At 44.0% G+C, this 106377-nt stretch overlaps 1 protein-coding gene across 4 annotated transcripts; it reads right to left on the reverse strand.

Annotated features, from left to right (window-relative positions):
- Window positions 1-371: 371 nt before the first annotated feature.
- On the reverse strand, window positions 372-103309 carry UBR3 (ubiquitin protein ligase E3 component n-recognin 3). 4 transcript variants are annotated; one of them, XM_075284173.1, is made up of 40 exons: window positions 102837-103309; window positions 92634-92773; window positions 88216-88368; window positions 84955-85092; window positions 83743-83792; window positions 83305-83371; window positions 81706-81836; window positions 78124-78352; window positions 76123-76302; window positions 75895-76028; window positions 75438-75524; window positions 74260-74325; window positions 73409-73498; window positions 72165-72293; window positions 72023-72075; window positions 71500-71633; window positions 69837-69924; window positions 67097-67236; window positions 62538-62634; window positions 60264-60405; window positions 59377-59481; window positions 58223-58393; window positions 57657-57686; window positions 53337-53800; window positions 46226-46314; window positions 36670-36819; window positions 36027-36163; window positions 31511-31621; window positions 28460-28666; window positions 26044-26180; window positions 22305-22390; window positions 16007-16112; window positions 12734-12834; window positions 6574-6698; window positions 5037-5144; window positions 4240-4365; window positions 3464-3643; window positions 2971-3180; window positions 1856-1995; window positions 372-1664 (listed from the first exon to the last, which is right to left on the reverse strand). In XM_075284173.1, the coding sequence occupies exons 1-40, from the start codon at window positions 103265-103267 to the stop codon at window positions 1547-1549; spliced, it is 5580 nt and encodes a 1859-aa protein (XP_075140274.1). In that variant the 5' UTR covers window positions 103268-103309; the 3' UTR covers window positions 372-1546. The 4 variants fall into 4 exon arrangements, with proteins under 4 accessions (XP_075140274.1, XP_075140273.1, XP_075140276.1 ...); XM_075284172.1 differs by having other exon boundaries at window positions 28448-28666; XM_075284175.1 differs by lacking the exon at window positions 57657-57686.
- Window positions 103310-106377: the final 3068 nt, after the last annotated feature.

The raw sequence follows: 106377 nt of genomic DNA on the forward strand, positions 1-106377 counted from the left end.
GAGATTTGGCCCGATTTCCATTCTGCAAGCATAACCTGAATGAAATCCATGTCTATGTGAGAAGGAGGACTGATAGATTTGTCTATGCACCTCATAGGCAGTAAGAGTTTGCTTTCCAATGAAATCCAATCAACTACATGAGAGGTATATAGCAGGTAACATACATGGTGACCTCCAATGGAAGAAGAGGGGAGGAAAGAAGAAAATAATAAATTCGCTTTTTAATTCTGACGGACCATAGTGGTCAGCCATTTATGGAAGCGTCTGGATTGGGCTATGGCCTGTGACAGGAGCCTGAGTCGGTATTTCGGCCTCCACAGCCCCCCCTCTTGTCCTGATCTCTACTCTACAATCACCCACAGCCAAGAACATTCAGGTTTCAGATTAGATGATCTGTTTTATTGTTTTCTACATTTGTACAAGACCTCGATGACCACGTCTTGCTCGGATGTCATTTATGCCTAGTTCACTGCATACAACAAAAGTACTTACCCCTTGCAGAAAGAAATGGTGAGGGTAAAAAGAAAGAATACAGCAATCCAACATCACATCTCATTAATTCCTTATCTAGCGAGAGTCTTAAAATTCCTGAGAATGGATTCAGTTGTAGACAAAGCCTTAAAAAAAAAAAAAAAAAAAAAAAAAAAAGCTTGCGCAGACCCTCCGGACAAATAACGCACTTATTTATATGTCCCTGAATGCATGTATTTTTTTTTTTCCTATACACACACACAGTAATATTTATATATGATTACATTAAAATTGTCATTAATAACATCTGTATACCATCTGGAACTATACAATATTTCACAGGAAACAAAAGGGGGGGTGTTTTACAATGGATTCCTAATTACATATGGACACGAAAAAGGGCACATTAATAAGATTAGTTTACAGTGAGCTTATCAAACATTGAAAAGTGCAGTCCGACTTAGCAAACAGAACTCCCGCACCCAGCCACACTAAACTATCGCTTCAGTATGGTCGAGTTAGGCTGTAAGGTAAGGCTCCGAAGCCAAAAAAGAAACTTAAATACCACAATTCAACACAGCACATTATATTCACAACAATCTCCCCCCTCCCCTCCCCCCCTCTGGCAGCTTGCACTGGAGATGGATGACCAGACGGGTGGTATACAAAGCAGCGCTGACCAACCCTAAAGTCGGCCTGTTGTACTGAGCCGTGCATTGTGTCTCCAGTGTCTGTACACTCCGACACGTACACATATAGCCAGAAGCAAGAAAGAAAAAAAAATAATTAAAAAAAAAAAAATGTACAGAAACTAGAGAAATAATCTACATAGAACAAGCGGAAACGCGCCTTGAACATTCAATATTCATTGTGCTTTCGGGACAACGCCGGCCGCAGGGTTTCGTTCTTTCGGCTGTTGGTACGCCGAGCTTTTCCAGTGCTTGCAGGGATGTGTTAGTACGATAGCACCTAATCACTAAATAGCTTTATGGCGGCAGGGATCGCCCCTGCCTCTTCTCTCTGGAGGAAGCCCTTTGCTTCTTGCTAGCCATTTCACTTGCGATTGCGTTGCTCTTCACAGGCCATTGTAATGCGGGCCCCATCTCTTATTGATGTGATCAAACGTGTGCGTCACCCATTGCTGTTCCAGCACGTTGTAACGCTCCTTGCAGATGTAAAGTGGTTTCCCGCGTCTGTGAAGAGACGGGAAAGGATGTGATGACGCATTGTGAGAAGACATAACAGATTGACATTATGCACCAGCGGTGAAGGTCTGATAAGTAAATGCAAGGGATGAACCCATCTGTACAATGGAAACGACTGTTCCCTCCGATTCCATCATAAGGTTATAAACAGGTAATATCCTGCTCATTATTATTATTACCTGAGTTCTCGATCTTCCTCGCCGTGTGCATCAAGATACACCGAACCCCAGAGGCAGAACCGGTGTCCCCGGATTATGATGATTACCGAGGCATTAATAAGCAGGAAGATCCCGGTGCCGGCACCGCAGTTCTGGGAGTGCTGGAGGGGGGAGAAATAAGCAACAAAGAATGAGAATAAAGCCCCCGGCATCATGCATTAAATCAATATCATTAACCCTTTCTTTACCCTTATGGTCCCGCTTAGGATTTTGTTTTTCATTCTGTTCCATGAATATACCAAAAAAGCTATATAGACGTTTATGCGCCCGATATATGCCAAAGGTGTGCCCTTTTTGTAACTACTCTATCGAAAATCTTAGTCTGTGTACTTTCTACTTCCAGAACAGCAGTGACACTTGTCGCTTATATAATACACTGCAATGCTCCTGTATTGTTGGGTTTTTACACTTAGAAAGCTGTCAATGATATACTGACAATAGACTGTCTCAGAACCTAATAGGCTTCTGGAGTCGTGTCAAGCCTATGTCAACCACTGGTAGCCCACAATTGCATCACAGGGGTCCGAGGGCATGATGAAGGGGCTCCCTACCTCTGTAAACCACTTAGATGTTGGGTTTTTGCACAACAATTTGCAACTTTTTTCACCGACTTCACCACTTCCCTTTAAGTTCACTAGAATAAATGATGTATGAAATCTATGTTGAGGGGATATCGTCACTCCATAGGGAGAGACCACCATTTAGGTGTGTGGAGTCTTATTAAGTCATGAGCGCTCCACTGTGCAAAGGAACATGGGAAAAATATGCAAATCTGACTTCCATGATGTAATTAGGATGCCAGTGCCTCAAGTATGCACACCAATAGAGGGCACTGACTGAGAATGTGCAGGTCTATCTTCCTTGATGTAATTAGGAAGACAGAGTCTCAGTCAAACAAACCTTTAGAGGGCACTCCCTTTAACATCATGCCGACCTTCTCAGAGGCCTTTGTTTGCAATGATGTTGGGATTTTACCAGATATGAAAGCAAGCATAGCCTGCAAGGTAGCAGCTGGCACCGGTGAAGCTACGCAATTATTACATCTCAAGTCAAGAAAGAAAATCCCAGTGTCTTACCAAAACACATTCACAGAAATTCTGCTGCTTGCAACACAGACCCTTCAAGCAAACAAATGCGCCACAAACAAGGCAAAGTGCTGGGTCCTTGGGAACTTTAGAGCACACGCTGCAGGCCTTCCTATGATAATACTGGAAAATGGTGTTGTAGATTTCTGGCAATTGAAGAAGCCTTGGTAAGTCCCACTTAGTCTCCTGAATAAGAAGAGCCTGAGAAAAAAAAAAAGAGGTGCAGCGTTACCAGATGTAACATGGAGGGGTGTATGCTATATACATTCTGTAATAAACTAAATATTCCAAAAGCAGTGAACCAATAAGCCTACAGCCCATGTATTGTAGATAGAGGAGCTCAGTGTAAGTGAAATGCAAAAGAAAAAGTGACTTGCACTCTATTTATAAAAAGGTATGGTGCATTGGGTTTGTTTCTATCATTCTTTAACATTGTTGTTTTTTTTTTTTACATAAAATAAAAAATAAAAAAAATATTACATACACTAACTTGGTCGGGTTGTTTTTCTACATAAAGAATCAATTCTGAACACCACTGAGACATCAGGTCAAATGCAGACACCGGCCAGTCTAGGCAAGCCGCGCTGGTGAAGTCTCGAGATGTTTGGAGGATTGATGGCAAGATTCCTAAACAGCCGCAAAGGACGACAAATTCATCTTCTTCCTGCAAAAACAAATGTCAGTGTCGATACTTCTGGTAGCTAACGGAAAGCACAGAAATGTAAAATAATAATAATATTTAATCTCTCTCCGTTATCATCTCCCTTAATCCTAATTTAGCTCATATTACTGTTAAAACCAAGAAATATACAAAATCAATCTCCTCTGTCTCAGGAGATCCTCCTCTGTGTCCTATGTCTGACTGTGAGATAACTGGCTAGAGCAACATCCTCCCTGCTGTGCCCGGTCTGCAGTAGGACAAAGGGGATCATTAACCCTTTTCATCTGTCCCCTACTAAAGATGGAGTAGATCAGCTGAGATGAACCTCTTTGTTAGGAAAATACTGCAGACGAACAGTGAGGACAGTTTTGTTCCCCGTTTTCTCATGGGATCGCCAGCCATCTTCAGAATGGTCTTGGTCATTTGTTTAACTCACAGACCTGAATATAGAAAGCAATGCACATGCACAGCATCACTTCTATTCATTCTCCACCTGAAAGTCAGGTGACACTCGGCAATGGAGAAAACAGCACAACACCAATAAATAATACATTGGAGCAAGCGGTCATGTACACCATCACTTCTTTCGGGCCGTATACCTGGCAGCTCGGGATATCTGCCCCAAATAAATGGTGCTGGAGAAGGGTTGTGATCCTCAGGAAGGGCAGACAAAATTGCTGCAAATGATGTTCAATAGACTGTGAAGTCCAAGCAATAGGGTTGACCTGAAAAGAAGAAAAAGAAAAATTTAAAATTATGAACAAAAAAAAAGGGAATACAATAAATCACATTCACGGAGCCCAAGAACCTGTTGCCTAAATTTATGGGTACTGCAAGAACTAAAGCGAAGGCTATACGGCGACATGTGTACTGCATCAGTACGTCATACAACCAAACACATCTGTGCGACTTGCAAGACATTTTAGAGCTGTGCGAGACTTGTCTGTAAACCCCTCCCCCCCACACACCAAATCTTAGATATGTCCTTGTGTAGTGTTGTAGTTTGAGTACAAAGTGGCGTGCAACTAGCAACCAAAAATCAGGGTAGGATTTTTTGCTATGAATGCATCGTAATCACGTAAGGTCACAATGCAATGTCATTTACAATAACGACTAGAGATGAGCAAACACTGTTCGGATCAGCCGTTCCGAAAAGCACGCTCCCATAGAAATGAATGGAAGCACCTGGCACGTACACTTTGCCGGTGGCCGGTTGCCGTGCCAGGTGCTTCCATTCATTTCTATGGGAGCGTGCTTTTCGGAACGGCTGATCCGAACAGTGTTCGCTTATCTCTAATAATGACATGTAATGTCGCAATGCAGCACTGTATTCTTCATGTGATGCAACAAGTTGCTGTGTGGCACTGGCCTAAAATGACAATATAAGCAGTTATACCTTTGTAACGTCCTCCTTCTCCTCTTCTTGGTAGAACTTCCCTGCTGATAATTCACTTATCAATGAACTAAGTAAGGCTTCCCATGACTTCCCAGGAGAATAGGAGCTCTGTCACAAAGAAGAAAAACAGCTTTAAAAACACTAAAAACGGAACTAAAAAGACAAAAGAGGTGACAACATAAGTTACAGAACAATGTTAGAAAATCTTACAAAATAAATTTCTTTTGTCACGTCCTAAAAAGCGAAAGGAACCAATCAGAAGGTAGGAAACATGATTGGAAAATAGACGTACGGACATAAGCTATGGGTTAAAGGCTCTCGTGTGTACTGTCAAAGTAAGTGGTAATGGTTTCGTTTTGTCAATTAACAAAATGAAGCGAATGAGGTAAAGAAAAATCTGAATTCCATCAATATTTGTTGTGTCCATCAACGTCATCATCCAGTCTGTCTGGAATGAAATGAGGAGACAGAAGGATTGGAGCATGTCTACATCCACTGAAGATCTGGGCTTAGTTCTCCAAGATGGCGGCGGGAACAACTTCCCTGCCGAGTTCTGCCAAAAACGGTCTGGAAGTACTGAGAAGAACTGATGGAAGGGCAAAGGTCACACCAAAACGGTTAGTTGGCAAAAATAAACTATTAACACGCTTTCTTACTTTGAAGCAATTTTTTGCACGCCCACCTAAAACTTTTGCACAGTCACAATGAGGACTTTCCACTTACTTTAAGCAGCCCTTCATTCCTTTGGGACTTACTGACCTGAGCACCGCAGCGGGAAACCATTGGGATGCCGCTTATGACTATACGTTACCCATCTGAGTCTTACCCCTTACTGCCTGGGTATCAATTTTTGGGAAACCTGGGCAGCTATGCCTATAGTCACCCTAGATTTCAGTTAGTCTACTTATGCATCAATGGCCAAGTCATGGCTGTATAAACAAATACGTGCAAAAGCAATTCAGGAGCAGTGACGTAAACCCTGCGGCAGCTGAACTCGTGGCGTCCATTGTGGTTAACTTGCTAAAAAAAAACCCTAATGTTTAATGATTATTTTGGGGCGAAATGCCATTTTAAAGCAGGAGTTTGTGTCCGCAATGTCGCCAGAGGGCACGCGGAACATTTTAGTTAGGGTAAAGAGAAATGTTGCTAAAATGTTTGTTTTTCGGATAGACAGAGGTCAAGCTGCCGCGATGGAGCTGAAACGCCTTTGTTTTGTGCCAGTGAAGTATTGTGAGGCGTCAGCGTGTCAGGATATCAATTATACAATGAATGATTCTGCCACCTCGGCACCTTTTGCGGCTGAAACTTTTCACGGGGGCTGATGGCTGAAAAATGTCACCTCTCTCTAATAGCTTATTCCCTAGCAGAACATCACATAAAGACTCTCACAAATACAGCAGCCATTGATTTTCCGCATGTAATCGTTATTTAAGCCAAAAAATAAAGAGCACATTGAAAATAAAAATGGCAATGACAGCGGGAACATGGGCGGATATTACTCACATCTAAACTTCAATAGACTGCCCTTTCTACTTACTTTCTTCTGGGCTCCAGACTCTCTCCAGGTTACTCGGTTCTCAGCACCAAGTCTGACAGTGACTGCGACGAGGGCTTGGGCGTACAGCAGGGAGTAAAGGACCTTCACAATGCAGGTAAAGTGTTCTGCAAAGAGAACAAACAGTACATGAGTACAAACAAGCAAAGGAAGAAAACTACATAGAAGTACAAGATGTACAAAGCACTGGGTATAAAGAGCCTTGGCATGAAGTGGCATTATATGGACAACCTGCAAAAGAAGTGCCATGTCCAGTATAGACCACAGTACAGAGCCGTGATCATAATGCTTTATCTGAGAGCAGGATATAATTGTAGGAGCGAAGCTGAGCTCTGTGATATATAGGGTTATATGATAGAGGAGAGAAGCTGAGCTCTGTGATATATAGGGTTATATGATAGAGGGAGAGAAGCTGAGCTCTGTGATATATAGGGTTATATGATAGAGGAGAGAAGCTGAGCTCTGTGATATATAGGGTTATATGATAGAGGAGAGAAGCTGAGCTCTGTGATATATAGGGTTATATGATAGAGGGAGAGAAGCTGAGCTCTGTGATATATAGGGTTATATGATAGAGGAGAGAAGCTGAGCTCTGTGATATATAGGGTTATATAATAGAGGAGAGAAGCTGAGCTCTGTGATATATAGGGTTATATAATAGAGGGCAGAAGCTGAGTTCTGTGATATATAGGGTTATATGATAGAGGAGAGAAGCTGAGTTCTGTGATATACAGGGTTATATGATAGAAGAGAGAAGCTGAGCTCTGTGATATATAGGGTTATATGATAGAGGAGAGAAGCTGAGCTCTGTGATATATAGGATTATACCATAGAAGAGAGAAGCTAAGCTGTAATATATAGGGTTATATGATGGAGCAGGGGTAGGCAACCTTTGGCACTCCAGCTGTTGTAAAACCAACTCCCATCAGCTGGAGTGCCATAGGTTGCTGACCCCTGTGATAGAGAGAGGGAAGCTGAACTGTGTGACCTTTTACACATCACTGTACCTTCAGCATATATAGAGAGTGCACAGAGCAGAATATAACCGCACAAGGTTTTTAGCTACATCCTAGGGAGCTCCAGTATAACCTAAGGCAACATTGCTACCAGTCACTAAATCGTGCACGTGTCCACAGGAATTGAGCAGAAGGCCAGTTTCGGTGGGACGTTCATTGAGAAAGTCTAACTCCTTACTAAGAACAATTGCAATGGCTGGCTTTCCTTCAGCCGTTATTTGGCGGCCTGAACAGAGCAGTTTTATTATTGCCTTCAGCCGGCCGATCAATCAGAAGACTTCTACAACCGCTCTACAGTAGACTTTATTGAATACTGCAGTTCTGGCAAGTGGACCTGGCGTTTTATTTACTGGAAAAAGACGAGAACAAGCAGGAATGGCCGACGCTAAAGGCCGCAAATGATGAAATTATTCTTCAGGCGGATTGACAGTAAGAGACGGAAAATATAAGAAGGGCCGATCTGTATTTATCCGACTATCTGGGAGAGATGTGAATGCTAATGCGGTATTATACAAACATGCATGCCTGACAGTGACGGAAATGTGGCGAATGTATCAGACCTGAGGATCTGAGGCCGCTCATCTGTCCGCAGGACGCACCATCAATCACCCATAAAGCAAATGTCTTTTACTTTGACAATCAATTTTACATTACGCGTTATCGCCGACGTGAAGTATATCTGTACGCACGCCGCATTTATGGGATGAGAGCCAAACAACATAGCTCAAATACTACGCTGTCACCGGGCAAGCCCACCACTATTATATGGAGGAGACTTTATTCTCCAACTGCTGGCATAAACAGCAGTGCTAACATTGTAAGAAATCCCTATTGTGTGACATTCTTAAAGGGATTGTCCAGGTGTTTGTTACAAGGGGCTCCACACACTTGACCGTTGCTGAAGCATCCAGCTTTGACTTGCAAAAGAATTCTGTAGCAAGTGTTTAATTTCCCTGCAGCACCACCACAGGTGAAGTGAAGCATTACACAGTCCCTATTGAAATCAATGGACTGTGCCTAAGGCATGGACACGTTGAGTCCTCCAGAGTGAGAGATACTTTAGCTGCTCTCTCATAGATAAAGGTTTTCCATTACAGGACAGCTTTATAAATCTTACGCTAGGTTAACAACTGTGTTCGGGTTTCCGTTCGTGGGGATTCCCTGAGCAGAAACCTAATCCGCTTAAAGAAAGCGGTTACCCATGGAAACCTGTGGACCCCAAAGACTATAATGGGGTCTGCCAATGCGTGCGGTCTCCGCATTTATTAAACAGATTCAGGGATGGAAACCCTTAATGGAGTTTAAGCACTGGTGTGAACCCAGCATTAAAATGCCCAAAAACTAGATATAAAATGGGCTTCCTAATACAGAGAACCCCTTTAACTAACATACCAAATATGTTCCATCCTGGCTTTCAATGTTCTAGGCCTCAGGCAGAGCTGACTGCGCATTGCCCAGGCCACAAGAAAATGGCCGCTTACACAGTAAGCTGGTTTAAGCAGCCATTTTCTTTTGGCCCGTGCATGCACAGTCGGCTCTGCCTGAGGCCTAGAAGATTGAAACCCAAGACGGAAGAAGACACAGGGAGAGGCCGTTCCAGAAGAAGATGGAGGCATCGCTGGAGAGTTGTTTCACAGCATTGGGGCCCACCCCAGTGCTGTTACCGAGGGCTGGGGACCGCCCCCAGTGCTGTTACCGAGGGCTGGGGACCACCCCCAGTGCTGTTACCGAGGGCTGGGGACCACCCTCAGTGCTGTGAGAGAAATCATTTGAATACCGAAGAAAACCTGTATTTCTACCGAATGGCGGCGCAGAGAAGACATCTAAAGATAGGAGAAGAAGAGCCTTTCTTAAGTATATTCCGACATGTAACATAAAAACGCAATTTAAACAAAAATCTCCTAACTATACGTTCCCTTTAATTGAGTAGAATAACGTCTCAGTATCAAGGTGGACGAGGCCTTGTAACATCTGCGTTACCAGAATCTGATCAGATGTGTTGCAGAGCTTTTTTTGCTCTTTGGGGCAGCCATAACTTTCGACAGGCGTCCATTGCCCTCCATTAGCTGGGCACAAGCTAGCAGTAAATGTAGGAGAATTTAAGATCACAGTGACCTGTCTACTAACAGGTTCGCTTTAACATTTTAGTTCATGATGAAACTTAATGGCAAGTGAGAAGCGGCAAAACTGTCAGCCTGGATTTCTGCTGATGTCTAATGTTCCGGCTTTATAAAGGGCTAATTTGCTCTTGCGTGTGATAAATGTTAACAGTACAGGACAGGAGCCAAAAGGCTGACTTTATAGAGCCAAACGCAGAGTCCAAGCACGCTCCCGCTGCAACTGTGCTGAATGATAACAAAGGCAGTAATTGGAGCTGCTAGCAAAGCCAAGACAACTGTAAACCATGCTATTAAAGAAGCGAGAGGCGTCTGAGTCATGTGCGCGGGGGACCCTGTCAGCAGTTTGGACCCATCAAAACTATGGATTGTGCTGGACAGGCAACATGTAAAGCACTTAAATCTTACCTATGGGGGTGGCCACACTACAATACCTGCATGACCGAGAAAAAGAAGCTTTGATCCAAAGCGCGCCGTAGGTCAAAATGTCCATAGGGTGTCCCGAAGTGAGAAATCTCCAGGACTCTCTATGTCTAACCCACTGAACATGATGTGAACGTAAGCCAATCTGGACACTTATATCCGAACCCTACATATAACCTAAGATCCCTACAAAGGGTCTCTTACCTCTTAGAGTAGAAGACCTTCTTGGCTTGGTAGGAGGCCCTTTGTAGGGATCTAAAGGAACAGTTTCTCCTTAGTGAGAGCACCATGATAAGGAATCTTATAGGCCATGTAAAGGACATCTGGGAAACGGGATGCAAATTAGCCCTCTTCCTTGTGCCTCTAGGATGGTAGCAATACACTATAAGGCAACGTCTTACCCTTCATCTAGTCCTTGGAATAGGACTTGAATGGCAGGCCCACTTATATCCTAGTCATGTTCAAGGACCTGCTAAAGGGTCAGATATTGACTTTTAAGATTGAGACCAAGTGGCACAGCTTTCTGGAAAGAGCTAAATTATTTGCATACTTCCTATGATGTAATAAAAAATAAAAATTATTTTTTTTTTTTCTTTAAAACAGACCAAAATAAATTAATCGGGTTTATTCTCCCTCTGTCTTCGTATCCATTATGTTTCTATTCCGTGCTAATGTTGTCGTGCTCCCCGTAGATGGCATGACGCCTATAAACACTCTGACCTCTATCATATAAAGCTCTACCATAATAAAAGACTTAATTTGTGGTGCTCTTTCATGGTGAAGGGTTCAGATCAATTTTCCCTTGGATTGAACAGCGTGAGTAGTATAATGACATTTACTTTAGCTTAATCAATGGAGGACTGAAAGAGATACCAAGTATATCCAACAGCTAATAAGGCACTTAATACTATTCCCCGAACAGCATTTCAAGGGCACGAGCCAACGCTGGGGTTTGGTTCGGAAACCACAATGATTTCTCAAGACTTCACCTTTAGTTTTACTTTTTGTACAAATTTTGCTCCTGTAAACCAATGTAGACGTCTCTGTAATAGTAGATCCGCTTAGTTTTTTATATAAATTTATTTACATTTAATAAACTATGTAATAGATCTTTTTAGAGGATTTTTTGGGGACTATGATATAGGATAACAGCCAGCACCTCTACCGATCAGCTCTGATAAGTGCCCTCTTCTCAGAGTTGTGACGGCACGTTCATGGGTCACATGGCCTTGTTACAACCTAGTTGTACTCGGTATTGCGGCTCCATCCTATTAGAATGGTACACTATACGGTGCGGGGCTGTGTTTAGTATGAGGTCAAGAGGCCGCAGTGTTTGTCCGGTCAGACAAAGCAGGGTAGGTTATCAATATCAAATCTCTTAAGGGCTGTATTCCTTTTTATAAGACATCTTCCCAGCCCCCATATCTATTACATGATCTATTACTCAGAAGCTCTGCACTCATAGGAAAAAAAATAGCAACTGAATAGCAAGTCATAAAAGACATTCGAGCTTCTGATTGATGGATTTTATGACAAAAGGGGTCACAGAAAAAGTTGAAGGGTATCAGGGATGGTGTGGACTTCATGTTTAAAGACACGGGTAAATATAGAGACTGCGTTCCCTGCGGCACCATATTGTACACTGGGCAGGATTCAGGGCTCCTGAGTGTCGGAGATGATATGTGTGCATTGACTAAACTGTGGCCGATTCGTCCTCAAAGCTGGAAGATGGGTGTACACTATGTCCCCTTTCAAGTCAAATTTAACATTAAATGGACACCCCAATGGGCTTATTGCCCAATTCTAGTCTCAGCAATACTCACTGGACAAGAATCCTAGATAAAAGTGAAGGAATATCGCAGGAAAAAGACCTAAAATTCTGATCTATCTATGGTTCAAAATGGGAAAAAGTCTTCAAAAACTTCCCCACCATGAAAGAGAATATACCTGAAATTACATATTGCCCTGCCAGGAGATGACAAGTCACATATAGGATCAGATTTATTTGTCAATTTTCCCTTTTTGTAAACGTCCGCCCATGCAGAAAAAAAAAAAAATCCAAAGAGCGGTACTAGAAATACATCACATAGTCCGGCTGAGAGTACAAAGAAAAGATTGTCTGTCCGAACAGGTTAGCGAAAGCCTTTCCTGACGTGACTCCTCTCGTAGTAACGTAATTACCTTTAGAAGTCACCTCCAGTTTCATGCGATTCCACCTGTCTAATCCTCGAATTGCAAAATCATTTGGTAGCTTTCACCTTTAAGCAGTCGTAAGACTGTGAAAAATTAATCCACACTTGCCCATTGAAACATAGAAAGGTCAAACAAAGGACTTGATTTCTCCGCTCGGAGATTTGGGCGGTTTATTCTCTCCCTTCGCTCGGTAAGACCTTGTGCCTTCACTCTATTGAATGACTGATAAAAGACTATGACAGGGGACACAGATAAGCCAGTCAAACCGCAAGCGAATTCCCAGCCCAATGTCACTTTATGCTGATAAGGAAGAATCGCGGCTTCTGGAGACTGATCGGACACAGCGGATCCTGCCGTGATTACCCCCAAATACAATGCTATGAGGGTACGTACCTCTGCGCAGCGGCTGGGGCATTGTTAGGACCTGAATGAGCAATATCGAGGTGACATCTCTGAAGAGTAAAGGAACCTCAGCTCTCTCATCCTCGTCGGCCCTGAGGAAGCACAAATAGGAAAGCATTTAGGAAAGACCCTGCGCCTAAATATAGGATATGTGATACTACCGTATACTGGATTTAGATGCCGCAATGTTCTCCCTACATGGCATAGGGTATTAGAATCGTGGTAAACATAACTGAAAGTTCCCTTTATCTGGTGCCTTAGTGGTTAGCACTGCGGCCTTGCAGCGCTGGAGTCCTGGATTCGAATCCCACCAGGAACAACATCTGCAAGGAGTTTGTATGTTCTCCCCATGTTAGCATGGATTTCCTCACATTCTACAAAGACATACTGATAGGGGGAAAAAATGTACATTGTGATCCCTATATGGGGCTCACAATCTACATTTAAGAAATAAAAAGTTCCCTTTATGTGAGGCAGCCGCAGGGCTGTTTCCTGATCTCCTTGGCGTACCCCATTTTCACTCCCAGTACTCTGGTGCCTGTGTCATGCGGTTTTCCGGGCCTACCATTAGGATGCATCATAAATGGAACGTCCCTGTGGTTCTGACAACTGGGAAACCTGTAGATCAGCTGGCTGAAGTGGTTTCCCCTGAGCTCCACCTCTAATGTACAGGTCAAGTGAAGTTATATTCATCAGTCACATGGCCTGATTGCAGCTCAGTCTCATTCAAGTGAATGAGCTGTAATACCAAGCACAACCACAGCATAAATCCATGGCGCTATGCTTGGCAAGTACCGAAGAGGCTGCAACGTTCATCCAAAATGCTGTAACGTACAGCAGCCCTATTCCTACATGTCAGTAAGTAACCCCTGCAATGTACTACAGAAGCAGAGCTGAAGGGAGACCTGTACAACCAAATCTCATCCACATGCTGCACAAAAACTACAGAGTGTTTACCAGGCGTTGCAAAGCAAAGGGCAAAAGCTGCAGAAATTACTTCTCGAGTTTCCAATTTGGGTTGTTTATGCCATGGTAAAATACTTGAAAATCCAGCAGAAGACACAGCCTTAACATTTTAGGAATCATTGGTCTATCCTCAATATTGGATTGGTAGGACACCAGAGACCCCCCACAGATCAGTTGCTGAAATCGGCAGCAATGACCAGGTGGGGGCCACTACACGAGTCAGTAATTCCACCTTCATTCTTGTAGGTCAGTCTCATTCAAGCGAATATATCGGAGATGCAATATATCAATCGCTGTGTGCGGTATTTAGGGGAGAGGCAGCACCTGAACACTGTGGTCTCTTTATATAGCGGATCCAAGATGTCAGAGCCCCCAGTGATCGGATTCTGATGACCAGTCATTAACATTACAAATCTGAAACACCCCTTAAAATACACATGATGTGCAGGGAGATAAAACCCATTATTCCCTTTAAGCAGCTGTGCTACATTGAGTGTAGGGTGACTACATGGCTTCTATGCTTGGATAACGCATGGGAAACCCAGAAAAATTGCAACCCTCATGATACCCAATTCTGAGATCCTAACAAATGGTTAAATCGTAGAAGCGCAGAATGACCATCTGTGGGCATAACAATCCTCTAGTGGGATTTTGGGACCATTTCCATACAAGAACACCTATGTATTACAGCCTTTTTTCGGAAACAAAAGGGCATTGTACTTAAATTAAGATGCAAATAAGAAATTGGCAAATAAGCTAAAGTAACAAAGAGTGTTAATTGAAACATCAAGCCCACGGTACTCCGGAGAGCACGATTCCTGGCACCGCCAACTGGGTCACAAATTGCTATCACAGTAGTAAGCGCAATGCTTTTAGACAAGAACAGCCCCTTGGAGAGTTACAAATTCATGAGCAAGCATTTAAAGACTTCTCAGACGGCATCTTCTGGTAACCGCACAGTCCACACTCAATAAAGGCCTTTAAACCAGGGAGAGGGGGGAGAAAAAAAAAAGTACATAGGGAGGCAATAAATACACCCACCTATACTAGTGATATAATACAATAGGTTATCGGCAGAGCAATATACCTAGACTAAATGTACTCTACACCATAGTCCGATGGCAGGGTCACTTCTCAATGTTGAGTAGCTATATTCAGCCCTGATCCCTTTAATGGTAGTGACTAAAGCAGCGTATAGATGGATTTCATAGCATTGCTGGATTTTCCTGACGCCAATTTTGGTGCCCTTCTCTAGTTGTGCCTCCGTCCTCTTAGTATTCTGACTGTGGAGATGTTGCTGGTGGTCGCACATGTTCCTGAGCATGTGCGACCACCAGCACTCAGCTCATAGGTTGGACACAGACAGTGCTATGTACTTTTTTCCCATATAGGGATCACAATGTACATTTTTTTTCCCCACAGTATGTCTGTTGTAGAATGGGAGGAAATCCACGCAAACATGGGAAGAGCATACAAACTCCTTGCAGATGTTCCTGGCAGGATTTGAACCCAGGACTCCAGCGCTGCAAGGCTGCAGTGCTAACCACTGAGCCTCCGTGTTGCCCCTTTGTGCTATGTACTTTTAATACCAGTTGCACCAGCGCCATATTATATAAATAAATATCAGACGTTTTTACCTGATAATTTTTACCATGAAAATAGTAAAAAATTTTAAAAATTATTTTTATATACTTGTGGTGCGATCCCTTTAAAATAACAAAATTTGCCTTGTGATCCCAAGTGATAAATAAGCATTCCGTATAAATATATCCGCCAGCATAAACAAAAACAACCCAGCCTGCGTGCCATGTAAAGGTATTGAAAGACTTACTGACAAGCTTTATTGTGAAGTTATGTGCTCTCCTTTAAAGCGATAGCTTCTTCTCTGATGCACAGGAGATCAATCGCTCAATGCCAGATTATTATTACCTCGATTTAAGTCACAGAGACCTACGCGGTGGGACTGACCTCTGCTTTATACAGCAAACATTGCGCAGAGCAGAGAAGGGATCAGTACTCCAGAGGGGAGCACGTAACTTCACAGTAAAGCTGTGAAGTCAGTAACATAAGACTACACTCTGGCTCATATTCAAATAGAGAGTGGGAAAAAAAAAAAAAAAACATGACTGGACTCTAAACTTTTTGGTTTGCAAATTAGCGATTGCTTTCACAAAGACCTACTGCCGTATCCAGTGTATATAGAAGTGTCAGCCATGGCTGCATGCTACACATCAAAAGTTTGGATCTTCTCAAAATCCTTAAGGTAGTTTTTTCAAAAAAAAAAACCACAACACTTACTGTGGATCTTTCTTTGGCAAAAGTTGTGTTAACTTTTTCCATGGATTATACTCGGCGTCAATGCTGTACAGCCTCATGTGCATGGCTAAAACGTGGAAGAGCTGGTCTGCAAAAGAAAGTGAAAGACTGTGTTAAGCATTGCCAGGGCAGCACGCCAAGGTAAATTCAGCTGGTTATAAACATACAGTAAGTTTTGTCTGAGGATCCCGCTCATTTTCAGAAGAGCTGGCAAAAAACAACATCTATGCGGACCTGCGCCATCAATTCTACTGCAGCTAAAGTAGATAGTGGACGGTATCTCCCCCTTCAAAAATACACATTTATCCGAGACAAAGACGCGTGTTATTGGCAGGGTCTGTCTTGTTATAAATGTTAAAGAAAAAAAAAAAAAAAAAAAAAAAAAGTAATAAAAAGAACAGAAAATGTGCAAAGAATCCCAGCACTTTCACCAAAAAACCTGGCTGCAGCAGGAGCCTCTCCCCCTCTGTGCAGTAAACATTAAAAAGGGGTAACCCAGGAAATATATTTTAAAAAAATATATAAATAAATTCATAGCTATCTGTGGTACAGTCCCGGTCCCATTTACCTCCCATGCCAGAAGCAGAATAGCTCACAAGACTACAGAGATTAATTTATGGCCTCAGCAACAAGCAAATCCTGGCAGAGCACCAGGGCTGTACAACAGAGCATTGGCCATAGGTGTATATGACTTTCCTTTACACCCACTCCAGATTGAGTTTGCCCCTTTTTTGATACCATCTAACCAACAAATAGACACAGACTGGAGCAGCTCAACAGGAGATTCAAGGAGTTGTCCAGGATTTAGGTTTTTATGTCTTATAGACCATAAATATCTGATTGGTTAACATATAGGCAACCTACAGTCTCCTTCATGGTTTGTTACTCTGTAGTACTTTCTGCATGATCCCACTGACGACATCAATCTTGTACAACTCCTGCAGACATCACAAGGGTTAAAGGGGTTATCCAGGATTTAGTTTCTACGGCCTAGCCTTAGGCAGATTGTACCCAAATGATCAGCAGTATGGGGATGCTTCTGACGCTTGTACCATACAAAACACTGGCTAAGAAGTAAATTGTTCTGGACCCGGTATGGTACCCTGGTGCTCGGCTCCCACTGACATCAATGAGAGCTGAGCCGCAGTACCTGCACCTGGCCACTATATCGGGCACATATACTGCCTCTGGCCCTGTATTGTGTAAAGTGTAGCCCTGTACAGCTGATCAGTGCAAGGGTCAAATGCCTAAGGATAGGTCATGAAAACCTAAACCCTGGACATCCCCCTTTAACCCCTTGTGTTCTCTGCAGGACTGGTTGTTTCAGCAGAATCGTGTAGAAAGTGCTGCAGAGTAACAAACAGTGAAGGAGATTATAGATCTTACTGTACTCTATTATGCTGAATCTAATACTGGAGGATCCCTGAAATATACGATTGCAGTCGGAATATTGGCCAGAGGGGTTTACGTATACGTCAAACCAGTATGAAATCCAGAAGGACAGGGCTCTTCATGTGCAGCCCTGATGACGACAACCATCAGTCTGACACGTGAAGACTCTGACAACCTATTTAATCTGCATTCATGTAAAGATGAAGCGCGCATCAGCCGCCAAATTCCTCTCATGTTTATACATGCAATTATACTGGGGCACAGAAACTAAAGCCCTTATTATTATGGCCAATGTGACCTTTCAAGCAAAAAAATGTCTAAAGTTCAAGTCTGTCTCCCGTTCTGCATGCAGACATTCATGCCACAAGCGGTCTATAAATATTCCCGTCCTCCGAGGCTCCATCAGTCCTTTTATTTGTGGATCTGTGGCTGAGCGGAGGGTGAACACTGCCATCTAGTGTGGAGCGTCAGCACTAAACCGCAAACAGTCTGGGGTCGACTGAACGTATAAAATGCGGCCAGTGCACACAATATTGCAATGAGTGAGAAGTAACTACACAAACTAGTATTATCACTACTGGATAGGATATCACTAATGTTAATGCTGCCTGACACCAAGGCTTGGGTTACGTGTTGTGGACCACAGGGGCGGTGGATCTTCTGCAAGTATCGTGACAGAATTTGGGCTTATTTTGCACAAAAATTAGCCTATATGCGGTTTTAAACCTGCATTAGAGAAACTGCTTGCGTTTTCATGCTACACTTGGTGCATTTTCTTAAATTTTAGTGATAAAACATGTTACATAAATGTGTTTTACACATACAATTAAGAAACTGGCATTAAAACTGCAAAAGGTAGGTACACATCTGCATTGGAGTCTGATGAATATTGGCAGAGAGAAAACTCCTATACTGAAACCGGGGGAAAACCCAACAGACCCAATTATAGTCTCTCGTGGGGTGTGCAGGTAACTTCTGATTTAGTGGAAGGGCTCAGTGGACCCGAACAACGAAGAGCTTGGTGCAAGTGTGAACCTAACCTATACTGTACCACAGGAGTGTACCCTTGTAGGTTGTAGAGGAAGGTGGTCACCGCCATACAGTTACAGAGCACGTTACAGTAATAAACATGACATCTCTGGTATGTATGTCACTTTGAAGATTTGGAGAAGACGTCTTTGACGTCTTATGCAAATGAGGCAGTTGGTGCACTGGGGGCGGGATTTTAGGAGCGACTCCGACCGTTACCATCTTTATTAATTCTCCTCCTACTTGTGCTCCAGGGAGCTGAGACCGCACCACTCCATTGCAATGACCATCAGAAATCGGTGGACAGAGGACTTTTACCTCTGCTGGTTTAAGTTTTAAAGCGATGGACCCCATTATAATGAATGGGGTCTGCTGCGCTCTGTATGCATCTGCTATTTCAGGGGCTCACTTGTCTTATGCACCATCAGGGTAAAGCAGCAGTAGGTTTTTGTGAAAACTGTCTCCACCAATATCTTAATAAAAGACCTTAAGAGTACACGCACATGGACAGACTTAGCGGGGACTAGCTTGGGACACTCTCTAAAATCAGGCTGGTGGTTCAGGGTCTTCAAACCTGCTGACAGTTTCCTTATAAGATTGTCAATTTGGAGAACGCAATCTTCAACAACGGTTGACATTTTATAGAAAATACATGTACCACGAAGACATCTGCACATCAATATGATGCTCACAGCAGCAGACATCTTAAGCCCAAGGTGACCTTCACAAACATATCTGTTGAGTCTTATATGAGTCATATATGAGTCTTAGATTTTTGTTTTTAGAGTATTTTAAGATCTTAATGTCATAATAAATGGGAATAATACAGATTCGGCACGATATAAGTTATTGTTGGTATTATGAAAATTTGTACAATTTTCGGTATATTTCCTTTACTTATCCCTCACTGGTTTCAAGATTTTTGGTTGTGGTCTTACAATAGGAATCATCTTCTTAGTTTACTTCCAGCAGATGAGAACACTGAGGTACTCGGACATACCGGACAAACACAATGTCAAATTTCCCGCTGCAAGGGGACCCCTGAAATCAGATGGTTTTTAATTTGGCCTACCTGCAGAGGGTTCATGTATTACATAGGTCACTTTGTGCTGTGGGTTTTAGTCTGGGCATGCGGATGAGAAAATGTCATCCACGGCGCTGCTACTGCAGAAGGCATATGGTTAACCGGTGACAATTTCATGGCGGCTTATCCACAGTGATCAGGGATTGTGTGGCTCCGGCCATAAGCCTGCTCGTCGCAGCAGAGATCATCCCTCCCCGTTCAGTTTGCGCTAACCTTTACACCTACAGTGTGGTCATATCGTGATTCTTTGGTTTCCATAGGCCTTAAGAAATATCTACTCAAACTGCATGCAGTCTTGTTTCCGTTGGCAGGTAGGATGCACACGTTTTCCAATGCAGTTTCTGCACCATACAAGTGTACCTTTAGGGGGCATTCATGCTACTGTTAGCGTCCATTGGTAGCATCCATCAAAAGACTGTTTAACAGATCCGTCAAAAATCCCATTGATGTCAAAGGGATTTGATTTGTGGTCTATTATCAGTTTTCACCGAATTCATCACGTCCGTTATTTTGGTGGAGAATGCAGGGCGCATTCATGGTTCTAATTCTTCCGAACAGTCACCAAGTTTCAATCCCAGTTTTCATTTAAGAAGTTAGAAAACCTCCACAATTCTGCGCAAATAGTGGCGGACATCACTCCTGAGAACAGGAGCCGTTAAATGCAGTGGGCAGAACCATTGTTCACCTTGTCACATTGCTTCTGGAGCTGACATAGGCAGCTCTATCAATCATTCCTCATTTACATTTCCCGAGTGGAGCCGTCCTCATAGCTCAATCTACTAAAACAGTACTTGACCTATTTGTTCCCAGCGTTTTCCCTGATGCTTCTTGCTGTAAAAGCTCACCTGGGACACTGCATTCCGTTTAATGCAATATCTAATCGACAAAGTTAACACTTCTTACAAGACTATTATGGAGTGCTGTGCTTAATCACAGTAAAGACACCTCATTACCGCTGCCGCCAAACCTACGGAGGAGGAGGGTCTTGTTCTAAGGCTTTTAATTGACTGAAAATAGACTCTCGAGCAACACCGAGACGTGGAGGTCACCGGAGTGTTTTATTTCAAGGGCGTCACTGGCAGCAATGCTAGAACAATTTTACCTAACAGCGAAAGGGAATCTAGAAAATAAACTAGAAATATGAGAACGGGAAGAGGATGACCAGCGTTTATTCTCAAGTATAAAAGATGGACAGATCTTGTAAATGTGAAACTGCTTGAATGAGTAGTGGAGGTGTTACAAATTCCCCCATCCACAGTGGGGGTCTGTTATTTGCCATCTCTGTGTTCTGCTCCTGCTCTTATTATTAGTTTGCACCTGCTCACTTCCTCCCATCTACCCCTGTGTCTGAGACTATACAAGTTTGTGTCTTTTATACAAGTCTGTGTCTTTTATACAAGTCTGTGTCTTTTAGACCCACTGACTGAGCAGTGTGTTGTGATCTTTGCATGTATCCAGTTTCATTCTGGTATCCGTATGTCTTGTTTGGTAGTTCTGTTTGCATGCATGGTGCTCTGTTATTTTATTGCTGGAGACTTTGCTTGTTTTTATGTTTGTCCTGTTGTGCCTGCTTTAGCCCTCTGTGGTCCTGGGCTTTCTGCAATATATCACCGATACCCGTTTGGTCCTGGGCTTTCTGTAATATATCTTCAATACTGGTTTTGCTCTTTGCTTTCTGCAATATAGCGCCAATAATTGTTTGACCCTGGGATTTCTGCAATATATTGCTAATGCTTCTTTTGCCCTGGGCTTTCTGCAATATATTGCTAATGCTTCTTTTGCCCTGGGCTTTCTGCGATATATTACTAATGCTTGTTTGGCCCTGGGCTTTCTGCAATATTTTCGGTTACCTGCTCGGCCCTAGGCTTTATGCAGTTAATTCCTGACACATGTAGCCTCCAGACTTCCTGCTGTTACCAAACTAGGACCGCCTGAGGAGAAAGCAGCCTGGTGCACCCCCATAGGAAAGACCAAATTCCTGTGTGGGTGAAGACCAAGCAGTTTCCTAGAAAAACACTCCTAGCCAAATTATTGTGGTAGCCCAGCGAATCCACAATTTGGTCCCTACCCATGTGACAGGGTCCAACCACAGGATCAGGAATGTACCTGTGTGTTCAGATCACGCATTGCTGCTCAATTCAGTTCTATAGAGGGCTGGACTTGGCTATTCCCAGCAGTCCCATAAAAAGATCCATTTTCCTCCCAGGAACTAAGACACCAGTGGTATCTTACAGGAGCTTAGTTCCTTCTCCTAACTAAGGCTGGGTGCACGTGCGTCGGAGTCGGTGGACAGAGGACAAAACCAGTATGAAACTGGATGGATCCCATTATAGTCTGAGGTCCATGGGAGTCTGCAGGGAACCGCTGTTTTACCCAAATGATAGAGGCACTAGGGTGAAGGAGGCCAAAAAAGGGATGAGGGTTAAAGCTGTATGCCAAACAATCCAGCTCCTACATACTGCAAACTTGTGGGTGCACCCCCATTACTAGTCATAGATTTATCACTGGCTACCACTACATGAGCATGCACCTTAGGCTAGGCATACATACATTGAAAATATGGCACCTGGATATAAAGGGGGGATATAAAGACTGCTTAAAGATTTCCAACACTAGTTTTAATGGGCGTCTACCACCAGCAAAATGACTTGTGAGCTACTTGTATATGCTGTTGTAGGGCTAGCAAATTAACAGAGCATTATCATAATACGACAAACCAATTTTACATCATCTATAGGAATAAAACCGGATTTTTATTGCATTTAGCATACATACTTAAGCAGGATCTTTTTCCAGCAGCGCTCGCCCCTCCTGAGCACAGGTTGTCTCCACGATGGACAAGTTCCAGTTCCAGATTCGTTCTGTAATTAGAGGAAAAAAAATTGTGGGTTTTATGAGTGTTGACTCCAATTTACATTATTGTAGGTATAACAGGCACTGCAGAAATTCTAGCTAATGTTAATGTATGGAGCACTGGCTGACATATTATGACCAAGAATACATAGAAAGTAAGGTTTAGAGGGTGTCGACAATAAGAAAACAGGAGGTCTCTCCAAAGATATTTATGCCATAACCAAGTCATCCCAGGGGTAGAAACTGCACCTATTGGAGGAAGGGATTCTCCTCGGAGTACCATTTATTAGTGGAGGTGGCCAACAGCTACAGCATACCTCCCAATCGTCCCAGATTCCAGGTCCTGTCCCGCTGTCCCCGTCAGCGGGAGTTGTGTGCCGGAGGATGCAGGACTTCAATACAACGGTGAACCAGGAGCCATCCGTTCCCTGCTTCACCATTCTGCCCATGTAACTCCAGGAGTTGTAGGCGCGATGTGATGACATCACAGTGAGTACCAGTGTTTTTGGGGCAGAGCTCTATACACTATGCCTGCAGCCATTCACTTGAATAGGAGCAGGGCCGCTTCCGGACATATACTTTGTATATGGCTTCTATAGGATGCATCAGGTGATTGGTTTGGGGTTCAGGTGTCAGACCCCGACCAATCTGATACTGATGACCTAATCTGTGGACAGGTCATCAGTTATCAAAAAAAAAATCTTCAGATCCTGGACAACCCTTTAAGGAGAAGCTGCTCCATAACTTTCTCGGTTTCATTCAGAAACAGCCCCAGGATCATGCAGGACATATATAGAGAAGTACTTAACTGTACTGATGTGATGGAAATATACCTTGGTCCCTCCTTTATAGAGGGGAGTAATCTGAGTCACATGACCTACAGTCCATCTCAAGACAGATGGAGGGTGGACTTCTCAGTGAAGGGGGAACAGAGAAAACTGCCTGGTATGGTTCCTATGTTCACAAGTATGGTCCCTAACTATCCTTCCAGCAGCCTATAAAGGGTTTAGAGAGTATTTTAATGATGGTAAAATGTTATATGCAGAAAAATTCTAATATTGCGTAACCCTAGACAATCCAATGACCTAAAAAAATATTTAAAAAACAAAACAAAAAAACAATGACGTTTTGGCACTGTCATGCTGACGTTACTAGAATATACAATGACAACGTCCTGATCATACGAATGTAACGCGAATCATCAGGAGACCCCCATGACCTCATTTAACGTTTAAGCTTCTTAAAAAGCTTAGAAACCGAACTAATGCAGACGCTGGGTCTGAAAACCTGTGTCAGCAACAAAATTTACTCAAGCGATCATATATATAATTTTTTTTCCTCCATGTCTATCAAGGAAGATGGCGTCCGTGTATTAACATCACAAGTTTTTGCTGCTAATGCCACCTATTTTCCAAGGAATGTTTTAATCCTCTCTACTCTTCTGGAAGGAAAAAAAAAAAAAAAAGCAATTTAAAATTGATAATACTCCGGCTCAGAGCTGCATCTGGTTTCTGCTGATAAGGGCATCTGTCTGCTAGGAATTTTCCGCTCCTCAGGCGGTTCGCGCTGCTCACGAAAAAAAAACATCTACTGCTGGAGGAATGAGGGCTGTTTTTTTTTTCTTTTTGCACATGGGCAGAATACTGTATTTTCTGGTATTTAGCAACAAACTAAATACATTCAGGAAAATTAGAATTGGTATATATATATTTACAAGTGAGAAGTCAGATTTTAAAGCTTTTTATAAGAATTTTTTTTCCTATGTTCGGCATTATAAACCCAGGATAGCACATAAATCAGAGATGTAGCACTGAAAGGAAAGGAAAATTCTAATTCTGTTCAGTCTTATGGCAAAGTAAAAAAAATTCATAAAAAACGGTAAAAGATGACGCTATCCTATTCAGGGACTAATTTACTGATCGCGTGCTATTTTCTAAGGGCGCAGAGGTAAGGAAGCTTCATAGTAGAAATCTGTATTTATCACTGCAATATGGAATCTAGTTTAAAAGGGGATCCTATTATTGGATACCCTTTTTGCTCCCCAATACGTAGGAATAGCTTTAAGAAAGGCTATTCTTCTCCTACCTTTAGATGTCTTCTCCGCATCGCCATTCGGCAGAAATCCTGGTTCTCTTCAGAAAGCAAATGAGTTCTCTTGCAGCACTGGCGGCGGTCCCCAGCACTCAAACTGCACTGGGGGCGTTCCCAATGCTGAGAGAGAAATCTACAGCGACGCCTCTATCTTCTTCCGGAACGCCTCTCTCCACGTCTTCTTCTGTCCTGGGTTTCAATCTTCTAGGCCTCGGGTAAAGCTGACAGCGCATGCCCGGGCCACAAGAAAATGGCCGCTTACACCAGCTTACTGCAGCCCTGCCCGAGGCCTAGAAGATTGAAACATAGGACGGAAGAAGACACAGGATGAGGCCGTTCCAGAAGAAAAAAAAAGGCGTCGCTGGAGAGTTCTCTCGTAGCATTGGGGACGCCCCCAGTGCTGTTTGAGCGCTGAGGACCGCCCCCAGTGCTGCAAGAGAACTCATTTGCATACAGAAGAAAACCCGGATTTCTACCGAACGGTGGCGCGGAGAAGACATCTAAAGGTAGGAGAAGAATAGCCTTTCTTAAGGCTATTCCTAAGTGTTATCGAGAAAAAAAAAAGGGTAACCAATGATAGGATCCCTTTAAAAAGGAACAAAACACCTAAAATAGTCCCACTAGGTAATTGAGCAATTGGACGCCACAGTATAGGGATGTCTGCTTGGGACCGCACTCCATAGGCCACATCACAGATTGAGCCTCTCTGGAAGATATAGTGTTATCATACATTGCATAGATAGTCCAATAGGCACTGTATAAGCTCTGGCTACTTTATTGCAAGTTACTGATGGAAACTGTTCCCGAACTGCATCAACTACTGGGACCAGTGCAGAGGCCTGACTGCAGGACCATGGGTCACACAGAGCGATGGGATTCAGAGAGTATGTATACACACACAAGAGGAAGAGGAAGCAAAGTATACTCACAGAGGAGGAAGTGTTGGCATTGTACATGCACACAGAAGGAAGGGTTATTGTATACATAGGGAGAAGGACAAGGGGGCACCGTATATACATAAAGGAGTACGAGTTAGCACTGAATAACCACATATGAGAAGGAGTTAGCACTGGATATACACAAAGGATGAAGAGGGGGGCAGTGTATATAGACAGAGGAGGTGAAGGGGAATCATCACATAAGCATCACCACAACAATATATGATGTGGGAAAAGATGGCATTTTGGAGCCAAAGTCCTTGGTTGTGAAGAGGTTAGAGGTATAAAAAAAAAAAAACCCAATAAGGTGTAATGACTCTTGAAAACCTTACATTTTGTCCTAAAAACTTCAACCTAAAAATCTAGTTCACAACTATGTTACCGAATACGCTTGGAATGCACCCAGAGGTCTTGGCCTGGATCCGGCCACCAAGTAGCATGGCTGGAACGAGAACTCCAACCCCTGGGTTATTCCACAGCTCACATCGACAGAAAGCGATAAATCATTTCAAGGCGATTTACATTTTGACCCTTCCATGTAAGAACACTCGATACTATTCTAAAGCGCAGGGCGAAGTGCCAAGTAATAGCAATACCAGGCTTTTTAAGAGCAAAGTGAATAGGAGACTCACCGAGCGACTGAGTACATAAAAAGAAAGTCATTGTCGGGGGAGCCAAGCGTCTTGCTGTAGTCTGTATACTTCTTTTGTGTAGCGCTCTTGATGTCTTTCATCACCGCCTCCATTTCTTTGCTTAAATTGGTTTCCGACTAAAAGCAAAGAACACGGTGTAAGGTACAAGTCCTGAATGTGGCAAACACTGGATCAGAGGAGAGCAATAAAGAAGCAACTAAAATTAATAATGGAAATACACCAGTCACCGTGAAATGACAGGCTCTATCCAAGTGGTGGAATGACACCCGGCCATCCTTGTATAGATATAGGTATCCTTGATGATACCTTTATGAATTGGTACGTGGTTTCCTGGGGTGTAAAGACCAGGACAGGAACTTAAAGGGGCTGGCCAGAATTAGAAAAACATGGCCGATTTCTTCAAGGTTATGTTGATACTGAAGTGGAACCAAATTCATTTCAATAGAGCCTAAGTAGGACACAACCCATAGACAATAGGCCGCTGTTTTGTAGGATTAAACTAAAAAAGCCAACCAGCCATGTTTTTCTTTAAAAGGGGAATTCTTAAAAGGGAGTCTGTCAGCAGGAGACTGGTCTCAAACTAATGGTCATACCTCGTAGGGTGGATTCTACACTTTCCAAAGATGCCTTTCTGATTCTGCATTGCAGCTCCATTTTCATGAAAATCAGGATTTTATTCTTGCGCAAATTATCTGCAAAAGGACTTTAGGGGCCTTTCTCCTCTTGCTGGGACTTCACTTTCGGTTCTAGATAATCGTCCCTAACTACTACCCGGCTACTGCCTTCCACTGCTTGAGTGACATCTTCCATTTTGTCACACTTTGTCTGCCATTAGGGGTGGTTATCTGGAGTAGAGCTAGTTTACACGTGAATAGGGTGTGGCGGAATTTGGTCTGGAAAAAAAAAACGCTTCAGGAATTAGGAAGCGGTTTTTGACACTGAGGCGGTTTTTGGTGAAAAACTGTCTCACAGCGAATGGACCTTAAAAAGCCGCAAAATGGTTTTCCGCCTCCCATTCACTTGTATTGGTTTCCTGAGGCGGAATCCACCTCAAGAAAGGGCAGCTCGATTCTTTTTTTCCGTTAACGGGAACAAACCACTAGCGGAGAAAAGACCGAACATAGACCTCTATTGTGAGGGGGCAGATTTAGAGGAGGATTCCGTGCCAAACCCACCCCCTCTTGCCCCGTGTCAACGGGGCCTAAGGGTAAAACACTTGAGACCAATTGTTTGGAAGCGACGTTGCTGCTTCACATCACAGGCCATGACCCAGTAATCGGTGACACAGCCTGTTGGCAACTCCGTCCTATGCAAGTGAATGGGGACGAGCTGTGTTACAAGAACACAGCCCCTATACAAATATACAGAAGTGTTGGTAAGTAGTAATGAGACTGCACCGCTTCCCCAAAAACTACAGCCTCTTCAGACAGGCCATAATGATTGATGATCTATCTTAAGGATAAGTCATCAGTTAAACATCCGTGTGGGTCTGACCGCTGGGACCCCTGCTGATCTTCAATTGACCACCTAGCGTAAAGATAAGTCATCAATTATCGTTTATTATGCCTGCAGTAGCCCTCTAATTCCTCAAGTGTTTCACACATCAACATATACAAAACGAAGGGCATGTTCAACAAGTCCGGGATCTGATGCGGATCTTGGGCCTACATCCTCATTAATCCACTCACATTCCCATATTTATAAAACCAAATTCAATTGATAAAATCTAGGTCTTATCTGCACAGAAATATTGAGCATTTATATTATTTTTGCAGATCCTGCACGGAAAGGTCATGGATTAGCTCCAGTGAATGACAATGAGGCTAATTCTTATGCACATACCCAGGGCTTTAATGGCATTTCCGCAACATAAAGTCTGGTTTATAGAGTCTAGGGTGACTCACCTTGGTCATTTAAAGAGTTAAAACAATTGCAGCATTATTTGCATTTTACTGCTTTATTAGGAGTCCTTTGGTGGCAACAGTCTAAAGTGCTGCGAGCACATCAGAGGTGAACATGGAGGTAAATAAGCAACGTGCTGCAATTGAACATGTCAATTCAATTCTTACCAGGCACATTTCTGTACATTTTGTAGTGGTTGTGCTGGATATAGTAGGTTCTGTCCCATTCATTTGAATGGCACAGAGCTGTGAAAATTGCAGTACTGGGCATGGCCACTATCAAATGTATGGAGCTGTGACTGGTAAAAAAAAAAAAAAAATGAGGATGAGCCCCTTCCATTGGTGGGAGTGCCAAGAATCGGACTGCAATCCTGTATATAGACTACAAATGGGTACTAGAAACACCAACGCTGATATCAATGATGGCGAGTGAAGGATGGGGTGATGGGTGAGTGGAAGTAACAAGGATATCTCGGCCTTACACTGATGCTTACTGGGAAAGTTCCCAGCTGCTCTTGAAGCTCCTCCACCTCTTTGATGAGCTCCCTCATGTTCTTGTTTCCATGAGCGTGACTCTGCCACAGGCTCCTCTCTATACTGTTTCCAGGAAAGCAAGGAAGGACACTGTTTGCAAACTGCCTGCAGAGAGGACATGTAAATTCTCCTTTGTCAACAGAAAATCCCTGCAGGACTTGGTCGTTCTGGGAAAACAGACATAAAATACACTGGTTATTGCAATAGAAGGAAAAAATAATCTGAACATGATACACAGTTCACTGATATACCCTGTATTTTCTATTTGTAATGTATAAAGCAGGTATTTCAGTATATCTCCTCCCTGGGGGTTCAACACCCAGCACCCCTACTGATCAGCCGTCCTGACTTACCGCAGCTCATCTTCTCAATCACTTGAATACGAGATGAGTTGGCTCCACCCACTTAGTTAATGCAGTGTAGGATGTAAATATCCGATTGGTGGGGGCTGAGTGTCGGACGCCCACCAGTCATATCGATGACCTATCCTGAGGACAGTCCATCAACATCAAAAAAACTGGACAATCCCATTTACATACAATTATAGTGGACAGAGCTCCATGTTCTGATATAAAGCTACAAATTCCCTATACAGACTGCTAACATTCTGGCTGCCTATAGAGGATGATTACTGTAAGGGCTCGTTCACATCCGCGTCCCAGTCTCCGTTTTGCAGGTTTCCGTTTCCTGCCCGAAAGTTTCCAAACCCATTCCAATGAATGGGAAGTGTCCGGCCGTGAGCGCCAGTGAGCGTTTTGTGCTCGCGGCGGTGAAACTTTTTTTTTTTTTAAGTGGTCACAAAGTCGGACGTGCAGGACTTTGTGTCCGGTTAAAAAAAAAAAAAAAAAAAAAAAAAGCGGTTTCGCCGCACAGAGCACAAAACACTCACCGGCGATCACGGCCGGACACGGTCTGACAGGTTTCCGTCTTCTGTCAGCATAAGACGGAAACCCGGAAACGGAGATCGGGCACTGGTGTGAACCCAGCATAAACTGGTTTCTTACCAATTAAAGATTACGGACATTTATATTAATTGCACATTTTCTTAGCAAAAAATAATTCAGGTTAATAGCTGGTTATGGAAAGAATTGGAGAACATTGGAATTCTGCGTCTGGTATTTATATACCCCACATAGCAAATTGTACAATGCTATCCAATGGTATCTCTGTCATCCTGACCGTGTGACGGCTCCTCCAGCCCCTCTCGCCCTTCCCCTGAATGATCAATTATGGCAAAATGAACAAAGCCCCTTCTCAGAAGCAGAAATGTGTCTAGTAAAAGCAGGGGCTCTGTGTGTCTTTGACATTGTTTCAGACTGCAATATTTCTACCCCCTGAGAGCGCAGACCTTGGAAATGGTCCGAATATATATATATACTAGCTGGTACCCGCGACTTCATCTGCGGTGATTGTAGAAGTGGGTATATAGAGGCGTGGGTAAGGTTTTCGTACTGTGTATAAGGTATGGGATATGAAATGTAACTTTGTATCTTGTTTTTGCTATAATTCAGAGAATACGTGAGACTTTTGTGTTGCAGTTACTTTGTATTAGAGCTGCTATACGGTGTTGTGAGAAACGTTACATAGTGACTTTGGGACAGAAGTATTTGAAGTTAACCCCTTCCCGTCGATGGCATTTTTTGATTTTGGTTTTTCATTTTTGACTCCCCTCCTTCTAAACCCCATAACTTTTTTATTTCTCCGCTCCCAGAGTCATATGAGGTCTTAATTTTTCTTGGGACAAATTTTTCTTCATGATGCCACCATTATTTATTCTATATAATGTACTGGGAAGCAGAGAAAAAATTCTGAATGGGGTGGATTTGACAAAAAAATGCATTTCTGCGACTTTCTTAGGGGCTTTGGTTTTACGGCGTTCACTGTGCAACCAAAATGACATGTCCCCTGTATTCGTTATGATTCCGGGGATACCAAATTTATATAGTTTTATTTACATTTTGACCCCTTAAAAAAATCCAAAACTGTTAAAACATTTTTTTTTTGAAAAGTCGTCATATTCCGACAGCCGTAACTTTTTTATACGTGAGTGTACGGGGATGTATAGGGCGTCTTTTTTTGCGGGGTCGGGTGTACTTTGTAGTTCTACCATTTTCGGGAAATGTTATTGCTTTGATCACTTTTTATTCAAATTTTTATCAGAATCAAAAGAGTGAAAAAACGGCGGTTTGGCACTTTTGACCATTTTTCCCGCTACGGCGTTTACCGAACAGGAAAAATATTTGTATAGCTTTGTAGAGCGGACGATTTCGGACGCGGGGATACCTAACATGTATGTGTTTCACAGTTTTTAACTACTTTTATATGTGTTCTAGGGAAAGGGGGGTGATTTGAATTTTTAATCCTTTTTGTTTTTATATTTTTTTTACTTTTTTTAAAACTTTTTTTTTGCATTTATTAGACTTCCTAGGGGTATTGACATGGGTGGGCGGTGTCGCGGATTGTTAGAGCGGTGGGGGTCGGCAAACATGGCTGCTCCGGAGCGTTAAAGAGAACCTCCTGGAGTATCGTTAAGGTGAGGGGCAAAGTGGTAAAGTATATGTATATGTGATTGTGTGGGGTTAGGGGCGAGGCTGTAGAGGGCAATATGAATTTTGTGGCTTGCTATGGTCCAAAGTGTGTGAGATTGCGGAGATGGTGGTGTGAGTTTGGGTTTTGTGGGGGTCCTGGCACAAACGTATGTGCGCTGTTGTGACGAAAAGTAGCCTATTGCGCAATCGAGTGTAGTGACTATGTTTGTGGAAAATTTCAGCCAAATCAGTCGAGCAGGTTTTGCGTGATTGAGGAACAAACATCCAAACACACAAACCCACAAACATCCAAACTCACAAACTTTCACATTTATAATATTAATAGGATAGATAGATATATATATATATATATATATATATATATATATATATATACACACACACACACACACACACACACACACACACACACACACACACACACACACACACACACGCCTAATGGAAAGTTCTAGATCTTACCCGTAAAGACTCCATATAGGATTTATGGCAGTCTATATGGAGTGTGTGGCCACACGTTTGGACGTATACTCCTCCTTCCCAGCCTATGGATACAGACTGCAGACAGGAACTCTAAATAGAAACAAAGCAGCAAAGACTAAAGTGTTAGGGTCAATTCCAGTACGATTGAATTCACATAAAAACATCACTTAGAGGGATCGATATAAAAAAAAAAAAAAAAAAAAAAAAAAAAAAACACATGATGAAAAAAACCCTATTGAGTGCTTGTGAATTTGTTAATTCATGAAGAATCCCCATTAGTCGCACTGGAGAGTAGATGCAAACACTTATGACAAGGTCAGCCCACTGATTTAAAAGTGAACTAGCAATGCACCATTACTCCTGCGGAGGCGCTGCAGGAAAATGGAAGGTTTTTTTTGTTGTTGTTTTTTAAAACTAAAATGAAGTAACTGTATACCAAGAATTCATTATATAGTAAAGTGGGCACACGACTAAGACTTGTTATTCGTTATTCCAAGAATAAAATGAATAAGTGTGTCCTAGACTTTGAAGCCTGTGACATGAACTCATATCACAGTGTATCACAATACGGCCATTTTGACACCCAGCCATAATTTTGTTAGTTTTAGTGTCTGTGGCCCTTTAAACCAAATGCCTGCCAGGGGCCAAGGGAGGCCAAGAAAAGTGAAATTACAAAAGAATGGAACAATAAAAGCAATAAATTACATCAGATTTTCTTTCCCTTAAGTTTAGGGGAGAAAAGGAGTGACAGATACACTTAAGAAATGGAAATGGTTCTGACACTCCCAAACAATTTAGAAACCAGCGAGAACAAATCAACCAGGAACAGCATGGGAGCAACTTCTGCTGTCTGCACATCAGCCAAGCGGTGGGAGGGCTGCCCGTTTCCGCTTCCATTTCCGAATATGCCGTTGCTACTGGCTTGTTGTTTTGTTTTTTTTTGTCTTAAGGTTATCCAATCAGTGTTTCAATATCAAACCAAATAACCTAAACTGAGGAGGAGGATTTAGTCATTAGTCAAAGTGCATGGACTATACAATGTATACGTGTTCATCTCCAACAATCCTAGGATGGCGCCTATTTTCTGAGTTACGGTCCCAGTTATGAAGAAGAATATTAGAATTTTCCCATTGTTGTGCGCAGTAAAAGTTCTTTGAAGCGCCACAAAAAAAGAAGATTGATCAAGATTGAGAAGAAGAAGAAGAGATCAAAAATGGGAGAAAAAACATGTAGAAAACATATAAAACCCTTGCAGAGGTTGTCCTTGGCAGGATTCGAACCCAGGACTCCAGTGCTGCAGTGCTAACCACGGAGAATATGGATTTTTAATTTCTTTAAATGAGGACTATATGAAAAGTTGTTTTATTTGGCTGCCATGATGAGCTATGTCAGTGAGCTGATATCATCAGACCTTACACTTTCTTGGCATCGGATTCCAAATACAAGGAGTGATGTATAAATTGTCAATAAGGAGGCTGCGCATTTTAAGGCTAATACCAGCCATGGTGTCCAGTCATTTGAACGTAAGAATAAAATACAGAATTTTCCTTTAGACTTTAGTAGCTTTGTGGGTTGCACAAGCAATGAAGATGCCATTTACTTATACCGTCAGGTGACTGGATGCAGAGAGTATGAGGCTGCGCCAAACATGCGTTACGTTAATCTGAACTATCTAAACAAAATTGGACGCTCACTCGCTAAACATTAGTAAAATCCACTGGCCATAGACGCTCCACAGAAGAAAGGTTGCTGTTCTTAATATACAGAAATATGAATTTCCATAAAAATCTGTGAATCTGTGAAAGTTCTTCTACTATAGTCAACTGTTGTCTTTGGTAAATGGTCTGTTAAAAAGCTATTAAAATTCAGAGATGAGAGCAACCAAATATGAAGAAACAACAAGGCGACAAACTCCAATACTAACACACAAGGTAAATAAATCAGAGAAAAAAATATATATATATTGTTGTAGTAGTATTGTAATTTATATCATATCTGTGCAGGATCTGCAGTGTCCCAATGAATCATCTACAGCTCTATTCACACCTTGTTTTTTTTTTTTAAATGTAGATTGTGCATCCCATATAGGGCTCACAATGTACATTTTTACCTATCAGTATGTCTTTGGAATATGGGATGGAAATCCACGCAAACACGGGGAGAACATACAAACTCCATGCAGATGGTTTTTCACCCTTAACAGGATTCGAACCCAGGACTCCAGCGCTGCAAGGCTGTAGTGCTAACCACTGAGCCACCGTGTGGTCCCTTATTCACACCTTGTTTTTGTCCACTTCTTACACATAGTATATTGGAGCTTTCCTCAATGTATGGCTGTGTATAATGTGGCTATTCTGGGTATATGTTGGGTGCATGGGAGCATTTGGAAATCCGGAAATATGTGAAGAATATTCCCTGATGTATAAAGTCATGTAGCTGAAAGCACACGCACACGACTTATAAAATGACTTTTCTAAAGACAACCAATTGGTCCCAGTCATCTCCCCATTGGATGGTCTGTAGGACTGGACCACATGAACATAAATCTACCTTCGTCTAGCGCTGGTCACACAAAAATACAGAACAAAAGAACCCAGAAACACTAAAATAAAGCCAAATACGTTAACCCTGTGGGACACTGAAGTCAGCCATGAAAAATCCATAAAAGCGTGACCTGTGGCCAGTCATGTTCTTGCTCATTTCTAGCGATCGATACACGGCCGGACCCGACCACGGCAGATTTTGGCCACGTTAATCACACCTTGGCGATTCCATTTGTCACATACAGAAGAATACATCTGAAGCAGGAACAATCCATATTCCTCTGACAGGGAAGGATAAACTGAACTATTAAAAGCCTCCTTAAGCTACTGGAGGGCAGACAGCCACAAAGCAAGCCCAGCCACCGGAAGCGTGCGAAGCAGAGAGTGCGACAATTCACAGGAAACACACAACACAGGGATATTAAAAGCAGTATAGACAGATATGCTACACAGATGCAAAAACATGATGTGAATGGAGCCTTAGACCGTTCAGTCAACATCCATTTCCATTTTTTTTTTACAGCAAAATTGTGCTTTGATTTAAGAAAAAAAAAAAAGAAAAAAAAAAAAAAAAGATATGTTCACTATAGAAGATTTTTGGGCAAAATTATTCTTTACTAATCTGGCATTTAATGCATAACTACATTTTCAGACAACTTTTGCAATTTTTGGGTCACTAATAAAAACAGGTATTTCCTTTCTGTGAGATCCTGCATCTTTCACCCCTCTCTTGCTTCTCTATTGAGCGGTTCCTGACTCTCACTATGTAGGATGCAGTTCTATCTGTAGGATTTCCAGAGATATCAATGGTTGAAAACACAGTTGGGATATTTATATGCAGCCGCCACAGTACAAATATCATATCCCTGACAGTTTTTCAATCTTCTAGGTCTTGAGCACTGGTCAGAGCTGACTGCGCATGCCCAGGCCACAAGAAAATGCACGCTTACACAGTAAGCTGGTGTAAGTGGCCATTTTCTTGTGGCCCGGGCATGCACAGTCGGCTCCGCCAGAGGCTTAGCAGATTGAAACCCAGGACGGAAGACGACACAGGGAGAGAGTATTCACTTTAGAGACAAAGTTTGAGACTTTTGTGCGGGCCGCAGATATGCCTCTAAAGGGCATGTTTGACATGCCTGATGTATATGGCTTCAGCAAATGGTGGCATGACATACCCTATGGGACAAGCCTCGTGTCCTAGCAGATTTAGGGTTTATCCAGGATGGATTTAGAGCATCATAGATCATCCAGCTAATTTGGGTCCTGGGTCAAAACCGCAATTGTAATAAATTCCATATAACATCAATGTGTTATAACTAGAGATGAGCGAACACTATTCGAAACAGCCGTTTCGAATAGCACGCTCCCATAGAAATGAATAGAAGCGGCCGGCACGCTGACTTTGTCGGCGGCCAGCCGCTTCGCCCCCCCACATGCCGGCTACGTCCATTCATTTCTATGGGAGCGTGCTATTTGAAATGACTGTTTCGAATAGTGTTCGCTCATCTCTAGTTATAACTGTATGAGTCTAGCCTTAGGCCCCAGAGTGTTCTTGCAATGTGGGGCCCAGTTTGCAGTAGACTGTACTTGGTTGACGCTCCGTGTTATCTCAGTGCATTCTGCAAAGCATTCACGTCTATGGCTGCTTTGAATACATTCCTTTCCGATGACACAGGGCGGGAGAGGACCTGCTCTAAAATCAGCCATGTCATCGGAACAGAATGGATAAGAAGCCCTGAGATGTCAATGCATCGGGATGACACTCGGATGCAAACTCAGCCCAACATGGGATGTGCACTCAGTCACGTGCATGGGGTCGTCAATGAATGTCAGCTGAAGCCGATGATTTCAGTGGGACTGGTAGACTACCTGATGTCTATGGTCGTGTTACATGTTTATCTATAGACTATCTGGCCGTTTACAGACTTTTACGACTTGGCAGCCGCACTCACATCTTTAAAATGGCGCTGTAATATAGTGAGCCTGACATCATGCACCGCAGCGCACGTTCCATCCAGATAGATCTGCTCCTCCTCTTCACTGGTAGGCAACTTCTTCGACTCAGAGATTTTACGACGGTGTCCCAAAACTAAAGTTCAGACATAAAAAAAAAAAAGAAAGAAAATCAGAAAATATTTTATGCTCTTCCGTCAAACGAAAAGTCCTGACTGATCTATGCAATGATTTGTGTAAGGTACCTTACCTAAAATAAAATCTAACCATGCTACTATGTAGCATGTGCGTGTCTACATCTGTAATATATTACTGTGTATTATCCTGTATCTGTATTACTATGCTGCTGTAATATATTACTGTGTATTATCCTGTATCTGTATTACTATGCTGCTGTAATATATTACTGTGTATTATCCTGTATCTGTATTACTATGCTGCTGTAATATATTACTGTGTATTATCCTGTATCTGTATTACTATGCTGCTGTAACATACTGAAATTTCCCCAATGTGGGACTATTAAAGGATTATCTTATCTTATCTTAGCCACTTGTTGGATTTCCTTTCTGTTCCCAACAGGAACTGATAAATTGACTGGGACAGAATTGTAGGGAAAACCTATGAACAGACACAACTTACCAGATGTTGCTTGTAATAGGACTACTAAACCAATGGGTCGGTCCTCTGTAGATGGGCCGCTCTGTCCACATATCACACAGTCGTAGGTCGGCTCAGACACTTGCTGTTCGGTTGAGGCAATTTCCATGGCGATGTCAGATTCGGGGGATTCTATAAAAAAAAAAATTAGAAAAAAAAATTCTAATAAATAAGGATTTGGTCAAAGTTTGCAGTTTTATACAGTAGCCAGATAAATGGCCGGTAACGTAAGACATACAGACAAGCTTGGCTATACTAGAATCTGGTTCCCATGATGACAAATATGAGCAAATAACGGCATCAGCACAGGGGTCGTCTCCATGAGACGGATTAGGGATTAAAGGGGGACGGAGCAGAGGCGTAACATGAACATGAAGTTTGTAATGGTCCCCCTCCTATATTGTGCCATTTATAATAGCGCTATATTTCATACGGTAGCGGGACCTTTGACACCACCTGAGTTCTTGGCCCTGTTGTATCCCCTATAGCTAGATATGCCCCTGCACAGGGGCAATACATACATACATGCATGCAGTAGGTACCATGTGAGTTTTCGAAAGGTGAAACTGTAAAATATACGCAAAAATGCAGCCGTGTTACAAGAATAAGTGATCGTACAGGTGAGGCTGGGTTCACACTAGCGCCCGGAGTCCGTTCTGAGCTTTCAGTCTTCTGCATGCAGCTGTCAGAACGGGTCCGGCCGTGAGCGCAGTGAGCGTTTTATGCTCTCCGCCACGAAACCGTTTTTTTAAAACCGGGCACAGAATACTGCATGTCCGACTGTGTCCGATTTAAAAATAAAAAACGGTTTTGCGGCGTTGAGCATAAAACGCTCACCGCGCTCACGGCCGGACATCTTTCAAACCCATTCAAATGAATGGGTATGAAAGAGTCCTGCAGGTTTCCATCTCCTGCTCAGTTTTGTGCAGGAAACGGAAACCCTGCAAAACAGAGACCGAGTGTAGATGTGAATGAGACCTTACAGAAATGTACATGGCAAAAGCCGCTGTGTATCAGTCAATACAACCCATTTATTTGGGGTTAAACATGTCATTTTGCAGCAGTTTCAATTTTTCTTTTTTTAAATAAACAGAAAAATTTAGTTTTTACAAAAAATAAAATAAATACCGTACTGGCCAGGGAACACAAGCACTCTACTATAGGAAAAAGAAAAAAACAACAAAAACATCCATATGCTGTCCATTTGTTTTTTGCAGATCTACGACTAGAAAACAAGTGAAACATCTGTTTTATCCGTGAATACACAGCAGCCAGTCCATTCTTACATCTGTATTCATCTAGGTCTACAATCTAAGCTCGAAACACATTGCTTCATTATTAGAAAGAGCGGCCTCCGACACAAAGCAAACCACATTCTGCAAGAGACAATAGAAAGGGAAATACGTGGCTGCTCTTAGCATAGCTGTACAATGGCAATGTAACCTGCAATCTGTCATCAGACGCTCCTATCTAAGAGCATTCACATGGTCAGGTTGGGTGCACTTAAAACTTCATTTATCTGCATGGAGTATTGATGTGGTTTTTGGTGCAGGACTCGAGCGCCACGTCAGTCTCACAGGCCCCCACGTCAGACACACAGGCCCCCACGTCAGACACACAGGCCCCCACGTCAGACACACAGGCCCCCACGTCAGACACACAGGCCCCCACGTCAGACTCACAGGCCCCCACGTCAGTCTCACAGGCCCCCACGTCAGTCTCACAGGCCCCCACGTCAGTCTCACAGGCCCCCACGTCAGTCTCACAGGCCCCCACGTCAGTCTCACAGGCCCCCACGTCAGTCTCACAGGCCCCCACGTCAGTCTCACAGGCCCCCACGTCAGTCTCACAGGCCCCCACGTCAGTCTCACAGGCCCCCACGTCAGTCTCACAGGCCCCCACGTCAGTCTCACAGGCCCCCACGTCAGTCTCACAGGCCCCCACGTCAGTCTCACAGGCCCCCACGTCAGTCTCACAGGCCCCCACGTCAGTCTCACAGGCCCCCACGTCAGTCTCACAGGCCCCCACGTCAGTCTCACAGGCCCCCACGTCAGTCTCACAGGCCCCCACGTCAGTCTCACAGGCCCCCACGTCAGTCTCACAGGCCCCCACGTCAGTCTCACAGGCCCCCACGTCAGTCTCACAGGCCCCCACGTCAGTCTCACAGGCCCCCACGTCAGTCTCACAGGCCCCCACGTCAGTCTCACAGGCCCCCACGTCAGTCTCACAGGCCCCCACGTCAGTCTCACAGGCCCCCACGTCAGTCTCACAGGCCCCCACGTCAGTCTCACAGGCCCCCACGTCAGTCTCACAGGCCCCCACGTCAGTCTCACAGGCCCCCACGTCAGTCTCACAGGCCCCCACGTCAGTCTCACAGGCCCCCACGTCAGTCTCACAGGCCCCCACGTCAGTCTCACAGGCCCCCACGTCAGTCTCACAGGCCCCCACGTCAGTCTCACAGGCCCCCACGTCAGTCTCACAGGCCCCCACGTCAGTCTCACAGGCCCCCACGTCAGTCTCACAGGCCCCCACGTCAGTCTCACAGGCCCCCACGTCAGTCTCACAGGCCCCCACGTCAGTCTCACAGGCCCCCACGTCAGTCTCACAGGCCCCCACGTCAGTCTCACAGGCCCCCACGTCAGTCTCACAGGCCCCCACGTCAGTCTCACAGGCCCCCACGTCAGTCTCACAGGCCCCCACGTCAGTCTCACAGGCCCCCACGTCAGTCTCACAGGCCCCCACGTCAGTCTCACAGGCCCCCACGTCAGTCTCACAGGCCCCCACGTCAGTCTCACAGGCCCCCACGTCAGTCTCACAGGCCCCCACGTCAGTCTCACAGGCCCCCACGTCAGTCACACAGGCCCCCACGTCAGTCACACAGGCCCCCACGTCAGTCACACAGGCCCCCACGTCAGTCACACAGGCCCCCACGTCAGTCACACAGGCCCCCACGTCAGTCACACAGGCCCCCACGTCAGTCACACAGGCCCCCACGTCAGTCACACAGGCCCCCACGTCAGTCACACAGGCCCCCACGTCAGTCACACAGGCCCCCACGTCAGTCACACAGGCCCCCACGTCAGTCACACAGGCCCCCACGTCAGTCACACAGGCCCCCACGTCAGTCACACAGGCCCCCACGTCAGTCACACAGGCCCCCACGTCAGTCACACAGGCCCCCACGTCAGTCACACAGGCCCCCACGTCAGTCACACAGGCCCCCACGTCAGTCACACAGGCCCCCACGTCAGTCACACAGGCCCCCACGTCAGTCACACAGGCCCCCACGTCAGTCACACAGGCCCCCACGTCAGTCACACAGGCCCCCACGTCAGTCACACAGGCCCCCACGTCAGTCACACAGGCCCCCACGTCAGTCACACAGGCCCCCACGTCAGTCACACAGGCCCCCACGTCAGTCACACAGGCCCCCACGTCAGTCTCACAGGCACCCACGTCAGACACACAGGCACCCACGTCAGACACACAGGCACCCACGTCAGACACACAGGCACCCACGTCAGACACACAGGCACAGCCTCCATTACAAGGCGCATGCGCTGTCATAGATGGGGTGCACCCTCCACAGGGCTGTACGCCTGCACATAAACTGGTATATCCTAGATTCATGTCAGCGTCGTACTGTATGTTTTTGTTGTCCGTTGGAAGATCACAACCACGACCTGGAGGATTGCTAAAACATTGGACACATACTGAGCCCAACGACCCCACCAGACTACAATGGGGTTCACCGGTTTTCTGTTTTTAAACTAAAAGTGGCGACAAAAAAGTTGTGCATGCTGGACCGTTTAATCCCCTAATTTCAGATGCACAATGCGACAGAGTCTCCTAATGCAGACTCAGATGTGAACGCCGCCTTAGAATTCAGGAATCATTTATGGTGTAAAATCATGCCAAGTGTTACGATTCTGCCAACAGAAGAAGGAAATCTGGCAGACAGTGTCTGGATGTGAGTGCCGGTGAGCGTTTTGTGCTCTCCGTGGCGAAACCGGATTTTTTTTTTTTTTAACCGGACACAAAGTCCTGCATCCTGTCAATTGCAAAATAGATTGACACATCAAATTGACCTGGGGTTAAATCTGTGAAGACTCGTTCGGGATTTTGGCACAGAACTTGCGCCACGTTTCTGCTAGAATCTCGAATGTCTTACCACCCTGTTGTCCAGAATTAGAAAAACTTCAATTCCTTCTTCCAAAAACAGCACCACACTTACACAGAGGTGGTCTGCGGCACTGCACCTCAGCTCCATACACTTCAATGTCAGACACAAGCCGTTCCTCTGAGCTCCTTTATAGAGGGCAGAGCTCCATTTACCAATTCAGTGGCTCCATAAGCAGGCTGCAAAAGTCCTTTAAGGAAGTCACACGTCTCTTAACATCCAATACACCATTTATTTTTCCATCTATTCAGAGCTTGCGGCCGACTAAAACAATGGGCCTCTGCTATTCACGCTCGCGCGCTGCATTATTGACCTCGGCGGTTATAAAGTGAAACGTACGGTTACATTGTCACAACGAAGAGAAAAAGGGAGTCCGGGAAGAAAGAAAAAAAATCCTGCGATTGTAAGGAGCGAAAGAGAAATAATGTGTTGTCACGGCGGGGTGACTGCTCTATGACGCAGATTTCTGTGAACTACATTATCTCCTGATAACAGGACTAACCCTCCATAGAAAGGAGCAGAGTTGCTCGGTGTTTCGATGAATCTTGGGTTATTTCCAGCCTCATTCAGCAATATCTCATGGGGCTAGCAATTTTTCACCCACTTCTACTTATAATATAAATATAACTTTCTAGCCTGGCAGAGATTCTGTGGAAAAGCAATGAATACAGAGCAGCGAGGGGAAAGAAATCACACCGTGACTGGCAAGAAACAATGGGCCCGCCAAGCCTTTGCCATGTGCAGGATTTGCATGAGATGGAAATGGGGCTAAAGGGAACTTGTTAGGTTATTCTTAGCACCTTTTTTTCTTTCTTTGCAGTCTCTCCTAGGCTAGGAAATATCAAGGGTCATATTCCTAAGACTCGTGTCCAGACAGAACGAAAATAGCACCAGAGCACTTGTCTGGCACTTAAGACAGTGAATAGGGATTTGGCAATGTCAAGTGCAATGCTGTGATAGGAGACAATGTAATGTACGCCCTAGGACAGTGATGGCGAAACTTTTAGAGACCGAGCGCCCAAACTGCGACCCAAAACCCACTAATTTATCACAAAGTGCCAACATTGCAATTTAACCTTAATAATGTGCAGATCCACAATTGCACACAATTACAGACCTGCAAAATATGGTCATACGAATGGGGCTTTATAGAGCTTTCTGCTCCACTGTGACCCCCACACAATCCAATCTGCTTCACAGTGACCCCCAGACAGTACAATTTGCTCCACAGCGGCCCCTACACAGTATAATCTGCTGCACAGTTGTCCCCACACAGTAAAGTTTGCTCCACAGTGGCCCCCACACAATACAATCAGCTCCACGGTGGCCCCACCACACAGCATAATCTGTTCCACGGATGGGTGCCCAAAGAGAGGGCTCTGAGTGCCACCTCTGGCACCCGTGCCATAGGTACGCCATCACGGTCCTAGGAAGTCGTCACGCTATAGGTGTATGCTCACATCTGCGTCAGTGGTGACCCTAGGCGCCTTCACTACAGATACGGTCAATAAATCAAGGATGAAAAAGGTCCTGCATGCTGCACCTTTACACCATAAAGGATTCCCAATGGACCGCAACATAGTCAATGGGATCAATCAGAATCAGAGTCATATTATGGTTTTGTCCCAATCAACATTGGCATGCTAAAAATTTTTTAATACAACCATTCCCACCCTAGCACTCCCTAAATGAGACACAGATCGGAAGCTATATAGTTAGTAATGGTATGGACTTCTAGCCTCAAGATTCAGAATGCTATGAATAAAATAATCTATAAATCAGAGACCCTAGCAGTGGTGATAATATGGCTTCTTATCAAATAAAATCCACCTTTAGAAAGCCAACAGTGCACTGAATTCGGCGCAATGTTAGCTTTCCCGTTTCGTGCCCCCGGGCAAGAGATATCAGTGCCGTTACCGATATCTCCTCACTGTCAGAAGGACAGTCTAGATGGGCTATGAGGAACGCTTTCCCTGACAGTACTCGCCCATAGCCCTGTACTGTCAGAGGGGGCGTTCCTTATGACCCAGCGATGACCCTGAACTGTGAGGAACGCTTTCCCTGACAGTACTCGTCCATAGCCCTGTACTGTCAGAACTGTGAGGAACGCCTCCTTCAAGTACAAGTCTATGGACGATAGACGCTACTGTGAGGAAGGACGTCCCTGACTGACTGTCAGAAACGCCCTTCAGATGATGAAGAGCTATGGTACCGGCACCAATAGCTCTTCACTGGGGGCACAGAACGGGAAAGCCAATAGTGCGCCGAATTCATTGCACTGTTGGCTTTCTAGCGATATATAAAACCGCATGTGCCCCAGATGGTGAAAGGTCCTCTTTAAATGTAGAATAAGTGGCCCACGTTGCTTCATACCAATTTTCCTGCTGACAGACTCCCTTTAATAACGCACTTTTAAAGTGGAGAACTCCTTTAAATAAATCTAGCAAATATCCATAGAGCGAATCTATAAACACAATGACCATCTAAAGCAAAAAAGAAGTCAAGATCTGCAAACTATTCTGTGTAACATCATAAGCCATAAAACAATCTTTTACCCAGTAAAATTGGCCTTCTATTAAAAGAGAGGGGGCGCCCCGCTGAGGGGATAATCATTCCCCCCCTTTTTAATTGATGATGTGTAGAATTCTCCATAGCGCCTAGGCGTAGCGGAGGTCACACAGCTTGTTAGACGGGGTTTCACCGCGCTAAGTACTGTTCCCCGATACGCCCCGAGGCTCCATTTTCCTTTGCAAAACATTTTATGTCAAGAAATTCCCCTAGCATCAGAGGAGCTATTAGCACACTAATATATCTTGCCTCGGCCCAGCAAGACGATCCTCAAAAGGCCAGTAAAAACTAATTTATTTTTCTAACCGGTTTCAATAAATGACAAGTGTTGAGAAATTTGTGTCACCTCCTTTAAAAAATGGGCGCACGGCTTGTTCCCTGCAGCAAGTTTGCTGAATAAGTGAATGGGCTCCTGCGGAGAAACAGCTTCGGTCTAGGAAGGATCTGAAGAAGCGGCGTCACATTCAGACGCTTCAGATCTCTCCAGTGCTATTCACTAGGGCAGACACAAAGTGGTGGCCCTTGTAATTTAAGGAGCTTTTTTTTGGAAGGGGGAGGGGGGGTTATTACAGTTATGGAACAATGATCTTGCAATTTACTGTCGTAGCCAATAATACTAACACAGTTATGTAAGGCGTCCTCATTATAAGACACATTTAGATTCTGCCGGCACAGTGTGACACGCTGACATGGTGTGATGAATTGACTTGGCTGGGAGCTCCAGAAGCCATTACAAGAATTAGATGGGACATGTAGTAACTTAAACCCAGTGCTTACTACTATGAACTGCAAACAAGCAGAGCTTAAAGGGGTATTCTGACCATGACAAATTATCTCCTTGCCTCTGGGTGCAGGAGGACACTTCCTGTTAGCTGCAGATCACTGATTTGCTGTGTAGCCTGGGACAGAAACAGCAGAGCGTGTGGGATTTAAAGGGATCCTATCATTGGATATCCTTTATTTCCCCCCTTGATAACACATAGGAATAGCCTTAAGAAAGACTATTCTTCACCTACCTTTAGAAGTCTTCTCTGCGCCGCCGTTCGGTAGAAATCCGATTTTTCTTCAGTATGCAAAGGAGTTCTCTCACAGTACTGGGGGCGTCCCCAATGCTGCGAGAGAACTCTCCTGCGCCACCTCCATCTTCTTTTGAAACGGCCTCTCCATGTGTCTTCTTCCATCCTGGGTTTTCCTCTGCCCGAGGCCTAGAAAATTGAAACGGAAGACGACACAGGGAGAGGGTGTTCCAAAAGAAGATGGAGGCAGCACAGAAGAGTTCTCTCGCCAGATTGGGGACACCCCCAGTGCTGTTTGAGCTCTGAGGACCGCCCCCAGTGCTGTGAGAAAACCCATTTGCATACCGAAGAAAACCCACATTTCAACTGAATGGTGGCACGGAGAAGACATCTAAAGGTAGAAGAAGAATAGCCTTTCTTAAAACTATTCCTACGCGTTATTATCCAATGATCCCTTTAAAGAGAGTGTGTAAGCAGACCCCAGCCCTCCAGAGAGATGGGTTATAGTTACCTGACTCAAACCAAAATTGTTGCCCCTATTTCAGAGATATTGCAGCTTTTGTCAATATGCAAATGATCTCTTCGGAGCAAGAAGATCGTTGTCATTGATGCACAGAAGACAGATATCTATCTGCAGGGATGGGATGGATTCCTCTCAAATAGAACTTGTCAGGTCTCTGTTATAAAGCTGTCCATGCCCACAATTAAAGACAATGAACCTTTATACTTACCTAGAGAAGAGTCTCATCAGACTCACCCCTGATGATCCTGGCGCCTGCGCAGTTCTTTAGCAAAGCCAAGGACGCACACCCCGGCTTCCCTGCGCTGGAGATACTGGGCATGCCAACTGAAGCCGAGGTATACTCCTCTGCACCAGCACGAGGCGTACAGCAGCAGGGAACAGATTATAAAGCTTTTTTTTATTATTATTATTATTTTTATTGCGGGCACGGATACCTTTATTATAGGGTGATTTAGGACAGTAACACCACCAGTCCATAAGGGCCTGTGGGTGGTTTAGTGGCCCAAGTCGCCCTTTAATGACAGTTTTACTGGACAGCTTGAGACCTAGATAAAGGGGCATAGTAACACTATACACACAGATAGTGTTCTGTATGAATCTCAACTTTCTAGTTTTTTTTTACGACGAAGTCATAATTACTAACGTTTCTTAAAGAGGACCTTTCATGGATTTGGGCACATGCGGTGTTATATACCGCTGGAAAGCCGACAGTGCGCTGAATTAGTTCTTCACAGTCAGAAGGGCATTTCTGACAGCCTGTCAGGAATGTCCTTCTCCGCAGCAACACCTATAGCGCTGTACTGTGAGCCGCTCACACTGTACAGCGCTATAGGAGCTGCTGCGAAGAAGGACATTCCTGACAGTGTCAGAAACGCCCTTCTGACAGTGAAGAGCTACGGTACCGGGACCGCTAGCTCTTCACCTGGGGCACAGATTGGGGAAAGCTGACAGTGCGCTGAATTCAGTGCACTGTTGGCTTTCCAGCGGTATATAACACCGCATGTGCCCAAATCCATGAAAGGTCCTCTTTAAAATAGTCAAAATCAAGACATTTAGGCTCCATCCCACCTCCAATATGGCCACCACTGTGCACCATTTCTACAACGTGTGGCTTTAGCCCAAACCAAAGTTGGATTTCCAAAAAAAATCCTAGCCAGGACACACTTGGCTGCCACATTTATTCACTTAGGAAAATGAAAACGTGAATCCATATTGCAGAGCCAAGTAACCCACACAACACCTACAACTTACCAACATCCATGGCAGTTTCCATAAAGCTTTTCTGCCTTGAAGCAAATTCGGCAAGTAACTTCTGCTGCCTCTCTCTGGCCTTCTGTCGCCTGAGTCACAAAAAAGAGGAGTTAATTTACATGTACAGACATATCTAAATATATTTATTATCTTTATAAATGCACAGAACAATTAAGGGGGTGTTCACACGCAGGAATTCGACGCTGAATTTGTCAAATTGAAAATTTCTGCTTCAGGAATTTGAAACAGATTTTTTTTTTCTGCTTGTCAAAAACCAACGAGGATTTTGATGCGGAATTTGAAGGAGAATTTGGAGAAGAGTGCCGCTGTATTTTGCCATTGCAGGGCCAAATTCTATATTCTGCAAGCGGATTTTGACAAATTCCATGTCAAATTTGTTTCAGGAGGAATTTGGAGTTGATTTTGAGGTGGAATCCGCCGTGTGAACGAACCCCAACAGGTAAATAGAATCACGGACAATGGCTAAACATGAGCCAATTAAAGGGACTGTCCAGTAATGAAATATTAGTTTACTCTTTTAGATCAGACAAAACAGAAGCAGTTTTCATTGAAAGTCGTTTAGAAAAAAATGCCCGTGCATAGTTATTGCCATCATCTGTACCCCCCGTATATTTTAGCTGTTCCAGCAGCTGTTGTCGTGGACAGGGAGCACAAGGCGGCTGCTCCGATATTCAAGTAATAGGAGTGGCATAGCAGCGCCATCCACTGTATTGTGGTGGTTCTGGGAAACTGCAGCACTGCAACTATTACTTAAGCGGGAGTGGCCTATACACACTCCCCATCCAATGCACTAGTTTATCTGTGCGGGGTCCAAGAGTCGGACCCAGATAGGTCATCAATATAAAACCTCCATTTGGGGCCCTGTAATCCCAGATCATGCCACCACTGCCAGCACCATCGCTGATCAGCTGTCTGAATGGGATGCAGCATTGGCACAAGTATTACACCCTCTTCAGTCTTGCTTAAAGCCATCACAAGCCATAGGAGAGGTGTGCTGTATCCTGGTCTATCCATTGAAGTGAATTGGAAGACTGTACATTTTGCAAGAATGATTAGTCAAGAGGCCATCATACTGGCAGGAGCGCTGTAAACACCCTTCTGCTTTGGGGGGAGGTAGGATCACAAAAGTCAGACCTTACCGAACTAATCCTGGTGGCCTACCCTGTGAATCTGCCTAGAAAACCCCTTTAAATAGTCACAATCAATGTGTGATACAAATGTTAACAGGTCCAGATGGTTCTGCTGTTTACAGGATTCATTTGGCGCCGCCGGAGAGGGCAATGATAGATTTACAATTGTAAAAAAGAAAAGGATCAATGCAGCCTAATATATAGCTAATCTGCAGCATAACTGGATATATTAATTACATACACATTATACGGTCGGCAGTAAATCACCCCCCCCCCCTCCGATCTAAAGGGTTATTACACATAAAATTTTTTGTTAATGTAGAATAAGATGCCTTGTAAATAAAAGGCAAGTCCAGATCTACTGAATAGAACATAGTGACGGCCATATAAAACTACAACGTAACGAACGGAGGCAGAAAGGAATCAGCAAAGAGTTTAAAGGGACGGTATAGACTTAAAGGGAGTCTGGTCCTCTTAAAACAGCTGAGAGCATTGTATATAGGATGGGGAGAGCAGTGTAAGCGTCCCCGAGGCCATGGTCATACAAACTGCATGACCAAGAAATCCATATTCCTCCATATCATTATTGGGGGGACAGCACAGTAGGTATAAGTCTGGGCACAAGGAGGCTGATACTAGGTATAGAAGGAGTGGGTTATGCCCTCACCACAGACACTAGAGCAGGGGTCCTCAAACTTTTTAAATAGTGGGCCGGAGGCCGAGCAAATCGCACAGACATCGGGAGCGGTGCCCTCCAATAGGTAAAGTGAAGTGCGCTCCATGGCCTGGCCCGAGCTTCCTAGGAACTTCATTATAAATGCATGCATGCCTGCCGGCATTGTTGGCGGGGCCAGACAGAAGTGCTTGGCGGGCCACAGTTTGAGGACCCCTGCACTAGAGTAACCCATTTTAGCCTATTATCCGTAGAGACAGGACCTGGTTGAAGTGTTAGAGGTCTCCTTAGTTGTACCCTCCTGTGGGTGCTAGGTACCCCTTGGCACAGGACGTATCAGTCCTCACCACCAGTCACCCAGTCCCCCCCCACTTGTCTGCTGGCAATCCTACCTATAGTGAGAATTTACCAAAGAGGTGACCCTACGGGCACCCCAAGACACTGAAGAGGTGAGTATCTGCTGGGATGTGGGATTTACAGACCTCTCCAAACTATTCTGCATCTCCCTCTTGTTTCAATAGAGATTGACAGCAAGTGTAAGATCGGATCACTAGTCTACTTTGGACTGTGCCTAGATGTGAGAAGGAAACCATGACAATAACCTGATCACAGAATGTCCCTAGAAATCAGTGGGGAAAACGGTCACCGATTTCCCTGTGGCGCCACCGCAGGAGAAATTAGACATTACTAGGGGCCACACGGTGGCTCAGTGGTTAGCACTGCAGCCTTGCAGCGCTGGAGTCCTGGTGTTCAAATCCCGCCAAGGGAAAAAAAAACATCTGCAAGGAGTTTGTATGTTCTCTCCGTGTTTGCATGGATTTCCATCCCATATTCCAAAGACATACTGATAGGGAAAAATGTACATTGTGAGCGCTATGTGGGGCGCACAATCCACATTAAAAAAATAAATAAAATAAAATTAGGCATTACTCAGCTTATATTTACATCAATGGGCTATTTGTGTAATAGAGGACAGGTCCTCCAAAATGTGAGACCCTATTCGTCACATAGAGAGTATCCTGTGCAGGAGGGCCCCTTATAATAAAGGGGGTTTTCAAGTCTCTTAAAGGGATGACTTCTCCTTTGGATGGGGGTCGGACAACCAGGATCCGCAGGTTGTGGCTGAACTACAATCGGGCCATGTGAGCAATGAACGTGATACGCTCACTCAAGGTCCACAGCCTTCTCAAAGAACAAATCGACCAGGGGCCAGGGTGTCGGACCCCTGCCAATCTTTAAATGAGGACCTTGTCTAAAAGGAGAAGTCATCAATCATACAGCCTTGAAAACCCCTTTAAGACAGGAGCGCCTTGTTGCAGAACTGCAGTGTTTTGGACCACCGTAAACTACCTGCAAAGTGGATGGGATTCTGGTTAAACGCATCCACATATTGCAGGAAAAAAATGCTGCGATTTCAAAAACGCTCAGGTGTTAATTAACCCTACGGAAACGCGGCCGTTTTCCATATAGGTGTAATAAGGCAGAAAGTCCACAAAGGAATGCTCTGCAGAAAATGCTGCGGGCCAAAAAATTTGATGCGTTTTTGCTGCAGTCTTGTCTCGCAGCATTTTTTTGCAGCGATTCCTTGAGCTCATAAATCTATAAAAGGTGCACGAAAATGGGTTCTCTCAGCTGGACAGCCCATAAAACACTCCCTCTGTCCTGCACTTGTGTGTCCTGCCGTCGTGTCCTTGTCTGGCACCGACACTTTATATTCATGCATTTCGCCATCCAAGTTCCGCTTCAAGTTAACCGGGTCTGACTGTAAATAGAGATCCCTAATAAGAGGACATAAACTAACTGTGACAGATTCAGTGCAGCTCAGTAATTTTCCGTGATGGCTCACGGGGATGAGACGCTGAGGCTGGAAAGAGAAGAAAAAAAAAATTGCAAGGCTTCTCAGCCTTTCCTCGAGTGCCGACTCTCGGTTTCTATGGTGACAGAGCGTCATGTGGGTAATGCCACCTTTCGTCTTTGTCTGCAGGTTGAAGCCGCCACAAATGGGTCATCATCGAGCCTTATAGGCTGTTCCATCTTCATTACCAGAAAACTCGACTTGAGATTGGGGGGGGGGGGGGGACAAATGGAGGAGGCAACGTGTGAGCCGCATGACAACGCCAAATTAGATTCATCTTCATTCAGAGCTGTCAACAACGACGGCGATTTGTGAATGTGTCACCGAGCCCGTAAACAAGGGGTCTGCAATGTAACGTCCAGAGGCAAACCGCAAGCAAAGACTAGCAACACCGACTGCAAAGGCGCCATACTAGATTTACAGGGAACTTTATAATCCAGCCCGGCAGGCTTGGGAGAATTCAGGCCTATTGTATTTCAGTCATAAAAAAAAAAAAAAAAAAAAAAAAAAAAAAAAAAAAGGCATCTCTTCCCCTAAAATTAAAGGAAACCTTCAGTCCACCATTTTTTTTTCTGTACATTATGAGCCCCATATTGGGATCACAATGTACATTTTTTTTCCCCCTATCAGTATGTCTTTGTAGAATGGGAGGAAATACACGCAAATATGGGGAGAACATACAAACTCCTTGCAGATGTCGTTCCTGGTAGGATTCGAACCCACGACTCCAGGGCTGCAAGGCTGCAGTGCTAACCACTGAGCCACCGTGTTGCCCATAGCCCATCATTTTTTGACAGAATATTTTTAATAGTGCTGCAGGTAGCAGCTATACGTGAGAGCTGGAATAAAGGATAAATGGGGCAAGCTTGTAATAAAAGATTCTTAAATGCAAAAGTTAAGCAACTATATAAAACCACTTCCTTAAGAATTTACTCCCATTATATTGCTGTAAAGTCTGTGCAACTCCTTCACATAGCAAGCTGCGCTGCTATGACACAGATCCTGCACACAGCAACAAAGTTTACTTGAGAGGGAGGAGAGCACCCATGGGCAGGGTCTAAGGGCTCGTTCACATGGAGCAAGAGGGGGCGGATTCTGACGCCAAATCCACTTCAGAATCGGCCCCCTCACAAATAGAGGTCTATGTAGACCGCTAGCTTCCTTTTTTCCGTGAGCGGTATGTTCAGACTCATGGAAAAAAGAAGCGAGCTGCCCTTTCTTCAGGCGGATTCCGCGGCTGATTCAACCCCCGACGTCCGCCTCCCGACAGCATCCTCCGGGGTAGGCCCATTCATTTGGGTCTACTGTGGAGCAGGAAGCTGCGACAGTGGGAAGCCGCGACAGTGGCAGTAGGTGCATTTTGGTCCTATTCTGACGCGGCTTCCCACATCAAAATCAGGACCAAAATATGCGGTCCAGTGCCCCGTATGAACTACCCCTAAAAGAGGAGGATTGAACTATAATATTATTATTACCAACAATCATAGACCGCTTTATTTTAGAGAGAGGAAAACACCTTGTCAAAATCTACAGTCTACACCCCAAGAAGAAGTGACACCCTCATGTGCTACAGAAATGGGACTGTGCTGACACACGAGCTAGTGAAGGCTGCAGCGTCCTGGGCACACAGGCCTCACATCCAGCATGCATTTGCATTACTATACATTTCGAGATGTTATTTAAAGGCTATGAAGCTTAAAGGGGAAGTACACAGCTTGTAGAGTCAGTCGGGAAATAAAATGCAGGAAGCAAATTGGCTGGTGAGATCTGTCGGTTTCCCCCTCTCTCAGTAAGGATATTAGCCAAGCTGACATGATAGATATGATAAGTGCATTATGTCCCTTATGAAATATAACGGGTCTGTCAAATTTCCATTTTTTTAATGGATTATAATACTGCAGCATACGCTTTTCTGGTTGCCAAAAAGAAACCAAAACCTGAAGACAGAAAGACTTAGGAGGTCTGTACTGCTATGCAATTTACCCCAGGCAACCAGGAGCAATAGTATCTTATGATTTTACAATAAAAAAAAAAATTACCATGATTGGATATATTTTTGAGGAGCCATATTGGTGCACATATTGTAAATTGCGCTGTACGGTATATGGTAAAATGTCTGTAGAGATCATTTCAGAAGCCAGTGTGACCCACAACGTCTAATGTGTCTGCTATTGACCTGCACGGTGTGAAACTCAATGCAGAAAGGTCCATAACAACCTGTGGGTGGATTAGTGTCAAAAATTGCCCTGACAGATTCCCTTTAAAGGGAGATTCTAGGCTAAAAATGGATTCCTATGGCTAGGTTATCAATACTAGATTGGTGGGGGTCCTACACCTTGTACCTTCATCGATCAAATGTGCTCAGCAGCCAATACACAGAGAAAGGAGCAGGAAGCGGACAGTGCTGTTCTCTGTGTGGTGGCCAGACCAGGTTACTGCAGATCAACTCCCATTCCCTTTACTGGGTGTCCAACTCCCACCAATCTGATATTGATGACTTATCCTTACGATACGGTAACATAAAAAAAAAGAAAGAAAGAAAAAGGAAGTTAAACCCTTCTGACAGTGATGTAGAGGAAATGCTGCACTAAATGGTGGAAAGAGAGGCAAACTTTTTAATCCCACTATCTGGTCTGACTAATTGATGGGGCCGAAAATGCGCCAAAATTCAGAATGCCTAAAATGACGTTTATAGATAGTTAAACAAGACAACAGTATCTAAGATTTGTATACTCAAAAAAAAAATAAAAAAATTAACAGGGACTTCCCAGAAACACAAAATTATCAAACGGAGAGGTAACGTGTATGTGCAACTGCAAGTCCATTCAAATCAGAGACACAGGACCCCTACCCATGATGAAGAAGAATGATAAGTTAGGACACTGGGAAAATCCAGTTAGGCTGAGGCCCCACGTTGTAAAAACAAAGATTTATTTGTTGCGTGTTTTTTTTATCCAAAGATGGTTACAAAAGTAATGGAGAATATATAGTAAGCTCTTAGGGCTAGTTCACACGGGGGAAAGGAGGAGGATTGTGACAGCGGATTTCGCCTCAATATCCGCCTCCATACAATGGTGGTCCATGGAGACCACTAGCGGCAAAAAGAAGCGAGCTGCCCTTTCTTCAGGCGGATTCCACGGCTTAAATGAATAGGCCGACTCCAGAGGGGGAAGCCGCGACCGCAACGTTCGTGGCAGGCAGGTTTTGACCCGAGAATGACGCGGCTCCCCTCGTCACTCTTGGTGCCAAAATCCACCCCATGTGTGAACGAGCCCTTATACTTCTTCCTTGTGTTTAAGCCACTCTTGGCTCAAAAAAAAAAAAAAAAAAAAAAAAAAAAAACGCAACAAAAAACCCCCTGAGCTTCCACAATGTGGGGCTTTGAAGCCTTACAGTGACCTTCCATAAAACACTAGTTCGATATCACCTTACCTTTCCTCCTTGTCCAGTGTTTTCTTCTCCGCAGGACTTGACTTTTTGGGTGGTACAGGCGGAGCAGCTTTCCTACAAATTTCATCAATACTAAGTTTATTTAAGCAGCTTTTCATTGCCGCCTTTAATAAAATCCTTTCCACAGCAGTCACGCCATCGCCATGAGCGTATTTGGATAAATCTGATTGGGTAAGACAATCCGGATCGCCCAACCAGGGTGGGCAGTAGGAGTCCGACTTCCCAGACAGTTTCTGGTGGAGTTTGATCAGTAAGGATAGCATGCTCTCCTTCACCTCTAGAATCACTGTGGTTAGCTGCGGTGTTGAGCCGGGTGCCGTCCACTTCAGGGCCGAGGTTTTAGGCCGCACAACTTGGTTGGCTTCGCTATTGCTCCGGTTTATTATCTCCTGGAACTTCTTCCGCCGTTCGGCAACCAAACTGAAGACTTGAGCAGTGCCGGAGTTCTGGGGGGGGTTAAATACACATGAATTATTAGGGGAATGTAGTGTACTTTATATTTTTATGGAAAAGTGCTACATTTTTGCATTGCAACATTGTATTCAGTGGAAAATACACAACGTTTGCACCTGTAAATATAAGCTTACAAAAAGCCTCAGGTTCGGGCTATTGCTACGAAGGACACTTGCAAACCCCGTTTCTTGCTGAATAAGAGGCAAGTGTCCAAAGAGGGAAGAATACCTTTATGGGTGCCCATACCTATAGCAGTTGTGCCATGGTACTGGTAAGTAGCACAAAATGCCCCTGGTTTATCGTAAACTTCCCCGGTTTCATGGACACTGACAATATGCAATCTATACCCTGCGGTTCTCAGCCGCACAGCAACTGCACCAGCACCACGTGTCATGTACGGACATCCAAAGCGTGCTTAGTTTGAGGCCATCCATTGTCATATTGTGCTCCAAAACCCACACTCTTGCCACTCTGTTACAAGGGTATAAGAGAGGTCATAAATGTTCAGAATATATTGCAAAAAGATTAGCAATTAGTCGTAACTGATGCAGAATGAAATAAATGTGGCACGCAAGGGTTTGACTTCATTTGCATAGAAAGCCATGCACAGAGCGCGAGCGCTGGCTGATTTGTACCCAACACACATGCACACCCTTCCAATGCTATTCATCAAAATTCATTTACTTTATCAAAAGTTAAAAAAAAAAACCTCTGCGATCTTCAGCTGACCCAGCAGTGTAAGGAGAACAGGCACAAGATTATTAGGATGGCCGTATACCTTTAGTTAGCTGTAGGGTGACTCATTTGGCCAATAGTTACATCCTTCCCTATACACATGCACACCACACTAGGCCGAGGATGCATGTATTCTCAGAGGCAAGGACATGAGTCGACCACAGAACCCTCTGGCAACAGCTTATTTCTCCTGAGTATGGAAGGACCAGACCTGTTGTAATCCAACATGACCAAACCTTCTTTCCCAGATATTGGCCATCAGAAGGTCACTCAGTCCTGCTAAAGAGAGTCTGGGGTAGGAAGGTATTCTACGAAATGGAGCAAAAACTAAAAATCGTAGAAATCCCCATAGGAAATTAAACGAATAAGGGGGCGATCACACTACCGTCGGTGTCCAACAGCTAGTGTCCGCTGCTAATGTCCGTTCAAAATCTTGTGCTGACATTAGCAGCGGACACTCGCGGTGTTCGTAACATTTTGCATTCATTTAAATGGACATCGGGTGCGTTGTTTTACACTCCGTGCCTGTCCTTAACTGTCCGTTCCCAAAGATGTCCGACTTTTCAAGCGGAAAGAAAAAACCTACATGTCGGGTTTTGCTGTCCGCTTGAAGTGTTGGACATCTTTGGGAACGGACAGTTAAGGACAGGCACGGAGTGTAAAAGAACGCACCCGATGTCCATTTAAATGAATGCAAAATGTCACGGACACACCTAGTGTCCGCGCAAGATTTTGAACGGACACTAGCTGTCGGACACTGACGGTAGTGTGAACGCTCCCTAAAAAGTGGCTGACGTCACAAAGTTGCCAACCTTACACAATTTTAGTACTGTCCCTCTGTAGAAGGCGCCTTCACTACTATACGGCGATGTACTACAGAGGCTCGGCGCCTTTTCTGACAAGGAGGGCAGAAAGCGGGGCAATTGGTTTCCCCATAGTGAACAGAGAGGATGGCAGTGAGGAGAGTGACCGAGCATGTGCGTCCAGCAGCATTCAGCTCACTGAGTGGACGTGCACAGTCCTATACACTCAGTATGGCTCCACCTAGTGTTCGGCTATTATGCTAGGTTCATACTAATGCTATGTTCTCAGTTATTCGGATCCATCTGAAAATAAAAGTCACCCTGGTTGGGTCCGCTGCTTTGAAACTGAACGTGGCAGTGAAAAGAAACGGTCAATAGAGACTCCGGCGCAAACGTGCCCCAAGCCTCTAGTGGATCCATTATAACCAGTATGTAAACACCAGACATTGTTGATTTTGATGCTATTTAGTGGTAGCACAAACGCTTTAGGGTTAGGGCTATACAATGATGCTCATGGTTAGTAGTCCAGTCCACACCTTGTTCTCTGAATTAGTACAACAGCAAGTCCTGCCAGGTCCGCACCAGATGTACCAGCTGGGGAATTACAATGCAATGCCAGCCTAGGCATATTAATCTACAGGTTATGCCTCAAAGGAACGTAGAGAACTGGTAAAGTGGAGAATTGCTCACAAGTACTACAGGCTATTTTTCCCCCAAACACCTGCATTGTTTTAGCAGCTGAAAAAAAGCTTGTTGTAGAGTCTAATGTAAAGTAATGTTCCATATAATAATATAAATGATATCAAAGTGTCACAACCTATGCAGAGTCTTCTCAGGCCTGCGCAATGCCAATGTTAAAGGGAACAGATCAAGAAATAACTTAAAACCAGGTTTTTATGTTAAACATATTTAAAAGTTTTTTCTAATTTTCTATTTTTAAAAACGTACTATTATCCAGAAAATTTACACTCTGGCCACTAAGCCTAATAAACAATAGATGCTAGAGTGGAGTGGGGAAATTCAGGTGTTGCTTGGTATTTTCTGAATGCAGTAGGTGGCGTTGCCTCCTGTCACTGATAGGCTGAGTTCAGGTGAGGTTATTTGGTCCAGAATTTGAAGCGGATGTCACCTCGGATTCTGGACCAAAAAAAACGGGTAGCCGCGACTGGATGCCGGTGGAGTAAACTGGCATCAAGTCGTGGCACTCCGCTCCGGATTAGGCCCAAATGAATGGGCCTAGTTGGGAGGAGGGAGTATCTGCAGGCGGACGTCCGCGGCTGAATCAGCCACGGAATCCGCCTGAAGAAAGGGCAGGTCGCTTCTTTTTTCCGCGAGGAAATTACCGGCACTCATTGATCTCAGTGGGAGGCATTTTTTTGGTCAAGATTCCGCGGCTCGAGACACGCTCCTGTCTAGGTCCATTCATTCGGGCCTAATCAGGAGCGGGATGCCGCAACCCAATGCTGGTGTACTACATCGTCATCCAGTCGCGGCTAGCCACGCAGAAGTTCACTCAGCGGAATCTGTTTTCCGCCGTATGAACATAACCTTAGGCGCCACCTGCTGTACCCACGTCAAAACTGGCAGGTTAGGGTTGCATACAGGAGAATAGTTCGCATTTTTTGGGCGTTGAACTGTTAAAATAGAGGCTACGGCTCTGGGTGTGCCTGCCAGCCCACACTCCCCAGAACCAAGCCAGCGCCACCTACTGGATCCACAGTCCTAATTTAACCCACTCCATTCTAGTCTCAACCAATAATAAGCTGACGCCTGCCAGTTCTGTTGGGGCCTTCTTTGCAGCAAACACCTCATTTACATCACAGACAAGACAGATAAGATAACACCAGTACAGAGCACCCATCACTGAACCCACTACTGACCACTGGTGATGCCATAGTATATCTTCTCCCCCTCCCTGCACACAGCAGGTATACAAAGCTTTCCCATAGACCTTAATGAGTCTTCTCCAGACTACTGCTGCCTACGGGTGACTGTGCTATAAAGTATATCACTAAATGCTGAAAATAGAGCAGAGGAGAAGCTCAGGCAAGATGGCCGACTCCATAATCATGTACAGGAAGAAGAATTAAAAATAAATAATCTACAAATCAGAAAATAAAAATAAAATTAGAAAAATAAATATTTTTATATGTCATTTTAATAAATAAAAAAATGCTGATCTATTCCTTTCAGGCTTTTACAATAAATGTATTTACTGATGGGTTATTCAGCCCCATGCAAGTCCACAAGATGAAGGTAAAACACCTGAAGCATTGCAAACCATCCAAAAGGACAAACATCACACATCTACCTCTCTCTGGACGGATGGCCGCTTGGGAGTCTGGATAATGGATAATGAAAATCGTTACGTTTATGCAGATGAAAATTAGATGTGTAAGAAAGAACTTGGCTGTCCAACTGATCTGCAGTCTATTGCTAAATTATTCTGTTAAAAATTACTTCTGCTTGCAGCCACCACTAGGGGGAGCTCTTTTTTTTTTTTTTCTCCATTCTAGTAGCGCTGAGTTCAGTGGGCGCTGCATACATTCCTATGCGGTGAGCGCCCACTAGAACTGGGCTCTCAGAGTCTCCACTGTGAATGGGGCGGTTGTGTCTATGGAACTGATGCAAATAGCCAAGTACATTGCTTCGCTTGTCCCATAGAAAACAGAATAATGATCATGCATTCACAATACTGCTCCAATCACCTAGGACTCCACTTTTGTGACCTTGGAAGGCCGAGCGATAGGACATACATCCCCCATCCCCCATTAGGGAGTGGTTCACATTTTGTGAATTAGGACATGCACCTACCGGACAGCAGAACAGTTACCATTTCGGGTACTTCACCACAAATGAGGAAAACCCAGAACTTACGTGCGTGGATGAATGGCTGTCCGCACTGGTGCTTGCAGGCGGCTCTCTCCGTACCTCCGGAGCAGTGTCGGGGACTCGTACACGCACGTAGTTTATGACATGACGCATATTGCACAGCAAACTGCTACCAGGAAACCAGCTGTCATGGCAACGGTCTGGTCCGGCGGTATCCTGAATAGGGAACGAGAGATGTTCAATTAAAAGGAGTGTCCTTCACGTGACCAGAGAGGGACGTTTATCCATCGGAAGTAAAACAATGGCCGCAGGCAAAGATCTAGAAAACTGAGGAATTGATATAGACTTTTCATTATACAAATCATAACTTAATATTGGCTTGAAACTGGACAAGCCCTTTATAATTGAGGCCATACGTTGCGATAAAGCTGTTTTTTTATGTAGATTTTTTTTTTTTTAGCCAAAACTAGGAATGAGATAGATAGATATATATATATATATATATATATATATATATATATATATATATATATATATATATATATACATACATACACACACACACATATACCGTATTTTTCAGACTATAAGACGCACTGGACTATAAGAGGTTTTAGAGGAGGAAAATAGGGAAAAAAAATTTTGAAGCAAGAAATGGTAAAATATTTAATATATGGGAGTTGTAGTTTTGCAACAGCTGCAAGGCCACATTGACAGGTGACCCTGCAGCTGTACGGGGACGCATAGAGTGTTTTTTTTTTTTTTTTGCGGGGCCAGATGTACTTTTTAGTTTACCATTTTGGAGAATATCTATTGCTTAGATCACCTTGTATTGAAAAAAAACCCGGTGGTTTATGATATATGATTTTCTACTGTTACATATATTCTAGGGAAAGGAGGTGATTTAGAACTTTTATTTCATATTTTTATTATATATTTTTAAAGCTTTTTTTTTTTTTTTTACTACTTTATTTCTAAAAAAAAACTGAATAAACACACTGATGCAACGTAGACTCTCATACTCTCACTCTGATGGGTTTCTGCCCCGATGTGTCATTTCAACTGGAATGCTCCCCCCTCCCCCATCAAATATAACAGAGATACATATTACAATAATATCTGTACAACTAAAAGCATCAGAAAAATAAATGGAATAAATTGGGGGGGGGGGGGGCACGTAATCAAAAACGGAAGCATACCTCATCACACGGCTCATCCTCTGGATAATTTTCCAATCCAAGCTCTATGAGATAGAGGACCATGCAGAGGACATGCTCTGACATATTCTGATGATCCATCAAAATCTAAAAGAAACAATATTTAGACAAAGTGCAACAAAATTATGTATTATAAAAGATAGATAGCTAGATAATGAGATAGATAGATATTAGATATGAGATAGATAGATAATGAGATAGATAGATATTAGATATGAGATAGATAGATAATGAGATAGATAGATAGATATTAGATATGAGATATGAGATAGATAGATATTAGATATGAGATAGATAGATATTAGATATGAGATAGATAGATATGAGATAGATAGATAGATAGATAGATAGATAGATAGATAGATAGATAGGAGATTTTTTTTTATTATTATGCCATAGAGGGGAAGGAAGATTTGATTTCAACATGGCCCATCTCTTAGTTCTCAAGGGATTTGTTAAGGTGTCTGGACTCTGACTGCTACCCTCTCAAGTATGCAAGTTTATGAGGACGAAAGAAAAGCCATCAGCTAGTTCAGATGCCTGGCAAACCATAGATTATAGATATCTGTCAGCCAAACACCAGGGGTGGCTTATCTCCTTGTGGACAAAAGGATCAAGCATGTTGAAATTTGACATGTCCAACCCTTCTTTCCCTGCCATCTGCCATCAGAAGAAAGTCATGCACCCGTATACACACTATATGGTTATCTGATGCAGTCAAAAAAAAAAAAAAGTCAGTAAAATGAGCAAATATTCATTGGTATACTGGCACCCATGGACATCTGCTTCCGTCACACAGGATCACATTCTGGATGGTGGACAAATTCTTAAAAAATAAAATAAGAGTCACAGTGACAGATTACACACACCTTGTAGAGGAGAGTGAAGAGCACAATGTGTAAGGTTTTGCAGTGCAGGAGCCTCATAAGTCCTTTATAGCTGGGGTGTAGCGGGGTCCTCTTCTTGTAAGGGGGCCATGGGTTTCCTGGACATCGACCAATCTGCTTTAAACTAAAACACACAAAAATAAAAGGCACCCCGTGACCATCTCAGTAACACAGCAGACGACACCTTAGGCATAACATAGGAAGCGTTATGTGTCAGTAATGATATAAAATACAATACTACACCATAAATAACATACTACAATACCATGTCATTCTATAACCACATTTTAACTATGTATTATTCTTCAGTCCAGCATTCTGTGATGATTTACATCTTTAGCATCTAGAGCTTCATTTTCCTGACACAGAGCCCCAAACCCCCAGCACGAACAGGGTCAAAGGGATTTTCTGAGGCTATGACAATTATTATTATTGTTTATTTATATAGCACCATTAATTCCATGGTGCTTCACATTTGGGACAATGAGCTCCACTTCCAGTTCTCAGGTCAAAGTCATCACATCTATTGGTCACACAGCTCAGCCCCATTCAACTGAACAGGGTTGAGCTGTAAGAACAAGTGAAGCGACTATTCAGTGTACAGCGCTGTGTCTGGTGAATAGTTAAAGGATTTGTCTGGCCCTAAATCAATGACCTATACTGATGACCAATCCACAGACCCCTGAACAGATCAGCTGTTCTAGCAGAGTCCGGGCCGCGTGTGCAGGCTGCATGTGCTCCACATCCACTGCTATAACTCTCAGCACCGTAACAGCTGATCTGTCCGTGTTCCGGTTGTCAGACCCCCACAGATCACATATGGTTAATCTATTCTGAGGATAGGTTTTCAGTATGAAAAATTGATTTGGGGCCGGACAACTGCTGTCCTAGAAAATTCCTGTAAAATGATATAATTCTGGCTCCAGCCACCACTTCAGGATGTTACATACTGACAAGCCATTATTAGGTATATAATGTAATCCAATACATTGGACTGTCACAGATCAGCTGCTCAAACTGCAATGCCACTTGCACTTCACAGGCCACTCTCATACATCACGTGGCCTGATTGCAGCTTAATACCACTCAAGTCAATGGGGCTGAGCCACAACACCAAGCAGAGCTCCTACGCAACACATGGCACAGAGTTTCGAATTCAGTGAAGAGGCTGCAATGCTCACCTAAGTTGTGTAGTCTCTTCAAACTGCTGATCTGTGGGGGTCCCTGCTGTCAGATCCCATCAGATATTGAATATGTAACTCCAGGATCCTGTCAGGGTGACTTTGGACACTAAACCAAATACACGTCCTTATGGGTAAAGGGTTTAGTGTCCCAAATCAGCTGTAAAGCCATCCACGTGCATCCTGGCTTCCCTGAAGAACTGTGGAGCCTCAGAGAAGGGTTTGAGAAGACTCCTCTGTGGGCAAGTATGAAGGTTTGTGGGTTTTTCCTTTTAGATATGGGCATGGATGGCTTTAAAACAAGGCAATTTGGGACACTGAACTGGTCCTGTGGATGGCTTAGTGTCCCAAACTAACCCGATTTGGACCTCTGTATCAGGAATACAAATATGACCCGAGCACTATAAATGTATATTTAGAAAAAAATACATAAAAAAAAATATATATATATATATATATATATATATATATATATATATATATATATATATATATATATAGGCCCCATTGAAGTTCTAAAAAAAAACGGTACAAGGTTACGACATTCGTGTTAGCATTACGGGACCCAATCAGTAGCCTGCTCACAGACAGTAGCCGGGCTAAACCATATGGAAAACTCCATCCTTGGAAGGAAAAAAAATAAAAGGGACAAGGTTACTTTAAGCTTCTTTTTAGCAGGACTTCAGGGAACTGCAGCATCCAATTAGCAAATAAATTGCTCTGGAATAAAGGTTAAGCAATATTTGCTCACGCTGGAAGGCAATGCATCATTCATTCTGACGGCTCATTCCAAAAACACTACGAGATGAATGGAAATGAAACCCCGAATGTCAGCTAAATTGCAGGAGAGCAGCATACGCCTACAACTAATGCCCTTTTCTGATATTTGGTAAAAATAAAATCATTTGCGTATAAGAGGCAATAATTATACCCGACACGTCACACCCATACAAAAGAAAAAAAATGCTGCAGTTTTGCAGTTCGGGATTGATACAGATGTAACAGAGGTGGCGAAATGTTGGCGACGTCCTGGGAATAATTGTACTGTAGGCAAGAAAAGAAAAACGTCACTTACAAGGCAGTATATCGGTCCATGGCAGACTGGACGTCTCTGCGGTACACAGTACGGAGGATGACCATCACCGGGTCAAATTCTTGGTCCCAGACCTCACCTTCAGAAGGACAGAAAGACAAATGATGGCTCGGATGGACAGATCAGTAGTTCTAGTACACTGCAAAGACCCGGGAGTAAGGGTGCCGCACCAAAATGACAAAGGGCTGACCTTATTTTAGGAAAATTATATGTATTAACTATACAGAGATGGCTACACAGCTTCCCAATCTACATTGTTCTGTAATTACTCGTATATATCTCACAGCTTCTCTCCTCTATCCTATAACCCTATATATCACAGAGCTCAGCTTCTCTCCTCTATCATATAACCCTATATATCACAGAGCTCAGCTTCTCTCCTATCATATAACCCTATATATCACAGAGCTCAGCTTCTCTCCTCTATCATATAACCCTATATATCATAGAGCTCAGCTTCTCTCTTCTATCATATAACCCTATATATCACAGAGCTCAGCTTCTCTCCTCTTTCATATAACCCTATATATCACAGAGCTCAGCTCCTCTCCTCTATCATATATCCCTATATACCCCATAGCTCTGCTTCTCTCCATCTATTATATAACCCTATATATCAGAGCTCAGCTTCTCTCCCTCTATCATATAACCCTATATATCACAGAGCTCAGCTGCTCTCCTCTTTCATATAACCCTATATATCACAGAGCTCAGCTCCTCTCCTCTATCATATAACCTATATATCACAGAGCTCAGCTTCTCTCCTCTATCATATAACCCTATATATCACAGAGCTCAGCTCCTCTCCTCTATCATATAACCTATATATCACAGAGCTCAGCTTCTCTCCTCTATCATATAACCTATATATCACAGAGCTCAGCTTCTCTCCTCTATCATATAACCCTATATATCACAGAGCTCAGCTCCTCTCCTCCATCATATAACCCTATTTATCACAGAGCTCAGCTTCTCTCCTCTATCATATAACCCTATATATCACAGAGCTCAGCTTCTCTCCTCTATCATATAACCCTATATATCACAGAGCTCAGCTCCTCTCCTCTATCATATAATCCTATATATCACAGAGCTCAGCTTCTCTCCTCTATCATATAACCCTATATATCACAGAGCTCAGCTTCTCTCCTCTATCATATAACCCTATATATCACAGAGCTCAGCTTCTGTAACATCCAAGGCCTGAGATAAAACAGAGGACTTTACATGTTAGGTTGACATTAAAGGTTATAGCTGACTTCCTAATGCAGAGACTACATTGTTTACAAGACAAGGGTACTAGGGGGAGATGGAATATATGTGGTATTGAGTGCCGCATATGATGTAGACCATATATACAAATCATTGAGATATATTACAATTTCAGAGAAGCCAGATGTAAGAGAAAACAATGCCCTTCTTCGCTGATATATATATATATATATATATATATATATATATATATATATATATATATATATATATATATATACACACATACACACACCCAAAACAAATGTCACACTAAGGGTCAGTTTCCACACAGAAAAAATGTAAGTATGAATATATTTTCAAGACAGCCATGTCTTTTCTTGCAAGAAAATATGACTTATCCATCTATACATCAGTCTCTATAAATCAATATATCAATACCAATTGCGGCCCCAGATTACAATACACTACAACTTAGCTTAAACACTTTAAGGTGTGGAATGGTGCGAGATCCGAGGTTACAGAAAAGGTCAAGTAAATGCAAATTGAAAAAAAACTATATTTTGTGCTACAATGCCCTGGAAGAGCCGCTGCTTGGAGAACTGTGGTCGTACCCTGAAGGCAAATGTGTCTAAGTAATGTACTTGAGAGAACGCCCTTAACCCCTTACCAGCTGGTTAGGTTTAGCTTATCTTCCAGTCCACAAAGGGGGGGGGGGGGAATGGTGATGGGAAAAGCCGTATTTCCACCTAATTTTGAAACTATACTATACAACTCCTCAATAATAATATATGTCTGCACTTTATACAGTACCAGACAGAGCCACAAGGAGGCAGCGGCTAGATCACTGCGATCTAAGGACTCCCATCTCTTGACTAGGTTCAAATTCAGTTGGTATATTGGCTTTTTGTACTGGATTTTCCCGTCCAGATTGCTCAAAGTGCATGGGACCTAATATCATTATTAGAGATGAGCGAGTAGTTTCGATCGAAAACCTCCTCTGCATAGTTATTGTAAAATAAAGCGCCAGGGACGGTGGGAGGGGAAATCGAATATTTACCGCGTGGTATTCGGCCAAGTACACCAATAACTATGCAAAGGGAGGTATTCAATCGAATACTAATCGCTCATCTCTAATCATTACCTCTCCTGATATGCTCATGTAGTAAATATATTATATTCTCCATTTATTTTTTTTATAATTTTTTTTTTTTTTTTTTAATTCTGCATTATGCTATTCCTCAGTTATTCCTCCCAGAAATGAATGAATAAATTGACAACAGAGTGTTACCAGTTGGGCGCCCGTCCCTATACAGACTGCCATTATCCAATTCATGTTGACCGTGTCAGACTACGTAAAGACTCGCCTCTCTGACAAGAGAATTGGTGACGTCCGATTGTCAAAACTTATTCATAAACATGCATGAAAAATAACAGAGGCACGGCATACTGCACAGTTCACTTTGCATTCATCCGAAAGGCAGACCTATAACAGTATATTTCCCTTTAAGTAAAGGCAACCTTATGAGTTGCACAATACAAGCATGGCCGAGACACCGGGGAACATTTTTAGGGTTAATTCATACACGGCAGAAATTTATGCAATTGCAAAATGAAATTTCCATCCAGGCAAATGGAGTTGTTTCTGCAAAGTGTGTGTGATTTTCTGCAAGATACCTTCAGATGAATAAGACAATGGCAGCAATCGGTAGAATTTTTATATAAATTTCTTCTCTGGTTTTATTAAAGCAAGAATTAAAAAACACAACAAAAAAATCCTTTGTTTATCCGGCCTACCTACAAATCTAGCACGATCAATAGAAGAACAAATGTAATAATAAATGATGTATTCTAGAAGAAGCAGTGACATTCTAAAAGAAGAGACAAATAAAGAAAAAATATCAGCTCATCAGTTCCGCCCCACTAAACTGGTATTTACTTGGATCCCAGGCAGTGCTCAATGAGACGTTTCATGAATCATGAGCTTAAACCCTGAATTTTCAGACTATTTTAACATAACAACTGGGGCTATGGAGACGCTGCACAGAAAGGGACAGACTATTAGCGCCACCAAGTGGTCATTCTGTATAAGACGCAGAAGTTGCATGTCTAGAATATTGTGCTTGCTCAGTGTCATATGAAATCACCACTTTACTATCTAATTATAGTATATTGTACCTAAATATTGCATTTTAATGCGGGGGAATAGAAGTTTAGTACATTTTGACAATTACATAAGGATTATAGGGATTCTGTAGGGCACGGGTCCCCAACTGCCGGTCCGCGGGGCATGTTGCACCGGTCCGCGTACCGGCAGCGAGGAGTCAGCAGCTCCTGTGGAGCCGGAGAGTGCCCGGGGTTGAGCCAGGACCCGCCAGCCGGCTCCACAACACTGACGCTTGGTTGTTGCTCCTCAGGATAAGGTGAGCAAAGTGCGGGGTTGAGCTGGGACCCGCTGTGTGTCCAGGATTCTAGTACTATGCAGGACATGCAGCGGGTCTTGGCTCTACCAAACTTTGGGCAACTACATTACACGTCACTTGTCCCTGTGACGTGCAATGTAGCTGTAGTGAGGCTGTAGTGAAGTTAATAGCACTGATTCTGCCTTATGGTGACTTGAGTCACATTAAACATTATAAAAATGATATAGTTTGCACTCTCTCATATGTACATGATTCTAATCTACACCCCCATGCTTAACCCCACCCCCAACCCGGATGGGGACAAAGGGACACTCCATTAGTGTTTCCATGTGTCAGCCTCCCAGTTATGGATTTTCTTTCTGCTTCTATATCTATATATCACAGTGGGGTTGTAGCATCATCTCCATTGTAAATGTATTGGAAAGGAAAATATTGACGACCTATACCTTATTATACTTACTATATACTATATTTTAGCAATATCAGCTCAGTGGGTTATGACATCAAAGATCCTAATAGAGCAGCCAAGCAGAAGGCAAATACATTGAGTATTAGCCCCAAGGACTAAACTAAGGACACTTCACATCACAGGCCCGTGAAGTGGCCGTCACCAACGTGCCGCTGAGGCTTTGTGAAGTTGATCAATGGGGGTTCCAAGAATCGTACCTACAGATGAGACCTAAGGACCTCTTGGAACACCCCTTTAAGTATCATATGGAGTAAAGTGAAATTACTATTCAAATCAATTGGGCTGTCTGTGTAAAAAGTCCACCAAAGTGGGACTCAGGCTCTCCACCCTGAGAGAATCCGGAGGAAAGGACCCCTCTTATAACTCAGGATTCCCTATTAGGATTATGGGGCCTCAGCCCTATCATCCAAGGCCACCTATACAATGGCAGTACATACCTTTAGGGGTGTACATTCCTTGTTGCATAGAACCTCCAGGCTCAAACACGGGAGCTTTAAAGTCAGCGACGGCGGACAACACGGACTCAAAGCTGCAGCTTCCCGGCATTATACCGCTCTTGGGATTAGGGCTTTCTGGAATGTAGACTAGGAATTCAGGAAATCAATCTATGGTCATGTTAGAAAACAGATAGAAATGAGGCGAAAGAAAGGAGTAGGCAGGGGATCCATCATTGATAAAGAGCCTAACGTCCCTCATAACAGATGCGGTGTCAACAAACTAGTTCAAATATGGCTGCCAATGCAAGAGAGATTCACCTTTGATTTGTTATTGTATTTTTCACTTCATCCTGCTCTCCTAGGCTGTATACAAGCTGTAACCCAACTGGTCTAATAGATAATTCCTTATTTGTTAAAAATATTTTGTCTTACAGCAGATATCAGAGATTAGCGAGTAGTGAAATATTCAAGATTCGATATTCGTTTCAAGTAGAGCCTCAATACTCGACTACTCAATCGAATATCGAATCCCATTATAGTCCATGGGAAAAAATGCTTGTTTCAGGGGAAACCACTATTCGACTAAAGGAGAGTCACCAAGTCCACGAGTAGCAGGAGGAGAGTGTTTAGGAGGAGCTAAGTGCAGTTAAAGCGCACGGACCCCATTATAGTCTATGGAGTCCGTGCTCTTTAACTACACAGCGCTTGCAGTTGCGCTGATATTCCGTTCAGGGGGTCCTCCTGCGGACTCCTTCCAGACGGGAGGCAAGCGCTAACGTGAACCGGCCCTTACTCGTCCTGCAGAACCAGCATTGATTGGTCGAATGCTGTACACTGTATAGCATTAGGCCAATCAACACTGGTTCTGCCGGAGGCTCGTCTGTGAGGAGGCGGAGTCTAAGATCGGACCACAATGGAGACTGCTGTGGTCCGATCTTAGACTCCGCCTCCTCACAGACGAGCTTCCAGCAGAACCAGCGTTGATTGGCCGAATGCTGTACACTGGCCAATCAACACTGGTCAATGCATTCCTATGAGAAAAAGTAAGCTCCCTCGTAACAGCAAGCTGCCAGCTCTCCCGACTAGCAAGGACGAGCCTGCTGCAGAACTAGCATTGATTTGCCTAATGCTATACAGTGTACAGCATTCGGCAAATCAACGCTGGTTCTGAATCGAATCTTTACTGCGAATAGTGAGTAGTATTCGAACGTGTACGAGTATTTCGAATACTGTAGTATCCGTTCAAATACCTACTCAATTGAATACTACTCGCTCATCTCTAATGCCTACAACTTCTGCTCTCACTGTTGGCCCCATTACTACAGGCTCCTCTCTCAGGCTACAATCTAACTGGCTTGCAAGCAAAGATTCTTGGCTTTAAGGCAAGATATAACTTATATCTCCGGCTGTATAGCAGCTAAAGTAGCACGGTCATATCTTAGGTATCCTTTGCTACTGAAGAACTGTATATATGCATAGGAACATCTGAACATGTAGCCATGTATAGTATCTATACAGAAATGCTATATCCAAGAAAAAGACATTGCATACATACATACGTCCCATATAATGTAGTGAATGGAAAAGTACACTGAGAATTGGGCCTCTAGGAGGGGTTAGAAAACAGACATGAACATAAAGAATATTGTGCATTTATTTCTTCCTTGGCAATTGTGGCAGTGAGAATTTTTTTATTTTTTTTTGTTTGAAGTTGACAAGCTAGCCAACTCACCCTTGGTTCACCGTTTGGGGAGTCCGCATGGTGACTACCGAACGCGTTTGCAAGTGGTGTGCAGTGAAAGCGAATCATGCCGACAGGAAAAGTAGATTGTGAAGTACTTTCCTGTCCACACGTTCTCTACAGAGATTTCGTGGCAAGCACACAGACCCCATTATAGTCTATGGGGATCCGTGTGCTTTCACTGCACACTGCTTGCAGATGCATTTGGGGGTCCCCAATGCGAACTCCCCGAACGGATTACCAAACACAGATGTGAACGAGGCCTTATACCCTTAGAAAGCCAACACATCATCCGGTTCTTCTTTTGTGTGCTCACTGCAGGTAGGCGCAAGTGTTTAGGCACCGTCTGTTCTTACTTACTGATACAAGGGCAGGTTAAAACACTAGACCCAGCAGGATACAGGCAGAGAACACAGTTATATTGTCATCTATCTGCATCCTGCAGGGAACCGATGTTATAACCTTGTCTTGTATCAGTAAGTATGACCTTTTCAATGTCCTGTTGTAAATTTGATATCTTTTTCAGTGAACTGTATGTTCTGAGACCAGGAGTAATCTATTTATTCCAGCACTGTGGCCACCCATTGTGAATATATGGTTTAGGTGAGAGACAGTGAAGTGCATTCACAGATCAGGTATATTTGACTAGTTATGTATTATTGCGTTATTCTGGATCACCAAAATTACCTATCGTTTAAACCAGGATTTGTATTAATTTTTTTTATTGATTTTTTTCCTACGTTTCCAAGTCCAAATCTCATAATAAGCCAATGCTCCCTGTTCTACAGAGATCACTTCTCAGCAGTCACCTCATTATCATCACAGACAGGATTAAAACAATAGATATCACCTTATCATCTATCCTGTAGATTATCCATTCCGGGATAACCTTCTTCATCATATTATGTGGCATTATTATCTTGTGCCACAGTGCTGTTAACACTTTATGGGTCGTGTTAACTTTTGCTACATCTGTATTGTGAGCAGCTATAAAAGGATATAAGATCAAGTAGTGAGCTATGAGTGCGGTCATTCATACATAACTGGGCTATCATCTCTGCTCTGAGGATTTCGTCGTCTGTCATTCCTAAAATTAATAAAGCAAAAAAAAAAAAGAACAAAGTCAAAAAACTGGCTAGAAAATTAAAAAAAAAAAAAAGAAGTGAGAACATAATACATATAGAAAATATAGAATACAGCATGTCTATAAATCTGCCTAACCTAAAACGTTAAAATTAAGGTATTGTGGTTTATTAGACAGGATAGCTGGCTGTTCGAGGAGTTGCACAGGGCCCCAAAAGAACCCCAAGGGTGAGGCCCCACGTTTAGGGAATGCAGATCTTTTTTGTTGCAGATTTTGCTGCAGTTTTTAGAGCTAAAGTCCGGAGCTTAGAAAAGGAATGGCAAATATAAAGGGAAGTTCTAAGACGATTTCCTTGTGTTAAACCCACTCCTGACAGCAAAATCTGGGAAAGGGAATAACTTGCAGATCAATGCTCAGACCCCACTGATCAGGAGAATGGGGACACTTATCCCCCATTCTGAATTGAGCAGTGGATCTTGGCGTCTGCCATACCGGAGCACCATGTGAACTATGGGTCCTTAACACAGGATACACTTAGACAACTAAACCTGTTTTATGTGACCCAGAATCCTTTCTGTGCCATTTAAAGGTGTACTCATTTAAAGGGAACCTATCAGGTCAATTTGGGGCACTAAACCACCCACAGGTCTATATAAACATACACCCCGATCTTTACTGCGCCAGAGGTATGGGGTATACAAAGTGAAGCGGAGGCTTTGGGAAACTTAAGGGTCTATGGATGGTTTAGGGTCCCAAATCGCCCTGGCAGATTCCCTTTGAACATTTTTTATGTGCAGAATTTTTGTTTTACCCAAAAAAACAAGACATATTCCAAGGAATGAATCTAGTATTCCAGCTTAGCTCTACTGAAGAGAATAAGGCTGGTGTGGCTCTGTTTGTGAATGAAAGTGGCCATGTTGACCTAATCCCATTATAACGCATCATAAAACTACAATATTAAAAGAACCAGTGAGAGGCCAGGGGATAAAACTGTACTTACAGGGTTTACTAGAACCCCTTAAAGAGTACCTTTCACCACTTTTGGGCACATGCAGTGTTATATACTGCCGGAAAGCTGACAGTGCGCTGAGTTCAGCGCACTGTCGGCTTTCCCGATCCGTGTCCGGTGTAAAGAGCTTACGGTGCCGGTACCGTAGTGCTCTATGGTCAGAAGGGCGTTTCTGACCATTAGCCAGGAACGTCCTTCTGCCTCGCGGCACCTATTGCGCTGTGCTGTGGAGCGGGGAGGAACGCCCCCTCCTCCCCTCCCTGATAATACTCGTCTATGGACGAGCGCTGTGAGCAGAGGGAGGGGGCGTTCCTCCCGGCTCCACAGTACAGCGCGATAGGCGCCTCGAGGCAGAAGGACGTTCCTGGCTAATGGTCAGAAACGCCCTTCTGACCATAGAGCACTACGGTACCGGCACCGTAAGCTCTTTACACCGGGCACAGATCGGGAAAGCCGACAGTGCGCTGAACTCAGCGCACTGTCAGCTTTCCGGCAGTATATAACACTGCATGTGCCCAAAAGTGGTGAAAGGTACTCTTTAAGAGAACTCAAACACACATACAACTTACCTAAATGTAAACGAAGACTCAACAGGATGACAAGAAATGTCAGCGCTCCTTCAAGCATCGACCTTTCATGATCAGAATCTAGAACAGTGTTCTGGTGCTGCGAGGCCATTGTTAAAAGATCTACAACCTTAAACCTGAGTGACAAAAGAAAGGGAACATTTCTGTTGGCTGACCATTCATTCAATTAAAGCGGAAGTACGCCTCGATTTTCTGGCAGTAGGTGTGTTATTAATACATTTTGTAATATACCGTAGAACCATATAGTATCTTTCATAGGACACCCAAACCAAGTTTCTGCGATTTATAATACCCGAGATATAGCCATTTGACGTGACCTTCCCCCATGTTCCTCATGGCAGTGAGAAACAGGGACAGCTCCCAATAGAGGAAGGGGGGGGGGGGGGGGGGCGGGACTGGACCAACATAACTATCAAGTAACCCATTTTTATGAATTAAGCAACCGCTATAGTAATACCAGCTTTCTAAAATTGTAGAATAGGTGCCTGTTATTTCACCATCTTACCTTTCAAACACTGATGAAATAAAGTAGTCTGGGTCTAGCTTGGACGCACATACCTGTAGAAGAAGCAAAGTATTGTGTTACCTAGGTTAGGGAATGAAAACACCACAAGAGCAGGACAGTCCAGTCTTCTATAAGAACTCACCTGTAGCAGGTAAATGTCAGGGTCAATCATGGAATTACAGAAATGTGACTGTACGTAGGTCATAGCTTGTCCTTTAATCTGAAGGCCATTCCGTACCCACATGTTACTGTGAATTTCAGACAAACTCGCCTATAACAAAAGCAGAATAAATGATCACGGATATCAGATATTCCTAATGTGTTCCCTATGACTACATGAAAGACACAGCTTAGAGCTCGTTCACATCTGCACCCGGGGTCTCCGCTTTCAGGTCTCCGTTTCCTGGCCGAAACTGGGCAGGAAACGGAGACCTGAAGGCATTTTTCAAAACCATTAATTTTTTTTTTTTTTAAACCGGACAAGCAGGAGTTTGTGTTTTTTTTTTTGTTTTTTTTTAAAACCAAACGGTTTTGCCGCGGAGAGCACAAAACACTCACCGGCGCTCACAGCCGGACTCTGCATAACAGGTTTCCGTCTTTCCAAAGACAGAAACTGAAAGTGGAGACCCGAACGCTGGTGTGAACCCAGCGCTACGGAGAATTTTTTTGGTTTTTTGCAAATGATTAGCAGTTGTGTACCAAAATTTATAGTGTGAATCACACTCGTGTCAATTTATTTGAGTTTTATGTAAATTTTAACTTGTGAACAGTGTACAAACACACGTGAAATTCTACATAAAAAATAATTATTAATAATAATAATAATAATAATATATAATATAATATAATATAATATATGATCTTCGCTTTGAGAACTCCCACTGAAACGAATGGAAGATAGAAAAATACTACCTAGACTGGTGAAGAATTTAATGAAGAATTTGCAAATTCTGCAACAATTTTGGTAAATATTCTGCTTCTGAATTCCTGAAGCAGAATTTTTCGGCATCTATAGACTCCATCATGTGAGCCTTGCCCAAAACCTACAGGCAACTAAACTGTAATAACGGAGCTACAAGGGGAAAAAGTGCATTGTGGGAGTTTGGGTCCATTTCTGCCACCATTTTCCAATGTATCTGAATGAAAAAAGAATAAAAACAATGCATTTCCAACGGCAACAGACTACAAACCAACCCTCTGTAGTCTGATCTGGCAGTCAAAATGGTAAATTTTAGCATAAAATTCCTTAATTTTTCTTATTTTAGATACAGAGGAACATTAAAAAAAAAAAAAAAAAAAAAATTTAATTAAATGTGTGTACGGTCTGGCAATACATCTCTACGTCCAGTCTTATGACTGGTAGTGTAACAGGATGGAGCAGCGTACCTGAATCAGCAGCGGGTGGACCATCAGTTTCATCAGCATTTCCTGGTCAGGCAAAATAGAATCCAAATCTATTTCCTGACATTTCACAGCCTGCCCGAGAAATGTGAAGAAAATAAGACGTTTCATCTTCATTTGACTAAAGAGGTGTTAACAGGAGACTGCATGCACATTACAATTAGCGAGATCATTATTCCTACTTACTGGGGGTCATGGCTCATTTTCTCCATGTATCTATTTAACAGTGAGAATACATTTGTAGCTTCTTTCGTGTTAACCATGTGTAAACGGGCAGAGACTTGCAGATTTATCCTATGTCAGTGCAGAGTGTGAGACTAAACCAACCCGGCGACTCTAGATCAGGCCATAATATATCCATATTATACAGCCCGTAGAACGGGGTTAAATCCTGTCCTGACTACAGGTCTCACGATCTAAACTTACTATGTCGTAGATCTTGGTGTGTTATTAGACCCACTGCAGGGAGGGATTTGCGGTCCTAATATGGGTTATAACATGGGACGTATTGCAGCTGTCTGAAGTCTAAGATGGCAACAAGCGACAAAGAAGAATAAGATAATTCATTTTAATGGGACTAAACTTTATCATTGCCAGTAGACCAATAGAAGAAAGCCATGTTTTCCAATCTGACAATTCCTTTAATGCGAGGATGTCATGAGAACCCAACCCCATAGATTGTCAGGTTAGGGAGAAGAACGTGGTTTGCATAACATTTCAATTTTTTATTTATTTTATGTATAATTTATGCTTCCTAAAAATATTTTTAATCATGAAAACATCCTTATACAGCTAGGGGAGAAAAGCAATAGGAATAACACTGGAAACTTCTGTACCTTGCTTAAAAACATGGCGTAGTAGCGATGGAGAGGCAAATGAAAAGTAACCTGATTCGGAGCAGGCTGGAAAAAGAATGAAAATGTTATTGGTTTCAAAATTTAGGAGACAAGAATTCTGTACGTTACATGAACACCACCAGAAATTGTAGAAATCTCAGTTGCAGGAACTTAGACGTAGAAAGGATTCTATAATATCTAATATAATATACACATATAGAGAAAATATTACATACAAAAAAAATAATAATAATAATTACAAAAAAAAAATAAAAAAAATTCAATAACATATATTGGTTGTGATTTACCAACCCATCTAAACTAGTTTCCTGGTGTAGGCGACTGATAATGTGGCACAGTCTAAATAAATTCCCCCATTATGTAATTCAGGGACAATGGTCATGATCACATATTGCCTTTACATATTATGTAACATTAAAGGGGTTGTCCCATCACAAGGATCCTATCTATACTGCTAGTTTATGTGGATTTAAGACTTTTCCTAAATGCATTGCTTTATCAAAACTGCTTTGTTTGGCCGCTATCTTAATTTATTCACTTCATTGTTTACACTCCGTTTCTATGGCGCTTGGGATTATCTGCTCATTTGTCAAGTGATGTAACTGCCTGCTCTCAGGGGGGAGGGAGGGTCTGGGGGCAGCTCTGAGCTGTTTGTGTCTGATAAGTAGTGGAGCTTCTCAGATAGGGGATATGAGAGCTCTGGGATTTCTGAGCTCTTATCAGTCTGTTTAATTGAATTTGGGTGATAAGGGCTGAGATAGGGAGTCCGTTACCTCTGTATGTAATGCAAACTGACTCAAATCCAGCTCTGCTACATCAGCTTCACACTGTGGTAATTCATTTACAACCAATCCCGTGCAAGTGAAATCCCGCCCACCAATGTGCTGAGAAAAGCAGGAAGTGAATAGAGCACAACAGCCTGCAGGTTAGTGAATAAGCGTCATGGGAATACCCCTTTAATACTTGAATGGGACCTAACACGGAGCACACATTAAAGTGGAACCATTTCTGGCAAAAACCAAAAAGATGCTTCACTGAATGCAGAGACCCCTTAAATCTTTTAACCATTGATGTTTCTGCAGTCCAATCTAAACTAAACACATGTACACATCAATTTTGCATTCTCAGGATAACATTACTACATACACTCGGCCTACCTCATCCACAAAGTTTATGGCATCAAACCAATCCTGAAGTGCTTCAAGGCAATACCGGACAACATTCCTTGTGTACTCTTGAGTCTCCTACGGAGAAAAACCATTACGCCATGTAAGCAACATTCATTACTTTATACACCAGTGTGATGCACATACTCCACTGTCACCCCATTCATTCCTATGGAACAAAGCCATCCGGAAAGATCCATAGAAAAGAATGGAGCCGAGGCTGAGCATTGGGCTCCTGGGGGAAATGATAGAGGCTCCAAACCCCTGGGGGACCCAGAGACTGAACACCCTGCAATAAAGATATTTACTCCCCATCATGTGGATAGCGAATATCTGTCTATTGTGAATAAACCCATAAGTGTATACTGTAGATACATATACCCCCTCCCTAGCTATTCTTTGTAGAAGAGCTGTATATACGGGTATACAGACTACACATTTGACTCACCCTCACTTTGCAATGTGACAGAAGACCCCACATTGGCTGGGCACAGGCTTCAAGTTCAGCAGCAAATGCAGCATAATAGGTCTGGGACTCAAACTCTACGTGCTCATTGAGTTCCCGCTTATTTAGGTTCATACCTGGAAATAGAGGACAAGCAAATACATTTGTAGTTGTACAAGTGCGCTCCTTATACTCCAGGGCACAGAACAGATTTCTCCAAAGTAGACCTACCTTGAAAGAACGATACGAAATTCATCCAAGTAACTAATAGCCCATGATCCTCTAAGAATTTCTTGGCTACACTTTGGTGGGAAAGAATATTGATAAAATCGCTAACTAGTGGCCAGTACGTGTTATTCTTCAGTAACGCTTCGCCACAGTTTACCACCACATGTAAACTGTTCTCTTCATCTGGAAACAAGCAAAGCGCACAAGAAATCAATGGAAAAGACACAACACAGTAGTCTCACGGTACATTGTCCCATCTCCAGGACAACTTTTAGCAAATGTTGATAATGGGAAAATACTAGATTGGCTTCTTAAGTGAAATAGTGCAAGTAATAACAGCAAGTGAGGTTTTAGGTCATTTTTGCCATTGCTTTAATACAGAAAAGGTGTTCCCATTTCCGGTATTAAAGGAGTTTTCTGGCCCAAAATTTTTGAAATGTTTCATACCAGTGACCACAGGATAAGTCATCAGTTTTTGATCTGTTGGGATCTGACACCTGGACCCCACACAGATCAGCTATTCAGCCTCTGGATGCCAGAGGCTGCTAGTGGATGGTCAGCACTGGTCCTATTCAAGTAATAGGAGAAATACCGCAGTTCAGCAGAACCACCAACATGCAGTGGATAGGGCCAACGTGCCGCACCTATTACTACATGTCACCCGTCCACTAACAGCATTTGGCCATAGATCGGATCCTATCATTAAAATGTATTGTTTTTTTCTGACTAACACGTCGGAATAGCCTTAAGAAAGGCTATTCTTCTCCTACCTTTAGAAGTCTTCTCGGCGCTGCCATTCGGTAGAAATCCCGGTTTTGTTTGGTATGCAAAAGAGTTCTCTCGCAGCACTGGGGGCAGTCCCCAGTGCTCAAACAGCACTGGGGGAAACCCCAATGCTGTGAGAAATCTCTCCAGCGACGCCTCCAACTTCTTTTGGAACAGCCTCTCTCTGCGTCTTCTTCTGGCGCTGGGGGTCAAGCTTTTACGCATGTGCAGTCAAGCTCTGCCATCGGGCCTCGGGCATATGCACGTGGCCATTTTCTTGTGGCCACTTACCCTAGCTTACTGTGTAAGGAGCCACAAGAAAATGGCCACTTATCCAGTAAGCTGCCACAAGAAAAATTGGCTCTGCCCAAGGCCTAGAAGATTGAAACCCAGAATGGAAGACAACGCAGGGAGAGGCCGTTCCAGAAAAAAGAAAGAGAAATCGCTGGAGATTTCTCTCGCAGCATTGGGGACACCCCCAGTGCTGCAAGAGAACTCATTTGCATACCAAAGAAAACCGGGATTTCTAACGAACGGTGGCGCGGAGAAGACATCTAAAGGTAGGAGAAGAATAGCCTTTCTTAAGGCTATTCCTACATGTTATTGAAAAAAATGTCATTTTAATGACAGGATCCCTTTAAGGTTCTGTTCACACAGTTTTTTGCAGGCGCATTTTGACGCGGAATCAGCACTGCATCGCCATCCTGTTGCAGCTAGTCGCACTAAGGATTCTACCATATAAACTAGCCCTTAAAGGCTATAGACACACATTGCCGAAAAAAATTACATTTTTGTCATAAATTTTGCTGCAGATTTTTGAAGCAAAACCAGGAACAAGCAACTATAGAGGTTTTCCCACTGCCCAAGGCAATGCAGGTGCACCATTATTCTACTCACATGGGGCACTTGCACCATTCTCTATTAGTGGCCCAAATGGTTAGGCAGACACCGATCCACTATCCTTTGGATATATATCTATAGTATGAAAGCTCCTATAGATTGTTGTTGGACAAAAAGCTGAATTATGCAACGTGCATGTTTACGGTTGATTATGCTTCAACACAATGGCGGCAGAGCCAGATTTCTTTTCTGCTAGCTTTTCAGAAAAAGCATCAAAATCTGCTTCAAATAACTGAAGCCATTTTTTTCTGCCTGGCCAAATTTCTCCCTGTAAACATACCAGTGGCTAAAACTAAAGATTTCTAAAGGCAGCCGATCGTCGTCTGCCCCTTTAATTACCTTGTAATTCACTTTTGATAAGGCAACTTTCCATCATGTAGAGCAGCACGGTGACCATAATGTCCAGGAGCTGACATTCTTCGGTCACCTGTCGGGCCAGTTCCTCATTGCTGAAGAGCTGGACACTGATGTGCACAATCCGGTTTGACATTGTGTCTGACTCATGGCTTTTCTTCAAGGTTTTCATTATGAAAGCATAATGCTGAACAAAAGTTTTCGTAAATGCAATCTGCAAAAAATAAAAAAGCAAAAGGCATTAGTGGTAAGAAAGGGGCTGAACAGTTCAGAAGGTCTATTCAATATGTCCACACCAGCCGCTGGATTTTACAACAGTGACCTTTGGCTAGGTAGAGGCATAGGATGGGAAGGCAGTTTTGGAAATGGCAGCATGGCATTTCATTTCAGTGCCTACTGTAAAAATTATACAATGTACACAGACCTTAGAAGACGCAATATTTATTTTCAAAAGAAAAAAAAAAAAGAAAAAAAAAATTATATATATATATATATATATATATATATTCATTCATTGAACCCTTATATTGTATGGCAGGCACTAATGGGACATTATAATGTGTGGCAGGCACTAAAGGAGCATTATACTGTATGGCAGGCACTAAAGGAGCATTATACTGTATGGCAGGCACTAATGGGGCATTATACTGTATGGCAGGCACTAATGGGGCATTATACTGTATAGCAGGCACTAATGGGGCATTATATTGTATGGCAGGCACTAATGGGGCATTACACTGTATGGCAGGCACTAATGGGGCATTATACTGTATGGCAGGCACTAATGGAGCATTATACTGTATGGCAGGCACTAATGCAGTATTATACTGTATGGCAGGCACTATTGCAGCATTATACTGTATGAAAGGCACTAATGGAGCATTATACTGTGTGGCAGACACTAATGTAGCATTATACTGTATGGCAGGCACTAATGCAGCATTATGATGTATGGCAGGCACTAATGCAGCATTATAATGTGTGGCAGGCACTAATGCAGCATTATACTGTATGGCAGGCACTAATGCAGCATTATACTGTATGGCAGGCACTAATGCAGCATTAAACGGTATGGCAGGCACTAATGGAGCATTATACTGTGTGGCAGACACTAATGCAGCATTATACTGTATGGCAGGCACTATTGCAGCATTATAAGATATGGCAGGCACTATTGCAGCATTATAAGATGTGGCAGGCACTAATGGAGCATTATACTGTGTGGCAGACACTAATGTAGCATTATACTGTGTGGCAGGCACTAATGGAGCATTATACTGTATGGCAGGAACTAATGGAGCATTATAATGTGTGGCAGGTACTAATGCAGCATTATAATGTGTGGCAGGCACTAATGGAGCATTATACTGTATGGCAGGTACTAATGGAGCATTATAATGTGTAGCAGGCACTAATGCTGTATTATAATGTATGGCAGGCACTAATGCAGCATTATAATGTGTGGCAGGCACTAATGGAGCATTATACTGTATGGCAGGCACTAATGCAGCATTATAATGTGTGGCAGGTACTAATGGAGCATTATAATGTGTGGCAGGCACTAATGGAGCATTATACTGTATGGCAGGCACTAATGGAGCATTATACTGTATGGCAGGCACTAATGGAGCATTATACTGTATGGCAGGCACTAATGGGGCATTATACTGTATGCGGCACTATTAGAGCATTACATTGTGTGGTGGGTACTCAGGATCATTACTAGGGTGGAGGGAGAACTAATGGGGCATTTAGCATCGCCATACAGTATAATGCTGCCCCACTTAGATGTGACAGTTCACTAACCTGTTACATCACAGAGCTGGAGAGGGAAAGCCGCATGCTATATAATACAGTTGGCACAGTGGGGTCCTAACGTGGACTGTGACTATCCGCTATCTGGACCCTCGGCCCTTAAGAACGATAGTGGCCTCGAGAAACGCTCATCTGCCCTCCGCTGCTCCCTAAGCCCAATACTTTACAGCAATAGTTCCCACTGCCTGAAAGTGAGTAAGGAGGCTTTTCTCCTGGCCATTGCCATTATTAGGGGCGCCAGGGTCTAGACAGCTGTTGGCCAAGGTCCACGTTCTGCCAGCTGTATATGGAGAGGGCATCTTCCCCTGTCCTGTGCTGCTTTGGTCAAATAGATTGGTGTGGTGCAGGGAGTGCTGTGCGATCGAGAATAGAGTTTTATCAACGCTTCACTCGATCATTAATGAAGCATCTTTGTCGTGTCTCAGTCTCAAAAATACGGTACTTTATTAAAGTATGTATATTATACACACACACATCACCTTATATAATATAATACTTTCTGGGAAACTCTGAACTTTTGTTTTCACTTCTTTGTCTATTGCTCGCCAATATCTGTACACCACTTTCACTAGGAATACGGATGCGGCAGGCTCTTGTATAGTGCATAGAAACTAAGGGGGAATCACTTCATATGACATCATATGGTAGAGGAAATTCTTATCTTTCATATACTACCGAGATACCAGACCTACCTCTAAAATTACCGAAGGAATCACCCGTTGAAAACAGTCAGTACAGGCATAGTTATAACTAGAGATGAGCGAGTTGTATTCAATCGAGTAGGTATTCAATAGAATACTACGGTATTCGAAATATTCGTACTCGTTCGAATACTACTCGCAGTAAAGATTCGATTCAGAACCAGCGTTGATTGGCCGAATGCTGTACACTGTGTAGCATTCGGCCAATCAACGCTGATCAATGCATTCCTATGAGGAAAAGTCAGCACAAGCATAACCGCAAGCTACCAGCTCTCCAGACTAGCAAAGACGAGCCTGCTGCAGAAACAGCGTTGATTTGCCGAATGCTATACAGTGTATAGCATTGGGCCAATCAATGCTGGTTCTGCAGGACGAGTAAGGGCTGGTTCACATTAGCGCTTGCCTCCGGTCTGGAAGGAGTCCGGAGGAGGACCCCCTGAACAGAAGATCAGCGCAACTGCAAGCGCTGTGCAGTTAAAGTACACTGCACAGCGCTCCTCCTAAACACTCTCCTCCTGCTACTCGTGGACTTGGTGACTCTCCTTTAGTTGAATAGTGGTTTCCTCTGAAACGAGCATTTTTTCTCATAGACTATAATGGGATTCGATATTCGATCGAGTAGTCGAATATTGAGGCTCTACTCAAAACGAATATCAAATCTCGAATATTTCACTACTCGCTAATCTCTAGTTATGACCAATTTGCTCTCAAGTCTGACTTAAAAGTAAAAGTTTAATTAATTTTAGACCCAGACTCATCTCAAGCAACTTCCAATGCATGTGCATTGTGCCACTAAAGCCTAGGAGAGTGCACCTTAGAAGATTGCACATGCTCAAGGAGTCGCCAGAAAGGAATCTAGGATAAATTAAAACTTATCAAACTCCTCATTACTTGGATCCCCCTTGGTCACCTTCTAAACTAACCACAAAGATCCTTGGATTTTCAGGTCTGTAGTATGAATTGCCTGCTGTCTGCAATAGGACTACGATGAACAAACCCCAACCTACCATGAACTATCCCCTGCAAGTGGGGAAAAACTAGTGTGATTTACCTTGTACTCTTGGTCTGGCAGCATATTGAGTAAGAAGGTGACCATTTTCTGAGGAAATTCATACTTCACTGTCCAAAAGAGTAATTCTTCTAAAAAACACTTATGCTTCAAAACATCCATGATAGACTGATCTGTAGAAAGTGGGCAAGATTAAAAAGAGACCTTGTAGTTCACGTTTGTACCAACACACTATGGAGAGATGTAAAAAGATGTCACTTACATCCAAAGAGGACAAGCAAACTTCCCATCTCAAATACACATAATGGCCATCTTCAAAGAACGTTACTTAAAGGGATAATCCACACGGCTGTGTCGCCATTAAAGTGGTTGTGCCTGGTCGTCCAGCGATCAGGACCGTGAGAGAACCAAAGGTCCCTCATACCTCTTCCTTGTAAATGGAGCCCCATTGTCTTTGCTTAACCATTGCTCCGTTCACTGCAATGGCGCTGCCAGAAATTCCAGTCCCGTCAGCTCCAAAACAATGAATGAAGCGGCGGTCACACAAGTGCACAGGAGCTCCATTCATAAGGGAGTGTTATGGAGGGCTTTATTTTCTCATGTGGTCTCTATTGCTGGGGGACCCGACAGATAAGATCTCCAGCCGTTCCACACTTATCCCCTATACCAGGGGTAGGGAACCTTTGGCTCTCCAGCTGCTGTGAAACTACAACTCCCAGCATGCTCCATTCACTTCCATGGGAGTTCCCAGAACGGCAGAGCCAGTATGCATGCTGGGAGTTGTAGTTTTGCAACAGGTGGAGAGCCGTACGTTCCCTACCCTGCCCTATACTGTCCTTAATGGCGCAACCCCTTTAACAAACATTTTGAAAACCACAATGACTTGCAATAAGACTGCATTGTATTTGGGGACATCATGGTCAACTTTTGGCGGCCATGTGTGTCTGTATCCTTACAATGCCAATAAGCATGAAAGCTCTGATTGGGTTTTGTTCCAAGTTTTCTGATGCGAAAGCCAAGTCCCAGAGCATATCATATCTATCTATCTATATATCTATGTATATAAAAAAAAAAACAGAAAAATTACCATGTGTGCTTTCATTCCCTTTTGTAATCTACACTGGGCTTCAATAAGTGAATGAAGAAAAACCTGCACGGGCACCCTAATAAGGATGAAACATCTGTTACGGGACTGGGTTACCAGTGTAAAGCATCTGTATGTGTCTGAAATCCTGTTGATACACAGAGGCCAATAAACGTGCAAATTTATGAGTAAAATTAGGAGTTACCTGAATATACGCGTAGCCACTGACCGCCATGGATGGCCGGGGATTCAGACAACCACAACCGTCACAATGTGAATGCCCAGGCCACTACATTGCATATGAATTGTGAATATATAGAAACTTTTATTCGTGTTACTATGTACCACCCTGGTCGCTCAACATTATATTCACTTAAGGGGTGAAATGATGTCTTATTTTTAATCTCTGAAAGACTGTGTGAGAACAACTAACAACTTGTAGGTTTTGGTTTGGGGTGTTCCAAGCTTTGTAACCCAAGACACTTGACATTTCAGATGTTTGTTTTCAGTGACAGTCCTAGTACGAAGTCAGCAGGGTCATGTGAGAGTATACATACCTTTGGCGCTAGTGCTGAGTTTTACCCTTTTTCGTTTCCCTACAGACGGTCTGTCATCCTGGTCCTCCTGAAAGATTAAGACGACGTTAGTCAAAGCATGGTGTGCAAAGGTCAGGAGAACCGGTCACACATTTATAATAAGAGGGTAATATCAGGCAGTGATCTCATCTCCATAAAGAACCCAGCAGAACTGCAAAGACAATGTGTGTTGTACCAGTATACCAGAATATTACAAAGTGCCTCTTCCTGAAACATAGGAGATATTATGTAATATAAGACATTCATGGGCAATTTGTGCAAATCTATATCAGGAAAATAACACGTGACTGTTCACTAGAGTTAACAGATGTCAGCTTGTCCCTCACTTTCCCAGACAGAGGAGAAAATTTATAAATATTGGCAAATAAAGGTTTTTGGGTTGTTTTTTTTTTTACCCACCTCATCAGACGTATCAGATTGTACAGGTGCCGCAGTCGCTCCCGGCGTTTCTTAGGGAAAAAAAAAAAAGAAAATTTGCAATGATTATTATGAATGTGCTAAATTTACTATTTCATTCGGGTTTCCAGCGGCTTATTAAAAAGTAGTGCAAAATATATGACTTTATCAATATCTCATCAGTAGGGTCCGACAAGCAGCACCCCCACCGATCAGCTGTTTGAAGAGACCACGGAGCGCTGCAGTCTCTTCACTGAATGCGATGTGCGGTGTCGTACATTGGGCAGGTGCAGGGTTTGGTATTGCTGAGCTGCACAGGGGTCATGTCAGGGATGAACAGATTTTACTGGTCTGTGAAAGGGAAGCAGGCCTCACTTGAGCACCTGACCTGTGGTGGGTCCCGGGTTTTAGACCTTTCCAATCAGATAATGAAGGCCTATGAATAGGTTACTCCCGGAAAACTGCTTTAGTTTATGTTAAAGGGAACTTTAGATAAATTTGGGACACAAAACCACTAGCAGGTTACAGCAGTGATTTCCCTAGTGAAAGCTTATCTGTGCCCTTGGGCCAGGGAATCCAAGGTGTACCATTGCAGAATATTTATGAGCTGACAGCAGAGCAGAAACAAAGGGCAAGAGGGACTGTCTTCTTGTAACAACCCCTTTAATACTCAAGAGCTGTGGAGTCAGTAGGGCAAACCACCGTTTATATGTACCCTGTTAATATCCCGTTTGATGGCCAGTTTATTGCTAATCTACATCAATGAGTGTTAGAGGTGACTGTACGCCACTTACTAATACATTCTGATATCAACCCTTGCGCCATTTATCCTTAATACTCAGCCTCACCAGCTTACTGTATAAGGAGCCACTTTCTTGTGGCCCGGGCATGGTGCAGTCAGCTCTGTCTGAGGCCTAGAAGATTGAAAGCCAGGACAGAAGAAGATAAAGAGAGATGGCGTTCCTGAAGAAGATGGAAGCGGCGCTGGAGAGTTCTCTCGCAGCATTGGGGACGCCCCCAGTGCTGCGAGAGAACTCACTGGCATACTGAAGAAAACTGGGATGTCTACTGAACGGCGGTGGCAGCGAAGACTTCTAAAGGTAGGAGAAGAATAGCCTTTCTTAAGGCTATTCCTATGTGTTAATCAGAAAAAAAGGGTATCCAATGAGAGGATGCCTTTAAAGGGCACCAGAACGTGAAAAACATTTTACAAACCTTGCCCTGGTGGTACTGCACTGGTGCCCTGCTCTTGGCTCACACTTGGTTGTTTCTCTTCAGGAAAGGCCAGGCCAGACCCTTTTAGAGCAATAAGGTACTTTTCATGACTCTTTGTACTTGTATTCTCTGCAGAACCTACAATAAAAACAAACTAGATTACCATTTACATATATATCATAGAATATCAACCTCTGCTCCAAGGAGACCACCATTTAATCCACCAACCTTACTCACCCTTTAGGATCATATCCACTCTGAAAACGCATCAACGAGACGACCCCACAACTTACCTTCTAAGGTTAGGTTCATGCTATCATTATTATCGGTTCGTGTCTTCTTCCGGCGCTGGCTTCAAACTTCTAGGCCTCAGACAGCCGCTTACAATACTGTATAAGCAGCCGTTTTCTTGTGGCCGGCGGGCATGCGCATGCCCGAGGCCTAGAAGTTTGAATCCAGTGCCGGAAGAAGACGTGAAGAGAGGCCATTGCTGAAGAAGATGGAGGCGGCGCTGGAGAGTTCTCAATGTGTTTTCACCAAGGTTTTTTTTCCCCGAAGTGCTTTTTGGCTGAGACTCATTACATGGCGCCTTAGTCTTCAAAACATGACTAAAGCTGTCAAACCACTTACTGTATCCTTAGTCACGTTTCAAAGTTCTATAATGGATGGTACATTGGCTTACAGTGTAGCTACCTGTAGGTGGCACTAGAGAGATAGCTTTCCTGCTAAAGAGCTTATTTGCATACAGATTCCCAGGTTGCACTGCCTGCAAGACTCCTGACTCCGGCTGTGACACTGCAATGAGGGCCTGTACCGTCCAAGAGCCACTTTGCTTGTGACAAGAGGGTGTGACATGTAACCATTGCAGTCAGACGGGAGGTCGGGATGTCCGACTTTCTACAAGATACAGACAGTTGTCTATTAAATCTGCCCTAAAGCAATTAAGTGGAAGGATATAAGGCTCGGACAACAGAGCACTGTCACAACGTATAATAAAATTCTCCCTAGTTTTTATTGCAGCCATACCGAAACCCTGAGGCCTGTCAACTGCACTAGATGGGCCCAATGTATTGGTATGCCAGGGTGTTGCCGCTCTGTGCCCATTCGGTGAAAAGGAGCAGATCTGTGCTTAGCACCGAGCCAGTCAGATCAGCTGATCAGTGCGGGGTCCAGACGTAAACCCCCCACAAATCCCATACTGATGACCTATCCTACTATAAACTACTATCTGGGGGCGGAAGACTCTTAAAAAAGGACAAGGTTCCATCCTTCCCTGACACGAACAAGGATAATGCAGTCATATGGTACAAAGTAAGATGAAGCGTTTCAGCCAGCCTCCTACACACCGCGCACAGGACTTGTGCCAGATTTTTGGCACTCTGATTTGCGTTACAACAGCAATCTGTCCTCACCACACATGTGCCCACAGAGACGTGATTCATCGTGATGTAAATGATCTCTGAAAAGAATATTTAGGAGCAAATTACACATTATAGTGTAAGATCAGAGCACAATAAACTACAGATCTTAAAGGAAACGGGGACATGATAATACAGTCTGCATGAAACGGGTTAAAAATAAATGAAGGGAACCATAATGGATCTGGTCTGTAACTAGTATTTAAGACTTCATCACGGGGAACAGGAGCGTGTAGGATGTTTTTTTTCTCTCTCTCAATTTTTCACCTTCCCCGGTCTCATTACGAAAAACTAATTCCTAGACAACCCCTTTAAGCTCAATGCATGAGCCTCCTCAGCAGTGTGGCTCATGACACAAGTCCTGTGATCAAGGACACTTATTTTTTCAATGCCCTGCTTCAATTTCTGCCTCTAATTAAATGCATTGGGCCTAATTTGGCGCGGATTTTAAGGTGGAATGCGATTCACGTATGGCCACTTTTTATGTCATGCACTGACTTAACAATATAAACCAGTGCTGCTGGGAGTTGTAGTGTCACAAAAGTAGAAAACCACTCATGTAAACCAACCCATACCCTAAGAGGTTAACCGCTGTGATAGAAACCTCTGGGAGCAGAGATCTGGATCGGATAAACATGATACTGTTGTAGCGCAGACACCCACAGGAATAACTGAGCCGAGTGTGTTGCTGCTTTCTCCATGTTTACTGAAGAGTATTTATAAGCTCCCATTCACACGCTGTCATCATTAGCGTCTTGTAGATGTGCACTAATAGACCTTCTCCGTCTGGTAGAACGCACGGCGTAAGAAGGATTACGCTCCTCTACCTGCTCGCTCTATTTTATGAAGCTTCTCTGTCTATTCTTAGCAAACCACACGGTACCCACTAAATTTCTGTGGTGTTTGTCCCAAAGGCAAATGGAGGTAAGGCCGTAGCGGCAGTGCTTGTAATAGCTCTCCAAGGCACTAAAACACAACTTTACCGATTTAAAGCGTATCCAACTTCTCAGGATAATCTGAGGAAAATAGGATATGGATATAAGGAATATCTTTGAATTCTGCAATTTTTTGAAAAGAAAAATTTTTAAAGCAGTTTTTCTCTCTGCTTGTTAGATCTCTTTTAGGAGACATGTAATCAGCACTGGCAGTCCGTCTTGGGAGACCAAGATGGAATTTAGAAGAGGTTTCAAAGCGATTGCTAGTTTAGTAGGGATGGGAGAAGCAAGAAAGGGGCCTGACGCAGCGGAGGAAATACAGATAGCACAGCCTATTTTTTTTTTTTTTTTTTTATTCAATTATGTTCATGTGAATCTGATAAGATATTTTAAAAAGTTTTTAACATTTCCCTGTACTACTGATGCAAACAGACTGTTGAAAACTTAGGGTAGGTTCACCATAATGTAACGTAATATCCATTGTTATCATTCGTCAAAGGGTGAGAGCAACGGACATTAAATGACGGATGCAGACCGAGCCGTCTGTGTCCATCTGCATTCTCCTCAATGTAAATAAACACGATAGAAGCTTTTTATTTATTTATTTTTTTTTAAAAACCTGCAAAATTCCAATTTTGCACAGAAACCAGACAGACCCCATTACAGTCTATGGGGTCCACAAGTTTCCGTGGATAACTGCTTTTTAAGTGGATAACGTTTCCATTTTCGGGTGCCCAAGAACAGAAACCCGGACGCTAGAGTGAACATAGCCCAAGAAAGAACGCACAACTCCCTTTTAGCCACGTCGCAAAAAAAGCTGCGCCTCTTTGGCAGATTGGTGCTTTTTTTGAGCCAAACGCAAGAGTGGGTTTAGCAGAAGGGCAGAACACGCTCATGTCACAACTTACCACAGGAAAGGTCTTTGTAATATTGCTGATTGGTGAGGACTTGGGTGAGGACGGTCCGCATTGCGCCTCCCATCTTGGTTAAATCCTCCAGGAACGAGATTTGTGGTTCCAAAGCCTGGAGTGTTTTCTGGATATCTTTCTCAGATGAGGAATCTGTGAAAATAATAAGATATTTCTCTTATCCTGTATTCACCAGAAAGACGCAGCGTAGATGTCATCCCACTGTAAGTGACTATAACCAGATGCAATAGCAATGCAGGGCCTTCCATAGAGCAGCGCGGAAAACCCCTGAGAAATGAGGTCAACTCAGGACACATGGCATTTTCCTAGAACCATTTCTTTTAGAAACCCGTAAGTAACCCTGCTGCAAAACCACAGTAAACGCCAGATCCGCTTTATGTTACGCTAATGGTGCAGGTCTCGGTTATGAGAGCTTTTCTATTTGTAAGCAGAGAATTGCACAGAATGGTACAATGTTAAGAAAGGGAATAGATTTTAGGCCTGGTTCACATCTGTGTTCGGGCCACTCCGTTCCCCTATCAGCATAAAATAGGCAGAGAGAAAAGTCCTGCAAGCCGCACTTTTCTTGCGCAAAACAGAGCGGAAACCACACGGACCCCATTATAATCTATGGGGTCCGCGGGTTTCCTTCGGTAACTGCTTTTTTATGTGAATAGGTTTACGTTTGGAGGGTCTCCAAGTGGACTACCCGAACGCGCACAGGAACCAGACCTCATACAACAAAGACATATAGAGATTATTATAGATAGCAGCTAGTACGGTCTGAACACGCTGCAGATTGCAGGGGATTGCACAGGAGTATATACCTGTTCCTCACCTACCCCAACCCCCATTTGGGTCGATCCGTATACCATTTACTAAGCAGTGGCCATGCAGAGTATTACACAGCGCAGGTAGACCCCCACCAATCTGATACTGAAGACCTAATCTAAGGACAGACCTGCAATACTAGTCAACCAGCAAACCCCCTTTAAATCCACGAGGACTTGTCTATAATTTAAAAGCAATGCCACAGACCATTACACGCCGTGCACAGAACGATAGCCTTTCCCTCAAAAAACAAAGATTCAGTTTCTGGCCAGCAAATCGCGAAGTACAAAAGAAAATCCACTTTCCATGTGATGCAGAAGTATTCTCAGGACTCTGTAATTAATTCGCCGACATATACGGCGGCCGTAACCTAGCAACAAGCTTTCTACAATCAGGGAATTTGTCAGGTATCGTACTGAGAAAATAGATTTCAATGGTTTGGAAATGGCATAGAAATGTAAGTAGAACGTGACAGACTGGAGACGCGGCTAAGGAGAAGATTAGAAATATAGCAAAAGCACGAGGAGCTTACCGGACTGGGTCAGCCATTGCAGACAGCAAAAAACAACACACACACACACACACATTATATATATATATATATATATATATATATATATATATAGACATCACCATCAGACAAGCTAGTGGAAGGCTATAGTGGGGGGGTCTGTCATCAGTCATAATAAAGGGCAAGATCTGAGGACCTTCAAGAGGCGCAATGTAATAAAGCATTTAACATGGCGGCTAACAGAACCCCTAAGATCAAGGAGGGAGAGGAGGCGAGAGCTGGTCCAGCCACAAACACAACTGCTTTCATATATCCTACATCGTAATAGTTACAGGACACAATAAGGACATCATGGCTGGTTATCAGGAAGACACTACATGTATGAGAAGATAACCCGACCACAATAAGGACATCATGGCTGCTTATCACTACATTATAAGAAGGTAACTCAGCCATGATGTCCTTATTGTGGTCGGGTTATCTTCTCATACATGTAGTGCCCTCCTGATAACCAGCCATGATGTCCTTATTGTGGTCAGGTTATCTTCTCATACATGTAGTGTCCTCCTGATAACCAGCCATGATGTCCTTATTGTGGTCAGGTTATCTTCTCATACATGCGTTATTATGGTCACTGGAAGTAGTTACATATGACTTGTATTATGATCCAGGATCACAAATGACATGTGACTATCACCTTGCGACATATTTGGATTATTTTGTTGCGTTGTCATCATGACTTCATTGGCAATTATAAGATGCTACATTAACACCTTAATAACGCACGACCAAAGTCACCGCGTACTTCTAATTCAAACTACATCTACATGACACATGGACCTGGCATTGGTCTGCTTAAAAGCTGTAATTGAGTTTTTAGAAAAATAAAGTACATGCCCCATGAAAATATGGAGTTCCAGCTGTTCCCGTTGACAAAGAACAACTCTACTAAGAAAATCACTAATGTGTGTGAAAGGAGTCAGCGAGCACGTAAGAGGACAAATGTTGGGCAAGCAGAGCACAGAGCCCTGCAATCTGCAAGCACTCCCACATGCAACATGTCAGCAGAGAGTACACAGCAGGCAATGCAGCCGGCCCTACACAGGCCCTTCTATATAATCTTAGGGGCTGTGCACACGTAGGAATTTGACGCTAATTTGAGGTTGGATTCTGCCCTGGAATCAGCAGCAGATCCAGCCCAGATTTTGGCTCCTTGGGAAGTAGAGAGAGCAGCAGGACGGTGAAAAGAAAAAAAAAAAAAAAAAGCCTCCTGCTTGAGCGAAGGGCTCACGGCTAGCGACTCCCTGCTGACTAGGCCCATTCATCTGGATCTAGTCAGCAGCAGAAAGCCAATGCCCCATATTCCGATTCATTTTCTGTCCTGTGTACGGGGCCTGATACCCTACAAACCATCATAGAGTGTCTATTACCTCACAATGGTTAGAGAAGGAGGGACGGTCTGCACTTACTTACTGATGAATCACAAAAGTTTTACTTTTAACAAGAGAATCCCTCTAATCCTACAACATTGTAATCGGATTACAAAACACTCCGGGATTAGGTTATGTTCGCACCACGTTTGGAGTATACATTGAAAATGTTCCCATACAGCCAGGTCCATCATTGCGTAAAGGCCCCAAACGCTGGCAATATGGTCCTTCAAGGGTCACTAGTGTCTACAAGGCTAGGGATCGGTCACTGCCATTATCTTGGTCCTTAGAATGGAGCAGAACAATGGAAATACCTGCAGAGATACGAGTCTAGCCTGAAATATAATGGACATAGCGTGACTAACAGTGTCCTACAGATATACATTCAGTCAGTATACAGGAGGGAAGGGGAGGATTTCTCCTCATAGTCTGTACATGTCTGCAGACAGCCTTCTCTGTACACTGCAGGCAATGAGGATTCTACTTTTCCTACAATATAAGGAGAGTTTACTCTGTACTTCTATATACTTGAGACTAGCTGCCCGTGTTCCTGTTTATGGGATGTTAGTAGCAGCTTTCCTGACTTTCATTTCCCACACCGATTTCTCTTTTTATGTGTCAGGGATCTGTTTAGCTGCATCATCCCTTGAATTTGCAGTCATTTGTCCTTTGATCTCTTAAATTATGGTAATCTTGGCTTTTCTGAGGTATTTTAAAGTTACTCCTGGCAGAATTACACGTAAAGAAATCCATTAGTAATAGTAATGGATGGGGGGGGGGGGCAGACTACCATTTACTGTACATGCCCACAGTCTCTAAGAGAAATGTAAACAATGCTGTAGCCATAATGGGGTTAATCGCAGCAGAGAAACTGATAGGACATCATCCCTGAAGGCTTATACGGGCATAGCCGACTGCGCATGCCAGGGCCACAAGAAAATGACTGCTTACACAGTAAGCTGGTGTAAGCGGCCATTTTCTTGTGGCCTGGGCATGTACAGTCGGCTCTGCCCGAGACCTAAAAAATTGAAACTCAGGACGGAAGAAGACAAAGGGAAAGGGCGTTTCAGAAGAAGATGGAAGCATCACGGGAGAGTTCTCTCACAGAATTGGGGACGCCCTCAGTGCTGTTTGAGCGCTAGGGACCACCCCCAGTGCTGCGAGAGAACTCATTTGCATACCGAAGAGAACCCAGAGTTCTACCGAATGTTGGCGTGGAGAACACATCTAAAGGTAGGAGAAGAATAGCCTTTCATAAGGCTATTCCTACGTGTTAGTCAGAAAAAAAGGGTATCCCATGATAGAATCCCTTTAAGAAAAGGAAAAACACAGTTTGGTTAAAGTGACCCCAGCCTATGCATCTCTGGGGCTGTGCCGAGTTCTAGGCACAGTATCCCTTTAAAACCCCATGTGTGGTGACGCTGCGTGACAACATGCCAGTCTTGATTTCTCTCATTCACTTCTCGCGAAGAGTAAAACAAGCAAAGAAAGGAAACACTTGGTATTGTAACAGGACCATCCTCTTCCTCCTCCATCATCAAGCATCGCCATCTTGTTCTGGAGTTACAGCTCCTTTTTATTACATTAATGTTCTTAGCCCTGCATGTTTTCTTGAGGTGCAGTTGACTCCTCATCATTGTACTTACCAGGCTCGCTGTAACCATCCCTTAAGTACTGAATAAGATAGAAGATGAAGCGAGGGATAACCAGCTCGGACATAACCAGCAAATCATGGGGCACGGTGGGGACACAGGAGCTCGACTTTACGCTGTGTCTTTTGCAAAACCTGTAAGAGAAAGGAAAAGGCAAATGTCAGAACAGCAAGAGCCGTAGTGGAGGAAAAGAGAAGTGACAACCCTTATGGCCACTATATAATGATTTAGCTGTTCTGCACCATGTTGGGCCCTACAAGAACAGCTTCATATTACAGCACGCATCTACAGCCCAAGGCAAGATTCACATGGGTATATCAGGTGTGTGAAATACAAACCCTATGCAGTCCCTGCCTCCCCACGGGACCACTGCCCCCATACTGAAACCATGATTATGGCATGGGCCAGTAGTCCGGCAGGGACATCATAGATGACTATGATAAGAGTCCAGGTCCAAGCTCACGGTTCAGTGCGGAAAGAATGGACAACACGGTCTATATTTTACAGACCATATAAGCCCATATACAATAGATAGCTGTTAGCTACCTCTCATGAGTCCTCCCATATGAATGTCCAGCAGGGCTGGGGGTTCAAGTGTTTTGAATGGGCTGAAGAGTAAAGTCATTGCCAGACACCTCTGGAGGGGCTTATCTCCCTGAGAACGAAAGAATCAGCCAGATTAGAATTCAACGTGACCAAATATCTTCCATTGGGTGTCCCCATACAAAGGACCCGATCTCAGGGTTTGGCCAATAAATCTAATGTGAATGACTGTCACACTGAAGGGGAAAGCACATGTAAACTCATTAAGCTGGTATGCATCGGTATCAACTGCACTGGAAAATTCCTCCTATGACAGAAGATCCAAATGCAATGTGAACAGAGGTTTAGCCACAGAATATATTATTACTCTTCAATCCATGAGCAGAGCCCAGCTACTTCATGGCAGGTCACATAACGCAGACCACCATAGATAGCATATTGTGACCCCACAGGACCCTTCTCTGCTCTTTTATTCCTCTAGTCATTATTGTCTTAATTGCACATGAATCATTAAAATAAAGCAATAAACTACAATAAATCTCCTCCTTGGCCTCTGGTGGTAGACGGGCTCGGGTAACCCTGGCAGCTGCTACATGAAATTACTTTGCGTTTCTGCTATTCCCTCTGTAACATCTTGATGGAGACCTCGCTGCTTCTCAGACGTTGTGCCGGAGCGTTGTGCCGGAGCGCTAAACCTGCTATTAAGGGAAGATTGAAAGGTAATCTCTTACACGGCTTTTTCCACCATCACTATGACAACACCAGGTCTTTTTTGTGAAGTGGAATATGAAAATCATTTGGTTTACGCTGATGTTGTAGACAAACAGCTCAATGCGTCTGCCCTGGCAGCAAATCGCCTCCGCCATGTCCCTTATGTACTATAGGAATGGATCGCGTGGACTGTAAGCGACGCTATTGTTATATAGTACTGGCCTGTAGAAGGGGAGAAGTTTGATACTTTTTAAATGAACATTAAAGGGGTTCTGGCGGAGAATGAGAATAGTTACCAAAAGGGAGGAGTAGCAAACAGAATTTTGCAAAAATCAGACTCCATTGGAGCCCTATTTATGGTGCGGGCCACGAGACCTGGAAACGTAAGTGAGCAAGCATTCAGAATAAGGAAGGTGACAAACAGGAGGAGCACAGAAGGGGTTTGGAGGGTCATTTTCTGATGTGTAATAGGAAAGAGGAGGTCCGGGTAGCATGGAAAGCGCAGCATCCTGCAGTTTGCACCTAGTAAAAGAGGTGGGTGCAGAAACCTAATAGTTTTATTGGAGCAGTGACTCCATGTTCATACTAAAATCAGCACAAATACCACCTGCAGAACGAACGTCCAACTGGGGTCACCTTCTTAAACCCCTGTAAGGAACATACAGTATCTACCCTCACCGGCACATTTTATTCTCTCAAGAACAAACATGCAGCAACACTATCTTTTAAAGGGGTATTCCCATCACGCTTGTTCACCAACCTGCAGGCTGTGTGCTCTCTTCACTTCCTGGATTTCTCAGCACATTGGTGGGCGGGGTTTCACCTGCTCTGCTACAGTATGTTTGCAGTCAGTAATGAGGGATTGGTTGTAAATGAATTACCACAGTATGAAGCTGATGTAGAGGCTGATGTAGCAGAGTTGGATTTGAGTCAGTTTGTAATACATACAGAGGTAACAGACTCCTTATCTCAGCCCTTATCAGCCAAATTCAGCAGGAAGAGCAGGAGATAGACAGCACAGCAATCCCGGAGCTCTCACCTCCCCCCTCCCCTATCTGAGGAGCTCCGTTACTTGTCTGTGGCAGAGACATACACAGCTCAGAGCTGCTCCCACCACTAAGACTATTTGCACTGGTTTAATTTTAGATTTACTATGGTGACACTGCGATCTTTGCCCATGCAATCTGTGTTGCAGCCACATCATCTTAGGGGTATATCCATATTGGAATTGGGAATTGTCTGCCACAAGTGATGGGTGAAAAATCCTGGACCATGTACCGTATTAGCAATTTGGATGCAATATAAAGGTGTTTCCCAACTAGTTTTTACTGATGACCTTAGGAAAGGTCATCAATAAAAGATCATTGGGTATCCGTCACCTGGTAACCTGGCTCAGAGGCCGTGTGAGGCCGCGGCATCCATACCACCGCCATAGTCCCTTCAAAACAGCTGATCAGTAGAAGTCTTGGATGTCATACCCCCAATAATTTATTGATGACTTGAGGATAGTTCATCAATAAAAAGGAGTTGGACAAATGCACGAAAAAATAAAAATAAAAAAAATTACGGCAGAAATTGAGTATTTAAAATTTGCGGCATCAATTTATGCAGCAGATTCTATTTTTGCAATTTTCGCCACTGCAGATTTTAGACGGATGCATTGAAAATCCATATGTCCTTTAGAGATAGAGGTGCAAAAGGATGAAGATAAAAATGCTTTCCTCCCCACAAGAACAAACACACATCCCTGGACTGACCCCGTGAAGCCGCAAGACATCTATAAGTCGCCCTGATTTTAGCGCTCATTTCCATAGTCTCCGAAGCATTACAATAAGCAGATGTAACCTGCATCACATCACACCGAGGACTCAGCCTCCAGCAATGCTGACAGCTCGGAGGAGTCAACAAGTGGTGGCTCACCATACTGATCTGTGGAGACTATTTGTAGGGCTCGGCTATTTATAGTCCTGTATCCTCCTACTGTCGCTGCTAAGGAGGTGAGGTTAGGCAACAGCGCAGGCTTCTGTGTTCTGTACTAGACAGAAAAGTCTGACTCACACGAAACTTGGCAGAGACTTCTAGGCGTCTCCCAATAAGGAGCAGGTGACCTATAATAACGTACTGATATAGCTGCAAGGAGCGTCTAGCAGACAGTATGCAAAAGGTGAGGGACAATATGCACAATACAGATATCTCTTACACAGATATACATGAATTTTGTGTTTGTGCAGGATCAATTATTCATGGGGTGAGATAAATAACTGACATAGAGACATATACCTAGCTGAAATACAATGCACATATAGACTAGAATAATTGAAAGGGGCATTACAGGGATGCTCAAACTTTCTTTCCTCCCAAGTTCTTTATGTGCTGGATGTCAGGTTCGATAAAAGGTCATGTGATAGGAAATGCAGCAAAACTTGCAATAAAGAAAATGCAGCTTTATGGCAAGGCGCGGTCTCAGCCTAAATGGACCCAGGAATATTTGTACACATGCCAAACCAACAGGTACCATGGTGAAAAAGTTTTCCTCCAGATACAAAGAGTTAATTTTAGCAACCAAAACAAGAGGACCAATGATCTCTGGGTAGAGCCATGATGCCCGGTCAGCTGCTTGTCACCAGGGAGTGGGAACTTCTGCAGCGAGATCTTAAATTACATTAGAGAACCTACGAGAAGACACAAGATCTTGTCATGTTCACGTTAGGACTAAGAACACTGCAGGACTTGCCCTATGCTGAGTGTGAGGCAATAAAGATGGGAGAATTCGGTTCCACGCCATGCTAGCCACAGCGACCTACTAGCGGCTAACAGGCTGTGTTGTACAGTAGCATCATGTGGATGAGAACGGCAAGTGACGTATGCTGCGGGCTGTACACCCCCAGCATGCCAACTACAGGCATGGGCTTTGTCCGTATACTAAAATCCTTGCAATACAAAGGTCAAAAGCCATAGAGAGCCAGGAGGTGCAGGTGCAATGCAGCAAAAACCACCCATTTTCCGTTGTTTTTTTTGCTGCAGCAGCTTCCAGGAAGGCCCGCTGCAGAACACCCCAGCGATATAGTGCAACGTAGAAATCCAAGAAAGACGATAAGATTTCTGCTGTGGATTTGTAATTTGACATGCTGCGGATCTAGCCCACACTATTAGGAGAAAGAAATTTGCAACAAAGCATCTTGGAACATTTTCAGCCTTCAGCACGACGCTACACTAGATCTTCCTTCACATCCGGGCAGTGGTATATAGAGGTATAGGTTTGGAGCACTGCCTGATAGTTGTCTCTAATATGTGACACTGAATATTGCCCACAGGTTCCCAAAAACACACTGCATGGTATATAGCTCTTCATGTAGAGAACAGCGTTGTTATCAACGTACACAGCCAAGATGTAGAGAGAAGGCCAAAACAATAAAGGCCTATGGACATCCTGGACAGACAGTATAGTATTGGGTCATTGAAGACCAGCCAGTTCTGGTACATGACGTCACAACCCGAGCACTCTGCCATGACATTTGACCTTGATACCTCCCTTACAGGATGGTGGTGTCAGTCTGGACCAATTTTAGATGGAGCGCTAACGCCAAAATAAAACCATTAATTATTTTAACTATAATATAGGATTATTTATAATGTAGAATTAGATGTATTGTTACATATTTACTTTCATAGGAATCGATCACTGGATTTTTCACGCTTCTGACCGACTGTCAGCCAATTATGAAGGAGGAGTCGGAGGTTTGGCCTACCATCCAACATCCAAATGTGACCCTATTAGGTGAATGCTACATTAAGGCTGCATTCACACATTCAGGATAAGGGCATGAATTCTGCACCAACATCTTCATCACACGTAGGAATAGCTTTAAGAAAGACTACTCTTCTCCTACCTTTAGATGTCTTCTCCGCACCGAAGTTCGGTAGAAATCCGGGTTTTCTGTATGCAAATGAGTTCTCTCGCAGCACTGAGGGCGGTCTCAAGCGCTCACACAGCACTAGGGGTGTCCCCAATGCTGCGAGAGAACTCTCCAGCACTGCCTCCATCTTCTTCAGGAACGCCTTCTCTCTGTGTCTTCTTCCAGAGCTGGGTTCAAACTTTTAGGCCTTGGGCAGAGCAGACTGCGCATGCCTGCAGCCACAAGAAAATGGCTACTATGTACGCGGCCATTTCTCTTGTGGCTGCAGGCATGTGCCGTCGGCTCTGCCCAAGGCCTAGAAATTTGAACCCAGCTCCGGAAGAAGATGCGCAGAGAGGCCGTTCCTGAAGATGGAGACGGCACTGGAGAGTTCTCTCGCAGCATTGGGGACGCCCTCAGTGCTGCGAGAGAACTCATTTGCATACAGATGAAAAACTGGATTTCTACCGAACGGCGTCATGGAGAAGACATCTAAAGGTAGGAGAAGAATAGTCTTTCTTAAGCCTATTCCTACGTGTGATTGAGAAAAAAAAAATAATTTTAATGATAGAATCCCTTTAATTGAAGCTGCCAATATTCTGCTTCCAAATCACAAAAATAGAGGTTTTTTGTAACCTGTTTGCACAAAAAAAAAATATATATATATATACATAAATTATGTAGAGTACCCTCCACAAAATGAATGAGCATGTCCATCCTTCTTACAGATGTGCAGGAGAATTTGAGAATCAACCTTGGATTTCTGCTGTGGAACGTCTTTAAAAAAATCCATGACGTTGCCCCCAACTTGACAGACCACAATTGTTCCCAAAGTGGGACCTTCCTCCTTCAGTCAGGTGCAGCTCATGAGAATGAATAAGCCCCTGACTCTGGAGCTGGGTTTGCCAGACATGTGAACAGATTTCTACCTAATCCCCAATAACGCCATCTTGTAAAGTTGTGTAATGTCGCGTCCGTCATCCTCCAGGTAGAACCCCGCGCCCTGCACTAGCAGATACAAGTCCACACCCAGGGCGCTCACATACTGGATCCTCCACATGCTGGACAAGTCTTACACGTAGAAAAGAACATTTCCTATTATTTTTCCAGACACTTCTAGTCCCACTTGACCTCGGGGGTGACAGAATTGATACGTGGAAATGTAAGTGACAATTGTCAGCAAACACTTTACTGGTATCCTGAGGGACCCGACTAACAAGGCAGAGCGACTGCAGGTTTGTTCATCTCTGCCGTGCAGGTCATGCTGGGACATGTGGTTCACTTTACTAATACTGGCGGCACAGGAAATCCTAGCCAGTGAGTAATGTAATGTAAGGGCAGGCTGGGTCTGCCATTTGTTACAGGGGTTCTCCAGGGAGTCTATCCTTTACTTCCTCCAGGGTTTCGCATGTGATGGATCCAGCAGTTATGGGTTTGTTCCAACCCCGGAGCAGAACCAGCACCTGGCACCGAGTCTCACCTCCTCTGCTAGTCATGGCCTGGCTGACTACACCATTCTCAGAGTAAACCCAGGCCCCATGATACAGGTGACTAGTAGTGAATACAGGAGGGACTCGGGGGCTGCTCTGGGGTCAGAATCAGCCCAAAACACTTTGGTTTGTGAATACATTTTCTGGGGTTTTATATGTGATAATAGACTCCCTGGAGAAAACCTTTAAAGCACTTCAGAGACACCACATCCCTTCTATAATGTCCCTACGCCCTCAGTGACATCACATCCCTTCTATAATGTCCCTACGCCCTCAGTGACATCACATCCCTTCTATAACGTCCCTACGCCCTCAGTGACACCATATCCCTTCTATAATGTCCCTACGCCCTCAGTGACATCACATCCCTTCTATAATGTCCCTACGCCCTCAGTGACATCACATCCCTTCTATAATGTCCCTACGCCCTCAGTGACATCACATCCCTTCTATAATGTCCCTACGCCCTCAGTGACATCACATCCCTTCTATAATGTCCCTACGCCCTCAGTGACATCACATCCCTTCTATAATGTCCCTACGCCCTCAGTGACATCACATCCCTTCTATAATGTCCCTACGCCCTCAGTGACATCACATCCCTTCTATAATGTCCCTACGCCCTCAGTGACATCACATCCCTTCTATAATGTCCCTACGCCCTCAGTGACATCACATCCCTTCTATAATGTCCCTACGCCCTCAGTGACATCACATCCCTTCTATAATGTCCCTACGCCCTCAGTGACATCACATCCCTTCTATAATGTCCCTACGCCCTCAGTGACATCACATCCCTTCTATAATGTCCCTACGCCCTCAGTGACATCACATCCCTTCTATAATGTCCCTACGCCCTCAGTGACATCACATCCCTTCTATAATGTCCCTACGCCCTCAGTGACATCACATCCCTTCTATAATGTCCCTACGCCCTCAGTGACATCACATCCCTTCTATAATGTCCCTACGCCCTCAGTGACATCACATCCCTTCTATAATGTCCCTACGCCCTCAGTGACATCACATCCCTTCTATAATGTCCCTACGCCCTCAGTGACATCACATCCCTTCTATAATGTCCCTACGCCCTCAGTGACATCACATCCCTTCTATAATGTCCCTACGCCCTCAGTGACATCACATCCCTTCTATAATGTCCCTACGCCCTCAGTGACATCACATCCCTTCTATAATGTCCCTACGCCCTCAGTGACATCACATCCCTTCTATAATGTCCCTACGCCCTCAGTGACATCACATCCCTTCTATAATGTCCCTACGCCCTCAGTGACATCACATCCCTTCTATAATGTCCCTACGCCCTCAGTGACATCACATCCCTTCTATAATGTCCCTACGCCCTCAGTGACATCACATCCCTTCTATAATGTCCCTACGCCCTCAGTGACATTACATCCCTTCTATAACGTCCCTACGCCCTCAGTGACATCACATCCAATGTCATATGCTGTCGCCCGCTTTGACAACCACCTATGGACGCCACCCACCCACCATTGGGTGTAACAGCATAACACCACTAAGACACCAAGGGGGCGCTGCTTCACCCACATGCAAGTCCCATGTACAGAATCTTGGATCTGGGGCAACACAGTGGCTCAGTGGTTAGCACAGAAGCCTTGTAGCGTTGGAGTCCTGGGTCGAATCTCGCCAGGACCAACATCTGCAAGGAGTTTGTATGTTCTCCCCGTGTTTGTGTGGATTTCCTCCCATTTTATAGAGACATACTGATAGGAAAAAAAAAATTTACATTGTGATCCCAATATGGGGCTCACAATCTACATGGAAAAAAAGAATCTTGGATCTAAAGCCAAAGCAATAAGCATATCCACCTGCACCAAACACCAGGGTAGGAGGCCTCTCATTAAAATACTTGTTCCCTTATAATAGCCAGTATAACTCATCACCAGCTGTCACATTTGGTGACCTCTCCTACAGGGTGACATTATGGCACATGCCTGCGCGCTTACCTTTATATATGGATAGAGCACAGCCTGCCCCGCACTATATTACAGCACGCCTACAATATTAAGCTGTATTCACACTTGCTTGCAAAATCCTTCCTATCAGAGCAAAAGCCCAACACGCGGCCGGCGGTTTGTGTCATGTAATAGATCCGAGTCTACGCCATGCTTTCGGTTTAGGACAGAATGGTGTGCACAGCGCCTGAATCCATCACGACAAGTCTATTGATGTTCCCACTGATTTCAATGCGATGCCTCAGACGGTGCGTGGCCCGGGACGGCTTCTATACCAAACAGGACACCTGACAGACCCAGCTATAGTGACTGCAATCCACTAGGCCAAGTGCACACGTTATATCATAGGTAATATCAGTCACATGACGGACACCAAAACCACGGACTTATTATTTTACACCACTCCCTTTTTTATCATCTTGGACAACCTATCTGTTCTCTAGCGCCCCAGTCTCCAGCTGGTGGTAAAGAAATCAGATTTACTGCCTATTGATGTAAGAATGGTTGTCTGGAAGGGGTCAGTTGGCAGACTACAACTCCCAGCATGCCCTGACAGCTGCATGGAGTTGTAGTCCCCCAGTCTGAGGGCCCTGCATACAACCTGCTGGTGGTGCAGTATAGAGTAGCAGTGTGCTCTGCTGGGAGTTGTAGTCCCCCAGGCTGAGGGCCCTGCATACAGCCTGCTGGTGGTGTAGTATAGAGTAGCAGTGTGCTCTGCTGGGAGTTGTAGTCCCACAATCTGAGGGCCCTGCATACAACCTGCTGGTGGTGTAGTATAGAGTAGCAGTGTGCTCTGCTGGGAGTTGTAGTCCCCCAGTCTGAGGGCCCTGCATACAACCTGCTGGTGGTGTAGTATAGAGTAGCAGTGTGCTCTGCTGGGAGTTGTAGTCCCACAATCTGAGGGCCCTGCATACAACCTGCTGGTGGTGTAGTATAGAGTAGCAGTGTGCTCTGCTGGGAGTTGTAGTCCCCCAGTCTGAGGGCCCTGCATACAGCCTGCTGGTGGTGTAGTATAGAGTAGCAGTGTGCTCTGCTGGGAGTTGTAGTCCCCCAGTCTGAGGGCCCTGCATACAACCTGCTGGTGGTGTAGTATAGAGTAGCAGTGTGCTCTGCTGGGAGTTGTAGTCCCCCAGGCTGAGGGCCCTGCATACAACCTGCTGGTGGTGTAGTATAGAGTAGCAGTGTGCTCTGCTGGGAGTTGTAGTCCCACAATCTGAGGGCCCTGTATACAACCTGCTGGTGGTGCAGTATAGAGTAGCAGTGTGCTCTGCTGGGAGTTGTAGTCCCCCAGTCTGAGGGCCCTGTATACAACCTGCTGGTGCTGTAGTATAGAGTAGCAGTGTGCTCTGCTGGGAGTTGTAGTCCCCCAGTCTGAGGGCCCTGTATACAACCTGCTGGTGGTGTAGTATAGAGTAGCAGTGTGCTCTGCTGGGAGTTGTAGTCCCCCAGTCTGAGGGCCCTGCATACAGCCTGCTGGTGTAGTATAGAGTAGCAGTGTGCTCTGCTGGGAGTTGTAGTCCCCCCGGCAGGTGACATGTAGTGACAGGCAGCACTCACCCGCTCTCCCGCATGACATTGCTGTCCCCGCAGTCACACGCCCCCCCGGCCTGGCTACGGAACATGTTGAAGTCATGGCCGGCGTGTTCCCCCTGGTTGAAGCACTCGGCACACAGGGACATGCACGGGGAGATGCCACATGTCCGGCACCGGTACGCCACGAAGTTGGCCGTCCACACCAGGCCGCACAGGGTGGCGTTGTCATACGAGCGCACAGCCTGACAGAAGTCCTCGAACTTGTCCCCTCCGGCCAGCAGCGACCTGCACCAGTCCAGCGCCTCCCCGGCCGGCCGCTCCGCGCACAGCACCCAGTCCAGCAGCTCGTTCAGCTGCTCCCGGCTCCGCTCTGTCCGCCGGCTCAGCTCGCTCTTCAATTGGGCCGCTGTCGCCTTCTTATCCCGGCTGAGAAGCGGCGGCGGCTCTGCCGCCATGATGACTGCTCGGGAGGGTTACTGGGATTTACTTTTGTTGTGTCTTCCATACATGGAGCACGTCCGCTCTCGCGAGATCTCCGGCGGCCCCTGCTGCCGGTTTTCCGGTATTACAGGTGTCAAGCACAGCGATCCCACTAATACTAACATTATAAATGTGAAGGTTTGGTTGTTTGTTCCTCAATCAACGGATTGGAATGAAATTTGGCACATAGATAGATTGTAACCTCGATTAACCCATTTTTATCCCGGTAAATGACATGGCTTCACGACTGTTATGAATTTATGTTCACATACTATATTACACTGCTCCTGCAGCAGCCTTATCTCAGGTCCCAGCTCTGTTATTTCTCTGTGTAAACACGCGCTAACCCTCAGTGGTTTGTGTACATGTATTTGCATATTATCTGATCTGCTCCAGGCAATGCAGACAAACTGACATGGGCAAACACCTTTAAACCTAATTGGCAGTTTGTTAATTCTAAACATGCCTAATTTGTCGCAAACAACGAGAGCTATAAGGGTCAGTTCACACGTGAACTGCCCACGCGGGTTTTGACACCAAGAGAGACGCGGCGAGCCGCGTCTCTCTCTTGTCAAAACCCGCCTGCCGCGACCATCGCGGTCGCGGCTTTCTCCTCCGCTGTCGGCTCAAGTGAATGAGCCGACATAGGAGGGAGCTACCGGGGGCGGAAGCCGCGCGGCTGAGCCCACGCGGCTTCCGCCTGAAGATAGGGCAGGGCGCTTCTTTTCTCCGCTAGCGGCAGCCCGCCACTAGCGGGAAAAAAAAGCCCGGCGGTCTACATAGACCACCATTGTAAAGGGGCGGATTTTGAAGCGAAATCTGCTGTCAAAATCCGTCCCTTTGCCCACGTGTGAACTAGCCCTAAAGGTAGCCAGAAGTCACAGAGTTCTCCTCAAGTGGAGCTGAGGGGGATCATCGACGCCAACACCACATGCATTATTTGGCGTCGCAGCGAGCTACTGAGATGCCGAAACAATTACAGGCATGGTGCGAAGAACAACTTCAGTGTCAGGCCAACTTCAGAGCTGCCGAAACGCCCAAGAAGGCGGATCATCCACGCCAACAACACGCTCATTATATGGCTTCCCAGTGAGCTGCTGAGATGCCGGAACAATCACAGGCACGGTGCAAGAAACAAGTTTAGCAGAAGGACAGCTTAAGAGCTGCCAAAACACCGGAGCAGTCAAACCATCAACGGCAGCAATTTGCTGAATATAGGCGGATCATCGACGCCAACAACACGCAGACAAAGTCACGGGCAGAGGCTAGTTGGTTACTAAACGTAAAGCAGATTTTAAAAAAAAGTGACCTGGTAACCCATAGCAACCAATCAGATCACGGCTTTCATTCCCTAAGCGTGCTTTTAAAAATAACAGCTGGAATCTGATTGGTTGTTGAAGAGTACAAATCATGGATTGAACTGGCCCACACCACCATGGGCCCCTGAGCCGGGGGGCCCTCCAGTTTACCCTGGCATGGCACAATACGCACACTGTACGTCATACAGATACTCATTGTACAGTTTCTTAAGCAGGTTATATGTCAGTGTAATATTCTGGACAGGCTATTTAAGAGGCCTTGTGTAGTCAGTGGCGTAACTAAAGTCTTGTCGGCCTGGTGCAATCTTTTGTCCAGGGCCCCCTACCTCATCCCTATAGTGAGTTTCTGATGGTTATGAGTGCTAAGGAATTTAATTATTTAATTATTAAATGGCTGAGATGACATCTAGGTCAGGCCAACAGATATCCTTCATCTTGGGCCCCATCTTCTCAATCCTTTTACAGGAGCCTCAATAACTTATCATCATTTTAGCAGAATTTACATTTCTCTTGTCTTCCCTGTCTGGGTCCAGACTGCCATAAAGTCTTGTTAACACCGTGTCTGTGCACACAAGCCTCCCATCGTATCAACTGTCAATGACCTCCACCTACTAGTCATGCCCACTTTTTTGACACAGCCTCCCCCAAAGAATCCCTCCTAGATTATATGCTGATGACCAACTGTATTTTTGCTATTAAATGGTTGATTTTCTCCTCTCTGACATTTTTTTGGCACCTAGTCTTGCAAAAAATTTAGCTGCGCTCCTCAAACTGTTTCCTAGTCGTGCAAGTGATGAGATCAAAGCCGTGTTTATGACTAATTGGCCAATAATCCCGGGTAACTGTCATTGTCCTAATTAATTAGGCTGAGTGCCAGGCGGTAAAGAAGTCACACCACTCTATATGTTGGTATTCGTTCCTGTCTTGGCTAAGGATTGTGTGCTGATGCATTTTTTATTAAAAACACGGGGGTTAAATAGTAGCAGAAAAACGAAGAGACAACAACAATGTAAGTTTTCATATTCATTCCTGATTGGTATGGTACATCTCAATCAAACAGAAAAAGTTTAAGCAGTTTCATATATATATAGCCAGCTACTCCCGGTCCTGCGTGGTAACTACAGGGAGCTGTCTTTCTTTTTGTTTTTCTTGCACCCATCCTGGATGCAGGTGCCACCTTATCATATAACATTATACCAGTTTCAAGCATAAGCAACTCTATGTAGCATTCAGCTTTTAAAGATAACAATGTTTTTCATACATTACATGATTATAACCTTCACACAAGTATACTGTAATCATCACTGTGCCCTGTATTACACTGAAACAATAGCGCTATGTCCCTTCTATTAGGGACTGGAACCCAAATATTGTGTATCCTTTAAAGGGATTCTACCATTAAAAAACTTTTTTTTCTAGGTAACACGTCGGAATAGCCTTTAGAAAGGCTATTCGTCTCCTACCTTTGGAAGTGATCTCCGCCGCGCCATTCCTTCAAAATAGCGGTTTGTACCGGTATGCTAATTAGTTCTCTCGCAGCGATGGGAAATGCGATGGGGGCGTCCCCATTGCTCGCTGCTCGCAAACCGACTCCAGCGCCGCCTCTGTCTTATTCTGCATCCGCCCCTTCCTTCTTCGTCTTGACGTCGGACACCTGCGCAGTAGGCTCTGTTCGGCGAACTTCGCCGAACGTACTGCGCATGCCCGCAGACATAGTGCCGACACCGCAATTTCGCGCATGCGCAGTACGTTCGGCGAAGTTCGCC

The sequence above is a fragment of the Leptodactylus fuscus genome, chromosome 8, assembly GCF_031893055.1.
Source record: "Leptodactylus fuscus isolate aLepFus1 chromosome 8, aLepFus1.hap2, whole genome shotgun sequence".
Taxonomy (NCBI): domain Eukaryota; kingdom Metazoa; phylum Chordata; class Amphibia; order Anura; family Leptodactylidae; genus Leptodactylus; species Leptodactylus fuscus.

What these genes read in the sequence shown, in the direction of transcription:
- UBR3 (XM_075284172.1), bottom strand. Translation starts at nt 103,267, where the DNA reads ATGGCGGCAGAGCCGCCGCCGCTTCTCAGCCGGGATAAGAAGGCGACA. An exon ending in TGTCACATTGCAAAGTGAGG is followed by an intron (nt 75,525 to 75,894) that starts GTGAGTCAAATG and finishes TTTTCTCCGTAG; the next exon opens with GAGACTCAAGAGTACACAAG. An exon ending in TTTATGTACTCAGTCGCTCG is followed by an intron (nt 22,391 to 26,043) that starts GTGAGTCTCCTA and finishes CTCTAATTACAG; the next exon opens with AACGAATCTGGAACTGGAAC.